General features: G+C 36.5%; 4 protein-coding genes, 2 long non-coding RNA genes and 1 other non-coding gene across 16 annotated transcripts in view; 3 read left to right on the forward strand and 4 right to left on the reverse strand.

Annotated features, from left to right (window-relative positions):
- Positions 1 to 1595: 1595 nt before the first annotated feature.
- On the forward strand, positions 1596 to 66558 carry USP53 (ubiquitin specific peptidase 53). The gene is made up of 16 exons (XM_049631099.1): positions 1596 to 1857; positions 16654 to 17334; positions 28412 to 28504; positions 32034 to 32168; positions 33501 to 33614; positions 33762 to 33844; positions 36674 to 36779; positions 37776 to 37922; positions 38709 to 38858; positions 46595 to 46757; positions 47846 to 47998; positions 49490 to 49636; positions 50744 to 51479; positions 52793 to 52869; positions 60969 to 61065; positions 63045 to 66558. The coding sequence occupies exons 2-16, from the start codon at positions 17191 to 17193 to the stop codon at positions 64030 to 64032; spliced, it is 3333 nt and encodes a 1110-aa protein (XP_049487056.1). The 5' UTR covers positions 1596 to 1857; positions 16654 to 17190; the 3' UTR covers positions 64033 to 66558.
- LOC125923068 (uncharacterized) lies at positions 22208 to 22531 on the reverse strand. The gene is made up of 2 exons (XR_007457877.1): positions 22310 to 22531; positions 22208 to 22272 (listed from the first exon to the last, which is right to left on the reverse strand). It is a non-coding gene; the product is annotated as an uncharacterized LOC125923068 (long non-coding RNA).
- On the forward strand, positions 24108 to 24172 carry LOC125924150 (U7 small nuclear RNA). Its single transcript, XR_007458316.1, has one exon. It is a non-coding gene; the product is annotated as a U7 small nuclear RNA (small nuclear RNA).
- Positions 46647 to 70580, reverse strand: CB1H4orf3 (chromosome B1 C4orf3 homolog). 3 transcript variants are annotated; one of them, XM_049631102.1, is made up of 2 exons: positions 70231 to 70580; positions 46647 to 46739 (listed from the first exon to the last, which is right to left on the reverse strand). In XM_049631102.1, coding segments are annotated over exons 1-2 (207 nt in total). In that variant the 5' UTR covers positions 70437 to 70580; the 3' UTR covers positions 46647 to 46738. The 3 variants fall into 3 exon arrangements, with proteins under 3 accessions (XP_049487059.1, XP_049487058.1, XP_049487057.1); XM_049631101.1 differs by lacking the exon at positions 46647 to 46739 and adding an exon at positions 67422 to 68780 and having other exon boundaries at positions 70231 to 70572; XM_049631100.1 differs by lacking the exon at positions 46647 to 46739 and adding an exon at positions 67422 to 68800 and having other exon boundaries at positions 70231 to 70563.
- Positions 70581 to 89492: 18912 nt separating this feature from the next.
- On the reverse strand, positions 89493 to 92895 carry FABP2 (fatty acid binding protein 2). Its single transcript, XM_049630047.1, has 4 exons — positions 92829 to 92895; positions 91439 to 91611; positions 89924 to 90031; positions 89493 to 89543 (listed from the first exon to the last, which is right to left on the reverse strand). The coding sequence occupies exons 1-4, from the start codon at positions 92893 to 92895 to the stop codon at positions 89493 to 89495; spliced, it is 399 nt and encodes a 132-aa protein (XP_049486004.1).
- A 23895-nt stretch (positions 92896 to 116790) lies between these two features.
- LOC125923070 (uncharacterized) overlaps positions 116791 to 144179 on the forward strand; it is a 73750-nt gene continuing 46361 nt past the window's right edge. For 5 of the 6 annotated variants that reach the window (XR_007457878.1, XR_007457881.1, XR_007457883.1 and 2 more), the window contains exons 1-4: positions 116791 to 116932; positions 117988 to 118066; positions 133193 to 133332; positions 139234 to 139350. This is a non-coding gene — a long non-coding RNA (uncharacterized LOC125923070). The remainder of the gene's footprint in view (positions 116933 to 117987; positions 118067 to 133192; positions 133333 to 139233; positions 139351 to 144179) is intronic. The other variant, XR_007457882.1, reaches the window with a different exon arrangement.
- Positions 126289 to 144179, reverse strand: part of PDE5A (phosphodiesterase 5A) — a 137892-nt gene continuing 120001 nt past the window's right edge. For all 3 annotated transcript variants that reach the window (XM_049631103.1, XM_049631106.1, XM_049631104.1), the window contains exons 15-21: positions 144169 to 144179; positions 139181 to 139281; positions 137437 to 137514; positions 135312 to 135375; positions 130100 to 130174; positions 128603 to 128686; positions 126289 to 126995 (exon numbers count right to left, since the gene is read on the reverse strand). The exon at positions 144169 to 144179 is cut by the window's right edge and continues 77 nt beyond it. In XM_049631103.1, the coding sequence (XP_049487060.1) occupies positions 126858 to 126995; positions 128603 to 128686; positions 130100 to 130174; positions 135312 to 135375; positions 137437 to 137514; positions 139181 to 139281; positions 144169 to 144179 (551 nt within the window). In that variant the 3' untranslated portion in view covers positions 126289 to 126857. The remainder of the gene's footprint in view (positions 126996 to 128602; positions 128687 to 130099; positions 130175 to 135311; positions 135376 to 137436; positions 137515 to 139180; positions 139282 to 144168) is intronic.

Raw genomic sequence — 144179 nt, forward strand, 5'->3', positions numbered from 1 at the left:
TAAGAGTCAATAGAATTTGATGTTAGGATAGAGGAAGTGATGGAACTGTAATATAGGGGGGTATTCATGGATTTCTGTCTTGGGTAACTGGGTGCCATTATCTGAAATAGGGAATGAAAATGGGCTAGTTTCTAGATGGGTGGGGAAAGTCATGGCATCAGGAATAGGTAATGGTAAAGATACCAATGCCAATTTAGGACCTAATTAAGGTATCTGTGTGATATCCAAAGCAGATGCTGTTGCTTAAAATAGTCTAACCTGAAGATATACATCTGGGAATACTTGGTGTACTGGGAAAGCTGGTAGCCAAGTCCATGATGGCAAAGAGACTGCTCAAGGATACAAGAGGAGTAAGGTCAAATTAACAAAAGAAAATGGAGAGCTTGGGAACAGAGGGCCTTAAGAAAAATATTTAAAGTGTATCAGAGATACAGTTGCAGAACCAAGATTTACTGGGGCTGGGGAAACCAAAGGGAGAGTTAATGCTGTCATCATTTTTTAATGCAGAGGTTTTTTCCTCCTCCAGAAGTTTTACATTTCTTGAACGCAGGAACTGCCTTCACTTTCACTATTATTTCATGTTTAATTCAGTGAAAGGAATCTATACACGCTCAATACATTCTCATTCAGTCTTAAGCACAATGCACCCATATCAATGTAAAATGTTTCTTCATTCTAATTCTTCAAATAAACTTCTAGTTGCCCATGATTTTACTTAAATCAATTTTTATAATCTGTATGTTCTGCCGGCACCAGCTTTGAAATGAGTTTCAAAATTTTATTTAATTCTTATTGAGGGATCTTTGATACTAAAGATGGTAGTGGGTTTTTTTTTAACTTCTATTTTTAAAAAACAGTTTATTACAAAACAAAGTTTAGCCCAGTTCCCAAGCAGTAGCTTCTAACTTCAAACCTGTTCTAAAGCATAGTAAAGAGACAGCCAAATTTTTCTTAACACAATTAACCATTAACCGAGTCAACACGGTTATTACAGCTTTGATTTTATTAACAGTCACGAAACAACCAGTTAGGGAATATACATTCATGCCAATGGAAGCCATTTAACTGCAAACAGATCATAATGATTCACAGAAAGCTAAAGGAATTGCATATTCGCAAGTAGTTTCGGTGCCAGGCAGTACAGATTGTTCCCTCTCAGGTAACAATGCCTAACTAACCTAAAGCCCAGTCCTTGGTAGGTCCGCGTTCCTGAGCTTAGAAAATACCGAATATAATGACCAAGAGCACCGGAATAATCAATCACCTCCACTTGAGGAGAACTAGCCCTCCTTCTACACCACAGAGCCAACCTGCACGCACCTTTCCCAACTGCTCAGCAAGCCCTCCCACACCGCCCCTGCCTTAGGGGAAATGTTCAAGCTCCCGCTCTCGCGGGATCTCGCGCCTTGGAGTAAGTCAACTGGATCGCGCGCCCAATCGAACCCCCGCGGGAATACAGTTCGCCAGGTCCGGAAAGCCGGGAAATCGCGTGCGGGGCGGGGTTAACTCGGTGAGCGTGAAGGCGGAGCCTTTCCCAAGGAGGCGGGGCGGGCGCGAGGCGGAGATTGGGGCGGGTCTCCCGGGACCTGTTGATCGCAGGTGTCACTGTCCTGACTGGCCCTTGGGTGTTGAGGCGTGTGCGCATGCTCCGTGCTCCGGGTCGAGCTCTGGGCGGCGATACCAGACGCCACTGCTCCAGTTCCCGGTGAACCTCGGCTACGGTGGCAGCTGTTAGTATCAGCCGGGTGTTGGCGTGAGGCAGAGCTGGGCCAGCGGGAGGTAGCCCTGTGGAAGTGGAAGGCCCGTGTTTCTCTACCTGGACCGCACGCTCCTCTCGTTAGGAGGGCAGAGCTCAAGGTAAGTCTCCGAAACTAGTCTCTAGATAGAGATCCAACGACTGGAGACCCCGGGCCTGAGTGGGAGACCCCAGTTTCAGCGCCAGACCTTGTCTCTCCCCTAGCAGCAGCCCTGTGACATCCTCCGCTCCTGCTCCGCGGACTTTTCGCCCGGGTTCAGGCGCCCGAGGGCACGCAGCCTGCCCGCCTCCTGCCCGTCACGTCCCGGCCTGGCGGAGATGCCTGTGGGCAGGCTGGAGGAGCGCGGGAGGCGAAAGGAGGTGCTCTGTTTACTGGGTCGTGGCTGTTCTTGCTGCTGTGTTTGAGGGCGGGCAAGAGGCAGAACCTGGAGTCCAGCTGGGTGCGTTGGGATTGTGAATATAGCTTACTTGGCCCCTGCGCCTTGCTTGCGAAGCCACTGCCACTCCCGAGCAGCAGCTCTATAAAGGGGTCCAGATGGTTATGTTGTCCTCCTTGGAGAAGAGAGATGACTGGATACGTAAGAATCTTTGGGCTGGTGGTTTCTGGTTGGTAGTAGTAATTTATGAAGTTAATGTTTAGCTTTTAGACAACAACTTATGGGACATTTACCAAACTACTTTTAAACATCGTTGGAGAACAGGAAGTACTTGTACAGGTGTACTAGGGAAGCCTTCTAAAGACTGCAATCTGAGCATGTTCTGAGGTTTTGTTATCTTGCTGCAAGGTTTTCTGTATCAATGCAAAGTCTGATTAATGCTTGCAAAATGTACTGGAAGGCTTTGTTAGACAGCAGAGTATGCCAGAATGTTTCCTTATCTGGAAAAATATATATACACTTTTGCACTGGATTTTCAAGGCTATTGTGAGGGATGTTTAAACTTCGGAAGTTCTTTGTAATTAGGGTCTGATTCGCTTTTAACTCTGTTCTTTAAAAGAACATTGCTAATTCTCAGTGTTTAAAGGAAGTAACAAGTACTAACACAAAATTCTGATTGAAATGAGCTTTTGGCTAAATGGGTACTTGTTAGTTTAATTTTCTATTTTTGGTTTCCTGATGATGGCCTAGGCAAAGCTCCTTCATCCTGTGAAGGAGAAATTAGAAAAATAAAACTTATTTTGTAAAAATAATACATGATTTATCTGCCATTGTCATAAGAATTCAAATAGACAAACTCAACTGTAAGTAAGAGTTAATTACAGTCTGGAAAAAACACAGGTTTTGTTTTTGTTTTACATTTTGGAGGCTCTTAAAATGAGCTTTTTTGGACAATTTGTCTACATTCGTGATTACTGGTAATAAACTATAAAGTGATTTATTTAAGTTTGTTCACAAATTAAACTCATAGGTAGTTATGTGTATTTTTTCCTGCAGTGTAGAAAATAAGTAATCAAGAACACCTTTATTTCTTTATTAGTTAAGAACTTTTTATAAACATATGTAGATTGTATATTGTTCATGAAACTTGACACTAGTTGTCAATCCATTAATATTCTCTAGAAGATACAAAAAGAAGTTTTTTAAAAGATAGCTATTTTAATATGGGAGGGGTACCGTTCTCCATCGTGTTTGTTCTCTTCCTTAAAAAAGAAAATTTCTTTTCAAAATTTTTTATGATTTTACAGTGTACTGTGATTCAAGATTTTTTTGTATTATATTTAGTGTCAAATAAATGTTTCTTTTAAACTGTAGTATCAAACACAATTTTAGAATTATGGTTTAGAAGTTTTAGCAAGACAAAGAGTTAAAAAATAAAAATTCTGATTTATTTTAAGGTGATATGCCCATTAAAGAGTCAAAATCAGAGTTATTTTTATTTTCCCTGTTGATACTGTTTGGAACTCACTCACCTACCATGCTAGGGAGGATGTTGCTGTACCCTACAATTTTCCAAAAGTATGTTTGAAATCTATAAAGTGGTAGATTAAGTTATCCTACAAAGACATTTAGTTACTACAATACTGAGCAGATCTTGTTATTTGACAGCTTTAACTATAAGGTGTTTCTTAATTATAGATCCCAAAGACAACCTACAGTGAGGTCGTTTATGTAGTGCATCTGAAAGTATTCTGAATACAGAGCGTGCTAGGTGTGCTGGGGCCCAGAAGATTGTCAGTCTAGCCTACTAGTACTCATGAGCTCTTGGATTAAGGGAGGAAGTGTACTAGATGTCATGTTTGGAGAACTAGCTAGAGATTAGTGATGATACAAATATAGCATTAGTATATTCTTATTAATTTTGTACAGATGAAATGATGTTAGAAAATTTTGCATTACAACAGATGCACATAGTAGGAATAAGAAATGGAAGCAGCCTGTTCTACCACAAATAAAACCTTCAAAAGTTATTTAAACTTTAAATATTAACTTTATATAATATCCTAATCTTGGTAATTTATTATGAGCTTTTTTAAGATAATAGGAATATTACATATATATGGGGGGGTGCTCTTTAGGTAAGAAGTGTCTATTCTTTGCTTTTCGAAGTTAACCGATACCCTCTATCAAGAATTCTTAAAGGAGGGTCCATGATTAGAACTGTAGTCTGTGGTTAGAACTGAATTTTAACATAATTGATGAATTATATTATGAATTTTATTTTATGCATTTACAAACGTTTTCCCACGGAGTCCATAGGCCTCATTAGGCCACCAAAAGTGTCTCTGACATACACAAAAATGCTACAAACCATTGGATGTAGTTGAAGAATTTTTGTTTTATGAGTCACTTCAGAAAAGTTGCTGCTTATATTCATATTTGTAATTCATCAGAAAATAAAATATTATGCAACATAAACCATGTTTCAGTACCTAAACTATCATTTATCTGAATTGTGATTTTTTAAAATTAATTTGGTATTTTTGAACACATTTTGTAAATGTAACCTCTGTTTACTTCTATTTTGTAAATATTGACTTGCAGAAAGCCTTTTGAAGAAATACTTTTCCTTTGGAATTTGGAGCCTCCAAATTCCAAACTTTTTTTACTTTTTGTGATTTTCTGAGTTAGCAAATTTATTCAGTGAACATTTATTGACCTATTGTATGCTAGGCACTAGAGAATCAAAAATCAATGAGACAAAGGTAGTCAGAAATAGGAGGTCTTCCTTTTCTGAGCCTCATCTCAGCCTGTTCCCAGTCCTCCCCCAAACTGAAATGAGTTTCCAAAGATCCAATAGTTCATGTTTTCTTATACCTTACCTTTGTAAGATACCGCTTCTCCTCCTCCCATTACCCTTTCAACTTACTGGTCACCCATACCACACCTGTGAAGTATTTTCTAAGCCAGCAAAGGACAGTAGATTCCTTCATTTTTGTGTTACCACTGCACTTTGTACATTTCTTTTAAAACTCTGTACTGTGTTTCTGTAGAGGGAACGCGGAGTAAGAGAACCTGGAGATGACGGTGTGTGTGCTGTCATCTCAGGTGTACCGAGAGTACCATATGGACACCACGAAGGGTGGTAGGCAGGCAGAGGAGCTTTCTCCGGGACCCAGAGACATGATGAGAGCAGTGTCCAGATGCATTTTGGGTGCTCTAGTTATGTTTTATGGCTGGATGGATCATGTTATTTACGAATTAAAGTTCTCATTAAGGAAGTTTGTAGTTATTTTTCTGAAAAGTGGTACATAGGTTGAATTTTTCTCAATTAAACCTCTTTTGTTTGCATTGTTATTCCAGAGTTGCTTTCCATTTATTTCTGATGCGTTGCCTTCTAATGTTTTAACTTAATTTCTCTTTCTCTAGTCCAAAAGGTTGTAATGAATGTTTAAAACAATACTGTGATGAGTCCATTTGTAAAGTGAAGCATTCCCAAACACTTTTTTTTGTAAATTAGAATTTTTCATGTTAAGTTTCTTACAGTAGGATAGCTCTGTAAATGAAATTGTTTTATTTTCTACTAAGAATAACTTATTCACAGATACTAAAATTTAGAAATTGATACTTTATTGTACAATTTATCTGACCTAACTAAGGCTATAGTCAAGATTGATACATCAGTGTAAGGAAATGGAGAAAGATAGCAAAATGAGATATATATAATACAGCTTTTACTTTCTTTTCAAATGTTTCTTTATATTATTAAAGACCATTTACCTCAAAGGTAGTGTTGCTGCTATCATTATAGTTAGCTTACATTTATTGAATGCCTGATTATTTTGGGCATTTATTAGGTATTTTATACATGGTTTATGATATTTAACAACTATGAACCTTTTTATATCATTATGATTATAGATTATGTAACTGATATGATTTTAATGATTGAATAGTTGAGCAATTTTCTGTGATGCTAGAAGCTTTATCATTGGTGGAATGAATAATTGTGGGACACTTGAGGTCAGTATCAGACCATAGATTCTGTCCTTGTCAAGAACCTATCAGGGCATTCTTTGTCCACCAGATGTCTTCTAAACTTCTTGGCCTGCAAAGTAAAACTCTTGCCCCTCTCATGGTGGCCTTCCGTTTCAAGCAGGATGTTTGAATTCTGGAAGACTTTTCCTCCTATATAGTATGTTGTATAGGCCTGAAATAATCCTACCTCCTTGGCAATAGTACTGACAGTGATGTAGCTGCCACTTGGTGGGAGATTGTCCTGAGTCCTGATTGCCTAGGTCATCTTTGTTATAGGAGCACTGATTTGTTGATTGAGGTTTCACTTTATGTCCTGAGCTTTCTTTAATAAATATTTAGTGAGTACTTACCGTGTACTGTGCACTGTTTTACATGCCTGGGATTCCCTTTACATTCTAAGATGATTGAGAGGAGAAACAATAATAATCCTAGTAAGTCAGTTATGTAGTATATAAGATGGTGATAAATGCCAAGGAGAAAAGAAAGGTGGTAGAGCAGGGTAAGGGGAGTTGAGAGTGTGGAGTGGAGGTTGTGGTTGCAATTTTAAATCAATATAGGCCTCATTTAGAAGGTGTTTTTTGAACAGAGCAATCCCGAAGGGAGCCAGGGAGAAGTCATGTGGGTATCAAGGGGAAGTGTGTTCCAGGCCGAAGAATAGCCACTTTAAAGCAGGTGTTTGCATGGTGTGTTCAGAAACAAGGAGGGTGATACAACTGCAGTGGAGAAAGTATAGGAAAAGTATTTAGAGGTGAAGGTGAGGGGATGGGCAGGTGTGACATAGTAAGAAATACATACAGTATTTGATCTCTGGCACCATTTTCTGGCACACAGCTTCTAAAACCCTTGGAATCTCTGGAAGCAATAAATGTGTTTTTTTGCATGCTAATGAGATGACTGGTGGTTCAGAGCTCCTAGATAGCCTTAGGAGGGGGTGCTGGTTGCCAGGGGAACCAACTGTGTGATTAGAGGAATTGAACTTTCAGCCTGTCCACCTCCCTCCACTTCCAGGGAGGGGAGCGCGGTGGATTTCGAGCTAATCACTAATGGCTAGTGATTTAATCAGTTGTGCCCTGTGTAATGAAGCCTCCATAAAAAATCCTAACTGAAGGGATTTGGAGAGCTTTCGGATTGTTGAACATAGGGAGGTGCCGGGAGGGCGTATGTCTGGAGAGGGCATGGGCATTCCGTCCCCCTTCCCACATACCTTACCCTTTGCCTCTCTTCCATCTGGCTGTTTCCGAGTATCTTTTCATAATAAACCTCAAGTCTAGTCGGTAAGCTGTTTTCCTGAGTTCTGTGAGCCATGCTAGCAAATTAATTGGATCTATGGAGAATATCATGGGAACCTCCAAATTATAGGCAATTAATCAGAAGTACAGGTAACAACTTGGGACATGTGATGAGCAGCTGAAGTGAGTGGGATGGTCTTTTGGGACTGAGCCCTTGTCTTGGGATTTGACACTGACTGCAGGTAGATAATGTCAAAATTGAGTTAAATTGTAGGTATTGTGTTGGTGTCCACTGAGAATTGGAGAATGGCTTGTGGAAGAACACATCTGGTCTCATTAGTGCAGTGAGAGTATAGAAAAAAGTGTTTTTTACTTTTGGCAGGTAGTATAGGGCCTTGCAGTCCATTGTAAAGACTTTTTGGGTTTTAATCTGAAGGTAATAAAGACCCATTGAAAGATTATAAGGAGGGGGATGACATTATGATTTAATTTTAGATGGTTCTTTTTGCCTGTTCTTGAGGGTAGGTTTTGTTGGGTAAGGGCAGCATCTAGGAGACAATTAGGCTATTCTAGCAATCCAGGCAAGATTTGATGATGGATACGTCGAGAATAGTAGAAGCGAGAATAGTAGAAGCAGAGGGGGTGAGAATTGGTCACATTCTGACAGAGGTAGGTGAGAAAGCAGAGTCAAAGATCATAGCAAGATACTTGTTCTCAGCAACTGGAAAGACAAAGTTACCATCAAATGAGATGAGGGGGAAGATATAGGCAAAGCAAGAGTTCCGTTTTGGCCTTTGTCAAGGCAAAGAAATGTTAGGTTATGCCTGCTTTGGCATAATTGGCTTCTGAAGTCGTATCTTAAAACAGATTGCTATAAGCCATTGTCTTTAATGTTCATACTCTATATTCTGGATACACATGAACTCATGTCTTTCTCTGGTTAGTTATCAGTGGGAACTAGTGAGTAGGTAAAAGCCATGAGAGATAAAGCATAGTTCTTTTTTAGATGAAAAGAAATAGTGCAAAAAAGTACAGAACATTGGGAATTACTTAAAATTTGCTGTTTTTGTTTGTGGTGGTACAGTATTTTCTTATGACTTTAATCTCATTTTCTGTCTTTGTTTTATAAATGTTCTAGTACACTCTTCTCCAATACCTCCATTTGTGGGGTGACAGTGGTTTTGTGTGTCAAAGGATATCTGTTCTTCAGTTGTATCTTCCTTACTCTAATCCTTCAATTTACAGAAGTCAAGATACCTCTATAATGAATTAGGCTTTTAATTGCTTCACCTTGCTATACCTCTTCACCTTGCTATCGAGTTATTGAAAATGAAACCTTGAATACTTTTACTAGTTAGGTGAACAGTTGTAGTGTACCAATAAAAAGTCTTCAGCGTGTCTTTGAGTTGCTGTATTGCTTATTAGTGAAAAGATGTTAAAATGAAATTTTACTGTATAGTTTGATGGTTAGGCCAGGATACTATTAAAAATATATTTCAGTAGCTTTATTAGCAGTGATTTTATGTAGGATTATGGGTATTCTATATTTTCCCTATGCAGTACTTCTATGTTATTTTAAAAATCTATGTAATATTTTATAATCAAAACAAATCCCAATAAACGTAAAAGAACAAAGGAATTTCATAGCTTTATTAGCGCTTTTATTAGTTTTCTAGGACCGCTGTAGCAAAGCAGAACAAAATGAATGACATAAAACAATAGAAATTTATTCTCTCACAGCTCCAGAGTCTGGAAGTCCAAAATCAAGGTTGGCAGAGTTGTTTTCTTTCAAGGGCTCTGAGCAGAAGCCTTCCTTTCCCCTTTTTGCTTCTGGTGGTGGCTGTCAATCCTTGGTGTTCCCTTACCTGTAGTTGTATCGCACCATTCTCTGCCTGTCATTAAACAGTATTCTCTCTGTGTGTTTCTGTCTCTTTTAATGATAACTGCTAGCCTTATTGGATAAGGGCCCACACTAATGACCTCATCTTAACCTCATTACATCTGCAAAAGCCCTATTTCCAAGTGTTCACAGGCACTGGAGGTTAGGACTCTAATATGCCATTTGGTGAATACAATTCAATTTGTTTTCTAGCTTAATATTCATTTTTAAATCAATTGAAGAAAAGGGAACACGTCCAAACTCCTTTTTATGAGGCCAGCTTTACCCTGATAACAAAGATAAATAAGGACACTACAAGGAAAGAAAATATAGGCCAATATCCCTGGCAAGTATAGATGGAAAAATTCTCAGCAAAATGTTAGGAAATCAAATTCAGTAGCATATTGTAAGGATCATGTACTATGATCAAGTGGGATTTATTCCTGACGTGCAAGGATGGTTCAATATTTGAAAATCAATAAATGTCATATACCACATTAAAGAAAGGAAAAATTACATGCAGAAAAGCATTTGACGAAATTTAATACCCTTCCAGTATAAAATTTCTCAACAAAGTGGGTATAGAGGGAATGTGCCTCAATATAATAAAAGCCATTTATGACAACTACACAGCTGACATCATTTTTAATTATGAAAAGGCAAAAGCTTTTCCTCTAAGATCAGAAACAAAACAGGGTGCCCATTCTCACCACACCTATTCAACATAGCACTGGAAGTCCTAGCCAGAGCAGTTAGTCAAGAAAAAGAAATAAATGGCATCCAAATAGGAAAAGAAGAAGTGAAACTATTAAGGCTCCAGCAGGAACTGTTAGAACTAATGCTCGAATTCGGTACAGTTACAGGATACAAAATCAATGTAGAGAGATCAGTTGTATTTTTATTCAGTCAATTTTATCTGAGCCTAAAATTGCAATATCAAATTTCTTTTCATTTGTTGTTTTCTGGTATGTCGTATTTATTTAAATTTTTTGTGTGTGTATACACGTACATAACTTATAATGTGTGAATGTAATTAAGATACATACTATAGGTTTTTTTCGTACAGGCTTTTTTTTTTTCACTTTTATTTTCAAGTTTGGCTGTCCATCCCCATTTTAATAAAACATATACACACTCTTCCTTGTTAAGAAGTTCATGTAAAGCATATATATTTTTTCACATATGTTTTACAAAAATGGGATTATATTACATTTCTGCATTTTGCCTTTGTCACTCAAAAACACCCTCTTATATAATTATGTTCCTGTTTATGGATATTCATTTTGATTCTTTCCTTATTTATTGCACCTACATAGTATAGCTCAAAAAGGTAATACTTTTGGGGGGGCATAGAATCTCAGTATTAGAGCTTTTAGATTGAAGGGTGTTTGTTTTGGGGTGCCTGGGTGGCTCAGTTGGCTGAGTGTCCAACTCTTGATTTTGGCTCAGGTCACGTTCCCAGGGTTGTAAGATCAAGCCTCGTGTCAGGTTCTGTGCGGAGTATGGAGCCTGCTTAAGATTCTCTCTCCCTTTCCCTCTGTCCTTTTCCCCTTCTCTCTCTCTCTCTCTCTCTCTCTCAAATGAAAAATAAATAAATAAATAAATAAATAAATGTTTTTAAATTTAACGGTTGTTGCCAGGTTGATATAATATTTCTGCAAGGGTAGTACAGTATAATCACATGTTTTATTAGTCAACAAGAAGAGAAAGCACTTCTTTCCATTTATCCCAACCAACAGTGTCTCTTTTAACTTTGCAAGCCTGGTAGAAACAAAGTACTTTCATAATGCCTCTGTGTTGAGGTCTCCAAGATCCCTCTCCTTCCCAGGTTTGGTGATTTTGTAAAACTCCGAGTACTCAGCATATAGTATTTCCTGGTATGCTTTATTAATTATGGCAAAAAGAAATAAAGCAAAATCAGCAAATGGGGAGCGATCATGGGGTGATGTCTGATGGAAATCAGGCACAAGTTTCTCACAATTTTATTCCAGCAGAGTTACAAAAAACACACGAATTCCTCCAGCACCAAATTGTGGTGACAAGTAGTGTTGTCTGTCAGAAAGCTGTTTAGAGACTCAGTGCGTAGGGTTTTATTGGAGTAGTCACATAGTTATCCTCTGCTTCATAGGTTATCAAAATTCCATACTTCCAGAAGGAAAACAGGTGTTCAGGATAAAACACAGTTCAGGCACAGTAACCAGCACTCACTAGTTATTGTGTGGGAATCCTCTCAAAAATTTAAATTCCAAAAGCCTAAAACCTTGCAAACAGGCCTTTCTGAGATGGCAATCTCTGGTCTTGCTATGTTGTCTTTTTTCTTTTTTCTTACGTAGTTTTATTGAAATATAATTCACATATCATACAATTTACTCATTGAAAGTACAATTCAGTAGTTTTTAGGCAGACCTATCACCACAATTTTAGAACATTTTCATCATCTCGAGAAGAATCCTTGTGTCCTTTAGCTGTTACTCTTCCCTTCTCATCTCTATAACCCCCATTTCTACAGTCAAAGCAATCACTGACTGTCTCTAGATTTCTCTGTTCTGGACATTTTGTATCAATGGAAACATAACGTGTGGTCCTGCATGACTGACTTCTTTCACTTAGCAAAGTGTTTTCGGTGTTCATCCATATGGTAGTATGAAAAGTACTTCATTTCTTTTTTTTTTTTTTTAATTTTTTTTTTTAACATTTATTTATTTTTGGGACTGAGAGAGAGATAGAGTATGAACAGGGGAGGGTCAGAGAGAGAGGGAGACACAGAATCTGAAACAGGCTCCAGGCTCTGAGCTGTCAGCACAGAGCCCGACGTGGGGCTCGAACTCACTGACCGCGAGATCATGACCTGAGCCGAAGTCAGGCGCTTAACCCACTGAGCTACCCAGGCGCCCCAACTTCATTTCTTTTTATAGCTGAATAATATTCCACTGTTAGAGTATGTATACACATGTAACATGCTCATACCATATGTTGTTTATCCCTTCCGTTAGTTGATGAACATTTGGGTTTCCACCTTTTGGCTGTTGCAAACATTGCTTTATTAGCTCTTTTCTGCATAACCTCCCGAATATTTATTGAAAGCATAAATATAGAATCACATTTGCATTCCTGGAATAAACCCTCCTTGACTATTCTTTTCAATAGTGTATATTATTCTTTGACACATTGATGCATTATGTTTGCTAGTGCTTTATTTATGAGTTTTATATCCAAGTCACATTAGGCTGAAATTTATCGTGTTTTGATATTCAGGTTATGTTAGCTTCATGAAATGATTTGGGATACTTTGTATATTATTTTTCCTGTGCCCTGCAATAATATACCATTAGAATTAACAGTTCTTTAACTTTTAGATAAAATTGAACTTTGAATCCATGTGATCCAGATGGCATTTGCAGTGGGAGAACTTTTGTTTCCACGTTGTTCTAGGTTTCGAAAATATTTTCTACTTTCTCTTGGCTTGATTTTGTTAATTTGTATTTTTTGGGGAAATTACCCTTTCCTTTAGATTTTGGAAGTTATTGCCATAAAACTTAAGTGATACTCGTTTATAGTTCTTTTGGTTGCTTCTGTATCTGTGGTCATTTCTCATTTATCAATTTCCTTGGTGTTTATATATGTTTCTTTTTTTCCTTAATCAAGCTTGTGAAAATTTTGTCTGTTATATTAGTTTTTACAAAAGTTTATTTTTTGATTCATGTTTTCTTTCTTTTTAAAATGTTTATTTTGAGAGAGAGAGAGCAAGCGAGCAAGCTTGCGTATTGGGGGGGGGGGGGGGGAGAGAGAGAGGGAGACAGAATCCCAAGCAGGCTGTACACTCAGCACAGAGCCTGACACAGGGCTCAATCCCACCACCCTGGGATCGTGACCTGAGCCAAAATAAAGAGTCAGAGGCTTACCTGAGCCACCCAGGTGTCTCCATTTCTATTGTTTGCCAATAAATGGGCTTGAAAATCTCTTTTTTCTCTCTCTTTTCAGTTTAAGGCTTCATAACTTTCATCCTACTTCCTTCCCCACATCATGTGTGGATTTTTTTGAGTTATGTATTCTCTGTCTGTGAGTTTTTTGGCTTTTAATTGTGGAAAAATCATAGTCATTTTTAAAAGTGTTCACTCAATTTAGTTTTTCTGGGAATTCTTTTAGATAGTATTGATAGTTTTAGATTTCACTCATGCCTTTTAGCTTTTTTGAAATGTTTATATTTTCCACTTCTTTACTCCTTTTTTAGTACTTGCAGGAAAATTTCCTGATCTGAGCTTATTGCTTCTTAATATGGTTTTCACTTCTATCCATTTTGCTAGTTAAGTCATTCTTTTGCAAAATTGCAGTATTTTAAAAAGCTGCCATATTCAGTTGGTGGATATTTATTGTTTATTTTAAATTTGTATTTCCTTCGGTCTGTTTATTCTGTTTCCTATGTTGTAAAATGTTCAGTTTGCTCCTACTCCTCAAGTGTCTGGTTGTCTTTTTCCTGGAGTACAACCAAATTACAAACTAATAATGTTTACATGAGACGGGTGAACTCTCATTTGTGTTTATTCAAATGATTTCAGTGAGTAGAGGTAGGATGTGAGTAGAGGGGCTTGATCTGGAGTGATGCAGCCTGAGACTGTTACCCAGCCTAGTGGCATGATTTTTTCCAGATCCTACTAATCTCTGTTCTATTTGTGAAGTAGGCAAGAGAGAAGAACACACAGGGCCCTTACAGGTCCCCGTACTTGTTACCAGTTCCCAAACTGGTAACCAAACTGGTTGTGCTCTAGTGCTTTCCTGTTGTTATAATGTTATAATCTCCCTTACACTCCAGATGGCACTAGCGGGGTAGCTGAACTTTCCTGTTTCATTGCATTGTGTGGGGTGGGAATTCTCTGCCGAGAGCAATGTGAAGAAAGGAAAAGGTCCTAACTCGAAAGCTCTTTTCCAGTCTGTAGCACTTGTCCCTCTCTATTTCTTGGCTGCTGTTTCCTTCCCACTTTAGAAGCCAGTTACTTTGGTGTCCTTAAGGTTTCTTCCTGTTTCTCATTTGGCTACCTATTCCTTTTGTATAATCTCCAGACTTGGGCTGGGGTTAGGGAGCAGAGGGCATATACTAGTTTGACATCTTGCACAAGAGTGGAAGCCACAGTATTTTAAAATTATCTGTTTGTGTGTTTGCCCTTCACCAAAGTAAGCTCATTAAAGGGAGGGGTTGTTTTATATACTTCAGCACAGTTCATGATGCAAACCTGGTGCCTAGTAAATGATGAAAGAGTATCATTTTAATAGGATTCTTTCATTAAAAATACAAATTTACTACCAATGTAGAGCTCCTTTAATGTTGTAATATTATGCATTTATTAAAAACTTAATTTATATTAAATATTTGGGGATCATTTAGATCACTTTAGGGAAGGTTGCAATCCACAGAGTTAAAAAGGAAACAACTAACATAGTATAGTGTTTTAGAATTCTTGAAACATTTAATCTATGTTAATTGGGGCTATTATTGTTATCTCCATTTTATAGATGAAGAAGCTGTAAATCAGAGAGGATAAGGATTTATCTAAGACCGAACAGCTAATAAGTGATGAGCTAATATGTTGGGCTGGAAGTAAGCCCTGGCTTTAATTCTTTAGATAAGATGCTTCTTTATTCCTCAATGCTTTCCTTAGTGGGCATTTGACCATTGGTATTGAACTGATCTATCTCATTCTTTCGTAGGTTTTTGTGCTTTGAAAAAGAGTTTAGAGCCAAAGTCCTCACAGAGGTTTTTCAGTGCCCCACATGATCTGTTCCCATCCCTCCTTTTCATCTTGTCTGTTCTTTGTTCACATTTCTTCTGCCACATTGAATAGCTTACCATTTTCCCAACATGCTAAGCATGCTATTCAAATTCACTCTGTTCGGGATGTCTTTTTCCCAGGTGGTATCTTCACCTCCTTCAAACATTTGTGCAAAGGTAACAATTCGCAACTAAACTTTCCATGACTATCCTGTTTAAAAGTGCATACTGTCTCACCTTATATGCATTTTCCACCCTCTTTCCTTGCATTGTTTTTCTGTTAGCACTCAGCACATAGCTCTTCTAGTACAAGTTACAAGTTGTTACTCATTGTATTATTGTCTGCCTTTCCTCATTATTAGTCCAGTGCCTGGCGGAATACCTGGCTCAGTAAATGTTTGTTGAGTGAATGAATATAGGAAGGAAGTTTAAGTGATTAAACAAAACTTATTAATAATACTTGTTTTATTTATTTATTTATTTTTTATTATTATTATTTTTTAATTTATTGTTGGGACAGAGAGAGACAGAGCATGAACGGGGGAGGGGCAGAGAGAGAGGGAGACACAGAATCGGAAACAGGCTCCAGGCTCCGAGCCATCAGCCCAGAGCCTGACGCGGGGCTCGAACTCACAGACCGCGAGATCGTGACCTGGCTGAAGTCGGACGCTTAACCGACTGCGCCACCCAGGCGCCCCAATACTTGTTTTATTTTTAAAATTTTATTTATTTAACTAATCTCTACACTCAATTTGGGGCTTGAACTCATGACGCTGGGACCAAGAATTGCACGCTTTTTTGACTGAGCCAGCCAGGCACCTCAGTGATAATTGCTTTTAATTAAATTTAAAGTCCTTTTAGTCAAGAACATGCATTTGTGAATAATGTAGAAATTTACTTTAGTTCACCAAGATTTGTTTATCAATTTAAGGTTTCTTCTGAGTTATTTTATTTATTTTTTATTTAAAATTTTTTTTTCTTAATACTTATTTTTGAGAGACAGCATGAGTGGGAGAGGGGCAGGGAGAGAGGGAGACACAGAATCCAAAGCAGGCCCCAGGCTCCAAGTTGACAGCACAGAGCCAACGCAGGGCTCAACCCCACGAACCGCGAGATCATGACCCGAGCCAAAGTCGGAAGCTTAACCGACTGAGCCACCCAGGCGCCCCTCTTCTGAGTTATTTAATGCATATCAATTTGTGTAAAATCTCCTGGGTTTCTTGGGAAAATGATATGATTCTGTGTAAGAAAGATAACATAGAATGTCTGTATAAGTATTTGTTTTAATAAACAAGGCAATTTAGTGTTGACAACAAAGTTAGTACTTTTGAAAATACTACCTGAGATCTAATTTAATTCTAGTTTTCTGTAAAATATTTGCCTTATGAAACCACTCACCATTGAAATGTTCAAGTAGGTTGTGATTGATGTCACATGGATATTTTTTAAAAGTTTTTAATGAAGAATAATGTTTTCATTTTTATATTTTAGAACATTATTAGTTATAATCCTCCTTGGGTATATATTCGGTATTTGTGTTCAAATAGTAAGGTAGCAATTTTCTTGATTAGCCTTTACTTTTATTTAAACATTTATTTTCTTTCTTGTAGATTTGCTTTGAAGTCACGTTGATAACAAATATGGAGTCACCTTTGATAACTTCACCTGGAAAAGAGAATCTTCTTATTAAAAAAACATAAGGAAAACAGATAACCAAAGGAATCGTGCCAAATGTGAACTCAACATCTTTTTGTATCATCTGGTTTTTAAATCATCAAGACAAATGGCTTGTACTTCAAAGAAAATTATTTGTTCATTGACATTGTTTTTAGCAGTTTAAAAAAAAAATCTTTTTTTTACCGTAACTATACAACTCTCTTATAAAATTAAACACATATAAAAATTTTAAGGTCATGTTTAAAATAGCTTTCTTTTTTAGAACTTCAGTGTTTGTGTACCCTATTTTTGCTTGACAAAGTCATCAAAAATTTACAGCAACAGGAAAGATATGGACTTGGAAACTTATGTTATTATAATTGACTGCATTGAATTTAGGTGGACAATTCAAGACATCATCCCTTTTATCATCAGAAATATCATGTAAAATATATAATTCTTAGCTTTAATGTAAACAGAGTTTCTTGAAAATGGCATGGGTGAAATTCTTACGGAAACCTGGTGGCAATCTTGGAAAAGCTTATCAACCTGGAAGTATGCTGTCCCTAGCCCCTACCAAAGGCTTGTTAAATGAACCAGGACAAAACAGCTGCTTTCTTAATAGTGCTGTACAGGTGAGACCATAATTTCTTGTTTAATTTTCAAAAGTGCTTTTCAAGAAGTCCTTTGTTTAATGTTTCTTATACTGTAAATTAAGAGTAAAGTTATTATTGACTGGAAAGCCTTTTTAATATTACTTTTAATTGTATCAAAAATATTTTGGCTTGGCATTTTGTTTTTTTATTATAAACAGAAGTGAATATTATTTGTTTAATATAAATGGGAATGTTTTTGCAACAGAATAATGCATATCTATGCTATAAAAACATCTTTTGACTTAAAATGTTTATTTAGTAAGTTAAAAATATGTTTCTGAAATACATAAAATAGTTTTTTTGAATCAACTAATCTCTTCCCCCCCTCCCCCTTTTCTTTTAAAAGGAATCTAGTGGAATCCCCATAGATAGCCTGGGTTGAGATGAGAATGCACAGTTAATTCTCAGGATTCAAACTCCCTTCGCCTTCCACTGCAGCCTTAAATCGTCTCTGTGGTATCATAATTTAGACACCACTATTTTAGTGGAATTGAAAATTAATCCATTTTGCTTCAGTCCTTGTTGAAATTCTTGTAATTAGCAAATATGTACTAACCTTGCTTTTCTATCAGCATTCTGATATACATTGGGACCCTTAAATGGCAGTCACTGTTCTTCCCTGGCCTAAAGATCCCACTGGCATTAAGTGCTATGAGAAGTGCAGGAAAATATTTATTGAATGGCACTGGATATAGGGAAATACTGTATACCAAAAAAACGTGGAATGAAATGCTTTTAATTAAATCAGCTGTGAGAAAGGGCTTCTATCACAAATATTTTTCTGTTAACCCTTTTCTTTTCTTTTTTTTTTTTTTTTTAAATTTTTTTTAACGTTTATTTATTTTTTTGAGACAGAGAGAGACAGAGCATGAACGGGGGAGGGTCAGAGAGAGGGAGACACAGAATCTGAAACAGGCTCCAGGCACTGGTCGGTCAGCACAGAGCCTGACGCGGGGCTCGAACTCACGGACCGCGAGATCATGACCTGAGCCGAAGTCGGCCGCTCAACCGACTGAGCCACCCAGGTGCCCCTCTGTTAACCCTTTTCTAGGTCTTTTTTTTTTTTTTAAACATATATGTATATATATTTCTCTCTATTTCTGTCCTTTTCTCTGGCTTCCAAAATGCAGTATGTAGTTGTGTAAAGCATACTTACATGGTACAGAAAATGGATAAATATTCCAGTGGCAATATATTTTTTTAAATGAACATTCCATTGCTCTTTACCATGAAGGTTATTTATACTCCTCTACATAGTTATTGCCGTTTCTGTTGCTCATCACTCCTTTGTGTAGATCCTGGTATCACTTATTCTCCTTGAAGGAAGTCTTTTAACATTTCTTGTAGGTCAGATCTGTTGTTAATGAGTTCTTTCAGCTTTTGTGTGTCTGGAAAAAAATGTTTCAATTTTGTTTTTGAAAGATATTTTTACTCATTAAAGAAGTCTATCTAAGTTGGCAGTTTTTCTCTTTCAGAACTTTAAAGATTTTGGCCCTTTATCTTCTGGCTTGCATTATTTCTAATGAAAAACTGTCATCCTCTGTACCTCTGTATGTAATGTGTCCTTGTTCTCTGGCTCCTTATAAAATTTTCTTTTTTTCACTAGCTTAAAGCAATTTGATATTGATGTGCCTCAACATAGTTTTCTTCATGTTTCTTGTGTTTGGGCTTATTGAGCATCTTAGATCTGTGGGTTTATGATTTTAATCAAACTTGGAAAGTTTTTGACCATTATTTCTGACTGTGTCAGAACAGAGCTCAACGCGGAGCTTGAACTCATGAACCATGAAGTCATGACCTGAGCCGAAGTTGGATGCTTAACTGACTGAGCTACCAGGCTCCCCAACCATTATTTCTTCAAACTTTTTTGTCTGTCTCTTCCTTTGGAGGATTCCAATTATATATAAAAGTGGTTGCCTCAGGTTGTCCCACAGCCCACTGATGCTCTTTTCATTTTCACTCTCAATCTTTTTTTCTTTCTCTTGATTTCATTTTGTATGGTTTCTATTACTATGTTTTCAACTTCATTAATCCTTTCCTTTGCAGTGTCTAATCTATTAATCCCATCCAGCGTATTTTGATTTCAGACATTGTAATTTTACCTCTAGAAGTTTGATCTGGGTCTTTTAAAAATCTTTTTGAAGTCTATACTTAACATGTTCAGTCTTTTCTATAGCATCTTGAACATTTGAAATATAGTTATTGTTTTAATGTACTTGTCTACTAATTCTGTCATTCTGCAAATTATGGGTTTCAACTGATTTTTATCCTCATTTGGGAATATGTTTTCTTGTTTATTTTAATGTCTAGTAATTTTTTATTGGATGTAAGACATTTTGAGTTTTATCTTGTTGGGTGATGGATATTTTTATATTCCTAGAAATATTCTTGAACTTCGTTCTGGTATACTTTATTTGGAAACAGTTTGATCATTTTACTTTTAAGCTTTGTCAGGCAGTCCCAGAGTTATGTTTAATCTAGGATTAATTTATCTACTACTGGACAAGACCCTTCTTTCTTTAATCAATTATCTGTGAATTATGAAGCACTCAACTTCGGCTGTTGGGAGCAGGCACTGTCCTGGGTGGGTTTGAGTTCTGGGGACTATCCCCTCTAATCTTTTGGAATACTTCTTTCCCCAGCCATAGGTGGTTTCCTCACAGTATTGCCTGAATACTCAAAGGGGACCCTCTGTAGAGCTCTGGTATTTGCTCTGTGCAGCTCTCTCCTCTGCAGTTCTCTGCACTGCCAATTCTAGCTGCTTTGGTGTCCCTGAACTTCCACCTCTATCTCTTCAATTCAGGAGATCTGTTGTCCCGGGTGTTAAAATGTGTGCCATGTAAACTAATTTTCAAAGCCAATCCTTACTAACAAAACAATTATTCAAATAGATTTTGTTAGAAAAAGCCTGACTTCATTTTTAAGAATTCAGAATGTAAATATTGTTATGCAGTTTGATGAATACTTTTAAAAACCACTGAGAAATAAATTGTGGAGTATGTCTTGTAAGAAATTACTAAAAGTAGACATTATTAAAATGTACTGTTTTCAGTAGTGACGCACTAATTTACATTCCCACCAGCAGTGCATGACGGTTATCTTTTCTCCACATCCTTACCAAAACTTGTTATTCTTTTGTCTTTTTTGATAATAGCCAATCTGATACTTGTGAAATGATATCTTATTGTTTTGATTTGCATTTCCATGTTGAACATCTTTTCATGTGTCTGTTGGCCATCTGTATGTCTTCTTTGGAAAAATATCTATTCAAGTCCTCTGCCCAATTTTTAATTGGGTTGTTGTTGATGTTGATATTAAGTTTTATGAGTTCCTTATATACTTTGGATAACAATCCCCTATCGTATGTATGATTTGAAAATCTCTTTTCCCATTAATTAGGTTGCCTTTTTGTTTTTGTTCTTTTTGTTTCTTTTTGTGTTTGTTTCTGAGCAAGAGAGAGAGAGAGAGAGAGACAGAACACGAGTGGGGGAGGGGCACAGAGAGAGGGAGACACAGAATCCTAAGTAGACTCCAGGCTCTGAGCTGTCAGCACAGAGACCTATGTGGGGCTTGAACTCACAGACTGTGAGATCCTGACCTGAGCCGAAGTTGGACGCCCAACTGACTGAGCCACCCAGGTGCCCCTGCCTTTTTGTTTTGTTTTTTAAATATTTTTTATTTTTAAGTAATCTCTACACCCAGTGTGGGGCTCAAACTTACAACCCTGAGATCAAGAGTCACATGATCTGCCAACTGAGCCAGTCAGGTGTCCTCCTTTTTTGGTTTGTTGATGGTTTCCTTTGCTCTGCAAAAGCTTTTAGTTTAATGCAATCCCATTTGTTTATTTTAGCTTTTTTGCCCTTGCCTAAAGAGATTGGTCCAAAAAAAACGTATCACTGATATCAGATAGAGCTTAGTGCGTATCTTTTCTTCTAGGAATTTTATGGTTTCAGGTTTCACATTCAAGTCTCTAATCCATTTTGAAGTTATTTTTGTATGTTGTGTAAATGTGGTTCAGTTTCATTCTTTCACATGTAGCTGTTCAGTTTTCCCAACACTATTGAATAGACTGTTTTTTCTCCATTGTATGTTCTTCTTTTGTCATATATTAATTGACCGTATAAGCATGGGTTTATTTCTGGGCTCTTTGTTCCATTGACTTACGTGTCTCTGTATTCCTGTGTTTACCACACCATTTTGATTACTATAGCTTTGTAGTATAGTTTGAGATCAGGAGGCATAATGCCTCCAGCTGTGTTCTTCTTTCTCAAGATTGCTTTGGCTACTCAGGGTCTTTTGTGGTTCCATGTTCTATTTCTGTGAAGAATGTCATTGCTATTTTGATGAGCATTGCATTGAACCTGTAGATTGCTTTGGGTAGTATGGGCATTTTAAGAATATTAATTCTTCTAATCCATGAGCATGGAATATCTTTCCATTTGTGTCATCTTTGATTTCTTTCAACAAATGTCTTGCAGCTTTCAGAGTACAGTCATACCTTGCTCTATTGTGCTTCACTTTATTACACCTTGCAGGTACTGCCTTTTTTTTTTTTTTTTTTTTACCAACTGAAGGTTTGTGCAACCCTACATCAAACACGTCTGTGGACACCATTTTTCCGATAGCATTTGCTCACTTTGTGTGGCTTAGTCACATTTTTTAAAATCTTGGAGTATTTCAGACTTCTTCATTATTATATTTGTGATGGTGATCTGTAATTACTAGCCTTGATATTACTATTGTAATTGTTTTGGGGCACCACAAACTGCACCCATATGGGATAGCAAACTTAATTGGTTAATGTTGTATGTGTTTTAACTGCTTCACTGACTGGCTGTTCCCTCATGTCTCTCCCTCTCTTTGGGCTTCCCTATTCCCTGAGACATAACAACATTGAAATTAGGCCAATTAATAAACCTACAGTGCAACATTGAAATTAGGCCAATTAATAAACCTACAGTGCCCTCTAAGTGTTCAAGTGAAAGGCAGCCTCATGTATCTCACTTTAAAGCAAAAGCTAGAAATGATTAAGTTTAGTGAGGAAGGCATTGCAAAAGTCGAGAGAGGCTGAAAGTGAGGCCTCTTGTGCCAAACAGCAAAGTTGTGAATACAAAGGAAAAGTTCTCAAAGGAAATTAAAAGTCCTACTCCAGTGAAAATACAAATGATAAGAAAGTGAAAAAGCCTTCTTGCTGAAATGGAAAAAGTTTCAGCAGTCTGGATAGAAGATCAAATTAGCCACAACATCCCCCTAAGTCAAAACCTAATCCAGAGGTAAGCCCTAACTATCTTCAATTCTATGAAGGCTGAGAGAGGTGAGGAATCTGCAGAAGAGATGTTTGAAGCTAGTGGAGGTTGGTTCATGAGGTTTATGGAAAGAAGCCTTTTCTATAACAGAAAGTGCAAAATGAAGCAGCAAGTGCTGATGTAGAAGCTGCAGCAAGTTACCCAGAAGATCTAGCTAAGATAACTCATGAAGGTGGCTACGCTAAGCAACAGACTATCAGTGTAGACAAAACATCCTTCTATAGAAAGAAGATGCCACCTAGAACTTTCGTAGCTAGAAGAGAGAAGTCAAAGCCCAGCTTCAAAGCTTCAAAGGACAGGATATCTTGTTATGGGCTAATGTAGGTGGTGACTTTAAATTGAAACCAGTACTTATTTACCATTTCAGAAATTCTAGGGCCCTTAAAAATTATGTTAAATCTACTCTGCCCATTCCCTCTAAATGGAACAACAAAGATGACAGCACATTGTTTACAACATGGTTTATCAAATCATCCTGCTAATGAGACTTACTATTCAGAAAAAAAGAATCCTTTCAAAATATTACTGTTCATTGACAATGCACTTGGTTACCCAAGAGCTCTGATGGAGATGTACAGTGAGATTAGTGTTGTTTTCATGCCTGTTAACACAACATCCATTCTGCAAGGAGTAATTTTCACTTTCAAGTCTTGCTATTTAAGAAATACATTTCAGAGGCACCTGGGTGGCTCAATCATTTGAGCATCTGACTTTTGATTTTGGCTCAGGTCATGATCTCAGGGTGGTGAGATTGAGTCCTGCATCAGGCTCGTGCTGGGGATGGAGCTTGCTGAAGATTCTTTCTCTCCCTCTCTCTGTCCCTCCCCCTGCTTGGGCACTCCATCAAAAAAACAAACAAAAAAACATTTCATAAGGCTACAGCTTTCATAAGGCTATAGGCATAGGCATTGATTCCTCTGATGGATCTGGGCAAGGTAAATTAAAAATATTCTTGAAGACTAATGAATCTAGATGTTACTAAAAACATTCATGATTCATGGAAAGAGGTCAAAATATCAACATTAATAGGTTGGAAGAAGTACATGGATGACTTTGAGGGGTTTACAACTTTAGTAGAGGAGGTAACTGCAGATGTGGAAAAAGTAAGAGAACTAGAATTAGAAGTGGAGCTTGAAGATGTGAATTGCTGCAATCTCATAAAACTTCAGTGGATGAGAACATCTTACAGATGAGCAAAGAAAGTGGTTTCTTAAGATGGAATCTACTCTTGGAAGATGCTGTGAAGATTGTTGAAATGTCAACAAAGGATTTGGAATATTACATAAGCTTAGTTGATAAAGCAGCAGCAGTTTGAGAAGATTGAGTCCAATTTTGAAAGTTCTACTGTGGGTAAAATTCTGTCAAGCAGTATTGCATGCTACATAAAAATAGTTGGCGAAAGGAAGGCAATGTGGCAAGGTTTATGGTCTTATTTTAAGAAATTGTGAGTGTTACAGCTCTTTTAGAATTTGTCTAGCAGGGTTTCCAGTCCTTACTGGAAGACAACCCCACCCTACCACTGCCAAAAAAAAAAAAAAAGAATTGTACAACCACCCCAGCTTTATACAGCCACTACCCTGATCAGTGAGCAGCCATCAACATTGAGGCAGGACCCTCCACCAATAGAATAATTACAACTTTCTGAAAGCTCAGATGATGGTTATCATTTTTGGCAATAAAATATTTTTAAATTAAGGTATGTACATCGTTTTTTAGTCCTAATGCTATTGCACATGTAATAGATGACAGTATAGGGTAAACATAGCTTTTGTATACACTGGGAAAATAAAAAGTTTATTTGACTGGTTTATTGCAGTATTAGCTTTATTGTGGTGGTCTAGAACTGAACCTGCAATATCTCAGAGGTATGCCTGTACAGGTCTTTCAACTCCTTTGTTAAATTTATTCCTAGGTATTTTATTTTTGTTGATGCAATTTAAATGGTATTGTTTTCTTAATTTCTCTTTCTGATAGCTCATTATTAGTGTATAGAAACAACTAATTTCCACATGTTAATTTTGTATTCTGTGACTTTACTAAATTCATTCTAAGTTTTTTGGTGGAGTCTTTAGGGTTTTCTATGTATATTATCACATCATTTGCAAATAGTGACAGTTTCACTTCCTTTCAACTTAGATGCCTTTTATTTCTTTTCTTATCTAATTGTAGTGGCTAGGACTTCTTGAATAACAATGACCAGAGTGGGTATTTTTGTCTTGTCCCTGATCTTAAAGGAAAAGCTGTCAGTTTTTCACTGTTGAGTAAGTTATTCTATGTCATATATGGTCATTGTTATGTTGAGGTATGTTTCTTTTATTTTTAACTTTGTTGAGAGTTTTTATCATAAATGATGTTGAATTTTTGTCAGATGCTGTTTCTGTATATATTAAGATCATAAGATTTTTGTTTTGTTAATGTAGCATAAGTTGATTAATTTACAGATATTGAACCACCCTTGGATCCCTGGAATAAATCTCACTTGATAATGGTGTATGATCCTTTTCGTGTACTGTTGAATTTGGTTTGCTAGTATTTTGTTGAGGATTTTTGCATCTGTATTCATCAGAACTATAGGCCTGTTATTTTCTTTCTTTGTGTGCTGTATCTTTGTCTGGTTTTGATATGAGGGTAATGTTGGCTCTGTAGAATGAGTTTGGAAGTGTTTCTTCTTTGATTTTTGACAAAGATAATTACCAACTCTTTAAATGATTAGTAGAATTCACCTGTTAAACTAATTCTGGGGTTTGAGGTTTATTGGTTTTTTTTTTTTCTTTTCAAAGAACCAGCTTTTAGTTTCACTGGTCTTTTCTAAAAAAAATTTTTTTTAGTCTGTCTTTTATTTATTTCTACTCTGATCTTTATCATATTTCCTTCTACTAAGTTTGGGTTTCGTTCTTCTTTTTCTAGAGTCTTTACATGTAAAGTTTATTTATTTGGACTTTTGTTTCTTTAGGTAGGCCTGTATTGCTGTGAATGTCTTTAGAACTGCTTTTGCTGCATACCCTAGATTTGGGAACATTGTGTTTCCATTTTCATTTGTCTTAGGGGTTCCACCCACTCCACATTTCTAAGCAGTCCCCCCCTTTTTTTTTTAACTTTTTAAAAATGTTATTTATTTTTGAGAGAGACAGAGCACAAATGGGGCAGGGGCAGAGAGAGAGGGAGACACAGAATCTGAAGCAGGCTCCAGGCTTTGAGCTGTCAGCAGAGGGCCCGACGCGGGGCTCGAACTCACAAACCACAAGATCATGACCTGAGCTGAAATCAAGAATGGGCCACTTAAACTGAGCCACCCAGGTGCCCCATTCCCCTTGGTTTTTTATTCAAGTGTGATTAACTTGCATATTAGTTTCAGGGGTACAATATAAGAATTCAACAATTCAGTACATTTTTCAGTGCTCAAGATAAATATACTCTTAATCCCCTTTATCTATTTCACCCATCCCTGACCCATTGACCTGGTAGCAACCATCAGTTTGTTCTCTGTATTTAAGAGTCTATTTTTTATTTTGGCTCTTTTTTTCCTTGTTTGTTTTGTTTCTTAAACTCCATATATGAGTGGAATCATATGGTATTTGTTGTTCTCTCCCTGACTTATTTCACTTAGCATTATTGCCCTCTAAGTCCATCCATGTTGTTGCAGATGGCAAGATATCACTTAAATTTTTTTCTTTGATTTCTCCCTGGATCCATTGGTTGCTTGTAGTCAACATTTTAAAATGAAGTAGGATAAGGATTAACTACAATTAGAATAATTTTTGCTATTTTGTTAAAATAATAGTTAAACTATTACACTGAATAATGTATAGAGAAGTCACACAAAGTATTTTTTCTATAGTTTAGATCTAGTGTAATTTAAACATTTTGCTAATCCGGAAAACATTCCAGTTACATTTTTTTTTTTTAATTTTTTTTTAACGTTTTATTTATTTTTGAGACAGGGAGAGACAGAGCATGAACAGGGGAGGGTCAGAGAGAGGGAGACACAGAATCTGAAACAGGCTCCAGGCTCTGAGTTGTCAGCACAGAGCCCGACGCGGGGCCCGAACTCACGGACCGTGAGATCATGACCTGAGCCGAAGTCGGCCGCTTAACCGACTGAGCCACCCAGGCGCCCCCATTCCAGTTACATTTAAAAGAATCACATCACTAGCCTTATAAGCAGATTATGGAAGGTATTCTCTTTTGGCTGAATATTTTAGAATTTTATCTGATGATGTAACTACAGTTAAGTAGTTATGACATAGGGTATGGTTTTAAATTCTCTGAAAACAAAGTTATAATCTTTAATAGCTCACATTTATTGTGTTCTTACTGTGTGTTGGTACTTAACCTGAACACTGTATGTTCTCTCTTATCTAATTCCTCCAACAATCCTAAGAGGTAAATACTGCTTTTATCTTCATTTAACTGATGGGAAAATTGAGTTTCAGAAAATATTTTATTCAAGTCAGCCCAAGAGCTGGTAAGCAGTAAATCCAAAATTAATACCCAGGTAGCCTGCCTTCAGATGTTATATTATTAAGCAAAGTGCTGTGACACATCCCGAGGTTGTACTGTCATGGTCTTCATCTTGGTGGATGAATGAATGAATTCCAACACCATGTATTTTATGGTATGATTTGATACGTATGATATGCAAGAAAATTATTAAACATTTTCATGTGCTTTGTAAAACACCTAATTATTTATTATAGATAAATGGATTCTATTAGTTTTCTTTAAGAAAAAGCAACTGTCAAAGGGAAATTCTGAAATGACCTTTAGTTATTGAGTAATTGAAAATATAGGAACTCATTAAAATCATTTGTTTTTATTAATCTTTGTTTCTAGTTGGGAGAAATAAGTGCTCGTTAATGGGTTTTCTAAGTTCTATTATTTGAGAAAATGAAAGTTAAAGGGAAACTTGGAGATCTTATCTGTTTCTTGTAATAGTAATTATAGCAACAAATAGCAGCTGGCATTTGTGCCAGTTATGTACTGGGCACTCCTCTAAATACTTTATGTATTATTACATATTATTTAATCCTTACAAGAACAGCAATGAAGCAGGCAAAATTATCCTCACTGTACATTTTTCAGATTTTTTTAGAATGATTTTAAGTACTGGATTGATTTATTGAAACAGTTACAGTGGTTTTTATTTGTCCTTGTCTTTTAGTAACAACTAACAAATGCATAATTGCAGCAAATATATTCATATTACTCCTTAATTGATGCTTTTTACTGTGCTGTCTCCGTTACCACACAGCTGGCCCTTTTTTCATTCAGTATACAGTGACCAGAGGCCTCCTCATTTTTTTTCTTGCTGTTACATACTGACCCTTATTTGATACACCCTACCTTTCAACTCCAATTTTTTTCCTTGCTAAAGTTCAGTTTGTTCCAAGTATTATAATCACTTCCTTTTTAATGTCACTGCCAAGTTCTCCATTCAGTGTCGCATGTTTCCTGTTCATATAAAATCCTTAACTGAGGAATTAGTTTTTTCTTATTCTGTGTCTGTCAGTTTTTGCATGTGAATCAACAGGAATGTCTTCTAAACCCATCTTATATATATTCACTACATGTATGTAGCAGTTTAATAGTTGCTGTTAGTTTTAGGGGTTGTATATGTCTGTGCACAAGAGATTAAAAGAAGTTATTAGCCTTCTACAATTAAAAAAATATTGAAATCTGTCTTTTATCTTAGTAAGAAAAATTTTATTATATTTCTTTCTTCACTGTTTTTTTTTCTTACAATTTTTTAGGTTTTATGGCAATTGGATATATTCCGAAGAAGCTTACGGGTTCTAACTGGACATGTTTGTCAGGGAGATGCCTGTATATTTTGTGCATTGAAGGTAACCTTTTAAAATTTAATTGTATTTGATAGCTTGTTTGGTTTAGTTGACAGATTTGGTTAGTTTATTTGAAATTAAAGTTCATTGTCAAGATGACTTAGAGCTTTGAAGGTGAATTCTTAAAATATGATTTATTCAGCTTTATGGTCCCCCCTTTTATGGAAGAACAGTGAAAATTAATATTCTAAATAGTATAAAATATTAGGAATGTTATATTTTTCACTATTTTGAAACAATTCTTTATTCATTTTATAAAACGTTTGAGCTACTGAATTTTGTGCACCTCTAGTTACTGAGGATACAGCAATGAACAATCTGATAAAGCGTCAGACCTCATGGAGCTTATATATTCTTGTAGGACAGGGGAAAATAAGTAAGCAAAATATAAAGTATGTTAGGTGGTAATAATTAAAAAAGGAGGGGAAGTAAATCAGGGAAAGGGAATAGAGAGTGTTAAGTAGCCAGGAAAGCCTCACTGAGAAAGTTTAAACTATAACCTGGAAGAGGTGACGGAATGGAATATTCCAGGGAAGTAGGGAAACAGTAACTGGAAAGGTCCTAAGGTGAGTATGTGTGACACATTCAAGGTAATCTGGGTGGTGGAAGCTTTCTGAGCAAGGGGGAGAATGATAGGAGGGGAGCTCAGAAGTAAGGTGAATTTTCGTGGCTTTAAAACATATCTTCAGATTCTTCTGTACTCTTCCTATCAAAAGGTGGAGTCTAATTCTTTGAATATGGGCTGGCCTTAAGGATTCATCCCCATCAAATAGAATGTAGCAGAAATGATGCTGCAGACATTTGAGATTAGATTAGATTAGAAAAGCTGGTAAAGTTTCTATCTGGCTCTGTCTGTTGGGGTGTCATTCTTGGGAGTGAGCCCCCATGCTGCGAGAAGGCCAAGCTGGCCACAGCTATATCAGAAGTCCAAGCTGATTGGTAGTGCCAACAGCCACCATCAACTGCTCTATGTAATGAGCAACCTTCGGATGATTCTGGGTTCCAGCATTCAAACTGTCCTAGATAACTCCCAGTGGAGCAGAATCGAGCTGTTCTCACCCAAATTGATGATTTGTGATCAAAATAAATGTTATTTGTAGTATCTACATTTTGTGGTGGTTTGCTACGGAGCAATAAATAACTGGAACAGGAGTCCATATTGTGTACGTCCTTCTAGACCTTTGTGAGAACCTTGGCTTTCCTCTTGAGCGATTTAGGAAGTCTCAGGATTGTTTTGAGTGGAAGAGTGATATAATCTGTTTTAATTAGATGTAATATTTCAACTGGATCTGTTTGGCTATTTGGATGAAAATAGATGGAAGAGAGACAAAGACAGAAACAGGGAATCATGTATATAGTAGCATTTCATTTATGTCGTTGAGATTTTTACCTAAAAATTACTGATTATTATTAAGATTTTATTAACGTGTTTCAGAGATAAACATTTCATTCTTTTACATTCTTGAATATTTTTACACACACATACATACAAGAAAATAAAAAGTGATTTTCATGCTTTATTTTGATTTATATTCCTGAATATAAATCACCAAAGAAGGCAATTTTACACTCTCTTTTTTAGAACATGGCAAAATAGGGTTATTGTTAGGGGATGAAGAATTACCTTAGATCAAATTACAACACCGCATTTTATTTACACCACAGTAAATTTTGGATATTTTGTCCAGTTGTAAAAACTAGTATAGTTAAAATGTCTAGCCTAAATCTTTCATAGCCTTACATAATAATCACTTACCTGCCTCCAAAACTTACTCCCTGTCTCACATACTGCATTTTAGCCAAACTGGCTACCTCCTTCCAATTTCTCAGAGCTGGCTTCCATCTGAGTGTTTTCATTGTTACTCCTTTTGTCTAGAATGCTTTTCTTCTAGATGTTTTTGTAGCTTACACTCTTCTTTTTAAATCTTTTTTTAAATGTTTTTATTTATTTTTGAGAGAGAGCATGAATGGAGGAGGGACAGAGAGAGGGACAGAGGATCCGGAGCAGGTTCCGCGCTGACAGCAGCGAGCCTGTGTGGGGCTCGAACTCATGAACCGTGAGATCACGACCCGAGCCCAAGTCGGATGCTCAACTGACTGAGCCACCCAGACGCCCCCTGTCTTATTTCTTTTATGCCAGTCCTCAAATGAGGACATCAGTGAGGCCCTCCCTGACCACCCTAGGTAATAATTAACCTCTCTTTTCTCCGCATCCCTATTTCTATTATAATACTTTATTTTTCTCTCTTCTATTTTATGTCTTTATTTTTCTCTATTGTGTCTATCATATTCCAACATATAATTAGTTACTTGCCTTCCCCTTACTACAACCAGAATGTGTACTCCACGAAGGCAGTGTTTTTGTCTGTTTTCTAGTGAAGATGCCTCACATACACTAGGCAGTCAAAAAACAGATGACAAATAAATGACACTCTTGTGTAGGATTAATATCTTAAACATTACCTTGAAAAGTTTATTACTTACATAAGAAATGATATCTAAAATATTTTTTGCTTTTTCATATTTGTAATTATACCTAAAAATTATAGTTCTAGATATCTAATATCATTTGGCATCTTTATTTTTCAATTTCTTATTTATTTATAAATTAGATTTTTCTTACAGTAGTGGAACAGGTTTTTGAAATATCTTCCTAGCCTATCAGATGTTGATCTGGAAAAAAAAAAATTGATTTTGAGGTGACATACCCCTTGAGCTAATTATTTAAGAACTTAATATGACCAATTCTTACTTGGTGGGGTTGTCACTGAAAACCTTTTCCCCCCACTTTCTCTCACCTAAAGTGATTGTCATAAAATTGGAACTTATTAAATAGTTTTTCTTCCTTAAATTCAATAAGGAAAATGGAAAACCAGATTAATACCTAAATCATGTTTCTGTGAGTGTTTCCACCTTTTTTTAGGCTTAGGTTAGAAATAATGCTCCAAGTGAGGAAAACTGATAATTTGAAAATTAAAACATTTTTCAAAAAATTAAAAGTCATCATCTTTTGTCTGACTTCATACAAATTGTACAGTGTCAGTTTTTAAAGACAATTTTAATTAGTGGGAAGTTGTCATCCCATTGAACTTACCTAATTTTTGTTTCTTTTTAAACCAGCATTTGTCATTTTCTGAGGTTTACTTATTTTTGGTTAACATAATTTTAAGTCCTATAGCATACTTTTAGATTTATAGCAACTTGGAACTTTTCCTTAAACAACTTGGATCAGGATTAGCTGGGGAACAGTTTAAAAATTGCCCTGACTTCTGACTTCAGCATACTCAATCAGAATCTCTGAGGATGGGAACTGAGAACTCATTTAATTCTGTGCACACTGACACTTAATTTAGAGACTGGGGCAACCATTTCTATGCATTGTTGATAGAAATAAATTTTGTATGGAATTTTAGAGCAAAAGACTATATCCATTTCTAGGTATAGTGTGAGTTTCACTCTGTTATAGTGAAATTACTGAAGTGTTTCTTTAGTTGTTGGCTTTAAGCTTACTGATGTACTTGTTGATCCCCAGACAATATTTGCACAGTTTCAACATAGTCGAGAAAAAGCACTTCCTTCGGATAATATAAGACATGCTCTAGCAGAAAGCTTCAAAGATGAGCAGCGATTTCAGCTGGGCCTTATGGATGATGCTGCAGAGTGCTTTGTAAGTATTTTTGATAATCCCTAAATCAGGATACTAGCTTGTTTTCCTTAAGTGATGTGAATTTTGAGAGGAATGAAACATAAATTTATAACAATAGAAAGGAATCCATACTGCTTAGTGCATCCTTGTCTTACCCACCCTTCAAAACTCTGTGTGTTTCATGACTTTTGATTTGACATTTATATGTTATTATCGTTTTTTTAATGAGTATCTTTATTTTCTCAGACAGGTGGAAAGCTCTTTGACTAATGCACTGCTTAACACACTTTCCATGTTGATTAAAGTGTGTCCGAAACAGCATACACAGTCCTAAAATATACTTTTCATAATTCTCATGTTCATAATAGATCCATTATTTAAAATATAAATATATTTTGTACAATACCAAATTTTATAGTTTATTTTCACTTCAGTGAAATGTCCTAGTACATGGTTTGATAATTCATAGAATATCTAGAAATTTAGGCTTAAATAATTGAATGGTTTTAAATTTCCTGGGGCAGAGGAGGCAGATGTTTAGCTAATTAAAAGAATCCATTGGAGGTGTCTGGATGGCTCAGTCGGTTTAAATCCGACTTCAGCTCAGGTCATGATCTCGCGATTTGTGGGTTCAAGCCCCAAGTCAGACTGTGTGCTGACAGCTCAGAGCCAGGAGCCTGCTTCAGATTCTTTGTCTCCCTTTCTCTCTGCCCCTCCCCTGCTCGTGCTTTGTCTCCCTCTGTCTCTCAATATTAACATTAGATAAAAATAAAGAATCCATTCGATAGGCTTTTGCTAAAAAGGATTGTTAAAGAAATAAATATTCCTTATTGATCTGTATTATAAATTTGAAATTTAATATGAAATTTGTTTGCAGAGCAGATTTCTTGCATTAGGATGTTAGTGTAGGTATTGCAAGCCTTTGTCATTGCTATTTGAATGTGAGTTATACAGACTATTAAAATATCCCAAGTAGGATTTTTAAAAGATCAACTGTTTTTTTCAATGTGAGAATGCTGTAAATATGGGAAACTTATGTTTTCTATTAAATTCTACATGTCAGCCATCATGAATTGATTTTTTAAAGGGTATTAAAGATATTTATTAAATTAATGTTTCTTTTATTTAATTTTTTTAAAAAAGCTAATACTACAAAGGGTGAATAACTGAACGGTATTTGAAGGGTTGATTAAAGAGGAAAGCTGAAAAGCTGACAATATATATGGTGCTGTTAAATTTAACACTTTGGAAAATCCTAAAAAGATTTTTAAATTTATAAAGTTAAAAATAGTTGTATTATGAACTATCTTCTGTAAGATTCACAAGTCATTTGTCTTTTAATTTTTAAATTAGGAAAATATATTGGAGAGGATTCATTTTCACATAGTGCCAAGCAGAGATGCAGACATGTGTACCTCTAAATCTTGTATCACTCACCAGAAGTTTGCCATGACTCTGTATGAACAGGTGAGATGGCTTAACCACCTTATTAGATATTGTATTTGTTATATTTATTTCATTCATTTGTACTTTGGTATAATATATAACATAAATAAATATATGTATTACATTTATGTTTTATGATTGATAAATTAAACATGTTTTTACCTGTAGTGTGTGTGTCGTAGCTGTGGAGCATCATCAGATCCTCTACCTTTTACAGAATTTGTGCGGTACATTTCTACAACAGCCCTATGGTAAGAACCTTACCAGAGACATTAATAATACATTTAAGCACATTGAGCATTTATTTTATAAAACCATAACATATGTGAATATCTACTCTCTGTCTTAAAAAATATGCTGCCATCAGAAGTACTAAGTGACGTCTGTCTCAGTTGGATGTTTCTGTTTTAGCCTAAAATGTATACTTAATGAAATGTACCAAATATTAGTGAAAATTTGTATCTATTTATATTTATACCAAGTTTTTGGAATTGTGAAGCAGAGTTTAAAATGACAAGCTCAATGGTAAATGGAGCTGCACATTATTTCTTCATTTTTGCTAAGGTGCTATCTTTGTAGTGACCCATCAGCTCCATATCCCATCATGGTGATGGAAACTAGGGTAAGCAGAAAGGGGGGGTCGGGGGATGGTGACATTAATTCTTCATTAGATTTATTGAGTTTAAGGCCTCAACATTAACCTGAAATAAAAATTTGCCTATGCTTGGCTGTCCCCTCCCTCCCTGTGCATGAAACATTACTAATTAGGGATCCATATGATCCCTAGACTTTACATAAGAATTGTTTGAACATTTTCTAACAGGTATTTGAGAATATAAATATTTGATATATGGTAAACATTGAATAAATGTTTATAGGTATTTTAATACAAAAAAATAAAGCATGGATCAATAATTATTAATCAGAATAAATCAGTTCAACAGTTAGTTACTAAATGCTATTGGGGCGCCTGGGTGGCTCAGTCGGTTGAGCATACAACTTTGGCTCAGATCATGATCTCCCAGTTCGTGAGTTCGAGCCCTGTGTTGGGCTCTGTGCTGACAGCTCAGAGCCTGAAGCCTGCTTCAGATTCTGTGTCTCCCTCCCTCTCTGCCCCTCCCCTACTCACACTCTCTCTCTCTCAAAAATAAATAAACATTAAAAAAAATTTTTAAGGGGCACCTGGGTGGCTCAGTTGGTTAAGCGTCCAACTTCGGCTCAGGTCATGATCTCACAGTCTGTGAGTTCGAGCCCCGCATCAGGCTCTGTGCTGACAGCTCGGAGCCTGGAGCCTGTTTCAAATCCTGTGGCTCCCTCTCTCTCTGACCCTCCCCTGTTCATGCTCTCTCTCTGTCTCAAAAATATATAAACGTTAAAAAAATTTTTTTTTTTAAATGCTATCAATATTTTAATCATTGTACAAAGTGAATATCAGGTGCTTATCTGTTTCATTATAATATTAAACTACCTGGCTTTTTTTGATATAACACAATATTACTTAAAGACTATTGAATAATATCAATTTGGTTATTTGAGTGTGTTTAGTATCTTTCTTAGTATATAGAGTTGGGGATATTGGTTTAAGGAAACATTCCCTAAACTTCAGTCAATTATAGGTTCATTTTTTTCACTTTGTATGAAAAGTAGGATGGTGTCTGAACAAGGATAGGCCACAAATTAAAAACTATAAAACTTTAAGTCTATTTTGAAACTCTTATATAATGACAATGCTCTGAGGCAGTATCTTATGTAACAGAGTTAGAGCTCCATCAGTCTCTCTGTAGAGGTCTACACCACAAATTGCAAGAAACCGGACTTTAAATGGTAATTATGGTTGACCCTTCGGTAACACAGGTTTGAACTGCACAGGTCCACTTAGATGGAGATTTTTCAATAAATGTACGTGCAGTACTGTAAATGTATTACATCTTCCTTATGATTTTCTTAATAACATTTACTTTTTTCTAGCCTTTTTGTAAGAATACAGTATATACTACATATAACATAAAATATGTGTTAATCAACTGTTACTGGTAAGGCTTCCGGCCAACAATAGGCTATTAGTAGTTAAGTTGGGGGCAGGTCAGAAGTTAGTATGCGGATTTTGGACTGCATGAAGGTTAGCGCCCCTTACCTCCATGTTATTTAAGGTTTAACTGTAGTCACTTTCTTTTCATTGGTAATAAGTATTGAATACCAGTTACTGAATTCCAGGCTTAACAAAAATTGTCATTTTAAATGTTAACAAAAACACTATTTTAAATGTACAATTTGAATGAGCTTGTCAGATTTAGTGCATTTTAATACATTTATGAAGTACTTTAGAAGAATGGGTGCTCTTAGTTGTTACTGAATATTGTACATTATTTAAATCATGAAACTGTAAAGTATATCCAACTCTAGGACAGTTCACATTACTAAGCAGAACCAGAACATCTAGAATGGAAACTAGTAAGGATATTTAAGGTTACATTGCATTTCTTTTTGGAAATATTTAAATGGTTGTTTAAAGATACTTAATATTTTGGTATATAAAAATTAGATTCTAAGAGAGACTACACAAAAAGTGGCATAGATATCCTGCCTACGTTCTAATGAAATGGTCAGCATTCATAAGGCACAAACCTGACCTAAGTAGTTTTGGTTTGGACTTCTGCATTAATCAGCAAAAGGCCCCTCTATTAGCTGAAAATTATAACTTCGTTTTTGAGAATTTGAGGCCAGAGAGGGAGCCTTTCCCACAATTTGTTGTTCTTGTTAGGTCAGAGTTTAAACTCAAGTCCCTACTTGTTAAACAATAATGTAAAAGAAACATTTGACTTAAAACTTGGAGCATCTTATTATCTTGTTCATGTAGTTCCAGACCATGGTAATAAATGTTTTTCATCATGCACCTGCCAAATTCCATAATTTTTCACTTTATGGAAATTTACTTTATGGTTAATTTTTCAGACAAAACCTGTCTTAAACAGAAAAAATGATCATACCCATATTGAGAACTTAATTTCTTTTCATGCATAGTTTGTTAGATCTTTTTAAAGTTCATAGGACACATTTGGGACTGCTTCTTTCTTTTGTAGCAATGAAGTGGAAAGAATGATGGAAAGGCATGAACGTTTTAAGCCTGAAATGTTTGCAGAGTTGCTACAAGCAGCAAATACAACTGATGACTATAGGAAATGTCCTGTAAGTATAATTTGGAGAAAGCTAGTATGCTTATATGTTTGCATACTTGAAAATAAACATTCAGAAATTACCATGTAAATAGTAATTCTACATGGAATTAATTTTAAGAGTTAATTTTTCAGGGGCACCTAGGTGGCTCAGTTGGTTAAGCGCCTGACTCTTGATTTTGGCTCAGGTCATTATCTCATTGTTGTGGGATCAAGCCGCACATTGGGCTCTGTGCTGATGGAGTGGAGCCTGATGGGGACTCTCTCTCCCTTCACTCTTTGCCCCTCTCCACCCCTCTCCCCAAAATAAATAAATAAACGTTTTTTAAAATGTTATTTTTTCAGTGTTATTTTAGGCAACTCTTTATACCATGTGAGCTATTTAAGCACTATTAAAAACTCTTTGTGAAGGATTTAGTGTATGCTGATTAATTTTTTTAAGTTCTGACATCTGTCATTTGACTAAAGAGAAAGTTAGTTTCTTTTTTTTCCCTGCGCCTGGGTGGCTCAGTTAAGTGTCCGACTTCAGCTCAGGTCATGATCTCGCAGTTTGTGGGTTTGAGCCCTGCGTCAGGCTCTGTGCTGACAACTCAGAGCCTGGAGCCTGCTTCGGATTCTGTGTCTCGCTCTCTCTGCCCCTCCCACTGTTCATGCTCTGTCTCTGTCTCTCTCTCTCAAAGATAAACATTAAAAAAAAAAATTAAACATTACAAGTGGCATCATTCTTTTTTCTAATGTAATATTACTTCAAGTGTTTTAGGGCTCATTTTTTTAGATTGATTTCTTGCTTTAAAATTACAAAGATACCAAAGTACTTTGATTTAAAATAAACTTCCTGTTTAATCAATAATTAAGACAACTAGTTTGATAAAAGTCCATTTTAGTATGCTGAAAAAATAGATTTCTGATGTATGTAAAGATTGTTAATGTATAGTACAAACTGTCAGGCATCACCTATGGTATATATGTTTCAGTAATTTCAAAATTTGCCTTTTGTGTTTTTCTTTAGAGTAACTGTGGCCAAAAAATAAAAATTCGCCGTGTTTTAATGAATTGCCCAGAAATTGTTACAATTGGTTTAGTCTGGGATTCTGAGCATTCTGACTTGACTGAAGATGTTGTTCGGAATCTAGCAACACATCTTTATCTTCCTGGGGTATCTCAACTGTTTTCATTCACTTCCTTTTTGTTTTTAAATTCTTTTAAAACATATTCATATATTATAATATACTTTGTTTTTCAGAATTAAATTATCTTTCTAAAGGAAAGATGTAGTGCTGATAAAGTTCATCAAATCAGGCTAAGTGGAATGCCTTTCTTGAGTAGACTAGGAACGGCTTTTAGTTATAAACAATCTTGTGTTCTAATTCGATATCACTCTAGAATGGTGATATTGCTGATAAATATGTGTGTGTGTAGGGTAGTGACCAATATAAATATTAACCTAGAAAGGTTTAAGATACAAAATTCATCTATAGCACTGATCTCTTAATATGCATATTAACATCTTAATATATTTTGAATTGGTTTATATCACCATTAATCTTTTAGATAATTATCTTTTATAAATATGTTAATGTTTGTTCAAATATGTGATTCAGTAAAAAAATTATTAGGAATTGTGTAATTTATCCCCCATTTCCAGTTTATGTATATAAAGTGTCAGTTCTGTGTTATTGGAGACAATGTGTTACTGAACTAAATTGTAGTGATTTTATTGGACTAATAATATTAATAGTTATATAGTTAATAGTAATTAATAGTTAATAGTAATTCTGTTCAGTACAATGTCAGTGTACCTTCTGTACTAATATAATAGTGGATTGGGGAAGCTTATATAAGAAGTATTTTTCATAGATAGTCTAATATATGACTCACCAAATTATTCCTCATTTTTAAAAAGATACAGTATTAAATTACATGTTATTATTTTTTTAAACAGCTTTTTTATAGGGTTACTGATGAAAATGCCAAAAATAGTGAACTTCACCTCGTTGGTATGATCTGCTACACCAGCCGACATTATTGTGCCTTTGCTTTTCATACCAAGAGTTCCAAGTGGGTATTTTTTGATGATGCAACCGTGAAAGAGGTAAGTGATATTTTCACTAACTGGGATAATTGTTGTGATTTTTACTTTTTAGGAATAAATGAAGATAATGATATATACAATGTATATCACATAATACAATTATGTGAAGTAATGATTGTATGTAAACACTTATTACAAAATTATTATTATATAAAATAATAAATGACCTTTATAATAGCATTGTTAAGTTCATACTTTTAATTTTTGAAACCTGGTTTATTTTAAAGCCACCTTTTAAACCAGTCTATTTCCAGAATAATAAAAACGTGACTAATAAATGTTAGAATGCAAATACACAACTGTCAGTGGTCCATATGTATTCCCTTTTGTCTGATGCATAGTTGCTCTGTGTATTTCTTTGTGAATGATTCACAATTGCTTTGTATAATTAGTGATGAAAATTTGCTTGTTTTTTTAATTATTAGGACTCCCTTTTCAAACTTCGTGGTATTCAGAATTAGATATGCCTACTATTATCTTTGGTGAATTATTTATTCAAACATTATAATATCTACCAAACTAGTGAATAATAGTTTATAATAAGAAGTATGTATCAGAATCACCCTTGGAGCTTTTGAAAAAACGTACATGCCTGGATTCTTAAATTCTTGATTCAGTAGTATAGAGGCAGGTATCTTAATTTTTTACAAGTTCTACAGGAGATTCAGATTTTGCCACATTTGAAAACTTGATCTTGTGCATACTGTTTCTAGGCTTATGGGCTTTGAGAATCCTATTATTATGCAGTAAATGGACTTAAAAATGTAAGTTATTTCATTGTTATAGCAAATGGTGTACAGTTCCATTTGCTTTCATTTTAATATATAACAAAGGGCCATTTATCAGCATTATGAATTACTAAGTTAATAGAAGCTCATATATTTAGTATGTAGTGACTTTCTGTCTCTTTCTATGAACAATGAACTGCTATGGAAATTGCCCCTCTAGGGGCACCTGGGTGGCTCAGTTGGTTAAGCATCTGACTTGGGTTCAGGTCATGCTCTCACAGTTTGCGGTTCAAGCCCCCACGTTGGGCTCTGCACTGAGAACTCAGAATCTGGAGCCCACTTCAGATTCTGTGTCTCCTTCTCTCTCTCTGTCTCTCTCTCTCTCTCTCTCTCTGTCCCTCCCCCACTTGTGCATGTGCTCACTCGCGCTCTCTCTCTCAAAAATAAATAAATAAGCTGGAAAAAAAGTGGAAATAGACCCTCCAATATTAAAAATTAGAAAACCAAATAGATGAGACAACTTTTTAAGAAATTAAGTAGTAGGCAGTTGAACAGAAAAAAGGAAAACAAACAAGACGAGCCCTACAATTATTCCTGCTTACTGCCTATAGATTGTTTTTAGGTTGCAATTCAGGGAGGGGGACTCAAAGCCTAGTAGTATCACAGAGTTGAGGAAACCAAAATTGGAATTCAGAGAGGTGAAGATGGCTAAAATCGCTGGACAGATTACCAGAAAAAAACACTGCACAGAGGGAAAGTGCTAGAGACTGTTAAAGGGGTCCCCTTTAATCTTTACCTGAATAGTGATCTGACATGTGTGGGGCAGATCTGCACAAGATGGGGTGGGGGGGAGAATTACTGGAAAACAGAAAGTCAGACAATTTTAAAAATTCATATATGGCTAGGACCAGTTTGCATCTATACCAGTAAGAGTAAAAAGATATTGTAATGCGGGGAGCATCAAGTAGAATCCTTAGAATAGTACCACCTGAATTATACCTAGACTGAATACTGCTCTGCACCTGACATAAAAAGCTTAAAATGAAGCCTTCAAAGGACAAAGATGATCCCACATAACTTAACAAATGCCAGAATGAAGTCCCAGCACTTTTTAAAGGAACACAACAAAATTCACTCAAAAATATAAATTTCAATTAAATTTCAATATGCTATTTCAAGATAGCATTCAATAAAAAGTTACCAGCTATGCAGAGAAGAAGAAAAATGCGACCCATCCCTGAAGGAATATTAATAAAAACAGACCTGTTCCACCACTCCCGTTTCTTCTGATCACATGGTAAGGGGTGAGAAAGCAAGGTAGGGAAATGGAGCACACCTTCTCTTCTGTCAGGAACTTCATCAGCTTCACTATTCCTACCCTCAAAAAAGAGGGTTCTGAATAATAGCCAGGTGATCTCCAAGGTCAGAAAGACTCAAAGTGACAGAGATGGAAATAATCAGACAAGAGTGTGATAATTGCTGTGTCAGTGTAGAGACATTGATTAGATACAGTCGATAAACATGGACCATAAAAATAAGCAATAAATTGGATTTCATCAAAACCTTTACTCTTCAGTAAGATACTGTTAGAATAAAAAGGCAAGACAGACTGGGACAAAATATTTGTCAAGCCTATATTTAATAAAGATTATATCCAGAATATATAAAGTCTCTTAAAACTCAAAAATTAAAAGATAAATCAATAGATTTATAAGATAGATTTAAAAGATAAACTCAATAATTAAAAGATAATAGGGGAAGATGGTGGAGTAGGAGGATCCTAAGCTCACCTTGTCCCATGGATATAACTAGATAATACTCACATCAGTATAAATAACCAGAAAACTACCCAAAGACTGGCAGAACAAACTCCACAACCAAAGATAGAGAGGAGGCCACATTGAATAGGGGAGGAAGGGCAGAGACATGGAGGTGAGGAGAAGGGAGAGAAACAAACTATCCCCATAACATTTGGCTTTGAAAACGAAAAGGCCAAATTTCACGAGTTCTTACAACCAGTAGGACTTAATACTAGCAAACTGAATCCAACAATATGTTAAAAATCATCCACGTGATCAAGTGGGATTTATTCCTGGGTTGCCAGGGTGGTTTAATAATCTCAAATCAATCAACCTGATACACCACATTAATAAAAGAAAGGATAAGAACCTCCATGATCATTTCAATAGATGCAGAAAAAGCATTCGACAAAGTACAATATACATTCATGATAAAAGCCCTCAACAAAGTAGATTTAGAGGGAACAAACCATATATGAAAAACCCACAACTAACATCATAATGGGAAAAAAACAGAGGTTTTCCTCTATGGTCAGCAGCAAGACACGGATGTCCACTCTCACCATTACTATTTAACATAGTACTGGAAGTCCTAGCCACAGTAATAAGACACCAAGAAGAAAACATCCAAATCAGCAATGAAGAAGTAGAACTTTCACTATTTGAAGATGACGTGATACTCTACATAGAAAACCCAAAGACTCCACCAAAAAATTGCCAGACACACAAATTCAGTAACGTTGCAGGATACAAAATCAATGTACAGAAATCTGTTGCATTTCTATACACCAATAATGAAGCAACAGAAAGAGAAATCAGGGAATCAATCCTATTTACAATTGTACCAAAAACCATGAGATACCTATGAATAAACCTGACCAAAGAGGCGAAAGACCTGAAATTGAAGATGACACAAAGAAATGGAAAAACATCCTACGCTCATGGATTGGAAGAACAAATACTGTTAAATGTCTAGACTGCCCAAAGCAGTCTAAACATTTAATGCAATCCCTATCAAAAAACCGACAGCATTTTTCACAGAGCTAGGACAAACAATCCTAAAATTTATGTGGAACCACAAAAGACCCTGAATAGCCAACGCAACGTTGAAAAAGAAGCAAAGCTGAAGGCATCGTAATTCTAGAGTTCAAATTATATTACCAAGCTGCAGTGGTCAAAACAATATGGTACTGGCACAAAAGTAGACAAGTAGGTCAATGGAGCAGAACAGAAAACTCCAAAAGGAGTCCACAACTATGTGAGCAATTAATCTTCGACAAAGCAATAAAGAATATGCAATGGGAAATAGTCTCTTCAACAAATGGTGTTTGGAAATTGGAACAACAACATGCAGAAGAATCAAACTGGACTACTTTTTTATACTATACACAAAAATAAAATGGATTAAATGTGAGGCTTGAAAACATAAAAATCACACAGAACACCTGAAACTAATATTACACTGTATGTTAGTTAGCTAACTGGAATTTAAACACTTAAAAAAATTAATTACATAAACTAAAGCACACACACATACACAAAATATGCTCACAATACACATGTGACTTGCCTAGCCTTTTACTTGTGATACTAATTCAGAAACAGAAGGACAGAAAAAGAAAAAATAAGCACTCTCAGACAAAGCTTTGATGTGTAAAATTTAGCTTGAAGACTTCAGCATCCCTTTTCTTCACTTTTTCCCCAACCATGATGTGTGCCTGTTCCTGAGAGCTCTTCTCCCCTATGACTCCAAAACTCTTGAGGCTTTGCTCCAGAAAGAATTTAATGGGTTTACTTGCAGGATTGGTTTTGTTTGTTTTTTGTTTTGTTTTTTGGCTCTATCAAAATATTTTTAGCAGCAAGGTCAAATAAAAGGAAAATTTGTGGTCTGGGGAGCCCTACAGAGAGCTCCAGAGGGTCACACAGTATTGTAGTTACTCACCTTATTTACCTTTAAAGAAAATCATGAGAAAAGTAAATCTGACCAAGGTGTCTTAATGTCAGCAGAGGAAGTGTATAGTACTGTACAAGGACTTAGGAGGAGGACTGAAGAGCTCATTTAGCTGTGAGTGACTCTGCAACCCACAGTGACTCCTGGGTCTTTGAGTGTATCCATTGCGTAGTGCCCTGATGGCTCATGGGAATGCATTAGGGACAATCTGGAAGGCTAGAGTGATAAGGTGAGAAGAGGGCTCACAGTATCTTTCTTGCCCCACAGTTAGGAGAATCCTCTCAGGGGCCTTCCTTCTTCCCTGTGACATGATGTGCATTGTTTTACCTCATCAGCTCCTGAACCTTTCTAATACATCAGGACCTGAGTAGCCAGAGAATGTAGTGGAAGACAAAGAGGTACTGACTGTAGAAAGAGAACAGGAGTGGAAAGATGAGAGGGGTGAGAGACCTGAGAGCCTTCCAGGTCTGAGTTTGTAAAACAGTGTCTTTTTGGAGTTTGGGATGAACGAGAATTTGGGGTCCCAGCCATAGGTATGAAGAAGGAAAGAGAGCAAAATGAAAAAAGGAATTGCAAGATTTTTGTGTGCATGAATTATTGGCTATAATTGCTTTTTGGGATAACCAAAATAAAGGTTTAATTTACTTTCCTATTTAAAAAATCCTGGAACTAAAAAAAAATCCATGGACTTGGTTCTAGAAGAGCCTGAGAGTGGAGAGTCATAGGAAGTTGTGTCCTCGCCCTTAAAAAAAAAAGTGGTATTCAGTAAATTATTAGGTACAAAGAAAATAGACCTTCAGTTCACAATGAGGTCTGATTACTTACCTGTTAGAATAGCAAAAATTGAAAAGACTGACCATACCAAGAGTTGGTGATGATGTGATCTCTCACAGAAGAATCATGGAAATGGAAAATGAACACTTTAGAAAACAGCTTATCAGTTTCTTATAAACTTAAACATGTAGTTACCATACAAACTAGTAATTCCACTCTTTTGAAAACATGTCCGCACGAAACTTGTACTTTAATGTTTATAATAGTTTTGTTCATAATAACCAAAACTGGAAACAACTCACATGTCCATCCATAGGTGAGTGGATAAACAAATTGTGGTATAAGCATTCAATGGAATATAATGCTCAACAGTAAAAAGTAATGAACTATTTATTGATGCAACAATGTGAAATCTGAAAAGCTGTATGTTAGAGAATGAGACATAAACAACTATGAGTCTTCTTATGTAAAATTCATGAAAAGGAAAAACAGAGTGACAGAAAGTAAATCATCGGTTGCCAGTCACTGCAAAGAGGGTACAGGGAAGTTTTCTTTCTGGGGGGGAGATACATGATTGTATGTATACATTTGTCAGAATTCATTGGCTTGTATACTGTAACTGGGTAGTTTTGTTTCATGTAAAGTATACTCAATAAAGCCAATGAAAAATTTTTGGTATTACTTTGCTCATATTAGTTAGTACTTTGATATAGCAGTTTATTAACCAGTTCCACCTTGAGTCCATGTGTAGCAACGTTTTGACACTCTTACGTTCCATCCACATAGTTTAACTGGTCAAAATTTGAAGGAAGAATTGGGTATATAGTTACCTGTGAGTTTTATGTTCGTTTGGTTTTCAAACAAGTTCCTAGTTCCTCAAGTATCTCAGAATCCAGGGTAAGGATGGTAAACAGCTAAATATGTGTAGTTTGAAAAAGCTCCTCAGGAGTTTTTTTTTTAAAGATCCCTTCCTTCTCTACAAAGCCAGTATTCTAGAATGCTTTTCTTTTTATTCGGTTGGTTTTATTTTTAAGTGAAATTTATAGAGGTGTAATTTATAAACATTAAAATGCACCCATTTTAAGTGTATAGTTGGGGCTGGGACAAGTGTGTACATACTTATGTAACCTACACAGTCATTATATAGAGCACTTACATCACCCAGAAAATTCTGTTATGTCCCTTTACTGTCAATACCCTGGGCCCCAGAAGAACACTGATCTCACTATAGATTAGTTTTGCTCATTCTACAGTTTTGTAAGAATGGTGTCTTACAGTCTCTGTGTTTGGCTTTCTTTACCAAGCATAATGTCTTTTAAGATTCATTTGTGTTAAAAAAAAAGATTCATTCATGTTCTGTCTGTGCTTCATTTTTATTGTTGTGTTCCATTGTATGGCTATATAACACTTTACTTACCTGCTGAAGTATGAATAGTTTTTGTGTGAACATAATTTTTTACCCCATTGCTCTTAGCTAATGCTCAGAAGTGGAATTTCTGGTTGGTATAAGTGTGTGTTAAACTTTACAAGGAACTGGCAAATTGATCGTCAAAGTGATTGTACCAGTTTACCTTCCCATTAAGCAGTGTGTAAGCGTTCCAGTTGCTCTGCATTCTCAGTAGCATTTTACGTTGTTAATCTTTAATGTTAGCCCTTTTAATGAATGTATAATGTTAGCTCAGTGTGGTTTTAATTTGCATTTCCCTTATGATTAATAATGTTTTGAGTACATTTTTGTGTGCTTGTTGGCCATTCTTATATTTTTTTGGTGAAGTGTCTTCAGATGTTTTGCCCATTTTAAATGGGAGTATCTAACTAAGGAATTGTAGAGATTCTTCGTGCTGCACACCAGTCCTTTATTAGATGTATGTGGCTTGGTTATTTATTTATTTTTTTCATTTTCTTAATGGTATCTTTCAAAGAGCAGAAGTTGTTAATTTATTTTGATACAAAGCCCATTTTATCACTTTTCTTCTGTGGTATGTTTGATGTCCTAAGAAATCTTTAACTTCTCCAACATTGTTAAGATTTTATCTTTATTTTCTTCTGTAAGTTTTATGGTTTTTGTATGACTCATTCTGATTTAATTTTTGTGCTGTGTGTGTGTAGTGGTATCGAAGTTCATTTTTTCATATGACCATCCCTTTGTTCTAGCACCACTGTTGAATAGACTCTTGTATTTCTCCATTAAATTGCCTTTAAATCTTTGTCAAAAGTCAATCAACCATGTATGTGGAAAAGCTTTTTAAAATTTGATAGCCTAAATCTTGATATAGCAGGTGTACAATTTTACCCATCAATTTTTTAGTAATGTTTAAAAAATTTTTATTTAGACTAGTTTAAAAGTGATCAGATAAAACATGATGAACGACTGAATTCTTAAAAATTTTTTAATATACAAATTTATTCAGTCTCTGCTATTTATGTAACACATTGATTAAAAGATTTTGTTTTGTTTTTCTTCATTGTGGTTTTTTTTTGAAGGTTGGAACTAGATGGAAGGATGTGGTCTCCAAGTGTATCCGATGCCACTTCCAGCCACTGCTTTTGTTTTACGCAAACCCAGATGGCACAGCAGTTTCTACTGAAGATGCACTTAGGCAGGTCATCAACTGGTCACATTATAAATCTGTTGCAGAAAATATGGGTAATTTTCAAAAGTTCTTTTTAGTGTTTTTTTCAATAGTATCAATCACACTAAGAATATTAATATACTGAAGATAAAATGAATTTTGAGGATAATTTCAAAATTTAGTTTCAGTAAAACAGAGTTCAGGAAAATTTTATTACTTTGAGTTAATCTTTATAAAGAAGGCTTTCCTCACCAATGGCCTCTAAAGCACCCTCAGGAGTTACCCACTTGTGTGGTCACACAAGCACGGAAGGGGATACTTGGCTGGAAGCTCTTTCTAACAGTGAATGTTGAGATTTAAAGTGAGTCATACACAGGAAAAGTCCAAAGGAGCTTACGCCCATTTTTGGATACATTACAAAACATACAGAAATCATTTAAAAATGTCTCCTGGGATGCCTGGGTGGCCTAGTCAGTTAAATGTCTGACTCTTGATTTCAGCTCAGGTTGTGATCTCACGGTAGTGAGATCAAGCCCCAAGTTGGGCTCATGCTGAGCATGCTGAGCTTGGAGCCTGCTTAGGATTCTTGTAGTCCCTCTCTCTCTCTCTCTGCCCCTCCCCCGTGCACACATGTTCTCTCAAATAATAATAATAATAATAATAATAATATGGATGCCTGGGTGGCTCAGTTGATCCAGTGTCTGACTCTTGATTTCGGCTCAGGTCATGATCTCATCACTTGTAGGTTCAAGGCCCAAGTTGGGCTCCGTGCTATCAACACAGAGCCTACTTGGGACTCTCTTTCTCTCCCTCTCTCTCACTGCCCTTACGCTCTCCCCTCTCAAAAAAAAAAAAAAAAAAAAAAAAAAGTCTGGCAAATGTTCTCTTTAAAAATGTATATATATCAATGTCAATCCTTTGAGTTTGTAAGTGATTGTCTACAGTATTAAAAATGATTCAGGGGGGAAAAAAAGAAAAAAAATGATTCAGGGGTGCGTGGTTCAGTCGGGAGCATGCACCTCTTGATCTCAGGGTTGTGAGTTCGAGCCCCACATTGAGTATAGAGATTACTTAAAAATAAAATCTATAAAAAAAGTTTCAAACTTCACTTCTTCTGGTGGGGAGGAGGATGGGAATAATACATTTTTGTTTGTCTTTTAAGGATGTGAAAAGCCCATAATTTATAAGTCAGATAATTCAAAAGAGAATGGATTTGGTGATCAGGCAAAACAGAAAGAAATTCAGAAATTTCCAACAGATAATATTTCATCATTTAATCGGAACCACATTCAAACAAGTGGTGGTAGAGGGCCAGGTATGTGTTTAAGTTATCATTTTTATATTGTCCCTGAGTAATTATGCTTCCCCCTTTCTCGTTTACTGAATCTGTAATTCCTGGTAAGTACCATACAGAAGGAGGGTGTTTAACTATTCTTGGCCATGAAGAGAAAATAACTAGATAACAACATTTTGTCTTTTAACTTAATGCATTTCTCTCAGACTTGTGGTTTTATCTGAACAATTGACTACTATTTGGGTTTCTCCATATATTGACCGCTGTAACAGGCTGGAGGCAATCTGGACTGTTACCAAAGAAAGTCATAATCTAGGAGTTAAATATTAACTTGGAGAGGAAAAACATGAGTTAATAATTTGGTTCATAGGCTAAAATTAAATTTACCATTAGTGAATATAGCAGTAGTTCAGAGTTATTATAGTTGTACTTTATATTTAACTTCATTTTTATTCAACTCTCTGTTGTTACATCATACCACAGATTTAATTTTCACAAACCAGGTTCTGTGACTTGGGTCCACAACGGGACATTGCCACATGGTGTGTGTAGTTATGGTTTAGAAATACATAAAACTTGAATTGGGTGGATGTTCAGGATGAATTTATAAGCAGCTTTAAAGTACATTAATGAAATAATGTCTAACTATAAAAGTAACCCATTTAATCAAGGGTGGTAGGATCCCGAATTAACAGTTGTCATCAAAGAATTACAGGGATGCCTGCGTGGCTTGGTTGGTTAAGCATACAACTCTTGATTTCTACTTAAGTCATGATGTCACGGCCATGGGATTGAGCCCTGTGTCGGGTTCAGTGTGGAGCCTGCCTGGAATATTCTCTCTCTCTCTCTCTCTCTCTCTCTCTCTCTCTGTCTCTCTCTCATAAATAAATTAAAAAAAACAAAAACAAGGAATTACAGTAAATGCTTTTAAAAGTTCTGAATGAGACCATCTTTTACCCTCTGTATTGGTCATACTCTTAGATTAAGCTGTTACCTATTTGTCAAAAGATAACTACTTGTAAGCCCCAAAACTGTATGTGATTACAAACACAAACATTGGACCAGACAACTTGGGTTCATAATCCTGGTTCTACATTTACAAGTTATGTGAACCTGGGAAAGTTTTTAACTTCTCTGTACCTCAGTTTCCTGATCCACAATGGAGATGGTAATTGTACCTACCTCAAAGAATTAAATGAGTTAAGACTTAGAATGGTGTCTGACACATAGTGATCACTCAGTTACCTTTAGCTTTTAGTATTTCAATATAAGATCTCTTTACACAAGTTTTTAGGAGCTATATAGGAAGTTCTTAAAGCCAACAGGCATCTCCAGTGTCAGGATAAAAGCACATTGAGTTTTTTGGCTAAGGATAAAAATGAGTTCATTGTATACTTCTTATTTTCTTTTTAATATATAACATGTTAAAAATTTTATATAGTTCAATTTGTACTTTTATTGAGCAATTTGAAAAACGATCTGTATCATTTATAAGAATGGTTTATTTTACAGTTAAGTTAAGTCACAATGATCAAAGGGAAAAAATAAAAGACATTTCCAGAGAATGTGCTTTAAAGGCCATTGAACAGAGAAACTTACTTTCGTCACAAAGGAAGGATTTGGAGAGGGGACCAAGAAAAGATTTGGGCCGACATAGAGGTAAGCTAAGAGCTTATAGTGTTCATTTGAGAAAAGGGGTTGCTAAAATCTTACTTTTAAACTAAATTTTGTAACCTTAATACAAATTAATATAATTTCTTTATTATTTATCATATATACTTATGTACATATTATGTTATATATCTTAATATGATTTCTTTAATACACCTATTAAATCTATAAAAATAAATTCTGGAGTGTTCTTATTTAATTTTAGCCTGGAATACTTGTGGTTGTTTAGATGTTTTAACTTCCCTTGTAATTATAGATTCACTTCACTCATATGGTACATTCAAACAAGAAGGAAGGTTATAAAATTAAGTGAGGAGAGCTTCTTTTCTTGCAGCTCCTCACCTTTCTTCTGTTTCATCGTTAATAGTGTCCAGTTCATTATGAGCGTGCCTTACACTTTATGGTTTTATCCTCTTTTCGTTATGGACATGCCATTAACTTAAATGATACTGCTAGACTTTAAAACTTGATTTGAGATTTTTGCTGCAGTGATATCCTTTTACATACACTTTTGTATACTTTTTTTATGTATAGCAATAGCATAAAATTCTTTTAGGAGAATAGCTGGGTTAAGGTATGTATGTTTATTCTTAATTTTGCTGGATGTGGCTCAATTGCTCTCCTAAAAGCCTGAGCCATTCTGCACTCTCACTGACATTGTTTGGATGTCTGTTTTTTCACACCCTCAGCAGCAGTTGGTTTAACAAACTTTTAAACCTTTACCAATATAAGAAGTAGAAAATACTCTTGTTGTTATGATTTTCATTAATTATGAATGAGACAAAATACTGTTTTTTAAAAAAAAATATTTAAATTACATTAAAGTATTTAAATTTTTTTTTAGATCTTATGATCTACCTTAGAGATCATTTTTTAAAATCAATATATAACTTATCTTATAAATGCCTCTCATGAAGGATAGAGAATGAAAAAAAACACTTTTTAAGTTCAAACCTCTATGTGATATACTATAAATCTTATTGTTTACTTATTACTGCTTAACATTTCTTTACAAACAAGGTGTTTGACTTGTGACTGAGAAATGTCTCTGAAGAGTACTCATTTGTATCTTCATTTGATTATTTATTTTTAAAGATTTGGTTGATGAAGACCTTCCACATTTCAAGTCTGGATCACCTCCTGCCCCAAATGGCTTTAGGCAATATGGAAATCCACATCTATATCATAGTCAAGGAAAAGGTCCATATAAGCATGACCGAGTTGCCCATCAGAGTCGAGCTTCTGCACAAATACTGAGTTCAAGTAAATCCCAGATTCTTGCCCCAGGAGAGAAAGTTACTGGCAAAGTTAAGAGTGACAGTGGCACTGGATATGATACAGACAGCAGCCAAGATTCTAGGGATAAAGGAAGCAGTTACAGTGGCAGCAGTAAAAGCCGGAACCGTGGTTGGAAACCCATGAGGGAAACATTAAATGTTGATAGTATTTTTAATGAAAGTGAAAAAAGGCAACATAGTCCAAGACATAAATCAAATATCAGTAACAAACCTAAATGTAGCAGAGATCAGAGTTTTAACAATTGGCCAAAGGAGAACCCAAAGCAGAAATGTTTAATGACCATATACGAAGATGAAATGAAGCAGGAAATAGGCAGGAGTTCCCTTGAATCAAATGGAAAAGGAGCAGAGAAAAATAAAGGCCTCAAAGAGACTAAAGTTTACGGTGACAATTGGCAGATGCAGAGGACTGAGTCTGGATACGAAAGTAGTGATCATGTCAGTAATGGATCTGCTAATTTGGATTCACCTGTTATCGATGGAAATGGTACAGTAATGGATATCAGTGGTGTTAAAGAAACAGCATCCTGCAGGTAATGCACAAATTAAATGAATGCCTTTCCCCCATCATTTTCTCTTGTTAGTTATATGAAGTGATTTTCAAAGTCTGAGGTCAATAAAGTGTAATGGAAAGAGCTTGACTTTAGAATGAAGAAACCTGGGATATCACAAGTTATTTGATATTTCAGGTTTCTGTTTTTAATAGTTACCTCCTGATTCTGAAAATAACTTTATTTTTAGGAAATTTTAGAAGTGCAGAAATACATTATCATTGTTGCCACTGATAAGAATTAATATATACTACAGGTTTTCTTTTTCTTTTTTTTTTTTAATTTTTTAATGTTTTTATTTATTTTTGAGACAGAGAGAGACAGAGCATGAACAGGGGAGGGGCAGAGAGAGAGGGAGGCACAGAAGCCGAAGTAGACTCCAAGCTCTGAGCTGTCAGCACAGAGCCTGACGCGGGGCTCAAACTCACGGACTGTGAGATCATGACCTGAGCTGAGGTGGGATGCTTAACCGACTGAACCACCCAGGCGCCTCTATACTACAGATTTTCAAGTGTAGATTTAAATTGGTTGCATCTCTGTCATCAAGCTAATTATTTAATTCTTCAATCTATTTAATGTTCATTATCCCATTTCTAACATCTATAACTCAGAAGGAGGGATATTTTCTACTTTCATAGCCAATTCCATGGAAGAGATATTTTTCCTTTAGCAAGTATAAAAGAATACAGCCAAATAACTAAGTTTGTGTTCAATTAATTCTGAATACATTTTTATGTTTCTGTTAGAAGCACATTTGCCCTTTCCTGTGTAACCTCTAAAACACATCCACAGCTTAAATGGTGGATTTCTTACATCAGTCTTCTAGCCACAATTTCTGCTTTTAATCCAAGTAAAACATCTTAATTTGTTATTAGCTGGTGTTTTACCACATTTATTATTAAAAAGCCAGATTCACAAAAATCAACTGCTTGTATTATATTAAATAATCATTGCCATAAAGACTTAGGATGGCAGGGCAATTTCATAACACTTCTTGGAAAGGGGTAGCCTAGGGTAGTAGAAAGGTCAGGACTTTGTAACCAGATAGTCTTGGATTTTAAGTATTGGGCAAATTAATTTGACTTTGACAACCTTAATCTTCTGTTGTAAAATGAGGATGATAGCTACTTTTAAGTGTTGCTGTGAGATGTAAATTAAATAATGTACATTAATCCCCTAGAACAGCACATGGCATATAATAATTCTTTAACGTATTATTTCCTTTTTCTTAGATTCTAACTAAAATAATCCACGATAGCTGATACACTTGGTGTGTGTTTTGTTCTGTTTTCTAGTGACCAGGTTAAAACAAGCAACCTAAATATAGAATATATCAACTGTTCCTCCCAACAGAGCAAAAACTACTTGGAAGGTAAAATTTTATTTAAATATATTGTAATAGTGGCTGTAAAGAATAAGTTGTGGTAATAAGAGTAAAGAAACTAGGAACAGTGCTATTACTGGTAAGGTTATGAGTAATGAGCAAGTTGGGAGAATTCATTCTTGAAGGCTTTTAAAGGATGGGGATAGCTAGTTCAGGGACTGGGCCAAGAGGGGAATGTGTCAGTCAGGATAGGCTAACCTCTAGGCTACACAGTGGTAACAACTTCAAGATCTCAGTGTGCCAGCACCCATTTGTGTTTTGCTCATGATACATGACCAGTGGAGGTCAGTATGGAGTCCTTCCTAGAAGTCACTCAGGGTCCCAGGCCAGTGAGACTACATCTCCACAGATGCTTCTCTGATCCTTGCAGTATTGTGGGGAGAGGAGATTGAAGGAGGACACAAGAATCACGCCTGAGCTCTTAAAACTTCAACCCAGAAATGATGAATGTACTTTCACTCACATCTTGGCCAAGGCATGTCTTACAGCCAAGCATAATTTCAAAGAGGGTGGAAAAAAGCAGTCTTACTAGTGCCTGGAAGGTGAACTGAAATATGCGTGAACAGTCTGATGTCTACCACAGGAGTTAAGGACAGGATAGAAAAATGGATAAACACCCTGTTAGAAAAGTTCAGTTTGGAAACAGTAATTATATTCATGGTGTGGGGCATAATTATAGGTGATCTGTTACTCATACATAGCCCAGAAACAAAATTAGATGTTATGAATGTGTGTAGAATTCAGGTTGCTATTGAAAGGATATAGCTGAAGGATCTGGGGGAGAAGGATCAAGGAAAATGATAAGCAAGGGGATTATTGAGGTTGCAATCAAAGACCATATTTTCAAATGTTAGAATTCAGAGGATTAGAAAAGGTAATTTTTCACAATAAAAAATAGCCATGAAGAACAAATTTTTAGTTTGTTTTTTAATCTTTATCATTCTTAAGGCTTTTGTGGAGATTATTTTAAGGTTACAGACATTGAATATGATGAAATGTTAAATTATGTTGTTTTTATCAAAAGGTATAATATCAGAAGGAAACACTTATATTAAGGAAATAACCTTCCTTTCCTATATAAAATGTCTCGCCTGTTTAAAAATCTGATAAAAGTCTGGTAACCAAGTATTACAGGAAGCAGTAAAGGGTTGGCCAGAAATCAACAGCAGAAGTCGGTGAAATTGAACAATAAGTGCAAGTTCAGTACTTTTTACAAAATTATGCTTGCTTCCTGATAGTAATAAAAACACAAGGTCATAGAAATTGTGATGGTCAAGAATGTATTGCTGTAAGAGCTTTGTAGTGGGTTTCCCCATTTAATATCAAAGAGTATGTATATAACCTACTTGAGAATATTTTTTTATTGTGGTAAAATACACATTACAGGTTTGCCATTCTAACCATTTTGAAGTGGCAGTTGAGTGGTAGTAAGAACGTTCACATTGCTGTGCAGCCATCACCATCATCCATCTCCAGAACTCTTTCAACTTCTCAAACTTAAATTCTTGTACTCAGTAAAAAGCTCTCCATTTCCCCCTCCCTCCCAGCCCCCAGCAACCACCATTCTACTTTCTATCTCTATGAATTTGACTACTCTGGGTACCCCAGATAAGTGGAACCATACAGTATTTGTGTGTGTGTGTGTGTGTGTGTGTGTGTGTGTGTGTGTGTGTGTGACTGGCTTATTTCACTTAACATAATGTCTTTGAAGTTCATCCATGTTGTGGCACGTGTCAAAATTTTATTCCTTTTTAAAGGCTGAATAATAGTACATTGTATAACACAACACATTTTGTTTATCCATTCATCTATTGATGGACATTTGGGTTGTTTCTATCTTTTGGGTATAGTGAGTAATGCTCCTGTGAACATTGGTGTACAAATATCTGAGAATTCCTGCTTTCAGTTCTTTTGAGTATGTACCAAGAAGTGCAGTTGCTGGATTCTTTGGTAATTATGTGTTGTTGTTGTGGTTTGTTTTCTTTTTTTGAGGAACCACCACACTGTTTTCAACAGCAGCTGCACCATTTTACATTCCCACCAGCCATGCACAAGGGTCCCAACTTCTCTATATTTCACCAACATTTGTTGTTTTCTGGGGTTTTGTTTTGTTTTGATAATTACCATCACTAATGGGTATGAAGTAGGTTTCTTATTGTGGTTTTATGTAACCCACTTATTTAACTCATAAATTGTATTATGTTAAAATTATTTCTTATTTAACAAACTTCAGAGTCTACCAGAGTTCTCTCACCTGGTCTTTGCCTTGAGGATCTTTGTTAATGCCCCTGCCCATGGTGTCTCTATGGATTCCCCTTCCCTACTCTTTGAGAACATGTTAAAATAGTATAGGAGTTTTTTCCCCAAGCTAAACACATTCCCTGTGTGGATTTTTGTTTTAAGTAAGGCACAGTTTAATTTAATTCTTTGTGATTTGGTATGATTTCCTTGGCTTTGTCCTATTTCTTTATAAAATGGGAGCACACTTAACAGTATCGACCTAAAGAATCGCTTTCTGTTATATGCTATAAGACTTAGAAAGTTAAGGAGCTTTAGAAAATTTTTACTTATTTATGATATTTAAGTCAGTTTTTAATATTAGCCTGTACAAGTTTATTTGATGTTAGAGAACCAAGAATCTACAGTAGTGCCATGCCATCGTAATTATTTCATTGATGTTTTTTCATTGACAAAGATACATAGATTTCTCTGCCTATGTCATGGTTTTTGCTGCCGAAAGTTATTGTCCAGATACACTGTTGGAATTTCACAGTGCCATTTAGATTATTTTAGCTCCTCTTTTAAAATGGGTCACTAATCAGGAGAATTTCAAATGCCTTAAATTACATTCAAGACAGAAGAAATTATATGTTCACATGGTCAGGAGAAAGTATCACATTGGAAGAATACAGGTAGTTTAGTGTATGCAAGGCTGAGTGCATGTGTGGAAGTTGTCAGATGACAGAGGGTAGATAGAAGCCAAATCATGATGAAACTTCTATGCTATTTTTAAATTCTACAGTAAGTGGAAAGGCAGCAGAGGACAAGAAGAGTAATACACTCCAGTCTGCATTTTAGAAAACCTCTGGTGGCAATGTAGAGGGTGAGTTCGGAGCAGTGGGAGAAAAATTAGATGACTGCTTTAATAGCCTGGAGTGAAAGGGTGAGGGCATAAACTAAGTACCAGTGTCAGAAGAGAAGATTTGAGTTTGTAAGAATTTATAGACAATGGAGTCAGCTTTTATGACAGATGTACAAAAGGGAGGAAAAGGAGGAAGCTGTATTTGGGACTTACATAAATAGTTACACCACTTACCAAATCAAAGAATATAGAAAGAAGAAACAACTTTCAGGGGATGAAAGGAGATGCCCAAAGTATTTTGGGATTGTTTTGTTTATCATCTGGGTTAAATAGATGTATTAGCCAGTTAGGGACATATGTCTACAATTTAGGAGAGATTATGTACTGGGTAACCAGCCACATATATGGGAGTTGACATCACTCAGGAAAACTGGAGATTTCAGAGCAAAAAGTAGAGGAAAAAAGTTGGGGTTTGCTAAGAGAGATGAACTAAGGATAGAGAGAAGGAGCAACTTTGGGAAAGTATGGGGAAGAGCTAAAGGTATGAGAAAATACAGGACATAAGATTATCACAGGGAAACCAGGAAAATAGGGAGCTTCAAGAAGACAAGTGGTCACAAATTAAGCAGAATAAGGATTAAAAAGCACAGGTTTGATTTAGCGGTAAGTCATTAGTGAAAGAGTAAAAAGCAGTGTTAGAAGGACATTTGAAATAGAAGCAAGCTGAGGTAGGACTGAAGTATTATTGAGAAGTAAAGGGCCATGATGTTTCTAACTTAAAATGGCTCAGGGGCGCCTGGGTGGCTCAGTTGGTTAAGCATCTGATTTTGGCTCAGGTCATGATCTCGCGGTTTGTGAGTTCAAGCCCCACGTTGGGCTCTGTGCTGACAGCTCAGAGCCTAGAGCCTGCTTCAGATTCTGTGTCTCCCTCTCTCTCTGCCCTTACCCCACTTGTGCTCTGTCTCTATCAAAAATAAATAAATGTAAAAAAAAAAATTGCTCAGAAAAAAATGGAGCAAAATGTTAATAATAGGTGAATCTGGGTAAAGATATACAAGTATTCTTTGCACTAGTTTTAATCTTTCAATTTTTCTGGACTTTTTGACATTTTCAAATAAAACGTCTTAAGAAATTATAGTAGAATAATAACTTAATAAAAGAGAAGTAAAGAAATGGATTTAGCACATGTCTCTCCAGACCTTTGCTGTGAATAGCGAAGAAGCAGTACCTAGAGGAGAAAGATGAAATCAAGAGCTTAGTTTTGCATTTAGGTTATGGAGGGTAAGGAACTAATGATGTACAGAGGAAGAAAAAGGTGTGAAGATAAGAATAGAACAGAACAGTAATTGGTAGAATAAGATCTCTGGAGGCAGAGTGGAAAAAGAAACAAAGAAGGTAAAGAAACAGGCCAGTTAAAGTTTTGTGATTTTTTCAAAGTATTCAAATTTTATTTACAAAATTTTTGTTTTATTGTAAATCAGATCATTGATTGGATTATTGCTCTTGAATGTGTTTAGGCTTTGTAATAGTAGTGCTCATGTTATATTTTGAAATCTCCCCATACAACAAGAGTGAAGATTACATTGTCTAGACCAGCAGTTTGGTTTTATTGCTACCTAAGCCTGTTTTAAACCAGGGTCATCTTTTCAGATGAAGTATATATTTTGATTTCTTGACTATTGGGCTTTTAAAAAATACAGTATCAAAATTAGCATTATTAGTTCAAACCTTGGTGTTGTCTTCTGTGCCAAGTATAAAAATTGAACTATTTTGGTTTGCAAAGGACCTGGAGCCAAAATTCCCAGTAAAGACACATGGATGTCTATGTCAGCAGAAGAGAAAAATAACACATCTATTTTTAAGTTAGTTGGAATTCTGAAGTCAAACCACTTGGTTGAATGCCTGCCATAGTGACATGAAAATTTCAAACATATTTATAAGACCTCTGCTGCCTCCTGCTGTCTGTTGTACATACTTTAATAATAGTAAAGAGTTAAGAATTAAGTATTTTTTCTGGTGTTTGTGAATAATAAACTTGAAATTAGGGTAAGAAGTAAACATTCTGAAGTTAAAATCAAAGTGAGTAGAAAATTGTAATGTAACTTCAACTTTCTAATTTTTCAAGTCCAAAAAATTATCAGTTCTTTTTGACATTACCTTTTTTTTTTTTTTTTTTTTTTTTTAAATAATCATAAAGTAGCTGCTGAAGAGAGAGGCTGTTTTTGAGCCTCAGCAATCTGTCAGGCTTACAAGCAACTAACACTCCCTGGGATCAATGATACTGCCTTTTATTTTTAAGATTTTATTAGTGTGGCACTTGTTAAAGTTGAAATAGGTCAAGAGGAAAGGTAAGAAGAATTTGACTCAGTTTATACTTATCTAGTTCTGGTTCTGTGAGTTCGGAACGTTGTGGACAGGGTGGTGGTAATTTAAGAGAAGAAAAACAGTATGTTTTGCATGTAATTGTTTATTCATTTTCTAGACTTTCATTGAATGTATTTTATATGTTAGATATTATACTAAGGGAAACAATAACAAAAAGGGAATGTATCGTGTAATAATGAAGAGCTTACTGCAGTCTAGAGGACGTAGGAGTGTTAAGTCTTAAACAAATGAATGCCAGACTTGTAGTTCCTCTCATTCTACTATCTTAGGTTTTATTAGAAGCTAACATTTACTGTGTGAGCAATATTGCATATGGGGTATTAAATTCTCATATATATTACACAACTCTTTCTTAGAAATTGAAGATTTAATTTGCAAAGCCTGATGGTAATCAAATACAGATTTTTTTCCATAGGATAATAGTTAGATGTTTTGATCAACTATAGATTCCAGCTGAACTTTGAGTGACACCCAGAAGATCAACTTAGGGATAAAAAGCCATCTAAGATAAAGTTCTTTGTTATTGTTTAAAAAATAAAGTTGTTGCTTTAATAACTTTTGTTTTCTCTGAAATCTTTTTTTTTTTTAATGTTTGTTTATTTTTGAGACAGAGAGAGCAGGAACAGGGGAGGGGCAGAGAGATAGGGAGACACAGAATCTGAAGCAGGCCCCAGGCTCCTAGCTGTCAGCACAGAGCCTGATGCAGGGCTCGAACTCACAAACCGTGAGGTCATGACCTGAAGGCAGATGCTTAACTGGCTGAGCCATCCAGGCGCCCCTTCTCTGTAATCTTCAATTCATAGGTTTGGAGTACAATTAAAAGCATGAGAATGAAAGAAAACATAAATGAATGTGATAACAATGCCATCTAAAAACAAGGGAGGATACAGGAAAAACTTAAGTAGAATTGTATAGAAGTATAGGCAATCAATTGAAAATTCAAGCTAATGCCATATATTCTGATATCTTCTGTAGGCATCAGCACATTAAAGTGGATCATGTTATTTGATGTTCAAACTAGTGGCCTAGTTTCATCACAGGAGATTCTGTATGATGATCTCAGATTTTAGTAGCATATGTAAAAGAGAGCTTGCAGGTAGGGGAAAGGGCACTGACTTTGGAGTTAACCCTGGATTTGTTTGAATGCTGTCACCAGTTACATAGCATCAGTTGGGTCACCTAACTTCCTTGGGGTATAAAAAGGGAAATTTTGGGCACCTGGGTGGCTCAGTTGGTTGAGCCTCCGACTTCAGCCCAGATCATGATCTCACAGCTGGTAGGTTTGAGCCCTGCATCAGGCTCTATGTTGACAGCTCAGGGCCTGGAGCCTGCTTCAGATTCTGTGTCTCCTTCTCTGCCCCTCCCGCACTCATGCTCTGTCTGTCTCTCTCAAATAAACTTTAAAAAATAAAAATTTGAAAAGAAAAAAAAAGGGGAGGGAATCATTTCACAGAACAGTTGTGACTGAGATTTTAAAAGACAACTATTTTCAATCAATTGTAGCAGTAGTTTTCAAACGTTTTGATCTCAGGATATTTTTATACTATTAAAAAATATTAAGGACCTCAAAGAGCTTTGGTTTTTATGGGCAACATATATTAATAATTACTGTATTAGGCTTTAAAATGGAAAATTTTAAGTATTTAAAGAATGATTTACTTTACTCATGCATGATTTTTTTTACTAACCTCATTTGGAAAATATTGATTTGCTAAATTTGCAAGTCTTCCAAATGTTGACATATTTCTTTATATAATTTAAAAAAGCACATTTGTTAATATTGCCACAGATGTTAGCAGAAAGTCTTTATAATTATCGGGAAGCTACAAAACTCATGATGGTGGATTCCCGTTTTCCAAAATTCTAATTTTCATCCAAAAGCTTGAATTCTATCATTGGCAATAAATAATGCTAGTTGTTTTCTTGGAAATGATAGGTTCATGTCTTTAATTTTTAAGAAAGTTTCTGCCAGGTACCCAACTCTGAGTAACCAGTGTTTGTTGTCTTTCAAGTAAAAATGGGGTTCACTTGTAAAGATTAAATAATTATTATCAACCTCTTAACAACTTAGCAGTCAGTAAATGGTAGCTAGTTAGTGATGATGACATAACATCTTACATGTTATCATAATACCTTCCCACATATTTAATTCAGTTGATGTTCCTAATGTTCATGTGAGGAAGGTAAAAGAGGTGTCATTATCTCATATAAATGAGGAAACAGATTGTAAGGGATTGAGAGGTTTGTTTAAAGTTACTAGCCCATAACTAGCAAATCTAAACTTCAACCCAAGCCATCTGTCTTCAGATGCACAATTTCCCTACCACTTTGTCGGCAAAGAATATGTCTTACGTAACTGGGGAAACAACATAGCTCCACATGGTGTAGCCCCAATAACATTGCTAACATTTCCAAGTGGTAGTAGAAGTAGCCATTTATTTTGTATAAAGCATTCAGAAAAGAGGTATTATTTGAGCTGGGCCTTGAAGAATTAATTTCTGTTAGTTGTAAGAGAATTACCTATTTATAGGAAACCTTATGTAAATTATGGAGAAGTATAAGTGGAGTAAATTATAAAAGATCACTTAAATAATTTAATTTTTCTCTCTCCCCACCTCAGGCTTCAGAAAAGAACTCAAGAATTTGGAAGTAGGCTGTAAATCTCCTGAGTTCCACCCAGAGTCACATCTACAAATAAAAAATCCTTTGATAAAGAGGTAATCAAAAATATTTGGAAAAACTAAAATTTTCTGTACTAAATGCATGTATTATAGGAACTCTTTACCAGATAGGCTGTAAATTCATATTACTGCTCTGAAAACAATGGGTCTACAATTTTATTGATGCCTGTCTGTTCATTAAAAGTGATCATTAAAAGGACCTGAGAATAGAGAGCCTGGCCTACAAAGTACCTGGTACAATACATGATTGTTGTCATCCTCACAGCACTTTTAGGAGGTAGATGGTATTATACCAAAGAGAAAATTAAGGGCTTTTATTAAGTAATTTGCCTGAAGCAATGGAGCTGAAATTTGAATATAGCTCTTATCCTACAGAGCCTCTCTTCATCAATTCCATGCAATTCACATGAGAAAAATAATTTTCATATAGCAAAATAAAATTTACAATGTAATATCATTTATCTTCACCATAGAAGTTAATTACCTAGGGGCAGCTGGATGGTTCAGTGAGGTAAGCATCTGACTCTTGATTTCAGCTCAGGTCATGGTCTCACTGTTGGTGGGTTCAAGTCCCACGTCAGGTTCCATGCTGACACTGACAGTAGCACAGACATCCGGCTTAGGATTCTCTTCCTCCCTCTCTCTGCCCCTCTCCTGCTCACACGCTCTCAAAATAAATAAACTTAAAAAAATCGTTACCTATAAGGTTATCACTCTAACAGTGGTCTTTGAAGGGTTCCTGAGGAGTGCTGAGGAGTTTCTGAATTATTCAAACCCCCGTCAAGGCCTAACCTCAGGAGAACACAAAAATTGAAAGCTGAAATCTATTTAGCCATATTATAGTTACCTGTCTGAAGGAAGACTGAGCTGCTAGATAGGGGCTGGTCAACATGAGGTCTAGAAAAGGGAGGCCAAGAGTTTGACAGTATTTGTCTAGTACTGACTCGGGGAGATGCTCTCTGGAATGTTGTGTCAGTTGTGTCTTACAGTTTTCTTGTAAAATTGGTAACTTGCCATTTAAATGATCTTTGAGTAGTGGCTGAGAACATGGCCTTTGGAGACAAACAGATCTGGGTTCAATTCCTAGTTCTTCTGTTTATCATCCAGGTGATTTTGGCCACATGCAGGTAAAGGGGGATAGTAGTCTTTACTTGAATAATCTTTACCTGAATACTGTTGTAGATCAAAGAAAGTAACAGAAAAGCTCTAGTATAGTGGCCAGCATGTAGTTAGTGCTTACTAAATAGTAACTATTATTTTTACTTACAGATTGCTTTTGTTATCTGTGCAACTTAAGATCTTAAGGGCTGATTAATAATTGAAACAAATTAGAGTCGAATGTATAGCATTTTGTCATTAGCAAAAAAACATGGCTTTGTAGACAGGGTCTCTTGGAAATTGAGAGAGGGCTCAGACCATTTTTTCTCTTTTGTTCCTCTATTTGTTTTTGAAGCTCTTGGTATTATATAATATATAATAACAGAATAACAGATATACATATATATTAAAAATTCTAAAACTGGTTTCCAAAAAATATCATTACCTAAAGGTACTCCTGATCAAATTATTTTTAATTAGTATGCCAGCCTTTTATAGCATTACATGTCAAAATTAAAGTTGTCTCTATTGGTATAAACTTTGTGATGTTGGTTGAGAAGTGTTTTAGGGAATTGAAGTGTTTGCTTATAACATTTCTTTTTAAGTCTGTGCTACATTTTATCACAAATAAATGCAATTTCCATGCTTGTAAGTTGAAATGAGTTTTTTTAAATTATGCTTCTAATTATTAGAAATCTGATTTTGGTAATGATAGGTGTTTCTGGCATTCATATATTTTAGCATAAATTTCGGACTAAGAGAGTGTAAAATGTTAATGGTTATAAGTATCTTCCCACTTCTGTTACAAAAATAACATAAAGTGTATATTGAGAAATTAAACTGCAGGACAAATGTTTGTTTCTCCCTCAGTTTTGCCTATTTATATATGGTGTTTTAGCTTTGTTTTTATGTTTCAGGTCACATATTACACATGAAACGAATGGAAAGTTGTTCCCTTCGTCAGGTCCACAGATACTGAAGGACACTGCAGCAAGAGAGCATATCCACCAGTCAAATGAACAGAAACTTGAAACATCAAGTGAATGCAAATTTTCTGAGTGGCTTAATACAGAAAATTCTGAGAGAACAGGTTTACTTCTTCACATTGATGATAATTCTGCTTCTGGAAAGATAATGAACAGTAACAAAATAGTGTTACCATCTTCTTTGTGGTCCTCACACATGAGACCTGTTGGGTTAAAGCCAGAAACTGCTCCCCTCATCGAGCAGCAAACTATGATGGAACAGTGTTCCTCTGAGAAGTCTCTATCCAGGGAACATATAATTCAGTCAGCCTGCAGATCTGATGGTCAGATGCCAAACCTTGTTAGCCATAATCCGCCTCCTTTGCCACCAAAGAAATATGCTATAACCAGTGTGCCACAGTCAGAGAAAAATGGTTCCACACATAATGTCAAACTTACAGAGACATTTAAAGCTAATTCTTTTAGTCTTCCAAAGCACAGTTTAAGTCCGGATCCAGAACCAGGTTCAGAAGTGGGTACATACATGAATGATGAAAGACTTCAGGAAACATTTCAAGTAAAAGAGCATGTTGGCAACACACCAAACTACCTGTCCGGCTCTTCAACTAAAGATTTTCAGGCAGACTTGGGTACAGTTGTTGATGCGTTTTGCCAACCAGAAATAGACTCTAGTTCTACTTGTCCAAATGAGACCATTTCATTAACTACCTATTTTTCAGTTGATAGCTGCATGACTGATACATACAGACTGAAATACCATCAGAGACCCAAGCTCTATGTTCCGGAGAGCAGTGGTTTTTGTAATGATAATTCGCTATCCCAGAGTGAAAGAGGGCTAGGACCGGTGTTACACAATAGTCTTGGTTCAAACTGCCCTTCTGAGCAAAGATATAAACCTAGTATACATTGTAGTAGATAAATGATGAAACCGGTAAGCTTATACTTCTCAGAGGCCATTAAAAATAATAGGAATTGACTGACCAAACCTGGTAATACATGAAATTAAAACCATGGCATTTTTAAAGTCATTAATCGCTTTAACTTTCTATATATATTTTTTATTTTGTGATCAACTTATTGGATATTTTAGAAATTCCCTTTGAATAGCCTTGGCGTGCCTGCAAAATAGAAAATTGGGGGGTATGCAAAAAGTCACGGCTGCAGTTGAATAAAAATGTTCCTTTATGTGTGGCTAACAGACCCATAAGTATTAAACTAACCAATATTCACATATGTAGATTGATAAAACTATGCTAATGGAAAAATACCAGGTGATACATAGTTTGTGTAGTCAAAGCAGTATTTGCTTTACTAAGAAGCACTTTCTAATGGGTAAGGAACCAAGAGGGCTTCACCCATTTGTTTTTGACTTCTGTGATAGTCTATTACATGCAATCCCTTTAAGTGTCTTAAAAAATATCAACCCATGAAATTGATAGCATTTGAAAAAGAAAAAAAAAGCCTTAATGATAAAGCAATTTTTAAATTAAATTCTTAAGGTCAGAAGAGAAGAAACTTAATTTTGCTCCTAGAACTTTTATCTACAGAATGCCTAGTTAACATAAATTAGGCCTTTGTTGTATGTATTCATAAACTGATTTCAGCCATGTAAGCTAAAAATAAGTGAAATTCTTAACTTTAGTATATTTATTTTTTAACACTTTTTCTAACTTTATATGAAATGTGAAAGGTTTTATTTTGGTTTGGTTTACATTGGGCTGCTAATAACCAGTGTTAGGAATTAAGTTAGGGCCCTCTTATTGGGAATCTCACTGTGACTGCCTAAATTTCCCCTGCTGTAACCTTGTATCTTTATAGGTTGTCAACCCATTTTAGTGATCTTCAGATTCTTGAATCTGAAAATATTTTTGGGTTTCCAGATTCAATTGCTGCCTTTCATAGAGGGTTTAATTTTAATGAAATGTATTAATTTGAGCAGCTCTCCCATTTTTCTACTCTAAACGGATAGTCGTTTTACCCTAACTACTTTCATGGAGAGGGCTTTATTTTAAAAATAAAGATTTCCATTATCAGGATGACCTTATAAGTTACTTTAATTGCCTTATTTCATTAGTTGTCATTTTATTTTGTACTAAGTTGGTAAACTTATTGTGGTTTAGGAGTTTTTGTATTGTCCACTTAAGAAAATAAAGAATTACATAATTAAAATTTTTCTTACATTCATTAATAAACTTTATACATATAACTTAATTCTGTAAACTGATGAATAAATTTAACATTTTGACCAATTCCTTAAACTGTTAAAATATTGCAAAATGTAAATGATTTAAAATGAGTATTTCTAGATAAATATAAAATATTGCTTGTAAAAACATAACCGCACCCAGTTATCAAACCTAGAGAAGTTTTTAAATAGCTTAACTGTAAATGTAGGTGATTATTACTCTATATTCTCTTACTTTAGAAATACTTGAATATGAACTATGTTAAACTTTATCTTTTAAGAAAGCTTATTTTTAACATAACTTTTAGTATGGAGGGTTTGTAAATAACTGTAAAGTTTTTTAAATTGTATTTGAAATGTCTGTATTTAATTACTGCTTTTATAACATTGTAAAATACTAGAAAATGGACTTCAAGTATTTTTAATATCTTTCAAAAACTTTGTGTAGCTTTTATTTTAAATGTATTATTTGAAACATAAACACATTTCTGATATTTAACAGCAGTCTCATAGATTTGTATTTTCAACTCAGATGAGTTGCAACATCTAATTTTGGCTCTTTTTAAAGTACTGTTCAGTTGAAACCACCTGAATTGTCATAGTACTAACAAACTAGAACTGTTTTTGTTGATTCAACACTCCAAATATAGATTTGAATACATAATTACTAACTAATCATTCACATGTAAAATTTTTACTGCTAGGGTATCTGATTTTTATAGATGTTTTCTTCTGGTTATAAAATTATAACTTCTGAAATAATGCAACCAATAATTGTTATAATGTTCAAAATACGTATCTTCAGACTTCTATTTTTCTGTGAAATCAGTTTTTTTCTGGTTCAGCATTTTTTTTAAAGATAAACCGATTTTTAAGTTAACATGGTTGGACTTTTCTGTGCATTTATGAACATGTTGTGCATTCATGAACATTCTGTGCATTTCTCCCATGTTGATTATTATTTTATGAGAAATGTAAGTCAACTTAAAGTTCAGGGTACTTGGAATATCACTAATCATAAAGTGTTATCACTGGAGGCTCCTAAGAATGTAACTGTAGTGAAGTCTAAAATTGGGCTCCTATTGGAGTTGGCAAACTTTCTGTAAAGACCCAGATAGTAAATAATTTGGTCTTTGTGGACCATAGGGTCTTTGTAACAAACTACTCAACTCTGCCACTGGTTAAAGAAGTAAAGCAGCCCTAAATGGTATGTAAATGAATGGCATGTTTGTGTTCCAATAAAACTTTATTGATATTGAAGCTTGGATTTCATATAATTCTCATATGAAATTTTTTTATTTTTTTCAACCATTTTAAAATGTAAAAATCATTCTTAGCTCACAGGCCTGAGTAGTGGCCTAGATTTGGCCCATTGGCCATTGTTTGATGACCCTTGTCCTGGAACATAATTTACATTAAGTAACCTCAATGACTCTAAATATCCTGTAGTCTCTGAATGTATTCCCATGCCATTTAGGGACTAGATAGCGTGGAGAAGAAGTTTCTATTGCAAATTTTCAGGTTAATGGACTCCTAATGACTTCCTCACAACTGCTAGTCAACTAGTTCATTTCAAATGATTATTAAAATAATCATTTGGTTTATATGAAATTAAGGTTTTGAAATTTATAAAGGAATCTATCAGATTAAAATCACATTAATGTTATTCTTTGAATGTCTTTGTTTTTGTCTTAGCAAGTTTGCCAACTTTTCTTGGTGCCCCATTCATCCTTTAGCCTTACCCGTTTCCCCTTTTACCCACTTAGCCTTCAGGTGTGGGTACTGTAAGCAGTCACTGTACTAGAGGTGGCACAGTTCAGTGGTAGGCATAATTTCTTATTCATCAGCTATAGAAAAGATTCAACCCTCACGCTGCCACCATTTTTGTATACCATTTAGAGTCATGTCACAACACTAGGACTTTACTGCCTTCCCTCTATCAGAATTTTCAGAGTATCTAATAGTTGTGGTACTGGGCTCAGATTTTAGGCTCAGAAAGGTAGTAAGGATCATAAATCTTTGTGTGTAACCTACCATTAAGCTACATGGTAACTGTTAATCCTCTCAAAATAATACTATCAAGTAATTTGTTTAAACAAATGCAAAATCCAAATCAGACCAAATTTAATTATGTAATAAACGTTTATTGGGCAAAATTATTAGCAAGCAGCAGAAAAATCGTTCACACTTGGTATGCTCAATGAAATCCCAGTTCTATGTTTCTTTAGATGCTTCAACCTTTGCATAAAAGGTTCTCTCCATGCAGATGCAACAATATCCTGAAGGCATAATTATTAACCTCATAGTCAGCAACAGGCAATTAAAATCCCCCAAAACCAGTCCCAGATTTCACTCTTAACTGCCATTCTAAAAGGGAGAGGATGTAGAGTTTACCAGATCTATGCCTTGTTTCTAAAGGAAAGGAATAGCCTCAAAATACTGAGGCAATACACATGTATCAGATGTCACCAATTTCAACAAGAGCCCATTTCTAACGTTACATAAAGGAGTATCTGTTAGATAATAGGAATGGCTTCTGAAGGGCTTTTAGTAGCTGTTTTGGGAGTGTGATTAAATAAAATTCTGATCCTCTTAGAATGTACATTCTTGTTAACATTTAGATAAGTAAGAGAATGTAAGCTCCATGAAGGCAAGGATTTTTTTTGTCTGTTTTGCTCACTGCTGTACCTGGCCCAGAGTTAAGTGCTCAAATATTTGTTGAAATGAGTAAATATGCTGACTTTGCTGACGTATTTAATGTACAAACATTTTTAAAAACCATGTTCAGGCCACAAGCATTCTTAATGCAACCACAACAACAAAAAATAGGTTGGAAACACAGTCTTATCTTAGGGAAGTTCAAAAGCCTAAAAGGGAATGAACGGCAGGAAGCATCCAGGTGAGAGGACATGCACTCTAGATTTCCAATGTTGGATATTACATACTTTCCCTGCACTTGTATCAAACTGGCAACCATAACAGAGGACCACTTAATCTAAAATTAAACTGGTACTTACAGCCAATATATCGTGGGCCTGCATTTTCTGTACAGCTCTTAACTCCTTTTTCTCAAAACCCTTCTTCCCTTGCTTTTCAGTAATTTATTTTTAAATACTTCACCTTAATATTTCATCATTTTTGCATCATATGAAACCCTAGCTAACCCTTAAGATGTTATAGGCTAGACAGTACTGTATTTCTTAATGGATACAATAAACCCTTACATATAAATATTTCAATATTCAGCCCCTGTAAAGCCATCAGATGTTTAAAAAGTTTTTAAACATCAATCAGAGTCTAGTTTAAGAACTTAGCTATATGAATGGGTGAGATCATCACCCATTTTATGTAGTCCCCAAAATGAAGAGTATGTAAAATGAAAGAAAAGTCGCTTAGAGTTTGAAGTTCTGTTGCACAATCCTTTCTTCTCCAAGAGGTTTGTAGTCATTTTCAGAATTCACTCCAGGAACCAACTTCTTAATCTAGACATAGGCAAACCATTCTGTAAAAACCAAATACTTGTCAACAATGTCTCCTTCCCATTTTAATACCCTAATATTTGAAAATCTAGGTTGTCTCAGTCACTTGCACATTCCTAAACGATTTACGTATTGATGAGACAGAGAAAAAAAAAAAAAAAGGCCTGGACTATTTCTCCTAAGGCTTCCATTTTCTACCCAGGAATGAAAACTTAAAAAAAAAAAAAAAAAAAATCACTATATTTGAGGTATCAGTCTCTACCCAAAACAGGAGGGGAAGTAGAGGAGAGTGGAAACTCTATAAATATAAATGGCTTGGCAGAGGATTTTATAGAAATACCCATCTCTTCCATTCACCCCACTCAAACCTCTGACTTCTAATTTACCACACTACCCAGCAACTCAGCAGCGATAGGGCCTTAAATACAATGACCTTATGCCCAAATCTTTGCCACAATTTGGGGATGGGGAAAGAAGATAAAATTGCCTATCAAGGCTTGCAAATTCATAAGCATGACTGAGAGAGGTTAACTCCTGGTGAGAAAACAACCCCAAACTTCAAGAAAGCTCCTCAATGTCTAAATGAGCTGCACTGCTTTTCTTCCACAGGCTCTATCTTCAGGTCACTGCTTCTCTCCTGAACTTTTCCCTCATCAACTCAATCCTGTGTCCTTTTCTTGTTCTGCTCCCCTACTCCTTCTCTACATTTCCTTTCCTTCTCCCCTTCCAAAACTGTCTTTTCAGACTGAGTGGCAAGGAAAATGCAGAGCAAGGATTTTGCAAGTGGAACCTACAGAATTTGGTGTTTGGGGCTGTGTGGGTGTGTATAAAAGAGAGAGGAGAGTCAAAGAGCCTTAGGGTTCTGGGAGGAGTACTGAGTGAAAAAAGTTACTTACTGAAATGGCGGCACAAAAGTGCATTTTTTTGTAATAAGTTATTAAGAGTTCAGGTTTGGACTTGTTTGAGATACCTACGTGGCCTACTCATGGCCCAACCGTAGTATAGGAACAGTAGCTTCAGTCGAGCGCTTACTGCTGCCAGGGAAAATGCAAATCGCTTTTAGATAAATTACTATCTCATTTAATCTTCATTCCACACCTATGGTTCCAAATGGTAAATGGAAAAATAAAGCTCAGAGAAGCGAAATAAATTCTCTGATTTCTTTGTGGTGGTGCAGGCACTCAAACCCAGCTGGTTTCATTCCATAACATGAGAAAAAAAATCATGGAGCCAAGTTTCTACCTCTTTGAAGACCCTCACTGAGGTGCCAAGGAAGAACATTTTCATTCCAGCCTTATCCCAATCTCCCCACCCACCCACCGACCCTGCCACTCACCAGCTACGTTATTACCTTGGACATACCATACTCTCTGGAATTCAGTTACCTTGCCTACCCCCAAAAGGAGTAGTGGTAAGCTCCCTACCAGTTCAACGTTGTATTCAGAGTACTCACCAGGGTAAAAGATACACGAAGATAAACAACACCAGGTCAAAGAGGATGAAGAGCCAGAGATCCAACCAGTAGGAATGTTTTGGAAACCGTTCTGCCCTCGATTGAGACCGCACTTCATGGTTCTGCTGCTGCCTCCCAGCTTCACCCAAGGCTAGCCGCTCCCGGGGACCGTCTCGACCATCTTCAGGCGCCGCGCCCGCCTGCATCTCGCACCCGTCACCCGGCCGCAGTCAGAAGAGCTGGAAAACACTCACGTACCGTACTTCCGCGTTCACCTCACCTGGCCTTAAACTGGCCGCAGTCTGGCTGCCTACGCATGCGCGCTCCCCGCCCCCGGAAAAGGGCCCCCGAGCACCCTCCTCTTCTAGCGCGCAGGCGCCGCCCGGCGGTCCGCTGTCTCCGTGACTGCCGGCAGGCAGCTCGGCCTCCACCCGGAAGCGGAGTAAGAGGGCCAGCCCGCTCCGCCCTGCTGCGCCCTTGGGGAAAGCTGGTGAAACAAGTTTCGCTATAAGAAAAACTCTCTGGCCGGACCAGAAGTCACCCTCACGTCCCATTCCTGTCAGGTGATGGATTCCGTCCTGGAACTCCCCACGGTCGCCTTTTCTTATCCCTGCATGGGTCCATATGCCAAGGTTTTGGGGCCCCCTCTGATGGGTTTTGTGTATATAGCACGTTCCACTTACTTTATTTAATCCTGAAACACTATACTGAGATGGAAGTCGTAATTACGAGCGTGAGTTTCTAAGGGGGCCAGAGAGCAAATCATGAGAATTTTGCATGTATCTCATGGGAGTGAATATAAGAATAACCCAAAGGTTTGGGAATGTGATCCCCTGCGAGATTACGGTGCTAGCAGAAAGAAAATTATTGACCATTGTCGGTGAGGAAAGATTCTCCCCTACTTACCCTCTTTGGGTCTCCAGCAGGGCCTAAAAATTAAACTGACGTAAGACAGATTAACAGGAGAAAGGCATACAAGTTTTATTATTATTATTTTTTTACATGTACATGAGAACCTTCACAAGAGAATGAAGACTTGAAGAAGTGACCAGAACAGAACGCTTTTATATCTTTTAGACAAAGAACCAAGTAAGGCCAAGGAGTTTGGGCCAGGGGTAGTAAACTGTGGAGAAATGACTAGGAGGATAAGCATTAGTGTAACAAGTCTTGTTTGTACAGATTTCTCAGCCTGATTCCCCATCTCTGGTGAGGGGACTGATTTTCTTCCTCCTGGTAGAGGGAGGGGATCTTTCACATGGGAGTTTTATCTCCTGCCAGGAAGAATAAGGAAGGTCAGAGTGCCCCTCTTGTACCTGCTGTTTCTCAAGCTCCTTTAACTTAAAATAATCAATATGCTAAAACAGCATATTTTGGGGTGACATGCTCTGAACTCCTTCACTATACTGCCTGGATTTTCCCTGGTGGCTCCCATTTTAAATATTTTCTCCCCTGTCATGTTATGAATCTTGGATTGTTCAGAAAATGCAGGTATGTATTAGTGGTTCTCTTCGTACAGTATGAATGAAGGTATGGCTGTGTGCCACTAAATCTTGATAAAACCTCTTTGAAGCTGTGATTACTCCATTTTACAGAATTAGAAAGTGAGACACAAAAGGGGTACAGATCCTACAGTTACTAAAAAAAAATTATAAAGCCTAAAAATGATTCCAAATCCAGCATTTTTTTTTGAACATTTGTTTTTGAGACAGAGACAGAGCATGAATGGGGGAAGGTCAGAGAGAGAGGGAGACACAGAATTTGAAACAGGCTCCAGGCTCTGAGCTGTCAGCACAGAGCCCGACGCGGGGTTTGAACTCACGGAGTGTGAGATCATGACCTGAGTCGGGCGCTCAACCGACTGAGCCACCCAGGCGCCCCACAAATCCAGCATTTTTAATGCTGTTCTACAGATGCCTACACTTGCTTTAATTTGCCTCCAAATCAATTACCCAGTAACAGAGACAAACATAGTCTGCTACCTTAAAGAAAAATACCATTGTCCTTTTGCTTTGTAGCTTTGGGGAATGAGAAGACTGTTATCTGAAAATTAGCTAGACTGTGTGATGTAGCCCAGATTATAGGCTGGTAATAGGTTGGAAAAGACCCTGATCATAGTGACACTGAGACTTTACAAAAATTAATGGAGGCAAGCGAACTATTACCCATATAATGATGGAAGCATTCTTTTCAGTGGCAAGATTGAATCAGCTATTTCTAATTATTGAAATAGGATTGATAAAAATCATTGAAATTGTAAATGTAGAAATAGCCTGACATAAACTGAACAAGTTCTGAAATGGTTTGAAACTTGTCCTTAGCAAAGAGTCACATGTTCATCTGTGAGAGGATGTTGGTACTAGGGTCTGATTTCTTGAGTAGGAAGGTCTGTCACATTTGGGAGAACAATTAATACAAACAGAGAGGGGTCATGTAGACTAAATTCATTGGAAAGAGTCTGTCACCTGTTCAGACTTCACCCCTGTAAAAATTCCAGTGATTCTTGATTATTCTACCTGATAGACAGAAATGAATATGGAGTATGGTGGTAGAATTCACTATGTTCCTTAAATTATAAGCAATTTAATTTCAAAGAAAGTACTTTACTGAAATTCAGATACATTGTTAGTGAGGTAGGAGCTTAGCATTTTCCCTTAAACCTTTCTGCCTGATATGTCCGTGAAAAATATGTACCAGAAAGTACAGAATGAGTTATTATACTGCAACCATGATCCGTCATGTTCACAATACTGTCAACACAATTAATCTGATTGGAGCTAGGGTAGAGAAGATAGTGTATGAGCATGCCATTACCATCAGGCCAAAGATAGGTATTTTTTAGGAAGACATTCCAAACTTCTGAAGTTCAAGTGTAGTAAGTTCTTAAGAGGGAGTGATAAATTATGCTTTAACCTAAGGTGATAATACAGATTTCTTCAGACAGCTGTTGAGTTAGTATGTCCGTATAATAAATCATCCTCATGATTATCCTAGGAGTTAAACTAATTTTATAGATAGAGTAACCTTTCCAACAGTAAATAAATAAATAAATAAATAAATAAATACATACATACATACATACTTTGCTAATTGTCATCTGAAAACATGGATTTTTCTTAAGTTACCCCTTTCTTCATTGCATTTTTGTCTCCTTTCCAAATTGAATGAGTGTTCCAATAACTCTGTGGATTGGTACACCAAGTTATTTCTCTGTCTTCTGGGGAATTTTGTCTGTTTTTTTCTTTTCCACCATCATTGCTGTTCACTTCTATTATCATTTCCTTTGAGCATTGTATAGTCATCACAATTAATTGCTATTTGTTGCAGCTTCCCTTTTATCTTCATCTTGGCCTTCAGCAGCTCCCATCCATGTATCCCACCATTAGTCTGTCTCCACCCTACTCAGTTAAACTCGTGTCCAGCAAACACCTTTTGCTGTAGCCAGATTGCTATCTTCCTTCTTTCTCAGAGAAACTGTTCTCCTCTTGGCCTTTGATGTGTGTACTTATTAACCTGTAATACTTCCCCTTCTATCCTAATCCTCCGCATCCTTTTTCAATTCAAATGCCAACTTCATAAAGTTTCCCTCTAGAAATCACATTGATTTCTCCATTCTCAGTATTTCTAACATACCAATTGTGAAAACTTCACATTTAATTTGTCTCCACCTATTTCATATACCATGCTTTCTTCTTGGGGAGAGGGTTAACTTCTCAAGATCAAGGCAGTAAAGTATTTACTTCCATACTTTTCTTACCTTCCTTTTGCATTAGTTATTATCCTCTACATTGTATAGCAACCACCTGTTGATGAGACTATCCCCTGGGCTGATCATTTTTCTAAATTTTTTTTACCTTCAACTCAAAAAACGTCAAAATGTTCTTGACATATTGTCTGGCACACTGGCTTGCTCTATAACACAACGTTATATAAATTTTCTCCCCTATTAGAGTATTAAGTATCCTTTAGAAGGGAAACTATATTTTTTACCAGCTTTGTAGTTTCCACAGTCCTTCAACAGTACCTTGAACATAGAAAAATTAAATATTTATTCAATTATATTTTGTTGTGTTCTGCAACCACTGATACAATCCTGGTAAAAAAAAAATACTTGTGGAATTAGCTCTGTTTTAACATAATAGTATAATGATACCACTAAGATATGTCACTACTGATCTACCACTCTCAGTGGGGATGCTTTCTGAGGTTTTTTTCCAGTGGTAGTAATGGATATGCACTAATCCATTCTCCCCTTTTGGATATCTTGTCTTTAATTTCAATAAATACTCTTTAAATAAATGCCTCCTGTGTGTCAGGCTCTGTCTGAGCAGCCAAAGGTTTAGGTGCAGTAGTCATTTAATTCATTAGCAGTACTGACTGAGGACATTTAGCAGAACAATGTGATGTTCACTCTGTCCCAGAGTCCTGAGGTCCTGCATCATGGTTTTGGTGTTAGGAAGTCTGAGCAGGATTGGCTGTGAACAAACTACCTATCCTCTTCCACCTACCTTCTCACACAGGTGCACACTTCAACCACAGAAGCTCAGTTTTGTTTATTTAAATTTTAGAGTTTCATGAAAGATTTCATTTCAATATAAAGAAGGCATTCTGCTTCTTTTTAAAGTTTCAAAACAACTTCAGTAGGGCAAGGCTTAAATTGGTAGGCATAGATGACAAAGATGTTGAAACCTACAACCTAGAAATCTCATTATACTAATCAACTGAGTGATCAACCTGTTTTTGTTTCATTGAAAGGTGTAGGAGGGACAGGCATTTAATTGGAGATTGAAAGATTAGTCAATACTTGACAAGTCTTCTCTTATAAAATTATATAATAGGCTTCCAAGAGTAGACATGGTGATATTAACATAGGCATGAATGGAATAACAGTGTTAAGTAAATGGATGCCAAGGTGATAACTGCTATATATATCCATTTATATATTATATATATAATGTTAACCATTATTAAACTTATTTTGTAAACATGAAAAATGTTGACATATTATCAGCAGTTATTTCTGGAAGATGGGATCACAGATCATTTTGTTCTCTGTGCTTTTTCGTATTTTCCAAATTTTCTCAATGAAAATGCACTAGAAGTTGGGAAGAAGGTTTTATGAAAACAAGTAAGTTTAAAAATAAGCAAGAGATAACTTAGCCCCAAATTAATTATTATTTAACTGTTTCTAACATCAGATCATAAGCAACAGACACATAACTATGAAGGGGTATAATGGCTTATAATACTGCTTTTCAAACTACTTTTCATGGAGTTCTATGATTCCTCAGGGGCTGATATGAAATGGAAGAGATGGATGCAGGAATGACCCCTGCTAGAGAAGCCCCTACTAGAGAGGGTCAGTTTTTATGTTCATATATAAATATGTCCTGTTAGAAGACATATTTACTTTTTTTTTTTTTTTTTTTTTTTTTCTTTTCTGCTCTGGTGAGAGCTGCGTCAAAAAGTCACCTTGGGAGACCCGTGTTCAAATTGGTGGAGTAGGCAATGCCAAGCCTCCAGAAACATTTAAAAATAGGCAGAAACTATTTGAAACGAGTTTGTCAGAACTCTGGGAAATAGGGGTTTACAACAACCAAGCACATGTTTAATCAAAATATATGAAGAATACAAAGCCAGAATTAAAGGGAGAAATAGATGGTTCTACAATACTAGTTAGAAATTTCCATATCCCGGGGCACCTGGGTGGCTCAGTCGGTTAAGCGTCTGACTTCAGCTCAGGTCACGATCTCACACTCCGTGAGTTCGAGCCCCGCGTCGGGCTCTGGGCTGATGGCTCAGAGCCTGGAGCCTGCTTCCGATTCTGTGTCTCCCTCTCTCTCTGCCCCTCCCCCGTTCATGCTCTGTCTCTCTCTGTCTCAAAAATAAATAAACGTTAAAAAAAAATTAAAAAAAAAAAGAAATTTCCATACCCCACTTTCAATAATGGGTAAAAGATCTAGACAGATGATCAGTATGAAAATAGGGGTCTTGGGGCACCTGGGTGGCTCAGTCAGTTGAGTGTCTGACTCTTGATTTTGGCTCAGGTCAAGATTCCAGTGTCATGGGATCCAGCCCTGTGTTGGGCTCTGTGCTAAGCATGGGGCCTCCTTGAGATTCTCTCTCTCTCTCTCTCTCTCTCTCCCCCCCCGCCCCTCTCCCCTGCTCTCTCTCTCTTTTTTTTTTTTAATTTTTTTTTTTTAACGTTTATTTATTTTTGAGACAGAGAGAGACAGAGCATGAACGGGGGAGGGCCAGAGAGAGAGGGAGACACAGAATCGGAAGCAGGCTCCAGGCTCTGAGCCATCAACCCAGAGCCCGACGCGGGGCTCGAACTCATGGACCGCGAGATCGTGACCTGAGCTGAAGTCGGACGCTTAACCGACTGAGCCACCCAGGAGCCCCCCTCTCTCTCTCTTTTAATAAAAATTAAAAAAAAATAGACGTTTTGAGCAACTCTATAAATCAATTAGACCTAATAGACATATATGGGATACTCCACTCAACAGCTATAGAATATACTACATCAGTTCTAACCCAGGCAGAGTAGAATACTGTATCAACTTTAGAAACTGGGAAGAATAAACTTCATGAAGTTTTCAGCACTGCCAACTCACAAAGTATTCCTACACAAATTCCAGCTCAAAATAAATGCAGAGGCTGTTGGCTCTTTTAATAATGCCCAGTTTCATTATTCTGCTCTTCCTAAGCTAGCAACTTGGAGCCCTCATAGAATGTGCTAGTTAGGCCCTTTATATTGCAAATCCCAGAAAGTCACTAAATGTAACTCCAGGGCTATTTTAATACTGTCATGCATCCAAGGATCCAAACCCAGGACTCTTACTCTACCTAATATCATATAGGGCACACTTAGAATGGCACATTCCCTCACTTCTTTCAGTTATTGCTCAAACATCACCTATTCAGGTTATGGTCCTTGAACACCCTATTTAAAATTGTACCCACCATCTCACCCCTGGCACTCCTCCTCATCCCTCTTCCTGACTTTTTTTCTCCATAGCATTTATACCATCTAATATACCACATATTTTACTTCTTGTATATTATCTGTATCCCCTTCATGAAGACAGGGATTTTTGGGTTTTGTTGTTGTTGTTCACTGTTGTATCTCTAACAGCTAGATAAGCACCTACATATAATAAATGCTCAATAAATATTTGCTGAATGATATTTTGGAAGAAAATTTGCCTACATAATCACATCAAATTAAATTGAATCTGGATTCCAGAACCTCTAGACTCTAAAACCAGACTGCTTAGGTTCAAATCCTGGTATAGCCACTTACTGGCTATTAACCTTAGCCAAGTTATATAACCATTCTTTGCCTCAGTTTCTTCTTTTATAAGATGAGTATAGTAACACTAGTTCTTATTGTATAGAATTGTGAGGATTAATGTGAACTGATTTTTATAAAGCACTTTGAACAACATCTAGCATATTCTAAACACCCTATGTGTTGACTTGTGGTAGTAAGAGTTGCATTGAACTGCATCTGAATGTATTCTGTGAGTAAAACAATTGTTTAGATTTTACAGTTTCTTCTTTGTATTTTGGAGCAAATTTGTATTGTGAAGATTTTGTAGGCCCTGGGAACTAGCATTTTCATGTATGGTTACAAATGAAAATAAGAATGAAAAGAATCTCAAGTGTGTGTTAGGCCTCTTTGAATTCAGGAAGGCCTATATAACCAGTCATCTTGGCAAAAAATAGACCAATAGAAAATATAATCTAAGATGTTGCATGTTTCTATGAGAATCTACACTACTTCTTTATAACATGTATCACAGTTGTTTTTACTTGTTCAATGTCAGTATTCTACTTCTAGGTTCTAAGCTTCTAAGCTAGATTCAAAGCTCCATGGGAACAAAATAGATTTCTCTTGTTCACCACTGAAACGCATGTCATATTTGTCACATAGTAGGTGCGTAGTTCATATTTGGTTAAAGAAGTATGTATTCTTGGCCACCCAGGATCCAACGATGCTGTGGTGAACAAGTTATACTTTCATCCACCAGAAGCAAGAATTCATCATTTCTACCTCTAAAAACCTACTGTTTCACACTCTTTTCTTCTATCCAGTTTTTTATCGGAACTCGATCATGACCCTTTTTGCCTCATGGTCTCTGTTGTCTGCCTTTTCTTCTGTGCCTTTGAACTTTTGCCCATCATTACTAGCTGATGACTTTTTCCACATATTGAAGTCAGGTTTCCAAGAGAGACTCTAACTCGTTTAATTAATTAGTATTATTGATCTTGGACAAAATTCTCATATTATAGGCTGCTCTCAAGTATTATGGATTGACTGTCCTTGCATCAGCTAGCCTAATAAATGACCAGGGTACTGGTGACCTGGTTCAGAATAAGGTTATCTGGATATAAGGAATAACTAGAACTCGTTCCCTCTGTAGAGCTTCCATATATAAGTTCTCAGAACACAGGATGGTGAAGGCTGGCTTGCTGAGGCTGATTCTTTTTAGCAGGTCCCATTTATTTATTCAACTACAATTGTTGAAGTTTACTTTGTGTTAAAGGGGTGTGGTGGAGTATAGATGTAACTCTCTATCCTAGCCCTCAGACTAGAAGAGACAGTCAAACAAATTTAATACAGAATAATGATATTGGTGAGCACATTGTGCTATGGAATCACAGAACCAACAGCCAGTGGGGATTGGGAACGTGAAATAAGCTCCGTCTTCACTCAGGTTTTTCTGTTCTAAGGATGTGTTGAAGAGAAGTCCTGTGTCATATTTATGTCCTTTGATACCCTTGCTAATCTTGATATATTGTATAAAAAATTATCTAAAGCAAACCAAGAAATGGCATTAAGCATAAACTCCTTCACTAAAAGGACTTTTGGGTTTTTTTGTTGTTTTAATTTTATTTTATAATCTCCACACCCCACATGGGACTCAAACTCAAGACCCCAAGATCAAGAGTTGCATGCTCTTCTGACTGAGCCAGCCAGGCTCAGCCAGGCCCTGGATTTTTGTTTGTTTTTCAGTGAAGAAACAGAGTCTTTGGCTCTCAGATATTTTCTCCAGTGAATGTAATGAGTGTATAAGAATTGTTTGAAAATAACCAGTTATACCCGTGTAGTCTGAGTGATGTGGCCTTAAACTGGACTGAGATCTGGGGAGAACTTCCTCCTCCTCCTCCAGATTTCAAATTTCTGTTATTCTTCTCCCTTAACAGCAGCCCTCACCAGCAATTATTGGACAGGTATTTAAGCCCCCCCCCCCCACCTCCCGCTTTTTTTTAATTTGAGTATAGATGACACACAGTGCTATATTAGCTTCAGGTATACACCTTGGTGACTTGACAAATTTATACATCATGCTAAATTCCCTTTTTTTCTTTCTGGTTATTGTAGAAGGGAGTGCTTCTGGTAATACTTTATTTTGATAGAATTCTTAGTGGGGGTAGATATTCTATGATGAGAACCTCCCTGGAACACTAATTTTTTTTGGTGACTATTAATTTGTTCCATGTCCCCTAACTTTCTTCATCTTCTGCCACTGCCTTGCTTACTCTTTTTTTCCCAGTCAATCCTCCAGGAATGTCTGCTTTACCCAATAGGCTGAACGTAGGTCATTGGGCCTGAAGGTCATAGATATATACCATCTTGCATATTAGCATACACTGAATATAAAAGTATATATAACTCTACCCCTACAAGATGATGATGATATTCTAGGTGTTCCGATTCAGACCGAAGATGAACCTGAACATTTGAATTCATTAGATGAAGCTCTTAATGACCTAAATATCTCTACTGATGGGTGTTCATCATTGAACATTTGATGCCTGCTGCATAGTGCTTTTTAAAAATTGTTTTTTGTTGAATAAAGAAAAGCAGGTGTAAGGGATTGTTCAAGTGGACAGGTCTTTGTTATTACTTTAGTTTGGAAGCTGTAACTGAGGAAGCCCTTAGTAATTATTGTTTTAAACTGCAGAATATGTTAAATTTTTCTGAATTACCCTTTGGACACTGAAATGTAAAGACCCTGAATTGGAAGTCTTTCAAAGACTTTGTGTCATTGACCAGTAGATGGCAGTCTTATACTATAGTTCAGAGAAAGCAAGTAGTTGCAGAAGGTAAAGAAACATTCAGTTTGAAGTATTCATCCACAGTGAACTTCCTCCCTTTCTGATCCCCATAAAACCCCCTCCCGTTCACATTCTACCCCAGACAACTATCTTACTCACCCAGTCACTTCTCTTCAGGCTCCCAGGGATCTCTTGCTGCCAGTCTCTATTTGCTCACAGGAAATATCTTTTATACTTATTCATAGTCAGCTCATAGGAACAGGACCAGCTACATAATTTGCAGGACCCAGTTTAATATGAAAATGTGAGCTTCTTGTTCAAAATTTATTGAGAATTTTAACACAGTAACAGCCGCACGTTAAACCAAACACAAGGCCCTTCTGAGCCCGCACAAGGTGCACCTGCATGAAGCTAGCCATGCTTTTATGAGCTTAAGAGATATCTTCCTCTGCCCAGCCCACTCTCTGTTATGGCAGTGCCTTCTGATGACACATACTGGAGGGCTATTTAAAGAATCACTGAATGTTATTCAGATATCATAGAATCTTAGTACTGTGAGAGAATTATTAGAGATCATCTAGTCCAATTGCCTTATTTTGAAGATGATTGGGCACCTGGCTGGTGTAGTGGGTAGAGCATGTGACTCTTGATCTAGGGGTCATGATTGGACACAGAGCCTACAAAAAAAAAAAAAAAGATGATTGAACTCAATTCTGAAGAAATGAAGTGGCTCACCCACAGTCCCTAGCTAGTTCTATCATAGACCGGACTAGAACTAAGAGTTCTCATCTGCCAGGCCAAGGCTTACTCTACCACATAGGCTTAGTGAGGGATATTTTGAGAAAAGAGTTTTCCTGTCTATTCAATCAAGACTACTTTGTTCTGTTTTCTCTGTAAGAGAAGGGTACATGTTCTTACCTATGTTCTTATGTTATTATTTACTTTACTGAAATATCAGCTATATGCTAGGCACCACGTTAGATGGTTTACATATTTATCACACCTCAATTAAAAACAATTGCAGAAAATCATTACTATTTTCCCCATTTTTTAAGAAAAATTAAGGATCTGAACTTGACTTTTAGTAAGTGGGAAGACAAGAGTTTAAGCAAGTTTGTATGATTCCAAAACCCATTTTATTTTTACCACATCATTCCTGAGTTCTAGGAATGCTGAGTCAGCTTGTATTTCCTGAACATTGCTTCTATTTTTGGTCAGCTCTATAGAAGATTTGGGGGACCCATAAGGTTTTCTGTGTTCTTCAGCTTTACCAAGCTTGCTTCTGTTTTAGGGCCTTTGCTGAAGGGTATTTTTTCCACTTGGAATTATTTCTCCCAGACAATCCATGAAAACAGGAATGCATGTCAGCTAAATAGGGGATCTGATTGTAGGCCACTGAGGATACAGGCTTTTTCTCTGAATGAAATGGGAGACCTTTCAGTGTTTTGTCAGAGTGACATGATCTGATTTAGATTTTAAAGGATCCTTCTGGCTGCTGTGTTGAAAAACACAGGGTAAGGAAGGGAAGGTAGATATTGGGAGGCTTTTTAAGGGAGTTATATTAATCCAAGGGAAAGATAATGGTGATTCAGTGGAAGTGACGGGAAGGGGTGGGTTTCTGGAGTTATATATGTATTTAAGTATTATATTTCTAACTTCTTTATGGAAAATTTCAAATATATACAAAAGTAGGAACAAATAAGATTAGAGAGATAAAAGTACTTTGAACATTTATTTTTTTTAAAAAGTGAAAATCTAAGTAATTGCTATTTTCTTTTTATTTATTTATTTTTAATTTTTTAAAATGTTTTTATTTATTTTTGACACAGAGAGAGACACAGAGCATGAGTGGGGGATGGGCAGAGAGAGAGGGAGACACAGTATTTGAAGCAGGCTCCAGGCTCCGAGCTGTTAGCACAGAGCCTGACGCGGGGCTCAAACTCTCAGACCGCGAGATCATAACCTGAGCTAAAGTTGGACGCTCAACCGACTGAACCACCCAGGCACCCCAATAATTGCTATTTTCTATGTGAAGTTTTTCATGCAGTTATAAAATTAACAGTAGATTTAAGTTCTTATTTTTGCAAATGATTACATATACCCTAATCTATTTCTTTTCATCCCGTACTCAAATGGTTTTCTTCCCTCACTATAATGTATCTGCCATATGTATATACCATTTAGAACAGTGCCTGACACGTAGTAAGAATTATATAAATGTTAGCTGCTATTTTCATCATTGTGAAAAAGAATTAATCAAAACAAAAGTCCATAGTTAAATGCTGAAAAAGTTGATTCCCCTCTCCACCCCCTAATACACACCTTCTTAAAATATAATTGCTTGAAGTGTATAAAATAGTACATCATGTGAGAATACGAGGAAAAGAAAACTTTTTGGGCCCTAGCCAGTTGTCAGAATCAGTGTTTATGAAAAAAAAAAAAAAAAAAAAGAGGAGGAGGTGGCAGTTGAAGGTGACACTTTTGGTGTCTGACGGCCCGGTTGTTCTCAAAGACTGGTTAGTAGACCTGCTGCAGCAGAACTCCTGGGAGCTTTCCAAGATCTCTGGTTCTGTTTTCAGAGATTCTATCCAGTAGGTTAACAGTAGAGATGAAGAATGCAAAAAATTTGGGGGTTCCTGGGTGGCTCAACTGGTTCAGCATCCAACTCTTGATTTCAGCTCAGGTCATGGTCTCATGGTTTGTGAGTTCAAGCCCCAGTTTGGGCTCTGCGCTGGCAGCATGAAGCCTGCTTGGGATTTTCTCTCTCTCTCCCTCTCTCTTTCTGCCCCTCCCCTGCTCAAGCTCTCTCTCTCTCTCAAAATAAATAAATCAACATTTAAAATTTTTTTAAAAGAATGCAAAAAATTTTTAGTTTCTCTGGTGACTCTGATTCTTAGCCAGATCTGAGAATCACTAGTGTAGAAAAATATAGTTCTTTGACTTAGTATTTCATTTATTTCCTATCATATTGTTCTGAGTGATATTAATGGGGAAATATACATATCTACACCAAGAGAAGGGAACTAGGAGGATATCTTTCAAAATCAGAATGGTGATAATCTCTGGATTGTAGGTTTATGGAAATATTTATTTTGCAATTGCTTTTCTTATTTCTGAGTTCTAATTGAATGTATATTATTTTTGTAATAATAGATGTTTCTAAGGAAAATATTTACAACCAGTGAAAGATTTGTTTTCATTGAGTCATAATTGGCATGTAATATCCTATTATTTTAAGGTATACATCATAGTGATGCCGTATTTTTTATACATTATGAAATGATCCCCATAATAAGTCTAGTTACTGACACCATACAAAGTATTACAGTAGTATTGACTATATTCCCTTTTCTGTACATTACATTCTTATGAAATTTATTTTATAACTTGAATTTATACCTCTTAATTCTCTTTACCTACTTTGCCCACCCCTCAATACCTTCCCATTCTGGTAACCAACAGTTTATTTCCTGTATCCATGACTGTTTCTGTTTGTTTTATATGTTTGTCTAATTTCTTAAATTGTACATTTGTGTAAAAGCATATAGTATTTGTCTTCCTCTGTCTGACTTATTTCGTTTAGCACACTGCCCTCCAGGTCCATCCATGTCACAAATGACAAGATTTCATTCTTTTTTATGGCTGAGTAATATTTCAGTGTGTGTGTGTGTGTGTGTGTGTGTGTGTATGAGTGTGTGTGTGTGTGTGTGTGTGTGTGTGTGTACATCACATTTTCTTTATCTACTCATCTATTAATAGACAGGTTATTTGGTTGTTTCCATATCTTGGTAATTGTAAATAATGCTGCAGTGAACATGGAAGTGTATGTATCCCTTCAAATTGGTGTTTTTGTTTTCTTTGGATAAATACCATGAAGTAGAATTATTGGATCATATGGTAGTTCTGTTTTTAATTTTTTAGGGGAACCTCCAGGCTGTTTTCTACAGTAGCTGCACCAATTTACATTCCCACCAACAATGTATGAGGGTTCCCTTTTCTCTACATCTTTGCTAACACTTATTTTTTGTCTTTTTAATAATAACCGATCTGACAGTTGTGAAGTAAAATTGTGGTTTTGGTTTGCATTTCCCTGATGTTGAGCATCTTTTCATATGACTATTGGCCATCTGTAAGTCTTCCCTGGAAAAATATCTATTTAAGTTCTCTTCCCATTTTTAAATCAGGTTATTTGGGTTTTTTTTGATATTAGGTTTTGCAAATTCTATATATTTTGAATATTAACCCCTTATCGGATGTCTGATTTGCAGGTTATCTCCTCCCATTCAACAGGTTGCCTTTTCATTTTGTTGGTTTTCTTCTCTCTGCTTTTTACTGTGATGTAATCCCATTTATTTATTTTAGCTTTTGTTACTTTTGCCTGAGGAGACTAGTCAAAAATATATATATATTTCTAAGACTGATGTCAAAGGGTTTATGCCTATATTTTCTTCTAGGAGTTTTATGGCTTCAGGTCTTGCATTCAAGTCTTGAAAACATGGTGTGAGATAGTGGTCCAGTTTCATTCTTTTGCACGTAGCTATCCAGTTTTCCCAACAGCATTTATTGATGAGACTATCTTTTCCCTGTTGTGTATTCTTGCCTTCTTTGTCATAGATTACTTGACAATGTAAGCATCGGTTTATTTCTGAGCTCTCTATTCTATTCCATTAATCTATGTGTCTGTTTTTGTGGCAGCACCATATTGTTTTGGTTACTACGGCTTTGTAGTATAATTTGAAATCAGGGAGTATGATACCTCCAGCTTTGTTCTCCTTTCTCAAGATTGCTTTGGCTATTTGGAGTCTTTGTGGTTTCAAACAAATTTTAGGATATTTTGTTTTAGTTGTATGAAAAACGCAAAGGCATTTTTCATGGGGATTGCTTTGAATTTATAGATTTCTTTGGCTAATACCAACATTTAAACAATATTAATTCTTCTAGTCTTTGAGCACTGTATGTCTTTTCATTTGTTTGTGTCTGCTTCAATTTCTTTCATCAGTGTCTTACACTTTTCAGAGTACAGGTCTTTCACCTATTTGGTTAAATTTATTCCTAGGTATTTTATTCTTTTTGATGCAGTTATAAATGGGATTATTTTCTTTATTTCTCTTTTCCGGTAGCTTGTTATTAGTGTATAGAAATGCAAACGATTTCTGTATGTTAATTTTGTATTCTACAAGTATACTAAATTGGTTTATTACCTCCAATAGTGTTTAGGATTTTCTGTATATAGTATCATGTCATCTGTAAAGAGTGATAGTTTTACTTCTTTCTTTACATTTATTTATGTATTTATGTATTTATTTATTTATTATCATTTTTGAGAGAGAGAGAGAGAGAGAGAGAGAGAGAGAGAGACAGAGCATGACTTGGGGATGAGCAAAGAGAGATGGAGACACAGAATCTGAAGCAGGCTCAAGGCTCCGAGCTGTCAGCACAGAGCCTGATGAGGGTCTCAAACCCACAAACTGCAAGATCATGACCTGAGCCGAAGTCAGATGCTTAACTGACTGAGCCACTCAGGTGCCCCTTTTTCTTTCAAATTTAGATGCCTTTTGTTTCTTTTTCTGGCCTAATTGCAGTGGCTAGGATTTTCAATACTATGTTGTATAAAAGTTGCAAGAGTAGGCATCCTTGTTTTTTTCCTGATCTTAGAGAAAAAGCGTTCAGCTTTTCTCTTTTGAGTATAATGTTAGCTGTGGGTTTGTCATATTTGACCTTTGTCATTTTGAGATACATTTCTTCTATACCCACTTCAAGACTTTTTATCATAAATGGGTACTGAATTTTGTCAAATGCTCTTTCTGCATCTATTGAGATGATCATAGGATTTTTATGCTTTGTTTTGTTAATGTGATGTATCACGTTGATTGATATATAGAAGTTGAACCATTCTTATATCCCTGAAATAAATCCCAGTTGATTGTGGTATATGATCCTTTTAATGTATTGTTGAATTTAGTTTGTCAGTGTTTTGTTGAGGATTTTTGCGTATGTGTCATTCAGGAATATGGACCTGTAATTTTCTTCTTTTGTGGTGTCTGGTTCCAGTATTGAATAATATTACCCTTGTAAAATTAGTTTGGAAGCATTCCTTCATCTTCAGGTGTTTGGAATAATTTGAGAAGAGGTATTAACTCTTTTTTAAATATTTGATAGAACTCATCTGTAACAGTTTTTGCTCCTGGACTTTTGTTTTTTGGGAGTTTTTAAATTACTGATTCAATTTCATTACTTGTAAACAGTCCATTCAGGTTTTCTATTTCTTTGTGATTTGGTCTTGGAAGGTTCTGTGTTTCAAGGAATTTATCCATTTCTTCTAGGTTTTCCATTTTGTTGATTTATAATTGTTCATAGTATTCTCTTGGGATCCTTTAGATTTCCATGGTGTCAGTTGTAACTTCTCTTTCATTTGATTTTATTTGGGTCCTGTGTCGCTTTTCTTGATGGAACTAACAAAAGGTTTATTGATTTTACTTATTTTTTCAAAGAATCAGCTTTTAGTTTCATTGCTTTTCTTTTTTTTTTTTTTTTAGTCTCTATTTCATTTATTTCCACTCTGATCTTTATTATTTCCTTCTTCCTACTAACTTTGGGCTTTATTATTTTTATTTTTTTTCTAGTTTATTTAGGTTGTAAAGTTAGATTGTTTATATGGGATTTTTTGTTTGTTTCTCGAGGTAGGCCTGTATCATTATGAACTTCCTTCTTAGAACTGTTTTTGCTGTATCCCATGAATTTTGAAGCCTTGTGTTTCCATTTTCAAGGTATTTTTTTAGTTCCTTTTTAATTTCTTTATTGACCCATTGATTGTTTAGTAGCATGTTGTTTAGTCTACACATGTTTGTGGTTTTTCTAGTTTTCTTCTTGTAATTGATTTCTAGTTTCATGTTATGGCCAGAAAAGATGCTTGATATGATTTTTATCTTCTTGATTTTGTTGAGACTTGTTTTATGGTCTAACATGTGGTTGATCATGGAGAGTATTCCATGTATACTTGAAAATAATGTGTATTCTGTAGCTTTTAGATAAAATGTTATATATATGTATCTGTAAAGTCCATCTAGTCTAGTGTGTTGTTTTAGGCCACTGTTTCCCTACTGATTTTTTGTTTTTTGTTTTTTGTTTTGGCCTGGACCATCTATCTTTTGATGTAAGTGGGGTGTTAAAGTCCCCTACTATTATTGTATTACTGTTAATTTCTCTATGTCTGTTAATATTTGCTTTATATATTTAGGTGCTCCAATGTTGGATGAATTAATATTTACAAATTAATTGATTCATGGATTGACCCCTTTGTCATTATGTAATGTCCTTTTTAGTCTTTTGTGGCAGTCTTTGTTTTAAAGTCTATTTGATATGAGTATTGCTACTCTAACTTACTTTTCATTTCCATTCGTATGTAAAATATTTTTCCATCTCTTCACTTTCCGCCTGTGTGTGTCTTTAGATAGAGCGTTTCTTGAGGCACCTGGGTGGCTCAGTCAGTCAAGCATCCAACTTCGGTTCATGTCATGATCTCAGGGTTTGTCAGTTTAAGCCCCGCATTCAGCTATCTACTATCAGCACAGAGCCTGCTTTGGATCTTCTGTCCCCCTCTCTCTCTGTTCCTCCTCCGCTCATTCTCTGTCTCTCTCTCTCTCAAAAATAAATAAACATTAAAAAAATAGAGTCTCTTATAGGCATCATATAGATGGTCTTCTATTTTTATCCATTCAGCAAATCTATGTCTTTTTATTGGAGCATTTAGTCCATTTATATTTAAAGTAATTATTGATAGGTATGTACTTATTGCCATTTTCTTAATTGTTTTCTGGTTGTTTTTGTAGTTTTTTTTTTTTTTTCTTCCGTTCTTTGTCTTTTCCCCTGTGGTTTGATGATTTTCTTTAGTGTTATGTTTGGGTTCTTTTCTCTTTATTTTTTGTGTATCTATTATAGATTTTAGGCTTGTGGTTACCATGAGGTTTTTCCATATTGATCTATTTATATAGCAGTCTATTTTAAGCTGATAGTCACTTAAGTTTGAATGCATTTGAAAGCACTACATTTTAACCCCCTCCCCACGTTTTGTTTTTATGTCATATTTTATATCTTTTTATTTTGTGTATTTTAAAACTATTTATGTAGTTATAGGTGTTTTTACTATTTTTGTTTTTTAACCATCATACTAACTTTTAAGTAGCAAATGCACTTCCTTGATCATATATTTGCTTTACAATGGAGATTTTTTCTTTCGTATATTTTATTTCTAGTTGTGGACTTTTCTTTTCCACTTAAAGAAGATCCTTTAACAGTTCCTGTACAGCTGGTTTAGTGATGATCTCCTTTAGTTTTTGCTTCTCTGGGAAACTATATCTCTCATTTAATTCTGAATGATAACCTTGCAGGGTAGAGTATTCTTGGTTATACATTTTTCCCTTTCAGCATTTTAAATATATCCTGCCACTCCCTTTTGGCCTGCAAAGTTTCTGCTGAAAAATCACAACCAGTGTAAGATTTTAAAGACCCCAATCCAGTCTGTGTTTTCAGTTTACCAAATGTGGGGGTGGGGGGAAGTATAGTCTATCAATGCATATGTTGCATAACTTTATTTATTTAATTATTTTTTAATCTTTATTTAAAAATTTTTTTTAAGTTTTATTTATTTATTTTGAGAGAGAGAGACCGAGAGACAGAGAGAGAGAGAGCAGGGGAGGGACAGAGAGAGGGAGAGTGAGAGTGAGAGAATCCCAAGCAGGCTCCACACTGTCAGCATAGAGCCAGATGTGGGGCTTGCTGTGGGGCTTGGACTCACGAGCTGTAAAATCATGACCCTGGCCGAAACCTAGAGTTGGATACTTAACTAACTAAGCCACCCAGGTGCCCCTCCTTTTTGTTCTTTTTTCTTTTTCTTTCTTTTTTTTTTTTTTAAAAGGAAAAGCTACCTACAAAGCAATGTGGGAACAAAGTTTATTCATCTGTTTTAAAACATGTCACAAATTCTTTTCCAACAGGAATACAGCAATAAATGTACATCTTAGAGAATGTAAAACAAATTAAATCCTAATTAGCTTTTACTTCTTTTGCCTTGGCAAGACTAGAAATATAAGTCACTGGTTATGTTTACAAAAGGACTAATCAGGGAGAGAAAAACAGTTTTAATACAGTATAGATTTTCTATTCAATTTGTGTTCTGGGCTGTGCTCCAAAAACGAAGCTCATTCCTTTTTGAAGATCCTCTTGGCTTCTACTCCTTCATATGTGTAAGTCTGAAAGGTGTTAACAAACATAGAAGAATTTGCCATTAAGATTTAAGGCTAAATTAAGAAAAGTATTAGTATTATTATAACTTTGAAATGATTATAATATTTTTTTTTCTTAGTCTTGATAGCAACATTTTATACAGAGACAGGATATGCCCACTTTAAAACACATTTTTTGGTTATCAATAGGCAATGATATATTTGGCATATATATAAGCTCTCTTCAATAAATAGGCATCAGAAAATATGTATCTTTTTAAAATAAGATTTATGAGAAAAGTATTAGTTTATTTGTTGAAGCTATAACTCAGGAATCACAAAATAAAATTATTGTTATGTAATTATTTTTGTCTTTAAGAAATAGCTGTAATATTTTTACAACTCACCTGGACCAGTTCACCACCTACAATTTCTCGGATAGCATTCAGTTCACATCCATTGTCTACCCGTTTGAATTTTCCAACAAGTTTATTTCCCTCTAGGCTCCAAGCACCCTACATATGTAAAATAACAATAATAATAATAATAATAATAATAAGTAAAATAATAATAATAGTAACCACAACAAATAATAATAATGATAATATTTTTTAGGGTCTTAAGTATGTCAAACACTGTTCTGAGGTGGGGTTTTTTGGGAGTTTATTGTTTATTTTTAAATGTTTATTTATTTTTGGGAGAGAGAGAGAGAGAGGCAGAGAATCCCAAACAGGCCGTGTGCTGTCAACACAGAGCCCTGCACAGGGCTCAAACTCATAAACAGATCATGACCTGAGCCTAAGAGTTGGATGCTTACCCTACTGAGACACCCAGGTGCCCTCTGTTCTGAATTTATAGATCTACTTTTTCAATCTTTACAATAACGTTGTGAAGTAGATATTATTATCTCCATTTTATGGTTGAGAAAACTGAGGCATAGTACTTCACCTAAAGTCACAGAGCCAGGATTCAGCCTAGGTTTTGGGGCTCTAGAGTATGTGTTGGTAATCATTATGCTTGTCTCACTCAATTGTTTCCAAATGCTAAACTTTAAGGTAGATGAACAGCATTTTTCTCAATGTTTCATGTTACAACGAGTGTTCTAAATTTAGTCATAGTTCAAGTTAGTTTCATGGAGAACCTAACAATCCTGTGTTTGTTTTAATTTTATAATTGTTGTAATAATTTTTAAATGGTCATAGGGGTGCCTGGCTGGCTCAGTCAGTGGAGCATCCAACTCTTGATCTTGGGTTGTGGGTTCCAGCCCCAAGCTGGGTGTAGAGATTGTTTGATAATAAAACCTTTAAAAAATAAATAATAAATAAAAATGACCATAAGTGATATTTCACAGTTTGTCATTACCAGCATATAATTTAACTACAAAATCCTGAGGACAAAAATGTTTTTAAAAAATCAGTTGAAAGTATGACTTTCTAAAATTTTTTATCTTAAACATTAAAAGGTATATTCCCAGTGACCTACAATGTACCATTAGACTTTCCCATTTTGTCACTTATCCATTAACTAATTTATTCACTTATTTTACTATTTTGGTATATTTATTAAATTACTATTATGTTTAAGTTAGAGAAATATGAAAGTTTTTATTGCTATCAGTTATATAATAAGTTGAAAACACTGAGCTATCATTTTCTTTATGAATAATAGGTCTATACTTAATCACCTGAAGGATGTTTTTCTAATTCTTATTGTTCAATCCAGACTATTTACAGATGTGTATGAAAATAAAAACATTATAGTTAAATATTCTGCCAATTTGTGCAAGATACAATGTGGATAAACTATTGGCTGCTTCAATAAATGAAGGAGACTTAATTAGACCACATCCAATGAAAGAAAACAGATTATTTTAGTATTGTGTAAAAAAATCAAGAATGCATTGCTTATAAAAAGTTTCTTACACTGAGTTCAGTTCCATCTGCTAGGCTGTAATTAAAAGTGACACCAAGCTCAAAAACAATATCAATGTTACGAAAATTGCTGGATTCTTTGACCGTGAATTTATTTCCTTCTTGTGTGATTGTCAGTTTCAGATTGTCATGAGCTGCAAGCTTCCTTTTCACCATATTAACACCTGCAAAGCAGAAGATGTTGGAGAAAAAGTCAAAATGCCATTGAAAGTGTTTATTTTAACAAGTCCTGTTTTACTTATTTGTTTATGTATGTTTTGAGGGTGGGGAAGAAAGCCTGATAGCATTGTCTTTGCACAAGAACATTCAGAATGCCTCTTGCCGAAAAAGTTCAAGCTTAGATCAAGAGTAGTGATTCAAGCTATTTTTCCAAAACTTAAGAAAAATTAAATGAAAACTAGAATTGTAGGATCTTAGAACTGAATAATTTTAATACAGTTATCAAACTTTTTGTTTCAGTGTTAAGTAAACTAAATTCCAGAAATGTCAAATGAAGGATTAAATATTTTCATATATTTATAAGGAACTTTAATTCTGCAAAAACAGTGTTTTTAAAACGTTTTTTCACTTTCCATAATAGCTTTCAAATTTTGAAGTTCATAATTCTCCTTGCTTTTTGTAGCATTTCTGACTGTCACAAAAATGAGAAAATTGGCAAATATTGCAGTCAAATTCATTAGTGTAAGAATGTGCAAATTCCATAAATTTCAACATGGAATTCTGGAACTATAAGACATAATTGATGCAGGTTTTATTTTTTGAGGAATGACACAAGTTTGTTTGCACATCTTGTACAATGTATGGACTTCCAGAGTATTGGAATAGATATTAAAGTTAGCTAAAACTCACACAGAAACCACATGGAATCATGAGATTATTCCCCCAATTTTACATGTCAGAGGAATGAGAATTAAGTCTAAGTTATTTAGAATTGTGAATTTTGATAGAACTTTTTTTTTCCCATTGCTTTTCTATATGATCTTTGTTTTTCCATCCTCTAGAATTCAGTGTTTCAAAGTTTTGAGCTTTTCATTACACACTGCCCTTTTTTACTCTCTAAGCAAAAACAAACAAAAAAAACAAAACAAAAAAAGTCAGTTTTCAATGGTATAAGCACAATCATTAGTTAAAGAGTGAATGAAACCTACCTGGATCTTTTTTGTTCCAGAGAACTCAAAGAATCTTTGCTTCTACTAGTGAGACAGTGTAGTCTTCCTAATATAAGAAGTGAAAATATTATTTTCCCTACTCTGAACCATCATACATTCTGGATCCTTACCACCAGAACAGGAGCATTCCCTAAACCCTGAGGTTTAGACAGAATTAGAAAGGAAAGTATCTGTGAGGAATAAAATAAGCCACTGAAGAATTAAGTCCTTACCCATTTTTTCCATGAACTTGTCATAGTTCTCATTCCGGTCTATCTTCCAAGTACCATCAAAAGCCATGATCTCCGGTTGAGTGAGCCTCTAGGCAGTCAGAGATTCAGGTCTGTCCTTAGGGGACAATTTATTCTATTTCTTATCTCAGAACCAACTTCATACTGTGATGTGGAAGTTTAAAGTTTAAAAGGTCACCTAACTACACTAATGCCAACCCATCATAGTTTATCTTTCTATAAATTTCTTGGTTCCTCTCCTGAAATTCAACTGAATTACAGTTGACCCTTGAACAACATGAGTTTGAACTATACAGAGCCACTTATATATGGATTTTTTTTTGATAAATGCAGCACAGTATTTTAAATGTATTTTTAAAGTATTTTCTCTAGCTTACTAGAGAAATAAGAATTGTGTAAGAATACAGTATATAATACATGTGACATACAAAATATGTGATCGACTGTTTATGTTATCAGTAAAACTTCCAGTCAACAGTAGACTATTAATGGTTAAGTTTTTGAGGAATCAAAAGTTACACAAGGATTTCTGACTGCATGGGGCTGGTTGGTGGTCCTGACCCCCATGTTATTTAGTAGTCAACTGTAAAACATGATAAACAATGCCTACTCTGTCTTAAACTACAACTTGTGAGCACATTTATTTCAATAACTCGAATGCATACTCTTTGAAAATAGATTTTCTGCTTATAAGTTCAAAGTGCACACTGCATTGGAGGTAACACAATTCAGAACATATATCAAATAACATCTGAGAAATGAGACTATTAATGACCTATCCCTTTTTTACAATAGCAATTAACTTGTAAAGTAAGACTTTATGACCAAATTTAAATAAAAAGTTAAACTTAATATGATATTGAGACTGAAAATTTATTTATTTTACTAATATGTTCTTTCACATTGTGCTTTTGGGTTGGTAAATATCCTGGCACCTGGTACAGTGCATGACACAGAATAAGTACTCACTAAGTTTTTGTTTTGGTCTTGAATGGTGATAGGCCACTGAGAAAAATTTTAAGAGGTAGAAATGTAGCTAGATTACATGAAAGCTTCTATAAGAGAAAGAATCTGTTTCAAACATCTGCCATGGGCAGAGAAAACAAAAGCAAGATGTTAGCTGTGCCATTAATTAAAACCATATCTTTGTTTTATTCCCCCTCATCCCCAATCCTGGTGCAATCAGAAGCTAAAACTCAGTATGTATGTAGGGCGAGGCCATGGAGGTCAGCTAAAAAGGAAAAAATACAAGGAGGTCACCATATCTCTCCCTTCCCCCACTGTAGGCTTTCAGTCTGGAGCAGGACTGGGCTGGTAGAGGAAACCCATTAACTTACTATGAAGATCAGAGTTTTGATTATTAACTAGCCTGAACTTATCACTTACTAAAAAGAGACTATTACTGTGAGTGAATGTGATCTGAGAACATTTTATTAACTAAAGGTCAATAGAGAAGCTACAGAGCATGTCCAAAATTTCATTCACAGTTAGAGGAAGGACATAACTAACACATTTGAACAGGAAATTGGGGAACAGAATTAAGTTTGTAATTTTGATTATATTCATTGGACACACTCTTTCAGTGGACTTGCCCACTTATTATTTGATCAAGTAAGCATGTTAAAAAGCAAACTACCTTCTACTAGCTCCATTGTTTCATTAAAAGAGAAAAAGACATCAGAACATAGAGACGGGGAGAGGAAGAGGGGTGTTGGGGGAGAGAGATTGTAGTTTTAGAATAATAGAAGTCTTTTACATTTGTAACTAGCTTTATGGAAAAAAGTTGATTACCTCAACTTTGTTTTTCTCCCTTTTGTCAAAGATACTGAAAACCTCATCATTTGGGATACTTTCAAGTTGAGAACAGTAGAAAAGTTCTAAAGCCAAGGACTAGTCTCTCAGGTAATTCACTGCTTATGGTCATTTGAGAATTTAGAAGGCCATGAATGATGGATCCAATATATCTTTCTAGGTTAGAAAAATAGATGTATCTGGTCACTGGAATAGAAATGTGGTACAGTAAAATGAAGATGTATTTTAGAAACAAAAAGACTTGGGTTTCAATACTGCCTACAAATCCCAGACTTTAGCCTCTATTACAAAGCTGTAATCATCAAGACAGCATGGTATTAACACAAAAACAGACATATAGACCAATGGAATAGAATAGAGACTCCAGAATTAGACCCACAAAAGTACGGTTAACTAATCTTTGACAAAGCAGGAAAGAATATCCAATGGAAAAAAGACAGTCTCTTTAACAAATGGTGCTGGGAGAACTGGGCAGCAACATGCAGAAGAATGAAACTAGACCACTTTCTTACACCATTCACAAAAATAAACTCAAAATGGATAAAGGACCTGAATGTGCGATAGGAAACCATCAAAACCTAGAGTAGAAAGCAGGAAAACACCTCTCTGACCTCAGCCTCAGCAATTTCTTACTTGACATATCTCCAAAGGCAAGGGAATTAAAAGCAAAAATGAACTATTGGGACCTCATGAAGATAAAAAGCTTCTGCACTGCAAAGGAAACAATCAACAAAACTAAAAGGCAACCAATGTAACGGGAAAAGATATTTGCAAATGACATATTGGACAAAGGACTAGTATCCAAAATCTATAAAGAATTCACCAAACTCCACACCCGAAAAACAAATAATCCAGTGAAGAAATGGGCAGAAAACATGAATAGACACTTCTCTAAAGAAGACATCCAGATGGCCAACAGGCACATGAAAAGATGCTCAACGTCACTCCTCATCAGGGAAATACAAATCAAAACCACACTCACATACCATCTCACACCAGTCAGAATGGCTAAAATGAACAAATCAGGAGACTATAGATGCTGGAGAGGATGTGGAGAAATGGGAACCCTCTTGCACTGATGGTGGGAATGCAAACTGGTGCAGCTGCTCTGGAAAACAGTGTGGAGGTTCCTCAAAAAATCAAAAATAGATCTACCCTATGACCCAGCAGTAGCACTGCTAGGAATTTACCCAAGGGACACAGGAGTGCTGATGCATAGGGGCACTTGTACCCCAATGTTTATAGCAGCACTTTCAACAATAGCCAAATTATGGAAAGAGCCTAAATGTCCATCAGCTGATGAATGGATAAAGAAATTGTGATTTATATACACAATGGGAATACTACGTGGCATAGAGAAAGAATGAAATCTGGCCTTTTGTAGCAACGTGGATGGAACTGGGGAGTGTTATGCTAAGTGAAATAAGCCATACAGAGAAAGACAGATACCATATGTTTTCACTCTTGTGTGGATCCTGAGAAAGTTAACAGAAGACCATGGGGGAGGGGAAGGAAAAAAAAAGTTAGGGAGGGAGGCAAACCATAAAAGACTCTTAAAAACAGAACAATCTGAGAGTTGATGGGGAGTGGGAGGGAGGGGAGGGTGGGTGATGGGTATTGAGGAGGGCATCTGTTGGGATGAGCACTGGGTGTTGCATGGAAACCAATTTGACAATAAATTTCATATTTAAAAAAAATACTGCCTAGAACACCCATTACTATATAGGACCTTGGTGAAATTACTTAATCTGTTTAAGCCTCAGTTTCTTCGTTTATAAAATGAAGATAATAATACCTAATACATGGGGTTGTGTGAACAAATTATATAAAACATACACCTGAGCAACTGGTAGACATCAAGTACTCAGTAAATCTTTCTCTCCTCATTCTCTGAGAAAGAAATTCCAACAGTATTAATAAACTTTTATATTTTTCCCAGGTCTCAAGCCACTTTAATTTTTTGTAAATAAAATCCTTGTCTTTCTGCTGTTTATTAGAAAGTCACCTTAAAGTTGTTTAAGTATTTAGTGACTTCACTGGTGACTAACTTGGGATTGGGTATGACTTGGATTTGCCTGTTAACGATAACATGATGCCATATAGCTCCCTCCAGGAATACATTTGTCTACTCTGTACTCTCATGGCTGAAATAAAAGTGTCTGACCCAGTTAGGAAGGTAGGCAGGAAAAAGCAAGAAGTGGCTTCTTACCGTTGTTCACCTAACAGTGCCTTCGGAACATGATCTTGTCTCCTGGCCACATTTGAGCTTTCCAGAAGGAGCAGAGTAGCATCAGGTAAGCAAATAGCACTTGGACTCAGGCCAACCTACTAACAGAATGAACATGTTAAACTTTTCAGTCTTCCATTTATCAGTGTTAGTATCCTAATTTAAAGTCAGTTAGGAGTCTCTTGTCTATAGATTGGAATCACTGGATTTTTTAAATGACTAGATCAAATTTTTAACGTTGTACTTTTCCTTCTCCAGCTTCCCAACTCTGTAGCTTCTCAATTCTTATCACTTACCTGACACCACCTAGGAAAGATTATACAGAACCTATAGACCAAGTTCCCTACAGACTTCTCCTACTGATGATATAATTGGACCCCCCAGCTGATTGCAGACCCAGTTCTTTATGTTCTTCTCTGATAATGCCAGAAGACTTAGGGTCTTGCAGCTTGGGAGAGTGGGTGGATTGGGTATGCATTGCATGTGGGTGCAGATGCTATGGAGGTAAAGCTGTGCTCTGTCTCTCTCTGGGTTTCATAGTCCACAACAGCTACTGAATGGTATGGAAGAAGAGGAAATCAGCAGAAGCTCCTGCTGATCCCTATCCCATTCCTTCAGGGGATTATGCAGACTGCATTCCTACTGTGGCTTATGAAGCCTCTACTCATATCTCCAGTCTCTTGACATTCCTTACTGTTTCCTCCAAGGTCCAAGCATACTAAACCTCTTTCAGTCTCCAGTCTCCTGGATGTGCATGCTTTCTGTTGCTTCAGGTCCCAGCTTGGCCACTGGGATAGGTCTAAGAAGCCTGTCCTGAACTACCAAGAGTGGGTCAGGTAAGCCTACTTCTCCCAAATGTAATGATCTTCTAAAGGTCCCATTAAAGTCATAACAGACAAAAACAGCTGATTCATGATAGCCAAGGAAATATTAGTATCATCATGAAGACCAGAGACATCATGAGGAAGGGCAGTACAGTGTTTCAAGCTCATCACAAAGGAATAGCTTTCTAGAGATCAGAGAAATCCTTTTATTCCATTGTATAGTAGGAGGGAACATTTTTCTAGAGTATTTAAAACATATGTATCATTTATGGAAAACAGCATTTTCAGGCCTTTTCTAATCACCTGAGGATTTCAATCCCAACTTGTTTAACTTTCACATGTCAGAGAAAAATAGTCATCTCTATCAGGCCCGTATAAGAGAAGGATTTGAGGGACCTGTGGAAGGAGCAACAAGAAGTTTTAAGATTACTGTCCAATCCTGGGGCACCTGGGTGGCTCAGTCAGTTAAGCATCTGACTTCTGATTTTGGCTCAGGTCACGATCTCACTATTCGTGGGATTGAGCTCCATGTTGGGCTCTGCACTGACAGCGTGGAGCCTGCATGGGATTCTCTCTCCCCCTCTCTCTCAGCCCTTCCTGTGCATGTGCCCACTCTCTCCGAAAAATAAATTAATTAATTAAAAAAAGGAAAGACTTATGTCCAGCCCCAACCAGTGAATGGGGTATGAGAAAGAATTCTAATGTTTGCCTACAGAGACTACTTCATTATGTTTTAACCATAATCTTCTAAATTTTAGAAATAATTAAGACTTGTTAAATTATGTCTTAGATTTTGCACTTGACACGGCTGGTTGGTTTTCTTCCAAAGACTGTAGAATTATAGCAGTGCATAGCAGGACATTTACCATATAATGGTGAGTGTGGCTTGCTGATTGTCCTTAATACCAGGACAGCCATTTTATGGGATCTACATGTGTCAGTTGAATGGTCTTGCATGAAGGATTTACAACTCCTTAATTGTCTGCCTTCTTTTTTTTTTAAGTTTGTTTATTTTGAGAGAGACAGTGTGAGCAGGGGACAGGCAGAGAGAGAGAGAGAGAGAGAGAGAGAGAGAATCCCAAGCAGGCTCTGCACTGTCAGCAAGGAGCCTGAGGCAGGACTCGAACTCACAAACTGTGAGACATGACCTGAGCTGAAATCAAGAGTTGGACATTTACCCGACTCAGCCACCCAGGCACCCCACATTTTCTGACTTATTTGTAATCTAGTTCTGTCCCCCAAATAATGAGTCTCCCTCAAGCACTTTGAATGGAAGATCATTCATCTATTATGCCCCTCATACCACAGACATTGGAAGATGGGTTTGCATTAATCTCAGCTCTCTACTTCCCCATCTAAACCATGTTTCTGCCTTTTTTTTTTTTTTTGTCTTTTCTTTTGAGACCATTTCCTTTTGGCTATCACCTTCCAGCCTACTTCACCACAGTTATCTGTGGTTTACCCCATCTGTCGTTATCTACCATCTGTTCCCATGTAACATTGCTGTCTACCATCTACCACTGGAGATCTTGGCACCTGGCTCATCATCGTCTCCTGTGTCCTGCCATCATCCTGAGTGACCTCAAAGTCCACACAGATAAGCCATTTGTCACTCTGGCCTCACAGTTCCTTAACTTCGTCATCTCTAGTAACCTTTACTTTGATTGCACTTTATCTCTTTACATCCAGGGCTATGACCTGTGTTTTGTCCTCACTAGAGTTGTTCCTTCTGTAAAATTTAACATGCGACTCTCTGACCACAACTCTGTCCTCTCGGTTCCTTCATTTTCTCCCATCGCTTGGGAGAAAATGGCTTGGAGGGAACAGCAGTTTTCTTTATTTTCTCCAAATTGGAGTCCCTATCTGGTTTATTTACATTCTCTATCTAATCAATATCCTGTTACCAGTTAAAAGAAAAACTCTCTTGCACATTTTCCCTGCACTAGGCCAGGTGCTATTACACACATGGTTTCTAGTCTCAGCTGAATCTTCCGCACTGCCTGGCAAGACTTCTCTGTATCCCAATCAATTCCCTTCTCATTTCGTGATGGTAACTGTATCTTTAATCATTCTTTTTTTTTCTATTAAAAGTGGAGTTTTATCCTTTCTTAAAATTATTTTATTGAAGTATAGTTGAAATGCAAAGTTACATTAGTTTTAGGTGTACCACCTAGTGATTCAGCAACTCTATATGTTATGCTGTGCTCACCACAAGCATAACTACCATCCGTCACCATACAACACTATTACAATACCACTGACTGTATTCCCTATGCTATACCTTTTAGTCATGTGATTTATTCATTCTCTAACTGGAAGCTTATACCTCCCTTTCACCCATTTTTCCCATCCTTCTAACCTCTTCCTTCTGGAAACCACCTATTTGGTTTTTGTGTTTATGGGTCTGTTTCTGCTTTGTTCATTTATTTATTTTTTGGTTTCATTTTATTTATTTTTTTTTTAATTTTTTTTTTAACATTTATTTATTTTTGAGACAGAGAGAGAGAGAGAGAGCATGAACAGGGGAGGGTCAGAGAAAGAGTATTTTTTTTAGATTCCACATAGAGGTGAAATCATATGGTATTAGTCTTTCTCTGTCTTATTTCACTTAGCATAATACCACCTAGGTTTTTCCATGTCCTCTAATTGCAGGATCTCATTCTTTTTTATGGCTGAGTAGTATTCCATTGTATATATAAACACACCGCTGGCCCCCCCCCCACCACCACCATCACCACCATCCTCACCACCACATCTTCTTTATCCGTTCATCACTTGGGCTGCTTCCATATCTTGGCTACTGTATGTAATGATGCAGTAAACATAGAGGTGCATAGATCTTTCCAAAGTAGTGTTTTTGTTTTCTTTGGGTAAATACCCAGTAGTGGAATTAACTGTATCATACAGTATTTCTATTTTTAATTTTTTGAGGATCCTCCATACTGTATTCCATAGGGACCGCACCAATTTACATTCCCCCAACAGTGTGCAAGTTTTCTTTTTTTTTTTTTTTCCTCCATATCCTCACTAACACTTATTATTCCTTGTCTTTTTGATACTAGCCATTCTGACATGGGTGAGGTTGTATCTCACTGTGGTTTTGATTTGCATTTCCCTGATGATGAGTGTTGTTGAACATGTTTTCATGTGTCTGGTGACCATCTGTATGTCTTCTTTTGGAAAAATGTCTATTCAGGTCCTCTGCCCATTTTAATCAGATTATTTTTGGGGTGTTTTTTTTTGGTGTTGAGTTTAATCATTTTCCTATAGTTTTTCTTCCATTGCCTTCAGCAGATGACCTATATATTACTCCACAGAGGAAATAAACCATCAAATTATAATTCCCTCAATTTATGCCTTTTTATTTTCAATATTACCTGTTACTACTTTCTTTACTCCTCTAAGTTCTTTTACCAACTTATTCACTTAACAGATACTAGCATTTCTACTGTGACCTAAGCACTATGCTAAAGTAGAGAAGTAGAAGAATGAATACATACAGTTTCAGTCAAGAGGAAGCAAGACTTGAAAATATAATAGTAAGGTGCATGCAAAGATCAGCCCCCCCCCCCCCCCCGCCCCAGCACCTCTCTATTTCTCTTTTATTTATTTTGCTGAGGTGGAATCTTTTCTCCACATCAAGGCAGTCAAGTCTTTCTCATCTTAAGATGTGAAAAAACTCTCTCTAGATTCTTTTGATGTTTCTAGAAACTAATCAGTCTTTCTCCTTCCCTTTATAGCCAGGCTTCTTGAGAAAATGACCTATACTTGTCTCTACATTATTTTCTTCTGTTACTGCCTCAATCTACTGCAATACCAGCTTTCATATTCGCCACTCCACTGAAACTACTGACTGAGGTTATAGATGACTTTTTTGTTGCCAAACACTATGCACACATCTTGGCCTTTATGTCACTGCAGCATTCCAGACCATTGACTCTTCCGCCTTTGGAATTTCTCCTTTTCTTTTCCTGACTTTATTCTCTCTTGATATTCATCTTACTAATCTGAATGCTCCTTTTTAGGCTTTTCCATGGGCAATTCTCCCTCATTTGTCACCTTATATTAATAGTTGCATCTTAGGGCACCCGGGTGGCTCAGTCGGTTAAGCGTCTGAATTCAGCTCAGGTCATGATCTCATGGTCTGTGAGTTTTAGCCCTGCGTCAGGCTCTGTGCTGACAGGTCAGAGCCTGGAACCTGCTTCAGATTCTATGTCTCATTCTCTCTCTGTCCCTCCCCAGTTTCTGCTCATCTCTGTATCTCAAAAATAAATAAATGTAAAAAAAAAAATTTAAAAAAATGTTGCATCTTAAGATTTCATTTCCATGTCTTGAGTTTCTATCTATGTGACTCCAAAATTTAGAGCTACAACCCAGATCTCTCTCCTACTGGGTACCTATTCCTGACAAGGTTTCTCTACCTGCATGCTTTATCAGCACCTCAAAGTCCACACAACCAGAAAAGAGCTTAACTTTCCAATCACCCTTGTTTTCTCCTCTTATATTTCCTACGTGAGTGCTTGGTCCTGCCATCCTAGGGATAATTCTAAAGTCTTCCCTCTCCTCTATTCTTGGCTTTACATTTTATCAACAAATTAACTTTTACTCCCTATTATCACTTAAATGTATCCCCTCTTTGTATTTTCCAATAGCCACTATTTCTCACCTAGATTACTACAATAATCTAAATGGTGTTGCCCTCCTTCAGTCTCTCAGAATTTATTTTGTCCAGAGAATTATCTTCATAGAATGCACATTTGGCCATGTCCTGTCTTTGCCTATTACCATTCAGTGATTCTGTTTTGCCATCAGCATAAAATTCTATATTCCTTACTTCTGTTCACCCAGCTTTACTCTTCCCCCATCCAAAGGGCTATGATGTCTCACATCTCTGTATTTTGTACATCTTCCTAACTCTGCATGCAAATCCCACGTCTTACCCCATACTCTTTCTGCCTAACACCCACTTAGCATTGAAGAATCAGCTCAGTGTCACCTGTTTAACGAGCTGCCTTGCCTTCCTCCTTCCTGCTGGGCTCTTTGCCTGTGCTCGGTATTGCCATCATAATGACCCTTTTTCTTTACACTTACTATACTGATTGTAGTATATATTAACTTGTTTCTTCTAAGAGATTTTCAGATTTGAGGGCAGAGACAATACAAAATGGGTACAAAATATGTACAAAATAACCATATGTATCCTAATTAAAGACTTTGTTGTCTATTTAGAAGTGTCATTTGTTTCCTAGCCTGGCTTCAGCATGTGAGTGTTTGACCAGCTAGCAGGTTGTTTAATGGTGAACCGTACCCTACTGCCTTCTATTTTGGTACTAGGGTCATGGGTTTACCCAGTGTAATATTTTGACTCCCTCCCTGTTTTTCAGCCTAATTAAGGAGCCTCCATTTGCAGGCTTTTCAGAGGAAAATTAATTGTAGATAATAGGCTTCAAAGCTCTCTGGTTGGCAGAATACTACAGGGACTTTGGCTCCTTGATGAAATGAAGCAAACTTAGAGTGAAAGAATAGTGTTGCCAAAGCACTACTTTTTAGGCGTGGCAGAAGTAATCCTCTAGAAATCAAGAAAATGTTACCAGTTTTAGGAAAAGCATCAGTTGGCTTTGCTATACCTTCTAGCATAGCTTTGCATCCTTGCCACAGAGACTCACACTTACTGGGGAAACTATCATGACTGTATATATCACTATAGAAATTTTTGAAAATATAGCTAAGAACAAAGAAAAATAAAAATTACTCAAGGTCTCATCTCCCACGGTAGTCAGTACTAGCACACACACACCACTCATTCATATGAAATATTCATTTTACACAAATACGTGGGCTTATACAAATCTTTAAAAATTAACAACCCTGTCAACATTTTTCAATTTCATTAAATGTTCCTTTACATCAGGGGTGGCTGGTTGGCTCAGTTGGTTGAATGTCCAACCTCGGCTCAGGTCATGATTTCACGGTTCATGAGTTCAAGCCCTGCATCAGGCTCGCTGCTGTTGGCACAGAGCCCACTTCGGATTGTCTCCCCCCCCCCGCCCCCCCCCCCCCCCTGCCGCCGCCCCTTCCCTGCTCAGGCTCTCTCTCTCAAAAATAAATATTTTTAAAATTTTTAAAAACTTCTCTACATCCCTAAGAAAAAAATTTTAAATTATAGGTTAATGAGCAGTGAATGCTGATAACTTAGAAAATACAAAAAGGCATAAAGAAAAAATATTGATCAAGGACTTATAATTCTACCAACTGTACATAGTTAATGTAATATTTATGTATTATTCATCTAGTTTTTAGTTTATATGTATGTTTGTACACATACATATGTGTATGTATATATTTTATACATTTCTAGTATACATATGTATGTGTATATACACATAAGCATGGATATGTGTATACTCATATAAATTGCTGTGTGTGTAGATACCCATGCACGTATCTTCATTTGATCAAGATTTGTACTTTAGAAGGTTTCATCTGGCACCAAATGTGGGAGGGATTTGAGGGGCTCATCTGGGAGAAAAGGCTAATTAAATATTGTTGTAACCTTGCTGAGAAATGAGAACTGAAAATAAGGAAAGTGAGCCTGGAAAAAAGAGAACCACAGTGATGTGGGAACGCCCCAGGTGGCTGTCAGAGACTGATGAGCAAACAGCAGATGCCAGCTGTACCAGATGTGTATAGTATCTCACAAGGGCATCAGGGTACAGGCTTCTCTTTTCAGTGAGCTAATCTATCTGGAAGGCCAACCTTTGAAATACAGATAAAGTCCCTAAATAACATAAGGCAGTCAGACATTGAAATTTGCCCCCAATGAATGTTTATACCCTTTTCAATAGGAATTTGCTTCTTAAATCATCTCCCTGTTAAAGAAAGAGATTAATTTAAATAGAATCACGCTCTTCAATAACTTAAATTGGCCTTTTACAATCTGCTTGTTTATTCATCCATTCATTCCTCTATTCATCCTTCTGTAACCATAAGTTGAATGAGCACAATTTGCGGAGTTTAACTAAGATGCAAATTTATTTTTGTCTTTATCTTTCACTGGGAGAAGTTTTTTTCCTGTGCTTGCTTAAAAACCCAGTCAGTCCCTTGTTTTTCCTGCCTATTCAAGTAATAAAATGTTCTATCACAGCCTCCAAGTCACACAACTCCAGGGGGCACCATTGGCACTGTAATTTTTGTAAATGAGTCTCCTGGAGTTTAGCTCCAATAGATTCTAATGGGAATAATGCTCCTGGAGTTTTGCAACAGGGCCTTGAGTCCTAAGGCCACTTTAATATCAAAATTATAGTTTTAATTCAGTTTTTAGGAATGTTTTGTCTAACATATTAAGAATACTTTACTCTTCATTCAAAGTTAAGGCTTCTCTTCTACATCCTACCTTCGTTCTAGGGCTTGGCTGCAGGCAGGCCGGCAGTCTTCTGGGGAGAGTATGCCTTAAACCTTCTTGCTTTGTCACCTCTAGGGATAGAGGATAGAGTGGAGGGTAGAGAGGCAGACCTCAGTCTCACTCTCCAGATGTAGCAGTGCCTTACCTTCAGTTGGGTCACTCTTAGTGCCCCTCGGCTTCTGCCCTGCCAACTCTGAGGTCACCCTCAATTCTCTCAGACTATCCTCTTGGACAGGATACTTTTTTAAACGATCCCAGGTTACTATACCTACCATTAGTTTTCATCTAGTTCCTAGAATTCCCACACTTTTGACCCACTCTGAGAGGAGGGTACCTTCCTTGGCGAGCGACCTCTATCCTGCTGTAATAGGCTGCTTTAGAGGCACAGGTGAGGGTCAGACATCATCACCTGGTCCCCCTCAATCAGGACTGGGACTAGGGTGAAGCCAGTAAGGCACTCACCTTAAGAGCAAAAGTAAAGGGGATGCCAAAAAGCTCAGCAATCAAGATAAACAATATTTTAGTGAAACACTTAAAAAATAAATACTAATGCAAAAAATATGATGGGCAAGATCTCAAAGTTTTCGATGAAGACAGGATTAGTGCAGTAGATCCTTACTGAATTCTGTGATCGTCATGAGGTACACCGCAAACAACTTGTATCATTGTTCACCCACAGTACATCTCTCTTTCCAGTGAAATAATCCTCAAAAAATCTCTCCATTGCCATCATCTTTCATACCTATGTTTAAATTTAGGCTCTGGGGTCTAACAACTCCCTTTGAAATGTATTTTGTGTACTGTTGTATGGTCAAACCTTCCAACTTAAGTTAGTTATCCATCTGTCCATCTACCTACCCATCCACCCATCAATCCATCCACTTATTTACTGGGGTTGGATATGAAGGAGAATAAAGACAATCTTCAGGGAGGTTGGCTGGTTCAGTCAGAAGAGCATACGACTCTTGATCTCAGGGTCATGAGTTTGCGTCCCATGTTGGGTGTAGAGATCACTTCAATAAATAAAACTTAAAAAAAAAAAAAAAGACAGGGGCGCCTGGGTGGCTCAGTTGGTTGAGCGTCCGACTTCGGCTCAGGTCATGATCTCACAGTTCATGAGTTCAAGCCCCGCGTCGGCCTCTGTGCTGACAGCTCAGAGCCTGGAGCCTGCTTCAGATTCTGTGTCTCCCTCTCTCTGCCCCTTCCCCGCTCATGCTCTGTCTCTCTCTGTCTCTCAAAGATGAATAAACATTAAAAAATTTTTTTAAAATAATTTTTCAAAAACTAATGACTAATTCATTTTAAGAGATGCATTTACAGTTACAAAAGGAATACTAAATTGGTCTGCCTCACCAAGTAGGCCTTGAGGCTAGATTGATGTGTAAAATTAAAGGGAGTCACAGTGTATTTTACTTTCCTGTTAGAAATGTCCCCTAAAACATGTCATGTTACCAACTGCTCTCTTCTGCTTACATCCCCACCTCTATAGAGTCCATTTTTTATGAGCTGTTCTGAAACAGCTCATTCCATAATTTCTGATCAGTTTGTTGTCAGTGTAAATAGAAACTCGCTTTCAGAGGTAGACTGATGAGACTGTCTTGTTCAGAGAAAAACTAAGGACCTTCAAGCTAATAATTGTCACTTCCTTTGTAAAGAGTGTTTTTATTACCCTTCAACTGCCTTAGAGGAAATTGTTTTCACCTAGTGGATTAAGTCAAACTTTGTGCCACAGAATACAGTTATGCCTGTCATGGTAGGCACTGAGATTTTTTTAAACCTCTTTTCAGAGTTTTTTTTTTTTAAGCTGATGTATTAGAAGGGTAATTTAGTCAATAAATACTTTGTTGTCTCTGTAACTGACTTCATAGAGAGATGTTGGCTCCAATGATTTTGAGTTGTCAGAGATAATTCTCTAAAATCAGTTAAGCACCTTTGGCTTATTTGTGTAACCCAATACAAATTAGTAAGTTTCCCCCTTGAGTCCAACAGCAATGTATTATTCTATAAAACATCCAGTTGTTAGCTGTTATTGTCTTGGTCAGTTAAAGGCCCTGCTCCATAAGCACAGCCTAAAATGCATCTGGCTCAAGAAACTAAACTGTAATATTCTGGTCCCAGAAAAGAGGATTATAAAGAACCATTCTTGCTTGGAATAGCATAATTGGGATTTGAGTTAATTATAATCCAAAAACTTGTCTTAGCCCATGGTATACGAGTTCTAAAACCCCTAAAGCCAAAATCTTACTATGTAAAAATTATCCATATAATACAAAAACAGAGACATGAATTGAATTGAATTTCACACCATGTTGCTTTCCTAAAATATACTGTCTGAAGAGTTCTTGCAAATCAGTTCCTGCTGCTTTATAAATGACCATATTTACACTGAATTACAATGGCCCTCCTTCAGTGAAAGACCAGCTTGTTCAGAGAATGAATTAGGGCCCAATGACACCAGGGAATCTGTGGCCCCATTACTGCAAATGAGCAGAAGGTCAGTGAAAATGAAACATATTTTGAAGTTCACATTTCTAACAAACATTGCCCAAAGAAGAAAATGGGAATTCAAGACATATGTAAAAGTTTACTTAATATTCTTAATTAACATTAGCATTGATATGAAAGAATACATTTCATATATATAGTATGAAGAATAACCAAATAAATCCCATTTTAGCCACTCCTAGTTGAAAAACTAGAATAGTACTGTGGCAGGCTTACCCCCTCAGTGCTCACTATTCCCAAAAAGCACTGATGGCTCTCTGTTTTAAGCACCTGAGATGCTTTGCCTGCAGGCTTTCCTCTGGTCAAGAAAGATGCTCAGCCCCAGAAGCAGGGCATGCTGGACATAGGGGGAGTTAAGACCATCAGGAGCATACCTCAACTAATAATGGGTGGGAGCTGGGAGCTAGATATCTAAACTTCTTTGTCCCACAGGTAGGATGACTTTGACTTGTATTCTATACAGTCTTCAAGAGGTCCCCAGTGATACTGAGCCTCAGTTGTCCACAGTAAGAATCTACTTATAACTTACCCTGTGTTCGCTTCCTTTCTTTGCCTTTCTTTCCCTTCCCATCTTACTTCTCTACTCTCTTACCAGTATTTGCTGGGATAACCTTCCAAAATAAGCTACTTACACTTAAGTTCTCACATCAGGGTTTGCTTGTGGGGACTCTAACAATTGCCAATACTGTTGAAGCTCATTTTCATTCCCAACTTTAACTCTGTTTCTCTCCAACCAAGGGTAACTGCTTTGATTTTTTTATGTTATCATTGCTTTGCTTTTTTAAATGGTTTTATTATATTAAAGATACTAGTGACTGACAATACATTTTTAGGATTTTTTAATGTTTTTCAACTGAACAAATTTATACTGTATATATGTTTCTGTAACTTTTAAACAACAAGCCATTATGTTTTTAAGATTCATCCATGAGTTACTTTTTATTGATATGTTAATACTGCTATGAATATTTCTGTACATCTCTCCTGGTACACATGTCAAGAGTTTACCCAGAAGTGAAATTACTGAGTAATAGACTCTGTGCATCTTCATTTTTTTTAAAGTCACATTTCCTAGTAAAGACAGTAGTCCTAATACATGTGTCTAGTTTTATTTCCTTTTAAAATCTCACTAAAGCTTTTAGGAAGGCAAAAATCCACAGCGATGGGGAAAAGAGAAGACGAGACAGTATCAATAAAATTTTTAAATTGGGAAAGTAGATGGATGAATGGTAAATTACTTGGTAGAACTGAGAAAGCCAAACCTAAGATAGGGTGAGGGGTCAGACCAACTTAATGTATATTGCAGAATCTTCAAAAGACTCCATAATAGGTATCTCTGGAAGATGGGATAAAAAGAGCTAGCTGAAAGATGGTGAACTGATTGAAAGTGTTTTAAAAAGCAGTGAAATTCTCAAATCACCTTCTCTATACTAACCCATGAGTAATTATCCCTCACACCCAGCAGAATTATTCTCCAGAGAAGCTAAAACAGAACTTGACTGAGGAAAAGTAGATACAGTTGAGAACACAGATACTGTAAAGAAATAGGAAGATTAATTGAATGTGTGCCTTTTAAATATTGAGAGATCCACCTTATTCACTTTTTAGAACACTGGAAGCCAGACCTTTGCTTTCTATACAAGATTTTGGAAGAGTCTTCTCTGGGGGATCTGACCAGTCCGTAGAAAGATGTAAAGAAAATGACATTGCACCTTCCCCAATATATGGCCCACCTAGGTCACACTACAGGGAAGTTCACAGTTGACAAGCTCACCAGGACTTTAGTCATAGACCTTTAAAAATGAACATTTAATCAAGGAGACATTTGAGAAAAGAAATCTCTAATTTGAAAGAAAGAGCAAAATAAATGGATGAAATTATTTTGTATATATGTGGGAGGGATAAAACCTCAAAAATAAAAATAGAACTGTACCTATCATTAATATTTTCAGAGATGTGAGAGAATATATGTTTTTCTGGAACAAAAACGATGCCGTGAAAATTAAACAGAACCAGAAACAGCTCTTAGAAATTAAAAATATGATGGAGGAAATGAAATACTTAATAAAAGAGTTGGATGGTAAAAGAACACCCCAGAAAACATTAAAAATACAAAGAAAAGATAAGGAAATTAGAGGAGTAGTCCAGGAGTTATGACATTTGAGAAACAGAAGTTCAGAATGGAAAATGGAAAACAGAAGACAGGAAATCAATCATAAGGCAGGTAAGTCACAAGAAAATCCCCCAAATTGAAAGCTGATTATTTTCTACATTGAACAGGCTCACCAAGTGCTTAGTAGAGTGGGTGAAAATGGGACAACACTCAGGCACAAAGTGAAATTTCATGTATGTGGGGAAAAAGAAAGAATTTTCTAAATTGCTGTGATTTTGGGGGATAGGGTGAGATGGCAAGGACAGGTGACATCCATATCACAGCCATAATGGGTTTACATTTCTCAACAGTATCCTGGAAGTTAGATGATCAAAGAGCATTGCCTTCCAAATATAAACAAGATTATTGCTTATTTTTCTAATTTTGAATTCTAGCCTATCCAAACTATCAACCGAATATTGGGATAGACTACAGATGTTTTCCTGTTATACACATCTCAAAAATTTTATTTCACAGGAAGAGAATCTGGAACACAGCTTGGTGACCTGTCTTAAAATGTGGTGGTCTTGAACCATCCTTTCTTTTGCGTTTCCTTCCCCTATTTCCTATTTTGGGCAAGATCTTCTATCCTAAAAACTGACTCCTACCCTATCCCCCTCCCCACAAAAGCCCCCCCCCATACACCTTTAAACCATGAAAAAGCTGTAAACACTCCATTTCTCATTCCTAATGTCCTGTGTCAAGACCATTCCTTGATGTGATTCATACTAATACACTTGTATTTGGATGGATCAACCCTACTTTAATCTCTAATCTTAGGGTAGAGAGAAGCAGAAGAAATGAGGGGAGCCTTCCATGTAGAAATAGGGTCTGGAGGCCAAGGAAGGGAAGATGAATGTATAATCCAAGTCACTCAGGAACTTTTATGCAGGTGCAAGAAACATATGTCAAAGTGGCACAAGATTGCTTAATAGGAGATGAACTAATGAACACCATGTTTACTGCTAGAAACCAAAGCTTTGTGTGAAATCTTGAACTTATGGGGGTGGGGTGGGGTAGGAAAGCTTGTACCTATCTGTTCTTTCCCTGATCCCTTCCCCTCATTTCTGAACTGCAGGAGACTGAACCCCCTTGGTCTTTAGTGACTACATCTCTGGGGGGTGTTTATGTGGCTGATTTTGCTGTGCCGGGTACTTCCTTTCCCACTTGCTATTGTTTTCTAACACACATCCTGACCCTTTCCCCTTCTCTTTTTACCCTGGGAAAATCCAATGAATAAATAAAAAGTTATTGGTAAAAAAAATTATTTCATAAACATCCTAAGAAGCTGTTGGAGGACCAAATGTGCATCTAAAACTTAGATTAAAAAAAAAAACACACACACCTTAAAATGGATTTAAAAAATGAGGGAAAATAATACCAAGTACCTTTTTCGGAGTCGTATATCTCCCTAAACCAGTGTATATAAGATTGCTGTAGACCTCATTTTCATCAATAATTATTTTTCTCTAAAAATTTGACGAGATTTATTGTAAACCTAACTAAGCCTGACAGATCTTTTTTTCTTCTTTATGGGAAAATTTTAAAAGAGCAATTTAATTCCTTTAATTATAATAATATATGCAATATAGTGGTATAAATATAATGTAATATAGTGTATATAATAATATCATGTAATGTATATATTATATATAATACTATAATTTCTTTAATTATAATACTATACATATTTATATTTTGAATCAGTTTCAATGAATTATTTGTTTCTAGGGTGTTTTCCTTTTGTCTGTTACCAAGATTTTTTTCACTAATATATTTAATCTATTTGTATTGGTTTTGTCTCCTCTTCTTTTTTTTTTCATTTTGGTCATTGAACATGACATATTTATTCAAACACACCAATAACTAGAAAATTGCAAATTCAAATGACAATGTGATGAAATATTCTTCCCTCCAAATGTCTTCTCTTCATTTTGTATGTTGTAGGTCACACCAAAATGGCTGTTTTTCTCTGCACTTAGAGACTCTAAGAAACTTTATATATATGTAGTGTGTATGTATGCGTAGGTAACTCTTACTACAGATATAATTTATGTTTACTGTTGAAAATCTGAACATGCCGATATGCAAAAAGGAGACAGTAACCTTCAATAATCCCTTCATTTAAGAATTGCCACTATTCACATTCATTTTAGGTTGGGTTCCCTGAAAAACAGACTTGAAGACAGATAATTCAGTGCAGTTTATTGGGGAGTGCTCTTGGGTAACCACCTGTGAGTGAGTGAAGGCAGTAGGACTGGGTGGGTGGGTGGGTGGGTGGGGTGGGGGATGGGGGAGGAACTTAGCCTGCTATGCAAAAGCAGCAAAGTCCTTGGCCAATCCTCTGAGGAAGTCTGGAACTGGAGTAGCCCTTCAGAGTTGTATCTCACTCAGACAAGGGGGTTGGATCTTTGTTCGAACCCTCATTGTCCAGTGATAGGATGCAGGCTGCCCCTGGAGAGAGAGTGTAACCTTGACCTTCAGCCTGGGACAATTTATTGGCCCAGCTGTGAGCTGACATTGTCAGCAGTCAACAGTCGGGACAGCCTGGACTTGTGCCTTGTGCCTTGGTGTGTCATGTATAGGGTTCGGGTGGAGGTGGCTCTGGTAGGAGATGACTCTTGTCAGTACACCACAGTATCCACTAAAATCCACCTCTGCACTGCTTGGGTCAACTTGCTTAATATAATAAATTTACTTCATCTGGGACCAGCTCCTCTAGGATTCTGATTGGTCTCTTTTTCTGAGGAAAAATAGGTTAGTGGGATGAACTTTTAGCCCCAGGAAGGCAGCTATCCTTGGGGTCACAAATGAGAATTTACAATCTCTCTCTTCTGTTTCTCATTTTAGATTTGCCTTGCCTTAAGGGCTTTCCCTGAGAAGCCCAGGACTCTGGCTCACACTGTGGTGGCTGTACTTACCCACTTTCTTCTGAAATTTGGCAAAGAAATACTAAAAGATGCTCCAGTGAATGAATCTGGGTACCAAACATATTTCTTCCTGCTCCCACGGTATAAGAGCAACCCTATCTTTTGTTACTGGCAGGGTTAATTATTCCTGCCGGGATGGTAACTTCTTTCCTTGCCTATTGGCCTCTTGGGAAATAGGATTTCCTAACTCATAGAGGCCAGAGTTGGAGTGGGAAGTGGTGGCAATAGGGCAACTTTTACCTTTACTCTTTATTTCTCAGACCCATATATTCTGCTCATTAAAGACAGAGCGCCATAGGATGGTTCTTAGTAAGTAGACATTGTATCCCGGAGGCTGATGCCTCACTCTTGCAGTGTATACCCATTTTTATTCCTTAGGCGAATTTCCGAATTTAGATTTGCTGACCAAATGGCCACAGTAAAATCAGCTTACAAAGATGAGAGTAAGTGTTCCTTCCTACATCTATCTAGGCCATGGCAAAAATACCCTGGGCTGTTTACAAATGCTTTTCTCCTATTCCATTCCAGATTGTTTGCTCTGCCTGGCAATTAGCACCCCTAAGTTAGTGCTTCCAAGGAACCTTGCCCTAGTATGGAGGAATGGATTCTGTCATGGAATTGTCCTGGCAAACAGCTTGTAAAATGAAGGATATAATTGTAGGTGGCGAATACAGAGTGAAGTATCAGTAAATACCGCACTATTCCATGATAGTTAAAATCTCCACTTGGGAATAATACATTATATATTTCAAGAAGAAAGCAGTCTGTTCTAAAAGAGGTCAGTTTGGCCAACCTGAAAATGGGAATACAAACTTCGCAGAAGACTGTTCTGACTTAGCCTAATGAATGATTAACTGGCTGAAATATCATTAAGGTTATGACTGTGTTGTATATCAAGCTTGTTTAGGGCAAATAAAACAGCACTTAGAAGATTGTGCTGAAATAAGCAGATTGCAGCAAATGCTGTTTGGCCTTTGCAATAAAATGTTTTTCTTGGCCTTTTTTTTCCTCTTGTAAGAGATAGCAAAAAAATTGATGATGGCTTTCTGTTTAATTGGGATGTATGGGGGTAACATGGAGGAAAGAGGTTTTTGGATGGAGAAAGAGGAATAGGTACAATAAATAGGGATCATCCGTGAGGACTCAGCTGTCCTTTGATCCCCATCTCCTTGTTCGATGGTAGGAAAAGGGCATAATGATCCTCCCTCAGGACAACATAATTAGGATGTATGTGTGTGGGCCAACAAAGATGTCACAGGTGATGTCTACACTGTGACCTCCATTGATCTGTTGGAAACAGCCACACGGGAAGGCCTGAAGTGCCCTTTGCTCAGAGACAGGTGGTGAGCTCATTGGGCTCCTTCTGCTGTGATAGCACTGTAGTGAGGAGAGCAGGGACTTTGAAGCCAGACCCGAGTTCATATTCTGGCTGTGCCACCTGCAAGCTGTGTGACTTTGAGTAAGTAACCTAACTTCCTCTGCCTTGTTTTCTGGTCTGAAAAATGGGGATAAAATTATCTACTAAATGAGACTGTTGTAAGAATAAAATGAGTTAGTGTATGGAAAAGGTCTAGCACATAGTTACTGCTCAATAAATGTTCGCCTCCTTCCCTCTACCCTGCTAGAAGGCCTTGCTATGCTGCAGGGAATTGACCTCTGGTGATTCTATAGAAAAGTCCTCTTTAGGCATGAAATCACCTGCCAATTGTGCCCAGGACACAGGCTTCGTGGCTCTTGGGGGCCAACTAAGGTGCAGGGCTCTGCAGAAAGATGTTTCACTGTACCTATGACAGGACGGATGCCAGGGTCTCTTCCCTGGCCATGATAGAGTTCTTTCCCTGAAGAGTTGGAATAACCCCATTCTCATGTGGAGTATACCCCAGGTTTTGAAGAGGCTCCAAACTAGAGGGACAAGGAAAGCCTAAGGCTGAGCAGAGAACCAACCTTACCCTAGATCTGGGCTTCTGATGAAAGCACTGCTAGCCTCACCTTCTCTTCTAAATCTCCTTTGAAATGCTTACTCTCCATGGTAGACTTGGAGCAGACTGCTTTACCTGAGGGATGCTTTTTGCAAGTCTTCCCCAGGGCCTCTTTCAAAGCTTGACTGATCCCTAGCTTCTGCTAATAAACCTCTGGTGTGGCAACCTGCAGGGATCTTTGCCCTCCCAAATTGCTCCTGGATATTGATTCAACCCATCAGGACATAGATGGTAAATCAGAATGAGAGCCTTTGCCCTTACTCCCAGATCTAGAAACAATTTGATGAACTACGAGTAAGCAGTATTTATAACATATAAAATGTCAGCTCTCCCTTTGCCCCTCTCGGCCTGTGGCATGCCACATGCGATTTGTCTTTGTTCCAACTGTGAGAGGACGTAATCTCGTCATTCTGGCCTGTTGCAATTAAGTGTTCTCAAAGCATATGATCAGTGAGGAAGAGGAGGAGGACTGATAATAGACTAATCTTTCAAGGTCCTGCTTAAGCAATCATAGATAATATAGGAGAGGAAATTCTGGAAACCATCATTTTATGTATGTATGTATGCACCCCACAACATATTTTAAAAATATTTAATTCCAGTGTAGTTAACATACAGAGTTACATTAGGTTCAGTATTAGTATATTATGGTGATTCAGCAGTTCTGTATATTACTCAGTGCTCATCGAAATCGATGTATCTTAATCCCCTTCACCTATTTGACTCATCCCTCATACCACACTCCTTTCGTAACCATCTGCTTGTCTTCTACAGTTAAGAGTCTGTTTTTTTGGTTTGTCTCTTTTTTCCCCTTTGTTCATTTGTTTTGTTTCTTAAATTCCACATATGAGTGAACTCATATGGTATTTGTCTTTCTCTGACTGGCTTATTTTGCTTAGCATTATACTCTAGATCCATCCATGTTTTTGCAAATGGCAAGATTTCATTCTTTTTATGGTTGAATAAGATTCCATTGTATATATATATATACCGCATCAAAACAAAAAGCTTCTGCACAGCAAAGGGAAACAAAAAACTAAACTAAAAGACAACCTACTGAAATAGGAGAAAATATTTGCAAATGACATATCCAATAAAGGAGAAGTAATCAAAATATCTAAAAACCTTATAAAACTCAACACCCAAAAAAGCAAATAGTCCAATTAAAAAATGATCAAGAGACATGAACAAACATATCTCCAAAGAAGAGCTACAGATTGCCAACAGATACATGAGAAGATGCTCTCAACATCACTCATCATCAGGGAAATGCAAATTATCACCTTACACCTGTCAGAATGGCTAAAATAAAAAACTCAAGAAACAAGTGTTGGTGAGGATGTGGAGAAAAAGGAACCCTTGTTCACTGCTGGGAGCACAAACCAGTACAGCCACTGTGGAAGACAGTATGGAGGTTCCTCAAAAGGTTAAAAATAGAACTACCCTAGGATACTTACTACTGGGTATTTACCCAAAGAACACAAAAACACTAATTTGAAGGGATACATGCACCCTGATGTTTATTGCATCATTATTTACAATAGCCAAACTATGGAAGCAGCCCAACTGTCCATCAATAGATTAATAAATGAATGGAAGCCATCATTATTATCCTACTTCTGTCCCTATTGAAATTCAATCTTAAAGCCCCCAGGTTTTTACTTTTCTCTTTCATACACAGACAGAATATGTTGTACTTTTGTTGAGGTGAAAAATCCAAATAATTAGAACAAAGTTTTCAATGAGTTTGCTCTTCAAACTTCTAGGATTCTCTCTAATAAAAGTGTCAGTTTAATCACTGAATCATTTTTTACATGGGTTTGTGTGGCTTTAATCTCGGGGTTGTAAGCAGTTAGAAGAAGAGAGCAATATTTTAGATCAGTGGTTCTCAAGCTTTAGAGTACATCAGAATAACCTGGAGGGCTAATACAAAACTCATCTTGCCCATCCTGACCCTCAGCACTTCAGGCATGGTGCCTGAGCATCTGCATTTTTAACAGGTGATGCTGATGCTGATGCTGCTGGCCCAGAACCCGGCTTTGAAAATTACTGATATACATAATAAACACCTGAGAATTTGGAACTGTTAGAGAGCAGAACTATTTTGTAATGAAAAGTATAGCAGATTTGATGGGGGGTGTCTTGGGTTCAAGTGGCAAAATGCAGACTACAAGTGGTGAAGCAACTGAGTTTTCAAGACTCAGTTTCATCATAAAATCAGGAATGAAAATAATGCCTGTGTCACAGAATTGCGGGTAAGATGAGATAAGATCATGTGTGTGAAACAGCTTGGTAAATGGCAAAGTACAATCTAAGTTTAACTCGTTCTGGATGTGCTTTCAGTAGTCAGTTTTTTCTTCTTAAGATTTTAACTTCTGGGATAGAAATCTTTCATCGTTATCATCATCATGAAAATAGTAACAATAACCATGTCTCCCAGTCTCCCACTTGTGTACTTTTTGTGCTAGGCACTTAACACATTTTGTTTACATCTTTCAAAAGCCCCATAAAATCTATTTTATCATATAAATGTTTGCTTTCCTGAAAGGAATAGAGTCAGAATTTACATTATTTTTTGAAGATGGAGGAAGAGGCTACGATATAAGCAATGCATGCAGTCTCTAAAAGCTCAAAAGGGCAGAGAAATGGCCTTTAGAAGGAATGCAGCGGTGCTAACACATTTTAGACTTCGGATCTCCTGAACTGTAAGATAAGTTTTAAGTGCATGCATTTCTGGTAATTTCTTACACCAGCAATAGGAGGCTAGCACAATTAAAATTTTCAATGAAAAATTTAGAAGATTGGGTACAGAAGTGATGTTTACATTTTTCATTGTCCAGGCAGCGCATGTGAAAATCAGTTCACACTAGCAGTGTCTAGGTACCATCTCTTCTTATTCAGGTTCAGGAACAATTTTCTTGAATATTTCATTGTCAAATGTGCTCCTCCTCCCTAATTTCATAATTTCCACTGAGAGAAAGAAAGAGCAACTCTGTTATACTCACAATGTTGTGGCTCTTTAGAACCTGTTGGTGTGAAAATAGTATCTTCTTGCTTTTGCAGTTCCCGAATACCATTTATTTATATTGGTTATATTATTAGTTCTGACGATGCCACATCCATTGTGCTGCCTATGAATACTGGCTGCCAGTGAGCTGATGGTCATCAGGTGATGATCATCATAAATGCAAGTCTTAGAATAGGCAGAAGAAAAATATGAACGATAGTTTCTCGTCATGTTAAATTTACCTTTCAGAATTTTATAACACAAAATAGAACAACATACCTTACAACTATGCTTTTCTTCAAGTCTTTAGGCCGTAATCACTGCATTCCTGGGATCTCATTCAATGTTGGCTCGTTCCTGCCTTCTATACAGCCACTAGCACGTAAGTAAGAAGAATGCTCTGACTTGTACATTATGTCCCTCAAACAGCAGATGGACAGACTCAGGAAAGCGCAGATTTACATTGATCAGAAGCAGGAAAGGCCATTGATTGAAGTGGCCCACTGATATTGCAGAATGACAGTCTAGAAAGACCTTACAGGAGATAGGCATAGCACTCTGAGAAAACAATGTGATGCTGGCTGGTGTGGAGCTTTGCAGAGATAGTTAGGTAAATAAGGTGTTTGAAGAACACGTATAGGTTGGAGAACATGTTTTGGTTAAATGGGTTTGCTAAGTTACATTCCCTGCCTGAAACCCCACCCCTTTAGCAAGCTAGATCTTGAAACAGGCCACATAACCAGACACTTTTACCTAGGATTTCCAACTTACATTGGATTATATTGGGTTCGAAAGGTAAGGAAAAGAAACAAATTTCCAGCATTCACTGCTTTTTATGAGATTTATTTCATCCACTTAAGGGGTGTGGACTGATGTCTATGACCCTCCAGTCGGGTATTTGACACTGAGTTGAGTCAGAGGTGGAACAAGAGGCTAAAAGTGTCATTTTAGAGGTGTTCCTTCATTTGGAAAGGCAAGAGTAAAAAATTGATTCCTCCCAACAGCCTCAATCAAAGAACTCTATTGTCTGAATTTCATGGGGATCTGATGCTACTCTTGTGGCTTCTGACTTCAGGCATTGTGAATTGCTTCAATTCACTTCTTTCAAAAGTTTAAGCTTTTCTTGGAGAACGATTACCCATTTACCCTGTTTCCTGCTTGCGTGGGCATTAAATACCCTTCATTATATATATCTGCAAATATTCCTTGGTCTGACAAAGTATCAGTTCACATGCTTACTCATTTGATTTTTAATTGGCTTTATTTTGGCCTCTGGCGATTTCTCTTTCTTAAGAGTTCAAACATACATTTGTTGAAGCACATTTGCTTTATTTATAAAGATCTATACATCATATCAATACTTTATAAATAGTTTTAATCTTCATCATTCATAACTATAAAACCAGTAAGTATTTAAATAAATAAATAAATGACGGGAAAACTTTCAAGTTCCCTAGTCAGCTACCTCTAGGTCTGCACACATACTGTTTCTTCTGCCTGGAATGTTCTTCTCCCTTTTCACTTGGCTAAACCAGATATTATACTCTGAAGGAAGCCAACTGTGAACCCTCAAGTTTGAATTAAGTACCTCTACTTCCCACCCTCAATGCACAGACCGGAGATCATTGTCCCTTGTGTGTAGCTTCCATTGGACTAGAAGCTCTGTGAGGCCAGGCCTTTTAGTTTACCCCTGCTTGGGTTGAGAATGAAATGTTTGTGAGTGAATGAAGGAACATCTTTGGTTGACTTTTGTTTGCTTATTTATTTTTAAGTACAAATCCTTTCTCCTCCATAAGACCGTTGGCCTCTAGCCTTTATGACTTTAGCTTTGTAGCAATATGGTACAATTCCCACTGGGAGTAATGCCACCAATGGTTATCAATTTATTAATGAAAGTCTGGTAGCTAACTTATTTTTCACAGCAGGAAACAAGTGTTTTTTTCCTAAGATATTGTTTTATTCAGCTTGTTTTTTCATGTTAAATTTTAGCTCTTGTCCAGCTGAGAATGTCTAAAAGCACTATATTGATTTTTGTTTCCCTTCAGTGGAATTACCTTCCTGTTTCTTTATAAAATATCAATTTTATGTCAGATGGAAAATTATGGAAATCTGTTCTTTCACTCAGTATTTTTTGAGTACCTTCAAAGTACAAGGAAGATGCAGAGATGCTTGGTAGGTTAGGAGGGTTGTGTGATTCAAGGTGTCTTAGGGCACAGGAGAATCAAATATGTTTGAAGGCCAAGGGGATGGAGCTAGAATAGAAAAAAGAGAAAGAGAGGTTTCAAGAAAGAGGAAATAATGTAGGACATAATCGTCCCTTCATCTCCCAAGAAATCTGTAACTTATTCTAACAGACTCAGTAGAGCACTCTTAGAAACTACTCCTGTTGGCTTGTGTGAATGAGGGGAGAGAGAGGGGGAGAGAGAGAGCATGAGCACATGTGAGCAGAGCAAGCAGTTGTAGCTGAAGCAGTCATTAACCATGTTTTATGCCTTTCTTCCTTGGGTTATGCAGATCAGTGAGACCAGAGAATTCCTGAACTTCAGAGAGCTGATTGGTAAAAGGAGAAGCTTATTTCTTACAGTAATATGCTAGATAGACATACAGGAATATGTCAGATAAAGCCTAAAAACACTCCTGTTGGGTAAGGGGAAACAGTGATATGAAGTGAAATATGGCTTTAAAAGTAATCAATGTTGGGGATATTAAGGTTGAAAGCTATTGTGGCAGTCTACATTTATTGCTTCCCCTCCTGCTGCCCCCCACTGTCTGGCCATGCAATCTTGTCCCTTACATGGTGATTTAGAAAGAAGAATCCTAAAAAGTGCCATTGAGATTGCTGTTAGGTGATTGAGAAAGTCAACTTAGTTCCTGTATATTTTACATACACACACACACATACACTTAAAATAAGGCAAGCTAGAAAGAAATCATGCATACAATTAATTCGTCAGATTTCTTTTGGTTTCAAATAATCATTTAGATTCCATTCATACCTTTTGTGCATATTTATTTTGAGGAAGTGGTTTGTGAACAGGAAACATAGTTTTTGTTTGTTTGCCAAGGCTGAACATAGCTTAAAATCAGAGATTATTCTCTGCAAGTTCAAAGAGTTTCTGTGAATTTAATGTCATGTGCCTTAAAAATAAAAAATCATATTGTGACACTTGCATATATCAAACCTAGGAATCCCGGTTTGCTGAGAAGGCAGCACAGTTAATAGCAAGAATGTGAGTTGAAGAGAATTGTCATACAGCTTTCGTTTTCTGCAAAATGGGATGACTGTCTCCATGGATGGAATATTGAGTATCAGAACCTTCAGATGATCAGTTATTTTTTGGAGGACATCTTGATGAAATGATCACTGAACAAAGAGCAGTAACCAAGAATTAATTCTCTATTATTTCCATTTTGTTTTTCTTTAGCTAGTAAAAATATTTTAAAAAGCAGTTTGGGTGGCTTAGTCTGTTAAGTGTTCGACTTCAGCTCAGGTCGTGATCTCACGGTTCATGAGTGAGTTTAAGCCCCACGTTGGGCTCTGTGCTGACAGCTCAGAGCCTAGAGCCTGCTTCAGATTCTGTGTCATCTCTCTGCCCCTTCTTGGCTCATGCTGTCTCTTCTCTCTCTCTCTCACAAATAAACATTAAAATAAAAAAATTTAGGGGCTCCTGGGTGGCTCAGTCGGTTAAGTGTCTGACTTGATTTCAGCTAAGGTCATGATCTCACACCCAATTTCAAGCTCTGCACTGTCAGTGTAGAGCCTGCTTGGGATTCTCTCTCTGCCCCTCTCCCTGCTCATGCTCTCTCTCTCAAAAATAAACATTTTTAAAAATTAAAAAAAAAAACCAAACAGTTTTTTTCATTGTACCCAGTAGGGGAGGAGTACTTTAAATAAAACGGAAACTCTCATGCCTCCTACTGGTCAGAAAATCTAAACTATTATTTTACATGAGCTTTCATTTTATTTTTGTCTTTAGTTTTGTGAATTAGGTATAGCCTAGATATTATGTCCCACATGAAGAGGACTTGTCTAGGGCTTGTCATATTAGCAAAACTAAATAATGAATCAGATATTCTGAATTTAATTATACCCTCACACCTCTACATTAGCAGTACTGAAACAGGGTGGTATCTGGGATTTTGTGAAGGTGGGACATTAGCTATTCAGATGAACTATAGGAAAATTAACAGTAAAAACCCAAGCAAAACCAAACCTGCTGGGTGAGGTAAATCTTCTCTCTAAAGCTTTTAGATAGCCCATTTGATCCACCAAGAATGGATTTTGGAACTTTTACAATTAAAATTCAAAGAAAGAACTAAATGGAATAAATACCTGCTTTGAAACCAGACAGGTCTAGGCTCGAATCCAGCTCACGCCATTTGTCAAGTATTTAACTCCTAAGTCTTAGCTCCTTATGCAACAATAAGCAGGTAATCATCACCCTCCAGAGAGCTGTTACCGACTTGAAGCACAGGAAGTATGGAAAATGTTGCCTTCAAATTGGTAGCAAAGGATGTTAATAAAAAGAAGAGTATTACTGAGAGGAGTCTTGACTAAGGAAAGGGTTTGATTAAACCACATTTTCTCAGCTAATATGACCAAAGGCTAGCTTGCCTACAGTCTCTCAAAGCACTGGACCCATCCTCCCTGCCTAAAATTCCCCTAATAATCACACAGTAGTCATACCTACTTATTCATTCTTTTTATTCTTACAAAGCATAGCAAAATGAGTAAACAACTGACAGGTGAAGAGTTTGCACAACAGAAGATCACTCTGACCATCTCTTGATTTTATAGGGATCACAGGTAGGGAAGTGTTCCTTTAAAGTGATTTTGTCATGGAAGAGTCATCTGACATGGTTCTCATGGTGGGGGGAGAGGAAAGACAAGAAATCCACACTCACAATTATTTAAAATGACTTTAAAGCTAAACATAATATACACAGTAACTCCTTTATCCTAGTACAAAAATAGTGCCAGAAACTATATATTTGTTCAAATATATTGAAAAAGGTATAAGAATACAAATAGATATTAACAGTGGCTAGTGATGATCCATAAGGTTTTCTTTTCTTAAACCGTAATAGAAATTTATATTTTCAACTATTTACACTGCTTTCAATGACATTTATTAAGACATGTTTACACAGGCTTTTGAGAAGCATATGGAAGGGCCAAGTGAGCTTTAATACTTTCTTCCTTGCTCCCTGTGGTGGAGCAGAAGGGGTCCAAAACTGTGCACAATTTAACAATCTAAGAGAACTCTGAGTAAGCTCTACCTGGCTAGCAAATGGGAAAAAAACCTATATAGTAGAATACATGACTCCTTACTTAAGGTGTTCTTTAAGCTATCAACGGGCTAAATGATCCATACTTGTTAGGCAGGATGTTCACGGACAGATTCTTAGTAAGTTCCAGGTAAAGAAGATCCTTCAGGGGGAGGGTGCAGGGGCGGGGTGGGAGAAGGTCCTCAGAAAACTGTATAATACGTATTTTATAGATGAAAATGAAAGTGATATAACGTACCCTATATTTTCATGTTCAATTGGCAGGATCAGAAGCTGGTAAGTCTCTTATCCAGCACTTCCTGCAGACTGTGAGCTCCTTGAGGTCACTGCTCTGTCTCCTTGGCTGAACACAGTGCCTGACATGTCGCAGGGACTCGATAAAAGGTGGACTGTTGCATGTCTAATACTGAGACATTAAATTATACCACCTCATTTTAACTACAGTTGTTCACAGGAGAGGACAGCAATTACACCTTTTCCTCCTCTCTTCTTAAAATCACTCTTGTAAACAAAACAAAGCAAAACAAAACAAGAGCACTGCTTGTGATGACCTATAAAGTGTTAGGAGTAAAATCTGGTGGAAAACACAGGAAAACTGAAAGTCAAACTGGAGTAGGTCTAACATTTGTGCTCTATGCTAAAAATAAAGGCACTTCCACTGCTAGGCAAGAATACATCTGTGACCGGTTTCCTCCCAGAACCAAGTATTTTGAGTATATTTTCATACACTTTCTTATCTCAGTACTCTTATTGAAGGAAACTATTCTTTATGATTAAGAGATCAGTGGTGACAACACCACTGTCCAGAGTTTGTACCTTGAGGCAAGGTGCTCAAAATCTCACAGTCACTGGTGATGCACATGAGAAGCCAAATAAATGTCTTGTTTTCAATCTTCAAAACAGGAAATGACATGTGGAATGAGATACCATGCTCTGTAGCCCAATATCCCACTTCTGACACTGGTCTCCAAGACCCGCTAGGGCTTACACAGTAGCTGCCCTCTGTGACATTCTCCTTGAAGACAAAGGCTTCACCCAAACATAACTCCTTTAACAGCCCAATGTGTTCAGGCACACAGAGGTTAAGTGACTTACACAAGTTCACACAGGACTGCGACTGGCAGGGGCCAGTCTTGTGAAAAATAGAAGGCCAGACAATTTTATAGAGATTTTTTAACAACTTAGTATAATGGGACTTTTGGAGCTAAAAATTGAAATGAAATGGTATGTCATTCAGTTATAACTATCACAAAACTACTTTAATCCAGAAAAAGAATAACTTCTTGCTAGTTATGGGTAACAGAAACATAGAGCAGGATGAGGGAGGACTATATATATATATATATATATTCCCACTATGTGTATATATATATATTCCCACTATATATATATATAGAGAGAGAGAGAGACAGAGAGAGAGAGAGAGAGAGAAAGAAGATACTGGGAAAAATACTCACGTAAGAACTAAAGCTTTGATTTTGCCCCTGTACTAGATATTAATCTATGTATGGAATGATTTTCCTAAAAATTAAAAATTATTTGCACCAACTAACTGGTCCTAAAGAAGTACTCTTCGTATAAGAACTAAAACTTCCAACAACAAAATAGGCATGGTACTACCCAACTTCTTTTAATTGCTAAACTAGTAAAGTAAAATAAACCACTGTCTAAAGGTAAACCAAACAATTTCTAATCTAAATATATCTTCTTGCTTGTTAAAATGACACACATACAAAACCTCCATACATCTCAGTGGCATAGATTAGATGGAGCTAAACAAACTACTAAAGTATATGATTACAGATTTTAGCATAACTGCTAAATCACAATGTGTATGATGTAAAGGTCATTAAAGACTGCTATTCTTTAAACAATTTTTCTACACTAAGGAATTATGTATGCATGCATAGGGGGATACCAGTATATAGATACGTTATTTTAGTAACAGCCTGTGTAATTTACACACCAGTGCCACCAAGAGGCAATCTTATAGATCTCACCTGTATGACATCAAATAAAAATCGAATAACATCCTGAAAATACAAGTATTACAACAATAATACATATGGAAACAAACAGCTGATAACATTCTATACTAGCCTTTACCACTACAAAGTAATGGCAGTACAATTTGTTTTGCCCTTTTTTTTTTACCTGAATGGTAAGAAGTAAGTCACATTATGTAAGATACACTCTCAGAATTTTCAAAACTTAATGAATAAGTTGAATTTTAGGCAGTTTAGAGAAAAAAAAGGTGTTTCAGAATGCTGAACCATGGCCCCAAGAGATTTGCTATCCAATTTAGTGATAGCTAAAAACTCAGAACCTGTTTTTTGGGAAGGGGGGTGGTTAACAATTCAGACAAATATTTCTCTTCCTACTCTGCCCCAGTCCAAACATTTCCACGTATTTGGAACAGATTTTCCTTTCTTGAACCAGTTCAATTCATTATCTACTTCTCCAGTACTGAATAGATGTGTATTTATGGCACACGTGTTCAATGGGAATCCATTCAAAAGGGCTCAAATCTAAGACAATGTTAACATTTTCTAAATGTACTAAAAGCTAAATGAAGTGAATACCAACAACTATAATCTCAGTGTCAACAATTAGCATGCATAGCCAAACTTCTGTGATTCTGACTAGTCCTATAAACTGAAATTGGGCAGTTTCTCAACTGCAAACTGAATACTCTTAAGTTTATTCAGGCCTAAGCTTTCTTACCTTACAGTGCTCCCTCAATTTAATTTTGACCCCAATATCAAGGATGGCCCTTTGCTGTTTATATAATTAAAACTATTCTCTATACTTCCTCTGACAAAGAAAAATAATGGTTCATTTTACCTTTTATCTGCAGTCATATCTCACCTCAGGTCAGTGTTCCAGTTATCACTTTTTTTTTCTCAATTTTCTGTTGAGACTTAAACTGTTCACTTCTAAACTATGGTTTGTAAGAAAAACAATAAGTTATTTAAAAAAGGAAGTTCAGTATTCAAAACACTCACTGACTCATAAGAGTCTTCCAACAGAATGTTTCCCTTCACTGACAGATACGGCCATTCCATTTCTCGATCACATTCATCCATCAGTAAAGTCAGTGACCGTGAAGTCAGTGAAATTAGTGTCTTCTCCTAAGGTTTCCCCTGCTTTCCATCAGATGGGTCAGATTTTATGGGTAGTCCCTGGATAAAATGTACGTGAAATGAAAGAGTTCTCCCCTTCCTGCTTCCTGCTCACTAACAAAAACAGCAAATCAATTAAACAATACCTTTTCTTTACAATACTGCCTTCTAGTACTTTCCATCTGTTTCAGAGTTTTAGCTTTTTTTGTTAATGCAATACATTGCTGACAAATAGTATCCTTTCACCTTAAAATCCACTCAGCCAACAACACTTTCTTTTGAAAGTTTTAAATGTCACAGAATACATTCAATTTTCTCCTAGCCTATTTTTGAGAAAAAAAAGATTCCAAACATTCTTTACAAGATTGATAATTCAGAAAACACAAAAACAATTATTTAAAATCCCCAAGCAAAAAACCCCAAAAAACAGAAAACAAAACCCCCAAAACAACGAATAACAAAACAATCTCAGTGCAAGAATTCAACTTGCACTTTGCAGTACACAAAGTATCACAAACAGCGCTCTTATCCATGTGCTAAGAGTGGGTATCATTGATAATCTCAGATCAGTGGCATAAAACAAATATACAGAAAATATGTAATAGTCCCCTAAAAACATTTCATGCTATGTTCTTAAAAGTTGTGCAAAAATAAAAATACAGCAGTGGCAAAGTATACACTAAATCTGTACAGTATGTGGCAAAACTAGACAAACTGCAGAATACACCATCTGTAAACTTCAACTCTGCTTGAATAGGCCACTCAGTTCCGCTTGGCCTGGCTGCTTTCCCCATTAATCAGCATTTTCTCCTGCTGTTCTGCAAGAGCCTGCCATTTTTGCCTGTTCTTCCTGCAGCCATCCAGCAAAGGGAAACAGTCCTCAGAAACGTGGGTCAAGGCCTAAAGAAGAAAAAGAAAACAAACTAGAAAGCAGCGAGGAAATAAGCCCTCTCCCCAGGCCTATTTCAAAGAGTCACATCTCACACTCATTTCAGAAGCAGACCCACTGCTGGGGTTTTCACAAGTGTGTGGACACAGCCTGAGCCACTCGGGCACCCTGTTTTGTGTTTTCTATAAAATAGTTTTATACAATGTATTTAAATAGACTTGTATTCAAGATTATAATAAAGATCGATTTATAATTCTGCATGGTATTATTCTTTACCAACTATAATGCCATACATATTTAGATACAAGAATGTTCACTGCAGTTTTCTTTGAAATAGAGAAACTCTGAAAATAACATAAATACTCAACAACAGGGTTAGGTATATTATGTTACTATTTTGCAGGCTTTAAAAGTACATTATGATGAAGGGGCACCTGGGTGGCTCAGTCAGTTAAGTGTCCGACTTCAGCTCAGGTCGTGATCTCACGGTTCCTGAGTTCAAGCCCCGCATTGGGCTCTCTGTTGACAGCTCAGAGCCTGGAGCCTGCTTCAGATTCTGTGTCTCCCTCTCTCTCTGCCTCTCCCCCACTCAGGCTCTGTCCCTCAAAAATAAATAAATGTTAAAAAAATAAAAAATACATTATGATGTAATATGAATTACAAAAGGCAAATTTAAGTGAAAAATATGAAAATGTCATAAAGCATATACAGTGATATATTAACAGTAGTGTCTGAGTAGTAGGATTATAATTCTCTGACTTTTCTATGGTGAGAATATTATTACTTCTATAATATAATAGTTATAAATAAATGTAGTAAAAGCACAAATCAATATTACATAGAATTTAACAGCAGATTCAAATGAAATAAATCCTTGCACACATATGAAATGTAAGATTAAACCATCACTGAATTGTGAAAATGTCTGGATTAGAAGATTCTAGGGTTTGAGTTTTGACATTCTATGATAACTTTATGATAAATGCTGTCTTCCCAAATAATTAAAACTGAAGACAGTTTCCTATTCAAACTTTTAAAAACAAGGATAGTGTCTGCTCTCTGTATTTTGGGCAAGAACATCTAAACTAGTAAACCAGATGTTTTAGGGAGAATATCTTTACCTAAAAAATAAAAATTCCAAGCCAGTAGGTGCAAGGAAATGGGACCCTGTAATAGTCTTCCAGCTACCTTCTTTTCATCATTATAAAATTTTCCTTGACAATATGAAAGCTACACTATATGATGAGAAAAAGTTGGATACTTTTTTTCTTTATTGAGGCCTAAACTTAGAAGAATATGCTGACATAATGTATGCACAGTATACCTCCTTAAGGTAGCACTGGCATATAATTCTTTTAAGTGTTCCTACATCAATTTGCTAGTCTAGCACACAGTAGGCACTCAACAGATAGTTATGCATTGATGAATTAACGTTTTTGAAAAAAATCAAATATAAAATGTGTTCCTTGTTCAATGCAAACAGCATGTTCACCAGCCAAAAAAAAAAAGAAAAAAGAAAAAAAAGAAAAAGGCCTAGTGTTAATCGCTTCAATTTACTTGAGGTTTTAATTCATAACACGGTCTAAGTTTAGCAAGTCTAGCGTTTTTGTATAAATACCTCATATAGTTGCAAGCAGATGGCATCTATGAACCCAACTTGCATACTTGGGATTTTGTTTTTCTTCTCCCTGTTCATCAGATCCTGAAAACACAAACACAGAAACACACACACACACACATAACACACATATCTGCATTTACTTAAAGAACACAATGCAAGTTGGCTCCGAAAACATGAATCACCAGGTTAGCTGATGAAGGCCTGATACCTGCTTGTCTCCTTCCTTTGTCAGCCTCTTGCATTCCCTGCCAGCACTGTGCTCAGAAAGGCCCTGATTCTGTCTTGTTCATCCTGGCTGACTTTTCCCACACTACCCTTGGAATTCATCACTACTCTAGAGTCAACCACTGACCTAGAGCTGACCACCGACCTAGAGTCAACCACTGCCCTAGAGTTGACCACTGACGTGTATTTGGAGAACACACAGGCTTTGAATTGTCTATTGATGTGGAATCAAACACCCTCAGCTTTGTGGGGGAAGCCACTCAGGCCACAGCTGATTACAATTCAATCCACACAGAGAGCCTTCTTAGTGACGATTATGCAGATGTCATTCTGCTTATTCCCAGGAGGTCATGGCTGGAGCACCAGACAAGCCCAGCACTCCCATGGGAAGCAATGAGTCTGTCACAGTACTTGTTTAAAATGAAGCAAATTCTCCATTAGCTGTTACCATTACTGTGCTACCCACGACTTTCTAAGAAGATTCTGAGCTTCTGAACGAGCCTACCATTACATTATAGGACACTGAGCTAATTGTGAAAGACTAGTGAGACAGAAGATGTGCCCAGCTGAGACTAAAGAGCAGAGTGGCTGAAACTGTACACACAGAAAGGGGGTCATAACCATGTCCCATTTAATATGGGCTCAATAAATGTCCATTTGAATTAAAAAAAAAATGGCTGTGCTTCATTTTCGGGAAAAACTCATTCCAAAAGCTAGAGATGGTTTGAGAAGGGTCTTTTTCTTGTCTGTGAGATCCAAACTCTATGTGAACAAGGCAGTATCAGAAACCTTTAAAATCTGTGCCCTTCAACACAGAAATTCTGGGAATTTATCCTAACAAGATAATGAAAAATGGCACAGAAACACTTAGCAACATAGATGTTTATCAAAGTGCTACTGGTAATAGTGAACACTGCAAACATTACCCCAAAGGTAGTGGATAGACTATGGCTGCATCTATTTCAGATAATCACTAGAAATAATATACATAAGACCATTTGTCAGAATGAAACGTAGCTTATGATTTAAATTTAAATAGAAAAAACAAATTACAAAAAAAGTAGGTACAATATGATGAACCAAAGAGTCTTCTTTTATTTGCTTATATTTTCTGTAATAAACATGTAAAATTCTTTTAATAAGAAAAATGCTTTAAAAAATAAAATGAAAAGAAATTGTATTCTCAAGGAAAGATCTCATAAAAGTGTTAAGAAGTCCACACTCACAGATGTATTGAAATAATTCCTACCAACAAGGTCTCAGACTTACAGCAGGCTCTATGTTGAGTTCTTTTCTCTCTCTGTCTCCTTGGTCAAAAAATTCAGTTGCTACAAGTTCTGCTATCTGAAATAAATGACCGATTAAGTTTTGGCGGTTAAAAGCATATAACTCTAGAACAGAGAATAGAATAGAGACTTTGAGTAAAGATAATAAAATCTATCAAATCTAGCTTCAACCACATTAGCAAAATTGTAATAGAACAACAATGAGTAATGGAAATTATATTTTATTTGCTTTTAAATATGTATCTAATCACAAAGGTTAGAGTTTGTAATCTGAAATTAGGCAGAAAAAAGCAACATGTTATTTCAACTTCAGCAGTTAGTGGGGAAAAGGCCATGTATGTCCATCTGTATGCATAAGCAATGATATTTATTAAGCACCTGTTATACCAGCTGCTGTGAAAACCAGTTATCAAATAGCTGCATATATTGTGATTGATTGCTGTGCCTTTTAAATTAATTTTAATCTACACGTACATTCTCTTCTCTTTTAAAAAAATTTCCTTATAATTTTTTTTTTGTTGTTGTTAAATAAACTGGTTGTTTATCCTGTAGTTTCCCACTATCTGGATTTTGCTGACTGCATTCCTATGATGACAATTACTGTTTCTCTGTGCCCTATTTACACACAATGGTAATGAGATCTAGAGGCTTGATAAGACTGACCGAATTTTTTTTTTTTTTTTTTTTTTGACTACTTCATAGGCAATGCTGTGTACTTCCATTAAGAGCTATACAATGCCCGGCTGCCTCTCTTTTTGTGATATTAGAGACCATTAATGATCTTTGTCTAGTAGATCCTCTACCTTAAGGGCTGCAAAAAGGTGATATTCAAAGCAGTCATTCCTTTTTGTTTTATTAGTTGAAATACAATAAAAAAGGAAGTTCCCCACATCAATTATTTACTTTCCCTAAAGTACAATTTGTATAAGAAAAGCAGGAGATAAAAAAAAGCAAAGCAAAGCAAAGCAGGAGAAATGTTTGATTTTCTCCACTTTAATTACCATTAAAAAAGTAACATGGCTACCAAGCAACTATCAAAGATGACCAGGGAAGGTTTTATTTTATTATTTTTATTATTATTTTGAACTTTTAAATTTAAACATATTTAATGTATTTCAATCCTTACTGATACTCAGATTGTTCCATTTTGGCCACTGGGAGGCTATAAAGTTGGCATCTCTGTTCTTTTGACAGAATCCTATCAGTCTTTGAAAGCTTCCCTGCTTTCTGATAGAATAAGATGCTCTAGGCTCATTTTATACATTTCCTGCTTTAAAACTGCTATCAGCCATTTCCTTGTTGGAGCCCTTGTTCCTTTAATGAGATACTTAGAAACCTCAGTATGGGCACTAGGTTTGTTCATTACTACCAGTATTTGTAAGCCCTTTTAGAGGATGGAGCTAGGACACAACAGAAGTTCATACAACATTTCAGTTCAAATTCAGGACTACAGTGTTTTTGCATAACCTAATCCACCTTAGATCTTTATCTTTCCACTCACACTGACAGTCCTCAATAATACCAATACAATTTTTTTATTTGCTTTTATCCCACATCATCTACAATTGTGATTGAATATCTATATAAAATTACCACTAATAATAACATTATTGAAAACAATTTTAAAGGCTTTTTTAAAGGATTTATAATTCCTTTTTGTTTTTAGAGTACATTCCACTAAGAGATACATGGTCAAATTACTGTTTTAATGTCACTTGGAATGAAATAGTCTCTGTCACTATGGTTTTGCAACTGAAATCAGGTTTGTTTCATTTTATTTTTAAGGTTTAATGCTGAGAATGCAGCCTTATGATTTTAAACTATTTACATGGTTCCATGGTTCTGTTCACTAAATTCTGTTCCTTCCTTCTCTTATAGGGGATCATTAACTTTTTTGTGGTTAATCCTAGGTTTTTTAAATATTAAGCAAATATGTACATATATTCATATTTTACTTTTTTTTTAAGTTTATTTATTTTTGAGAGAGAGAGCATGCACGTGTGAATGGGAGAGGGGCAGAGAGAGATGGGGACAGAGGATCCAAAGCAGGCTCTGTGCTGACAGCACAAGGCTTGATGTGTGGCTCAAACTCACTCACTGTGAGATCATGACCTGAGCCGAAGCCAGATGCCTAACCAACTGAGCCCCCCAGGCACGCCCTTACCCTCTTCTTAGATAAATGGTAGAGTACCATATACATTTTCTCTACCTTGCTTTTTTTCCACTTAAAAATAGATCCTTGTAATCACTCCATAGTAGTATACAGATAATCCTCATTTCTTTATATAGCTGCCTAGAACTCACTGTGTAAACGTACTACAAATTATTCAATCAGTAACCTACTGATGAGTATTTGGGTTACTTCCAGTCTTTGCTATTACAAATAGCACTAAAATGAGTAGCCTTATATAAATATCTTTTTACATTCTTTCCCGTATATCTTTGGGATAAGATTCCTAGAAGTAATGGTAAATAATGAATATGTATATTTATAAACTTCTAAAGAGTTACAGTATTTTTCATTCCTTGTTTTCCCTCAACTTCTCCAATAGAGTATATCATAAAACCTTTGGATTTTGCCAAATGAGAAATGGTATTTTTTTTTAAATGAAGTAGAATTTATATACTGTGAATTGCATAGATCATGAGTTCAGTGTATTGACAAATGCATAGAACCATGTGACAAATACCCCATCCAAGATATAGAATATTTCTATTGCCCTTATGACCCTTCTCTGTCCATTCCTGCCCCTTCTTTCCTCCCTCTCCTCACAATCACTGTTTTATTTCTTTCACTGTAGTGCTTTAATTTTGCCTAGTCCAGAACTTCCTATAAATGAAATCACAGAACGTAGTCTTTTGTGTGGCTTCTTTTGCTCTGTATAGTGTTTATGAGACACATCCATGTGGTTACAGGTATCAATGGTTACTTCCTTCTTATTGTTGAGCAGTGCTCCACTGAATAAGGAACGGACCACAATATGTTTAGCTGTTCTGTTGACAAGACGTTTGGGTTGTTTCTAGTTCTGACTACAGTAGTCCCCCTTTTGCAGAGTTTTGCTTTCCATGGTTTCAGTTACCTGGAGTTAACTGTGGTCCAGAAGCAGGTGATCCTCCGTCTGATACATGGTCAGAAGGTCCTAACACTACATCACAACGCCTGTATCCTTCACCTCACTACCTCTCACGTTATCATCTCCCATCATCACAAGGAGGGTGAGTAAAATATAATAAGATGTTCTGAGAAAAAGACCCCACATTCACATACCTTTTATTACAGTATTGTTATAGTTGTTCTATTTTATTATTAGTTATTGTTGTTAATCTCTTACTGTGCCTAATTTATAAATTAAACTTAACCATAGTTATGCATGTAGAGGAAAAATCATAGTACATATAAGGGTTCAGTACTGTTTCTGGTTTCAGGCAACCACTGGGGGTCTTGGAATGTGTCTGCTGCAGATATTACTACTATATTAGGATTAAAGCTGTTATGAGATTCTATACAAGTTTTTTGCGTGTGTCAGTGTAGTTTTAATTTGCATTTTTTCTTATGAATGAGGTTCTGAGAACCTTTGCAAATAGCAAGAGCCATTCACATTCCATCAACTTTTTGTTCAAATTTCTGGCCCATTTTTCTGTAGGGTTGTTGCCCTTTTCCTTCTCTATTTTTTACAATTTATTTAATATTTGGGGTATCTACCAAATATAAGTTGCAAATATCTTTACCAGTTTCTCACTGACTTTTACTTTGCTTATGGTGTCTTTTGCTATGCAAAAGTTTTATTTTTTTTTAATTTTCATGTAATCAAATTTACCAGTCTTTTCTATTGTTTCTTTCTATTGTTTGTTTCTATTGTTTCTATTGTTTCTTTCTGCAATAGGAAAGTTTTCTCACTCCTAAGTTATAGAAGAATCCACAAATGTTTTTATTTAGTACTTCTATGGTTTAATTCTCTAGACTGAACTGTATGTTCCATTTGGAATTTAAGTATGTGGAATAGATACAGTTGTGTCTTTTTCCATTTGGTTATAGAAGATGTGAAAGTCACCCTAACATTATTCAGTAAAAAGTCTCTCTTTTCCCCCAGTTATTTGAAATGCTACCTTTATTATATATATTAAACGTTCTATGTAGTTCTCAAAGTTCTATTGTGTTCCCTTGGTCTGTCACCCATACCAAACTGTTTTAATTATAGAGGCTTTATAGTATTGCTTTTTATGTCTGGACTCTCACCTCATTGCTCAACCGTTTGGGGATCTGATTAAGAAGAAAGGATAAATGCAAAGACAAATTCTTCCCTCTTCCATTCCCTTCCCTATTTGGAAATGGGCATACAGTCCCATTTATTATTACAGAGCAGCACACTCTGTAAAGACCACCTTTCCTGAGTGCTTACAGCATGTCAGCTTTGGCACATGGATAGCACACTTCTGATCTTGTTTTCTCAGCATGTATGTTTCATGAGATGAACCTGTCGTTGGGCTCCATGACTCTGCAGATCAGAGCCCTGACCAACAGCAGACTGTCATTAGCCTCAGGTAGTGCATTCAGGATTCAAAATGCAGTCTCAAAAAACAAAAGCACAATACGCACATCATTGCATGTATAGCCATCTCTTTTCTGAGCCTAGGGCCTTTACTACCTCTGCAAAATGTTATGGCAGTTACTTATTTAGAGAGAAGGATATATTTCTAGCCTCCTAGCCACAGGTCCTGATTACATCCTTCCTGACACCTTATATCAACACTTCCTATATTTTTAAGACTCAGGAAATGTTTAAGTTCTACTCGCTAATGCCTACTTAGAGCTGAGTTATAGCATGGTAGGCTAACCATAAAGAAAAATCATAAGAAGAAAAATAATTCGCTTTTTCTGTTTTTCAAGGTTATTAAGGAAATGTGCTAAAAAGCATTCCTAAGTGAGCCAGAAGTAGTACTGGAATTAAAGACTATCAGCAGCTAGGTTTTGCTGTGTTACTATAGATGCTGTCTTTCTTAATACGTTATAAATATTAGCAAATGCTAATGAATCTTCTAAGAAAGAAAACCTATTTATGTCCAATTCTGCTTTTAATGCTACTTAAAATTTGGATAAAAATTTCCACAAATACTTTAGAAGCTACCTTTAAGAATACAGACTTTTCTTACTTTGACTTTTTAATTACTACTTTTACTGTCAGCAAACAACATACCTGTTGTTGAATAGGCCAGGGTTTTGTAATTGCAGAGAGATCACAAGCTGTCATCAGCATCGCTCTGTTCAGGGAAAAAGAAGCCCAATACTACTGTTTACTTTTTATGTGAACATAAACTCTCAATAAATAGTTACTGGTAAAAAGGTTAAATTAAAGCTCCCTAAACTATGAAGATGGCAGTTTATAAAGACAAAAGAAACAGAAACAACTTATATGGAAGTGTGGCTGATTCAGGGATAGCAGAGTGTCACTGTTTTGGTTGCCCACTGAACTACTGGAATTTGCCCTAAAAACGCCTCATTTAGCTCCAGATTGGCACGAGAGAAATTATTAACCTCTGGGTAAAAACTTGCCTGCTGTTGCTATTTTTTTTCACGTTGGTATTCCATTCTCAGTGGTAGTAAGATGAAAACGCATTGATTACTAATAATTAACCATTAAAGGATAACATCAGATATTCTATTGATATAAGGCCTCTAAGAGCAAGAATTAAGGTGGGTCATCCTAATACACTCAACATGTGCAGTGACTTCTGTGTGAAAAGCTCTTACTTATACACAGTATGTGCCAGAGAAAGGGAGGGAGGGATATGAGAGGACAGAGCTCTTTAGTCTTTCTGTTGTTCAGAGAAGTAAAAACCATGCAGGACGGAATCTGGAGTCGGTGACAAGGTGCTCTATAGCTCGGTACCACAACTACAGTATGAAAATAGTTCTGTATTTAGCACCGTGTTTTCCCATGTTGGATCTGGATACCTGTTTGTAATAATTTGTTTGGAGAAACAAAGTCCAGTCACTGTCATATAGAAACACTTATAGCAAAGGATGGTAACCCTCGTCCCTGCTGGGAAACCCAACCTAAAAGCACGTTCTCCGTAACTACGTAAGGCAAAAAGAAAACGGTTTCCTGCCCCTACTCTACGTCTTACACCAACTCTCTCGGAAAAAGTGAGTGCACCAGAGATATTTTTAATCACTGTTTAAGCCCATTTTCATAAAAGATTTCAGTGCTTGCCAGTATAAACTGCCTCCCCCAAAGAAGACAATGCTCCTAAATGAGCTTCATTAAAATCAGACACATGAGTTCAAGTGGCGACACTGAGCACTAGAACTATGAGTACTTCTCTGCACGAGGTTCATGGCTTAGGATGGATGGAGCAGCGGAAACTGGTGCAGACTTGGAGCCAAGGTTGGGTTTCCTTTTTGTTACTGGGAAAAACTGTTCCCTAACTACAGTAGTTTGTCTACTCTTTCTTTCTTTCTTTCTTTCTTTCTTTCTTTCTTTCTTTCATATTTTTATTTTTAAGTAATCTCGACACCCAACATGGGGCTTGAACTTGAGGTCAAGAGTCGCATACTCCATCCACTGAGGCAGCCAGGTGCCCCTATCTGTCTATACGTTTCTAAGGGACCATTAAGAAAAACATGTTGAGGCTATGAAATAAAGCATGATTACACAGAACAGACAGCCAGGCATTTGTGTACTGTTTTCTTATAATCTGCATCTTTGTTTGCATGCTAAGTAGTATCAATCCATTTAAAGAAATGTTGATTTCAGAAGTGTAATAGCGCTGTCCTTGGTGTTCTGTGTCATCCTTTTATTAAAATTATTGACCGCTTGTTCTTTTTTATGGATCCAGTTCTAGCCATGGTAAAGGTAGGAATAGTAACAGCAAAGAGATGGCATCTACAGCTAGAAAGGAGGGACAGGCCTACAGGTGAGGAAAAGGGAAATCTTGAGGTTCTGATGGTGTTACTCTCCCATCACTCAAGAGAAGTAAACACTTCCCAACCACCTTCTTGCTCCCACAATCTTTGGGATGCTATTTTCAGCTATTCCAAAGTACTGGGAATATGAGCAGGGGGAACCCTAGAGCCTTGTATTCATATTCCACCACATTTTAAAGTTCCTTCTAAGACAAAGGAGTAATTTACTGACTTGAATTTGCAAATGCATTTCTTTTCAAATAAATATTCATATTCAGCCCTTTATACAACACTCCAGATAATTCTGACAGCCTCTAAGATCATCACATTGTAACAAATACTTGCAATAAAATCTGATAGTTATAAAATTAACTGGAGAGCAAAACATCAGTGTTAAGGACAGAAAACCTACTTACAAAAACAACTCTTTTTGATGAGGATCTTCCAAGTTGAATTGATTTTTTCTTATAAGTTCAAAAAATTCTCCTCGTCTCCTTGAAAGTAAAAGAAAAACATATGGTAGTTATGATGAGTCCCCAGGCTCTTATTTCTTCAGCTAACAAAGACCCATGGAGTAAATTTTTGGGAAAAAAAAAATCTCTAATGGTTTTTCCCATCTTAGAATCTGATATAGAAACCATCATTTAAAAAGCTAAAAATACCTCACTTTTTTCCTTTGTGCCATTGTCTTTGGGTAAAACAATAACACCTCACCTAGTTTTTAACTACAGATCACAAATAATGGTAATTTCAATTCTTAAGCATGATTTTAAGAAAATAAAACAAATTTAAAATTTGATGCCAAGAATGACTTGAAAATTTAAGTGTATGGCATAATGAGATCTATATGGCTTCAGTTCAATTTCATATATCTTATTCATATACATTATGGTATAAGGTAAAAAGTATATACTATTATTCACTCAGTGCATAGTGAATGCCTCCTATGTGCCCAATACTGTTATGCATCTTGGGAAGTTATAAGACAGGAGTCCTTTTCACAATGTTTAAAATCTAGTCAGAGACACAAACCAAAGATAAGAAAAACTTATATAACAAAACTGAATGTATGTCACTTGAGTACCAAAAATGAAAAATACGTTGCAAAAAGGTTCAGAGGAGAGACCCATGTGGCCTGGAAAGGCTGGGAAGTCTTTGTGGTTACAGGTATTTTTAAATTCTTGGTAATCTCATCATCTTTATTCTGTAATCATTTTAAGTTAAACTGAAGTTTGCTGTGTTTTCTTTTATCCTAATTAAAGTGCTGCCAAATCCAATGGCACGACACTTTTAGACCCAGACACTTTTAAGTGCAGCTATTTTTAGATGTACAACAGTAGGTACCTGGGGTATGTGTTTTTGTATATCCGTTCTACTTGGTTTTACTTCTCATAAGAGTGGTGAAAGCCACACATATGAATCCCTGTGCAGAAGGAGAGAGGCCTGTGCTTCAGGGAAATCCCACAAGTGTGACCGCCAGACTCCCCTCACTCCTACATGTGCAGCAAAAGATCTTGGTCTGTATGTGGGAAACTAATGCCTGCCCAAATGCAGCAAGGTCTTTTCTCGCTTTTAGAAAGGCAGTTTAATTACAGGGAAATGCATACATGCATGACAAACACTACTCTAATGCACACTCTAATTTCTGAGTCAGTGACTTCACTAATTAAAGTTCTATATTAATACCCTTCTGCCAAAATCAAATAAAAAGAAACAAGACTTATGTGTCTGGCACTTAGCTCTTTTTCCTGCCCACTTAGGCTTAGATGATAGTATAAAGGGACTGTAATATGGTCAGAAGCTGGGGAGGGGGGTGAAGGAAAAGCAGATGGGCTCTATAACCTTCGGGCTGGACAACGCAGCCTTGGAATGACCTTGGCATGGTTATTTACCTTGTACACAACTTCAGAGGCACAGGAGTAGTCACACGTCAGAAATGACTCTGTATTCTGTAATTTCTAGCACTAAGTCATATGCCAAAGGAGTAGACTTTTCTGGCTTCCTTTAAGAAACTGCACCATAGTTTGAAAAACAAGACATTTGATTTGCCAGGACATCTGTCTTTATAATCTTAAAACCTCCCAAAGTGCATTTGAAAAGTTTGAAACAATGCAAACATTTCCAAGACCTACTGATCTCATAATATTTCTTAAAACTTACTTAATATACAGCGCTAGGTCTGTAGCTAAAATAGCTTGCTTGATTATTTTCAGCGTGGTCTTATATTCTTCGATGGAGAGGCCACTGAGAATCTGATTGCCCTTTATAAAAAAGAAAACCATCATTAGCACTCTGCCTGGAGAGGCTGCTGACAAGAACAAAATCTGAAGGTAGAGTGACATATCTTAAACACATGTCTAGTATTCTAAACTCGTGAATACAGAGGACAGCTGCTTACTTTAATGCCATGAAATGATGTTTCCCCTCTACGTTCCACTTCCCACCACCCTGTCCTATAAGAAAATACGGCTTCATAATGGTGCACCTACCTACACATGCATGTTTTTCCACATCTTATACTCCCTAGGCCTTAGTCCAGGCCTAAAACCTAAAAACTATATATATATATAGTTTTTATATATATATATATATATATATATATATATATATATATATATTGCTCCCAAATCAAAGCCATATTAATGGAAATCTAGAATGGAGTAGCAAAACTTTTAACCATTGATTATTTAAAGAATCATTTCTCTATGGATTCTGTCATAAATCTAATAACATTTTTTGGGTGCAAATTTCTATAATTTAACTTAATCAATATGGCAGACAGTGTGTGTTCTTTAGGAACATGTGAATGTAGATGGTGGCCCTGTAGGGCATGAGCCAAAGGTGTACTTACTGGTCACAAAAAAGCAAGTATGGTTGAAACATCTATAAGGAATATTGGAAGGCGCCTGGGTGGCTCAGTCCGTTAAGCCTCCCCTCTTGATCTCAGCTCAGGTCATGATCTCATGGTTCATGCTCTCTGCTGTCAGCACAGAGCCTGCTTCAGATCCTCTGTCCCCCTCTCTTTCTGTACCTCCCCTGCTCGTGCTCTCTCTCTTTCTCAAAAATAAAAAATAAACATTAAAAAAAAAAAGAAATATTGAAAAGGTGCTATGTAACCGTTTTTTATTTGTCTGTAATTTAAGGCATAGTGGCTCTCTGATGTTGAGCTACATAAAACATTCCTTGGGTATTCAGCATACACTCAGGACAACATCTATAAGTTGAATCAGATGTGCTTCCTAAATCTCAGGGCCAAGAAAAACCCAGAGGAGTGGGAATGAGATCTGGAGGCAGAGGATTTGTTCTGAACAAAGAGAAACTGCCGAGTGTGGTAGGCCAGTGCCAAAACACCGGTTAGAGAATAACTAGATGCCAAAATTGTGGCATGTATCTAATTAATGAATCTGTGATTACAACCATAAACATTGTTTTAAAATATGTAATCACTTTAGATTCTGGGCCAGAAAGGAAACTATTTAGAAAATAACCGATACTTCTATGTGTTTTAAGATAAAACAATTTCAAATGGAAAAGGAAATATCTTGGGGCGCCTGGGTGGCTCAGTCGGTTGAACGTCTGACTTTGGCTCAGGTCATGATCTCACGGCTCATGAGTTCGAGCCCTGCATCGGGCTCTGTACTGACAGCTTGGAGCCTGGAGCCTGCTTCAGATTCTGTGTCTCCCTCTCTCTCTGCCCCTTTCCCACTCATGCTCTGTCTCTCTCTCTCAAAAATAAATAAACATTCAAAAAATATTTAAAAAAAAGAAAAGGAAATATCTTTTGGTGTTATATTTTTATTTTTGCTTTCAAAAACAGAGACTAAATTCTCTGTAAATGTTTTGGTGCTAATACTAAGTAATGTTTTGGTGCTTACAAAGACAGAATATTTATATGGTCTTATAATTTGAGACCAACCATCTATATGACCAAATTTCTTATAAGTAATAATGTATTACTTAGTAAGTTATGTTATTTAATAACATAGGTATCTATGATAGGGATACTGTTAAATATGGGCTTCAGAAAAGCTTAGCATATTTTCTTTCCTTAAAACTAAACAAGATATTAAAATGAAGGTTTTATAGTTTTTTTAAAAAAATTTTTTTAACGTTTATTTATTTTTGAGACAGAGAGAGACAGAGCATGAACAGAGGAGGGGCAGAGAGAGAGGGAGACACAGAATCTGAAACAGGCTCCAGGCTCTGAGCTGTCAGCACAGAGCCCGATGCGGGGCTCGAACTCACGGACCGCGAGATCATGACCTGAGCCAAAGTCAGACGCTTAACCGACCACGCCACCCAGGCGCCCCGAAGGTTTTATAGTTTTAAATGAGGCATATAGATAGCAAATCCCAAGGAAAGTACAGATTTCTCTACTACAAAACAGCATATAATTCCTGAGAAATCTCAGTTCTGAAAAACTACACACTAAAAATGACATGGTTTATGGGAAAAATTAGTGCTGGGGCAGATTGCACAAAGCCCATGAAACTTTATAACCAGAGCATAAACCAAACTGAAAACTGGTGCATCTGCAGGTAACCCAGTCATCTCAGGCTAGCCAGTCTGGAGGTCCTTTGAGAACAGTCAACACACAAAACGATGGCGTGGAAGCAATGGTTTGTGGGGCCCAGAGACAACGTGGATGGGACTGGATCACTGAGACATTGGGGCTGCTATTAAGGTGGGCACCGAAGGAGGAGCAACCTCCTAGGAGCCTAAAGCAAGCAGTCCAAAGCAAGGGAGCAAATGCCCATTTTCAATATTCTTGAAATAGAGCAGAAGGGGTGCCTGAGCAAAGCCAAGTAGAGGGATTTTTTTCTTTCTTGTATAAGGTCAAAAATTCAACTCTCATAATTCTTGTACCTTACCCAAGAGAACTTGCGGATGAAAGAATACAACTTGTACACTTACACTAACGTCATTCAATTACCAGTCACACATGAACTAATTCATACTAATCGCATACTTTATCAATCTAAAGTCAATTTAAGTATGCAGAACTTAAATTTTTTTAATGTTTATTATTTTTGAGAGTGGGAGAGACAGAGTGTGAGCAGGGGAAGGGCAGAGAGAGAGGGGACACAGAATCCGAAGCAGGCTCCAGGCTCTGTGCTGTCAGCACAGAGCCCGACATGGGGTCCGAACCCATGAACCATGAGATAGATCATTACCTGAGCTGAAGTCATACACTTAACCAAGTAAGCTACCCAGGCACCCACTGTGTACAGAATTTATAATGAGGTTACCAAATTGGCTGTATAACTCAACCCTTCATCCACACTGAGATGTTTAGGGAGAGGTGAGATTGTGTTCCCCTCCATCTCAAATAAGAGAGTGGGGCATGAAGTCCCTACATATGTCTCTTGTAGTGTAGTGAGAGTGGGAAGGGCCACAGTGGTCTCATGTCTAATTCTTGTCTGGAAAATCTAAAAGGCAAGACACAGGCTGACTAGCCACTCTGACTTTAGCAGCAATGGGGAAGTTCCTACTATATGGGATGGCTTGCCCTCTCCAAGTTTTGGAGGCATGGGATTGATTTCAGTCCTGTCCTTTTCAAAGGGGATGACAAAGAAGGCCAAAGAACCTTAGCAGAAAGGAGCTGAAAGTGAACGATCAGATTTTCCTGAGCAGAGGAAGGAGCCATAAGTAAGGCAGGCAGAGATGATCATTAAAGGAACATCTGGTAGAAAAGCCCCACAATGAGGGCACTTGGCAGGCATCATGAACTTACCCACAAGAAAAGAACTTGGTTTAAACACCTGCCAGGCACAAAGAGTGAGACACTCTTTTTTTTTTTTAATTTTTTTTTTAACATTTATTTTTGAGACAGAGAGAGAGACAGAGCATGAACGGGGGAGGGTCAGAGAGAGAGGGAGACACAGAATCTGAAACAGGCTCCAGGCTTTGAGCAGTCAGCACAGAGCCCGACGCGGGGCTTGAGCTCACATACCGCGAGATCGTGACCTGAGCCGAAGTCGGACGCTTAACCGACTGAGCCACCCAGGCGCCCCAAGAGTGAGACACTCTTAACAGTACCAGTGTGTTGAGAAATTTCTTGCCCCTCTTCTTAGCTATTCTCTCTTCCTACTCTCCAAGTCTGGAGGGGAAGGAAACTACATGCGGGGTTAGGGATGAGGAAGGAGTTAGAAGAAGCACAAGATAGGGTTGAGAGAAGCCAACCAGGCAGTAGGGGGAGAACCTGAAACTTTAAACCAAATCCAAAATCCAGAGTATTACACAGAACTGGACATTTTGGTTTCTAAATTGAGAATTGCATAGTCTATTTTGGGACTTGACGTAATTAGTACTTGATGTAATTTTTACTTATAAAAGAATAACCAGAAAAGTCATGGGCCTCCCAAGTTTTCTTCTAGAGCTCAGAGAAGACTAGCCACACGGGGCAAACATAAAAAGATGGGGGTAAAATTGCTTTAAGATTATATACCACGCATTGTGCTTGTTCCACATAGTAGTTACAACTTTGACTTTTTTCTTACTATAAAGGTAATACATGCATATAGCAGATATACTGTGAATAATGAACAAATCAAAATGAGAATGTAAAAGTATTCATAACTGGACAAAGAAAACCTTTGTTAATCTTTTGGCATACATTATTTTAATTTTATTTTCCTTAGCATTTATTTGTCTAACATAGCATATCATATGTTTTCTTACACTGATGAATATTCATTTAACCAAACTATTGAATAGCTTTATTTCTTAACATAGCAGTTTGTTAATGGTCAGAAGTTTCCATGAAAAGAGGAACAGGCATGGTCTTGTGAAAGCAAACCTTTGAGCGCTGTATAAACCATTTCATTTGACCAAAAGAAAAAAAAAGGGGGGGGGGGAGAATTAACTAAGAGCCAAAAAATACTAGTTTTGTTTGTTTCCAGTTTGCCATAACCAAATAGAGGTGTGTAACCAGATATCCTTTATCAGGCAACATTTAGACAGTTTGGGCTGTCCAGAGAAGTGAGGCTGGGAAGATCCCAAATGTTTTGGCTTTGCCTTCCTTACCCAAAAAGGAATAAAGCATGCTCAAGAATTTATGATGCTGGGAATAAGTCCAAAACTTAAAAATAAAATTGAATTTATAAAGCTCTCTTTTAAAATTCCACAACCATAAAGTAGGTACTTACTGGACTATTAA

Source organism: Panthera uncia, chromosome B1 (assembly GCF_023721935.1).
Source record: "Panthera uncia isolate 11264 chromosome B1, Puncia_PCG_1.0, whole genome shotgun sequence".
NCBI lineage: Eukaryota > Metazoa > Chordata > Mammalia > Carnivora > Felidae > Panthera > Panthera uncia.

Coding starts and splice junctions, on each gene's coding strand:
- USP53 (XM_049631099.1), top strand. CDS start 17,191: ATGGCATGGGTGAAATTCTTACGGAAACCTGGTGGCAATCTTGGAAAA. Junction 37,923..38,708: donor CACATCTTTATCTTCCTGGG/GTATCTCAACTG, acceptor TTTTTTAAACAG/CTTTTTTATAGGGTTACTGA. Junction 46,758..47,845: donor ATCTGTTGCAGAAAATATGG/GTAATTTTCAAA, acceptor TTGTCTTTTAAG/GATGTGAAAAGCCCATAATT.
- CB1H4orf3 (XM_049631102.1), bottom strand. CDS start 70,436: ATGCAGGCGGGCGCGGCGCCTGAAGATGGTCGAGACGGTCCCCGGGAG.
- FABP2 (XM_049630047.1), bottom strand. CDS start 92,895: ATGGCTTTTGATGGTACTTGGAAGATAGACCGGAATGAGAACTATGAC. Junction 91,612..92,828: donor CAAGTTCATGGAAAAAATGG/GTAAGGACTTAA, acceptor TCTGCTTTGCAG/GTGTTAATATGGTGAAAAGG. Junction 89,544..89,923: donor TAGGTGGTGAACTGGTCCAG/GTGAGTTGTAAA, acceptor AACACCTTTCAG/ACTTACACATATGAAGGAGT.